The sequence below is a fragment of the Bubalus kerabau genome, chromosome 10, assembly GCF_029407905.1.
Source record: "Bubalus kerabau isolate K-KA32 ecotype Philippines breed swamp buffalo chromosome 10, PCC_UOA_SB_1v2, whole genome shotgun sequence".
In the NCBI taxonomy this organism is placed as follows: Eukaryota; Metazoa; Chordata; class Mammalia; order Artiodactyla; family Bovidae; genus Bubalus; species Bubalus kerabau.
This window is the reverse complement of record NC_073633.1, coordinates 31,400,361-31,531,533: the sequence shown is the minus strand read 5'-3', so window position 1 is coordinate 31,531,533 and position 131,173 is coordinate 31,400,361. Positions and strand designations below refer to the sequence as shown.

The window sequence follows — 131,173 nt, the reverse complement described above, 5'->3', positions numbered from 1 at the left end:
GTCTCCCCATGTCATTCTTTCTTGTTTCCTTTTCCTCCTTTTCTCTTCTGTTCTTCCTTCACACCAAAATAATTGGAGCGCGGGGGTCCTCTGCGACCACTTACATGCCTGGGCTTCTAAGACCCACTCGAGAAGGTGCCTAAGGTGGGGCACCTTCTGCTATTCGAGAGGGTGCCTGTGGCCTCAGTGGTCAGAGCTAACCTGATGTCACAGGTTATATTGATTTTCTGCGTAAACCAGTTATTATTGAGCATCTAATAAATCTCTGCTTTGCTGTTCTAATCGCCAACACCGTCCTCCTGAGGGACTCCCAGTCAGGTAAGCCCCTAATTCTACAGTTCTCAGATGGCTAGGACCCCACTCGGTGCCACGGACCCCCCTACATAAGATAGGTAGGGTAAAAAAGGGTGAAAAGTAGTGAAATCTTTTCAAAGAAAAAAAATTTAAAAATTAATAAATTTTCTGACATGGGTAACACTAAAACTAAAAAAAACGGCAACTTTTTATAAAAGTAATCTTAAAACTGTTAAGTAAAAAAAAAAAAATTAAGGTTAAAAAAAAGAATATTCAATCCTCTTTTACATTTGTACAAGAACAATGCCTCTGGTTTCCACAAGAGGGCACTGTTAACCTAGCTATCTGGGAAAAAATAGAAAAACAACTAAGAGATGATTGTGCTCAACACGGCCCAGAAAAAATTCCTACTAACACCTTTTCTCTGTAAAATATGATTTGAGATGCTTTAAGTCCTGCCCTTAAATCTGAAAAGAGATTTTGCTAAAAAAAAATAAAATAAAAATGAAAAAATACCAGCTAAAAAAAAAAGTGAGCCTGAAAAGGTACCTGTAAAAAAAGACAATAAAAACGGTACCTGATAAAAAAATAAAATAAAAATAAAGAGCCCATACATACCTATCAAGAGCTAAGGGCTATATTAGCTGCTATAAAAACCAGTAGTTATAAAGATTAAAAAAAAGATCAGCTTTCCCCTCAAGACAAAACAGATTTAGATGAGGCAGCAGCTCAATATCATTATGATGAAGATCAGCCTCTCCTAACAAAAAACACCCCTAAAAAAGTAAGAGATATATCTCCAGTCAGGCCATCTACCCCTAAGAGCTTCGGAGATAATTTCCCAAATAGACCATCTATAAGATCTAAATATCAAGCAGTCAAGAGATTTCCAGAACAGGAGAGGACAAATATGGGGCACTCTCCCATTCCTTCCCCCCCTTATGGGGATAAAGAACCCCTATCAATGGTCCCTCAAAAGAGGGTCATCTCAAGCCCTGATGATGAAATTGATCCCCACATTAAAGCCTGTTTTCCTATAATACATGATGAAAATAGTACGAGACGTCCCCCTTGCTGGGAGCCCATTCCAATAAAATTGATAAAAAAAACTTAAGCTTGTGCCTTATATGGGCCTACAGCCCCTTATACTATAACACTGTTAGAGACTATAGCGGCCAGATAGATGATACCTCATGACTGGAAATCAGTTGCTAAAGCTTGTCTATCTGGAGGACAATATGTGCTCTGGAGGGCTAAATATTCTGATGCTGCCCAACAACAGGCTGATGTCAACCGCAGACATGGCCTGAGACGTATTACCAAAAATATGCTACTAAAAATTGATGACTATAAAACAGTAGGAGATCAACTAAATCTAGACAAAAGGACTCTAGATCAAGTGACAGGTTGCGCCATTAAGGCCTGGCAATCATTGTCTCAAGAAAAAAAATCAATATCTTCCTTTTCAAACATTAAACAAAAACCAGAGGAACCCTATGAAGATTTTATGGCACGGCTTATAAAGGGAGTTCACAGAGTAATTTCTAACGGTGAGGCAGCTGATATACTGATAAGACAATTAGCCTTTGAAAATGCTAACTCTACTTGCCAGGCTGTCCTACGTCCTATAAAAAAGAATGGACACATAGCAGATTTCATCAGACAATGTGCAGGCATAGGGCCAGCGGTGATGCAGGGTGCTGCTATACCAGCAGCCATAAAAGGAGATTCTTATCAGCAAACAGTTCAAACTTTTCTTGCAGGCAGGAATTCCAATAATCAAGGCCGGAATGCTGGCTCGTCCAGAGCCTGCTTTTCTTGTGGCCAGGAGAGGCACTTTACGTGCACCTGCCCCCAAAAAACAGCTAACTCTTCTCAGCCAAACCCTGCCTCCAAGGCTATGACTCCCAATCTCCCTAAATCACTTTGTCCTCGTTGCTAGAAGGGATATCACTGGGCTAAAGACTGCAGATCGAGATTCCATAAAAACGGAACCTTGCTGAGTCCTGACCAACACTCGGGAAACGGGTTGAGGGGCCAACGCAGGCCCCGACAACGAATGGGACAACAACAATTACAACAACAATGAACCCGTTCATACCCTTCGTCCCATCACAGAGCTCGTCAGAGCAACCCCAGGCAGCGCGGGACTGGACCTCAGTTCCACCACCTCAACATTATTAACACCAGATAGTCCCACTATAAAAATCCCTACAGGGATTAAAGGCCCATTACCAACAGACTTGGTGGGAATTATGTTAGGCAGAAGGTCTTTAGCTATGCAAGGACTTACTATTATTCCTGGAGTAATTGATTCAGACTATACAGGAGAAATTCAAATAATGATTTCTCCCCCAACTAAAACTATACAAATTCATAAAGGACAAAGAATAGCTCAGCTTTTGCTTCTGCCCTATCATACTGCCGTAGGGCATACTGCTACTCAAAGTGAGAAACTAAAAAGAGGGTTTGGGTCTAGTGATATGGTCTTTTGGGTAACATTACTCAAAAACACCCTATGAAAACTATCTTGGTTTCTGGCAAGTCTATTGTAGGATTGTTAGATACAGGGGCAGGTGTTTCCTGCATTGCTGGGAAAGAGTGGCCTAGTTCCTGGCCAACACATATGACTGAAAATGACTTGGTGGGAATAGGGAGAGCCCAGGCAGTAGCTAAAAGTGCAAAAATATTGGATTGGCGGTTTGAGAGTACCTGTGGAACCTTCCAGCCCTATGTAGTTCCTTCACTCCCCTTTACACTATCGGGAAGGGACGTGCTGTCTCAAATGGGAGTGCTGCTTTTCAGTCCTGAGGAGAAAGTGACCTCTCAAATGCTCCATATGGGCTATGATCCATCAAAGGATTAGGTAAACAACAGGAAGGAATAATTGAGCCAATTTGTCCAACCCCTAGACAGCTAGGTACTGGATTGGGGTATCCAAATTTATAATGGAGGCCATTGTTTTTGCTGCCGACCCCATTACATGGAAATCTCAGGACCCAGTGTGGGTAGAACAATGGCCTCTGCCTCAGGGAAAATAACTGGCAGCTAAAATGTTAATCTCTGAACAACTACAATTGGGACACATTGAGCCCTCCAATAACCCCTGGAACACTCCTATTTTTGTCATTAAGAAAAAATCGGGCAAGTGGCGACTTTTACAAGATTTAAGAGCTATTAATGCCACTATGGAAGATATGGGGGCCTTGCAACCTGGGCTTCCTTCCCCAGTAGCCGTTCCAGAAGGACATAATATTATTGTAATTGATTTACAAGACTGTTTTTTCACCATTCCCCTAAATGCTGAAGCTAAAAAGCGATTTGCCTTTAGTTTGCCATCAGAGAATTTTAAACAGCCTCATTTAAGGTTTCAATAGAAAGTGTTACCCCAGGGAATGAAAAATAGCCTTACTTTATGTCAAAAATTTGTTAATGTGGCTATAGAAGATATTAGAACTAAATATGAGCAAGTGTATATGATTCATTATATGGATGATATTTTTTTTTTCATTATATGGATGATATTTTAATAGCTCATCCAGACAGAGCTCATTTGCAAACTGTTCTCCAAGATTTGACTCAGGCACTGTCAGCTAAAGGTTTAAAAATTGCCCCAGAGAAAATTCAAACCAATCCACCTATAACTTACTTAGGAAGGGTTATAAATTCTGAAACAGTGACTCATGGTCCCTTACAACTAAGAAAAGATCACCTTGTTACTTTAAATGATTATCAAAAACTTTTGGGTGATATTAATTGGATAAGGCCTTACCTGAAATTAACTACTGCTGAGTTAAAATCTCTTTTTAACATTCTACAAGGGGATCCTAATCCAACTTCAAAAAGACAGTTAACTGTTGAAGCTAGGGAAGCTTTAAACAAAGTAGAAAAAGCTTTATCTGATAGCTATGTAAAAAGAATTGAATTAACAGCCGCCTGGCAATTCCTCTGCCTGGCTACTCCAACAGCACCCACGGGAGCCTTATGGCAAAACGGCCCCTAGAATGGATCTATCTTCCCGCTCAAGCTAAAAAGGTAGTGGCTTCTTATCCTGACTTAGTGGCTGCTTTGATATTAAAAGGGAGGAACAGAGTATTGAGTTATTCGGTAAAGAGCCATCGGAAATTGTAATTCCATATAATAAAGAACAGCTTGATGCTCCTTTAATGTTTGATGAAAATTGGCAGATTGCTATAGGAAATTATGTTGGTCAAATTTTACATCATTTGCCTTCGCATGTTTTGCTAAACTTTGTCTAAACATCCATTTATCTTCCCTGTTAGAAGTAAATACTCCCCCATCTCAGATGCTGAAATGGTTTTTACTGACGGGTCAGCTAACGGCAGAGCTTCTATAGTTACAAGAGATCAGCATAAGGTTTTACAAACACAGGAGACTTCAGCCCAGAGAGCTGAATTCACAGCTGTTATAGAGGCTTTTATTAAGTTTGCAGAGGAGGAATTTAACCTTTACTCTGACTCTCAGTATGTGGTCAGGCTGTTTCTACACACTGAGACTGCGGTTCTGCCCGAGAACAAAACTGTGGTTCTGCCCGAGAACAAAACTGTGGTTCTGCCCGAGAACAAAACTGCAATATTTCCCTTGTTAACTAAACTGCAGCAGCAAATTTGGAAACGAAACCAAGCATATTTTATTGGCCACATTCGGGCTCATTCTGGATTGCCTGGACCTTTAAATGCCTTAAATGATCTGGCATATTCACTAACTAAGGCCACAGTGGCTCCTGTTTTTGAAGAAGCCCGAGCTTCTCATTCACTCCACCATCAAAACACTACTGCATTAAGATATCAAATTCCTCGAGAATCTGCTCGGGAGATTGTTCATTCCTGTTCTCACTGTCCCACTGCTGTAGTTTACCTATGGGAGTTAACCCTCGCGGTCTCAGACCTAATGTACTTTGGCAGATGGATGTAACTCATGTCTCCTCCTTTGGAAAATTGTCCTTTGTTCATGTAACCGTAGATACTTTTTCTCATGTCATTATTGCAACTGCTCGCACTGGAGAGGCATATAAGGGTGTAGTACAACATCTCTTTACTTGTTTTTCATATTTGGGTTTGCCAAAAGCTTTAAAAACTGATAATGCCCCTGCTTATACTTTTAAGTCTTTCCAAGAGTTTTGTATAAAGTTTCATATAAAACATAACACAGGCATCCCCTATAATCCACAGGGACAAGCTATAGTAGAAAGAGCACATCAAACATTAAAAATACAAATTCAAAAATTACAAGAAGGGGAATTTAAGTATAGTTCCCCCCACCAGATCCTGCATCATGCTCTATTTGTAATAAATAACCTGAATGTTGATTCATCCGGAGCCGCTGCAATGCTTCGCCATTGGTGCCCAGAACAACAAAATAAAAAGCCGTTGGTGAAGTGGAAGGACCTCCTCATTGGGCAATGGAAGGGCCCCGATCCATTATTAACTAGCGGCAGAGGATATGCTTGTGTTTTTCCACAGGATGCAGATTCTCCGATTTGGATCCCGGACAGACTGATTCATCATGTCTTAGTCCCCCAGACACCTGGTCCCCCCACTGCCTCGACCACAAAAAAGGAAGGGGCCTCCTCTACCTCCACTCCCTCCACCAATACGGGAAGTCCAGCTGACCTCGAGACAAATGACACCAGAGATCCTGGATGAACAGGGAGAGGAACCACCCACCAGACAGATGTCACAACTCTGTATAAAAGATATTGTCCCCCCTAATTCCTTACCCCAAAGGAGACCACCAGGATGCCCAGCTCGTGCAACTGAACAAGCCTCCATACCCACCTGGGGACAGATTAAGACGCTCTGTCACCAGGCCCAGAGGATAGCTTCTCCGCAGGGCTCTTCAACCTCCCCTGAGAGAGTGTTTATTGCTATGCTTGCCTTGCTATCTTGCCAGGTAAGTGCCTCCTCTCCTGCTCCAGAAAATTATTGGGCATATTTCCCAAATCCTCCAACCTTCCAAGTAGTTACTTGGAACAGTGACCCTATACAGGTCCACACAAACCAGCCTCGTCTTTTGGGAGGATCATATGCTTCCTATACAAAGGATCAATACCCTATTAATTTCAATTATACCTTTAGGGGATTAACAGACGACCTTCCTGTTTGTTTTAACTTCCCCTTTGGTCATACAGGAAGCTTTATTACTCCTACCAAAGAAGGATGTTTTGGAGCCTCTAAAAAAGCAATTCTGACAGATTCCCCAAACTTAAAATATCAGTCAGTTTGGATATTACACGCTCGTATGCCCGGGGTCCTTGACCCCTATAAATCCCTGCTTTTCAAATCTCCACCAGAATATCCAAATTGTAATAATGTTGCCCCTTCAGATGTCATATGGAACACCATAGATGGTCGCTTAGGCTATCTGATTTGGAAATCTCGTACTTATAATTCGAGAATTGATTACAGAATACCGGGAGGAGGAAATTATACAATTCAGGACTGGAGCAACCCAAATCCAGGTCAGAACCAAAGTCCAATGATGAATTTACCGGAAAATTTGACAATTGGAAAGAATATTCAGCTCCTTGGCCACTAGCCGCCACTAGATGGCATCATAATCAATTTGTTCCTCCAATGTTGTCCTATACAGCTAAGGGCAGAACCTATTGGCAACCAGAAATTTGGAGAGCCCTTGCCGCTACTGCCCCTATTACTTTAACCCGGCCAGAAAATAATTCTATTTACTCCATTTTAGCTTGTCTACCCTCTCCTTATGTTTTTCTCTTCACTAATGACTCTAAAAGACTTAATAGACAAATGAATCTTTCAGGTGGACCTCATATAGTGTCTTGTGAACAATGCATGCTCTCATCTTGTTTGACCCCCCAATATAATGTTTGTTCTTTTGTGGTGTTACAACGTCCACTCTATCTTATGATGCCTATAACTGTAACCACACACTGGTATGATAATTAAGGTCTTGCTGTATTACAGAAGGCCATGGCACCCCACTCCAGTACTCTTGCCTGGAGAACCCCATGGATGGAGGAGCCTGGTAGGCTGCAGTCCATGGGGTCGCCAAGAGTTGGACACGACTGAGCGACTTCACTTTCACTTTTCACTTTCATGCATTGGAGAAGGAAATGGCAACCCACTCCAGTGTTCTTGCCTGGAGAATCCCAGGGACGGCGGAGCCTGGTGGGCTGCCTTCTATGGGGTCGCACAGAGTCGGACACGACTGAAGCGACTTAGCAGCAGCAGCAGCTGTATTACAACAACTTCAAGATTTAATGTGATCACGACGGTTTGTGGGCTTACTTATCTTGGGAATTGCAGCTTTGATAACTGCAATTACTTCTGTTACGGTGGCAGCAATATCATTGACTCAACAAGTACATACTGCTCAATATGTTGATACTATGTCCAAAAATGTTTCTTTAACATTGGCAACACAGGAAGCTATAGACAGGAAGCTAGAGATGAAGATAGACGCCCTAGAAGAAGCAATAATACATATTGGAACTGAATTGCAGGCTTTAAAAGTGAGATTGGCACTGTCCTGTCATGCCGACTACCGATGGATTTGTGTAACACCCCTAAAAGTAAACGAGACAGATTATAACTGGGAAAAAATTAAAAACCATATTTCAGGTGTCTGGAACAGCTCTGACTTTGGTTTAGATTTAGGGAGACTTCATAATCAAATAACGACCATGAAACACTCCCGATTAGATTTTACTGCAGCAGGAGTAGCAGATGACTTCTTCCATACATTCGCTAACTTTATTTCAGGAAAGAACATGCTTTCTACTATTTTTAGCTATGCTAAAATGTAGCTACTCTAATTCTGCTTTTCATAATTATTCTTCCTTGTATTGTCAGAATTCTTTGACAGAGCACTCAGAATCTCGCGACTGAACTACATCTGGCTGTCTTAAGAAATAAAAAAGGGGGAGATGCCAGGAGCCAGCACAGGAGTCCCCACCCATGACAAGGCCATGTGGGAGAGTTCTGGTGGGCAAGGTGAGCCAGAACTCGAGGGGTGCCCTTCTGGGCCTGCCTAAGCGTCTACCCCAAAACCAGAGTCTGTTTTACTATTTCACGACTTTCACCAACTCCTCTGACATTAACGGGCGGCTATCCCCGACCACCTTTCTCTGTAAGAAAATCAACTTAAAACTCTAGTTAATAAGTCTCCTGGGCATAATAGGAGTGTTTCCATTCAAACCCCTCTGATGACTTTCTAGCTTGCCTGACAGGTTTGTTCAGATTCACAGCCTCCCAACCACGAGAGGCACAGGAAGCTTAAGATATTCTAACAATGCAGAGCTTCTCAGAGAGTTAAAGTTGTTAAATAGAACTAGTAGAGGATTTCTTTGTTGAGCTAATGCTTGCTACCAAGTTTCCATATCCCTTACCTACTGTGTCCCTGGGAGTGTATTGATTAATATAGTTGGTGTATAGAAATGTAAGTAGTAGCTTTAATGTTTGTAACCTTAGACCCTTGAGTTAATTCTTTTCTTGTTATAGCCCACCACTTTTGCCCTATAGGTATGCAACTTTATCTAATGCTTTTGGAGGGTGACGCCTGACTTGAGAATAATCACCTTTAGAGAAAAATAAGTTTTCTGAGGAAAAGGGTCATAAAATGTTAATAGGCTTCCTGTTAATTGTTTCCCATGCAAATCTTCTCACTTGCCTTTTTCCCCTGTTTACCATCTGCAGACCCAGTCTCCCACCACTTGGCAACCTAGATCTCAGCAGATGTCCAAAATTTGGGAAGTACCTCTGGGATTGTCACTAAGCCTAAATAGATCTCAGGGAGCAAGAGGGAGAAGTAGAATGATTTTGATGTACCCCCCATCTAAGAAGTGCCAAAGTCAAATCCAAAGGCTTCTTAACTATTTGTAAACACATGCAACACAGATAAACACACAAATATAACATACTTCTAGTAACAGTGAAGGTTATTTAAATGAAGATAGTAGCTTATAACTTTTTAGAGGCCAGATTACCAATATCTGTCAAAAATTTTAAATATACACACCCTTTGACCTAAATTACAGATATACATGTTTACATAGATGATGTTACTGCAGAATTGTTATATACAAAAAGCCATAAAAAAGTAACTGGTTAAATGTATTCTCTCTTTAAGGAAACACAGGTGGAAATCTTGTGACCTTGGACTAGGCAATAGTTTCTGAAGATAGGACATGAACAGCACAATTAACCAAAGAAAATAATAGTCTTCACCAAAATTTGAAACTTTTTATCAAATAAATAACAAGTATCATTTCTAGGAATATATGTCTCTTCTATGATTTATATTATCACAGTTCCCTTGATTCTGACATACTGTTTCCCCCAAAAGTTGAAGCTTTTGTTAATCAAAGGGCAGTGTCAAGAAAGTGAAACAACAACCAAAAATAGGAGAAAATATTGGCAAATCATAATCTGATGAGGATCTAGTATCCAGAATATATAAAAAACTTAAAATTCAGCAATAAAAAGATAACTCAGTTAAAAATCAGAATTTAAAGAGAAATTTTTTCTTCTTTCTCCAAAGAAGAAACAACAAATGCCCAATAATAAACACTTGAAAAGATCTCAACATTATTAAACATTAAGGAAACAAAACCATGAGGTACCACTTGACAAACACTAGAAGGGCTACAATTAAAATGACCAACAGTAACAAGTAGTGGTGAAGATGTGAACCAATTAGAGCCCTCACATGTTACTGGTGAGAATGTAAAAGCACAGCTGCTTTGGAGAATAGTTTGCCAGTTCCTCAAATAGTTAAACATATAGTTACCATGTGATCTACCAGTTCCAATCCTGAATATATAACTAAGAGAAGTAAAAAGAAACGTTTATACAGAAACTTGCACGTGACTGTTGATAGCAACATAGTAATAGCCAAAAAGTGGAAATACCCAGAATGTCTATCCATTGAAGAGTAGATGAACACCATATGGTTTATCTATACAATGGAATATTATTGTGTTATCTCTTGTATTTTACTATTATTATAAAATGGAGTAAAGTATTGATATATGCTACAAAATGGGTGAACCTTGAAAACATGCTAAATGAAAGAAGCTACATAAAAGGCCACTGTATGATTCCAGTTACATGAAATGTCTTGAATAGGCAAATCCATAAAGATAAGACGTAGATGAGCAATTGCCAATAGCTGAAGGAAGGAGTGAAAGGGGAGTGATTGCTAATAGGTACAATGTTTCTTTTGGGGGGTGATGAAAATGTTCTTGACTTTAGTGGTGATAGTTGCAGTGTTGGAATATACTAGAAAACATTGAATTGCACACTTTAAAGGGATTAAAATGAATTATTCCTCAAAAATGCTGTGCTGAATTTCTGTGATCTGTATTTGTCTTTTATAAATAATGGCCAGAAAAAGTTGCACTGATATATATATATACTATGGTGTTTGAGTAATAAAATACAGCAGGCCCCCCTAGATATTCATGAGTCCAGACTGATATGTGAATGACTCAACCAGCATATAAATAAGTAAGGAAGAAGGCATAAATATTCCTTTCAGAAGAATTTCAATTAATACAGAAGGGGGAAATAGAAAATCACTAGAAAATCACAGTAATAATTGCTCATGGATGAATATTAAACAGTCAGTGAAACAGGATATTTGCATAGTCTAAAGAACACTTACCTCAAAATGTATTGATTTTGTGGCAATTATCACAAATTCTCTGATACATCTCCCTCTTAGTGGTTTAGTCCCCTTCCCCTTGAGTGTGAGCTAGACTTAATGACTTGCTTCTAACAAACAGATGAAAATGCTACAGTAAGAAAAACCTGGCAAATATCACCTCAGCTTTAAAAATGATCAAGGTTAACATCACTAGTAATAAGTCATGTTGATATGATTGCTTTTGATATGATATAACAAGAAGGGCACATCATCTCTTGTATTCTTCCCTTAAATTCATAATTTTAATCTTTTCATGAGAAAACAGCAAAGCCAAACTGAGAGATTCCACAAAACACCTGACCAGAACTCTCCAAAAATGTCAAGATTATGGGAAGTCTGAGAAGGTGGCACAGTTGCAGGATTAGACTAAGGAGCCATGATGACTAAATGCAGTGTGGTGTTCTGGATTGGACCCCAGAACAAAATAACAATATTAGTGGAAAAATGCAAATCTGCATCCAAATTAATAATACTATATCAACATTAATTTCTTGGTTATGTAAGATGTTAACAGAGGAAGCCGAATGAAGAAGGGTATGTGAGAAGATTCTCTGTAAATCTTAAAATGATCTTTTTTTAAGGACTAAAAGCCATTCTACTGGAAAAAGCATCAACACAGTTTCTTTGGGGGATAACTGTGTATCTGGTTCCCAGTTCTCCTCCCAGGTACATGGTAGGATGATACTTCCCTCCCCTTTGACATTCGGTAGAGCTATGTGACTTGCTTTGCTCACATATATAAAATATGAGTGGAAGCGATGTTTCATTTCCAGGTAGAAGATTTAGCACCGACAAGTGGTTTTTTCCTTTTTTAATAAAATGCTATCAGTTCCCCATATATATTATTTTTAACCGAAGAATGGAGTCCAGGTTTCATCTGACATTAAATATATACCAAAAATCTTGCCTGAGAAATCCCATGGACAGAGGAGCCTGGCAGGCTACAGTCCACGGGGTCAGACATGACTGAAGCAACTTAGCACACATGCAGGAGAAGAGACTGTTCCAATGTGCTACAACCCTACAATCCAGTGACTGTAATTGTGCAACTCATCACAATCCTGAAATTCTGTTCAGTGATAAGAACTCAGAAAATATTTAATGTAGGGACTTTCCTGGTGGTCCAGTGGTTAAGACTCTGACCTTTCACTGCAGGGAGTCCATGTTCAATCCCTGGTCAGGACACTAAGGTCCCACAAGGCCAAAATATATAATAATAATTTTTTAATGTCCTTTTTAAAATAATTATTTTAAAAATATTCAGTGTAAAACCTAAGCTGATTTTCCTTTCACCTCCCTTGGGTACATATTTACTGTTAACTAGAGTCTGTTCTTATCTTCACTCACAGCAAGTTTTTATATACTTTGGCCTCACTGTGTATCTTCAAGAAAGAACATACCCTTCATGTGGACCTGGCCAACAAGCCTGAGTCTTAACTGAGCAAGTAGACTTTCCTTTCTCCAGCCCCACACCTCCAGCTTCAGCTGGGGCACTTTGATAGAATTTTTAGAACTTGGAAGCTAGACATCTAGGGCGTCCTCCTGTCCTTGGCCCATGCTTTCAGGGGAACAAAAGGCAAATGAAACCATCGACTTTCTGGATGATGCTGTGTCATGGTTCTCTGTAGCATTTCTGGGTAGTATTACGAATCACAGATTTCAAATTACCTTAACTTGGACTTCTAGCCACAAGGTGCAAGTGGAACGGTTGGTCCAGAAGGCTTATTTAGAGCCCTTGCATGAGGCCATGAGGAATGACAGAAGCATGACCTATAATTAAGACATCAGCTGTTGGCATTCCTCGTGTCTTTATCCTCAGGTTGAGGAAGAATATGAGGCATTGATAAAAATAAAATAAAATTCTTCAGGTGATTTCAGGGCAAAGTAAGAACAAAACTGAGTACCCCTCAACTCCCTAAATCCTGAAAACTCTACATCAGAGTGCAGTTGTATTTCTCTGAAAGAACCCTACAAACCCAGGATAAAATCCTGTAACAGCACTAGCTTATCAAATACAAGTCCTCAAATTCTTGGACACAGAAGACCCTAAACCCTTCCTTAACCCTTAGGAAGAAAGGACCTCAGGTAACTTCCTCGCCCATAAAATAGATGATAAGAATATAAGGTTGGAGAACTTTTACTTAAGAGGGTCACAGTCCACAGCTAGTCCGTATGTTTGCACTGTTTCATCTTTCAATTCATTTTAATCTTTGTGCAATTTGAAAGATAACCATTTTGTGATCTCTTCTGAGAAGGCAAATTACTATACTGACTAATGCTTGCAGGTCAAGCGGCTGCCACTGGTCCCTCAGTGTCTGTAAAAGCCAGAAGACTCATTCTGCTCTCGGTATCCTGGCTTCTCACCTTTCACCTGGGCTGTTGGCTCTGAGTAGACGGGCTATTTCTGTGAGAGGAACCTAGTGATGTCCTGGTTCAATCCTAGTTCTTTCCCAGTGCCCTAGACAGGAGACAACTGACTCAGTCTTCCTTCTCTTCCTCTTCTTTGAACAAGTGAGAGATCTTCAGATATCTGTTCAGACTAAGTGCTTGTCAACATCCTTTTCATACCTCCTCCTGGGAGGAGTCATCCCTTAGGGTTCTGGGGCCAGCAAATGACACAAGAATTCTAAAGCCTAATTTCAAAGAATATCTACCAAAGATCTGCTTCACGTTCTTACAGTTCTAGTAAGGATTAATGTTAATTCAGAAAAGAAACATAAGAACATCCATATTCTTCCCTCTTGGTCCAAATCCACATGAGAACACAGACAGGACTACACTCTGAGATTTTCTGTCCCTTTATTTATGTAATTGTATCAGGAAAGTAGCCACTGATGTCTTCAGGCTTTGCCTCTCTAGCACGAGCAGTCTCCTTGCCCTGAGTAGTGATCTTCATTCCCAGGAGAGAAAGTAGACATTGCCCTGAGTGTCTCCCACTGTGAGTTGCAGGGTAGAGTCAGGACCCAGCCAAGGTTCCAGGCAGCTCACTGCCCCTTCACATCGGAACAGGCCCAGCTACAATGGAACAAAAATGGGAGATGAGGGCTACAAGCCTAGGGCCTCCTTACAAACTTATTTGTCTCCCACACCAGTGACTTTTATTTAGAAACAAGTTAGTTACACATTATTGCAAGAAGGAGAGAAGAAAACAATTTTGATCTTCTGTCTTTCCTTACCCCAAGTTTGCTCTCTGACATCCCTTTTGTCCTCCTTACACACACACACACACACACATACACACTTACCAGCTGCATACTGGGTCTCTCCCACAGTTTAACATCTCTGTCCTTTGAAGCTGTTACCAGAAACTCAGGCAGCACATGGAGGGCCGTGACAGGGCCTGAGTGAATCTTAGAGAGGAAGAGGAAGAGGTGTGGTGAGTTCTAGAAGGACCCTCCTCAGTCAAGGGAGAAGAGAAGTTTGCTGGGTCAGACCTAGAGCCTCCTCCCCAATATCTTGTGACCTTTCCCTCAAACTCACCTTTCTACGTTGCTGCGTCTTTAGCTCTGTGACTGTTGACCAGCTGTAGGTGTCAGTACATATACATGACTCTGTCTCTGAACTTTGAGTTGAAGGCATTTCTGCTTTTTTCTGCCAGATATTATCTGTGATCCATTCTCCTTTATCGGTGCATCTGGCTAGGTTCCACAGCATCCCATCAGAGCTGGCACACAAAAATGAGGACTCTGCCATTTCAAGCGCAGAGTTTGAGCCAGGTCTTAGACTTTGAAGAATATACCATCCTCCCCAAGGCCATCTCTGGATTCCTTGGGCCCTCCTAACACCACTCACCAGATCCAGGTTTGGCCTGAGTTACTGATATGAGGGTATTACTGGGATTCTCTAAATTCAGATCAAATTCCAGGCACTCTTCAAACTCTCCTAATTCCTTTTGCCCCTGTGAAAGGACAGAGCATTTTATTTAGCCTACTTGTATCACTTACTGCTTCCCAGACAAAGTAACTCTTTTCTGCTCTGGGCTGGTCAAGACTTTTCAAAATTGTATCCATGATACAATAAAGTACACAAATCTTAAATGGACATCTTGATAAAATTTTATCCATCCTTGTAATTACTGCCCAAATCAAATCATAGTACATTCTACCCTGGAAATTTGCCTCCATGCCCCTTACCCTATCACCACCCCCAGAGTCAACAATATTCTGACTTCTGTCACTATAAATTAGTTTTGCTTGTTCTTGAACTTCATTTAAGTGAAATTACATAATATCTACTATTTTATGTCTGGCTTCTTTCACCTGGTATAATGTCTATGAGATATGTCTGTATTGTTCCAGACTAATACCCATAGTGACAAGACAAGAGACATGAAGATAATGCAATTAAGAAAATGCCTAGGTTGATCACTCCTCAGCCTTTTGGCTAAGATGAAGTGTAGTATAGGGGCTTCCCAGGTGACACAGTGGTAAAGAATCCACCTGCCAATGCAGGTTTGATCCCTGGGTCAGGAAGATCCTCTGGAGGAGGAAATAGCAACCAGTTCCAGTATTCTTGCCAGAAAAATTCCATGGACAGAGGAGCTTGGTGGGCTACAGTCCATGGAGTCTCAAAGAGTCAGATATGGCTGAGCTACTGAACACCCACCTAGGTTTATGGTTTCCCATGATTCTTTTAAACAATAGAATCCTTTTTTGTATCAGTGAAATCTTACAAGGGAACCCAATATAAAGCACTCTTCAGTAGAGTTCCAGTTGAAGGAAGAGAAGGGGATTTGGAACCAACTGCTTTTCACTTCCTTCCTCTTTTACTCAGTCATGGCCTCAAGACTTTAAAATAGTAGTCCTGAACAAATGGTTGTTTTAACACACACCCAAACAGAACTTACTGAGAAAGGAAGAACTTGAAGTTTCATTGACTGCAGGACAAACACACCATAGTCCTGGTGGGTGGACAACATCATAGGGTCTTCCGAATAACTTTGCCTGGTTTACAAGAAAGGAAGAGGCTAAGCCCAGGAACACCCCTCTATAAGACCCCAGTGTTTGTTTTAGTTAGACCCAACCTCCCAGGGACGGGGGAGCTTGGTGGGCTGCTGTCCGTGGGGTTGCACAGAGTCGGACACTACTGAAGCGACTTAGCAGCAGCAGCAGCAGCAGCAGGGTAACCATTAACCCACTTTTCCTTCTTCTCCAGCCTAAGAAAAAACAGCACTTGGGGTCTTACCAGATTACAGAGGGCTCATCACCGGGCTTCATGTGCAACAACTGCAAATCCGCTTTGGCCAAGATGAGGGAGTGAGCATCAGGGGCCAGGCCTACACTTGTCAGGAAACCTAAGTCCTCCTGAAGAACTCGGTTCAGGCGAAGACTGAAGTTCAAACAAGGCACATGGACAAGAAAGAGTCTACTTTAGTCCACGTCTCTCGGGCTCCTCAGTTCCCCATGAATTCCTCAGGAGTATAGTACAAAACAAACTGTATCCCCTTCCCCACAAATTGCCTTCTTTCTGATTCTCTCATATTAGTATTTATCATACTATCATCCCTCAAACTAGGAATCTCTAATATTTTTGTCCTTTCCTTCCCTCCTGACCTGCAACTGATCGATAAGCACTGCAGAGTCAACGTTCAACATATGCCTAAATCTTTCTCTCCGTCTCATCCCTGTTGCCCAGATTAGGGCCCATGTTTTGTCTTCCTGGGACTATAGCATCATCTGTAAACATGGTTGCCCTACCTTTAGTATCTCCCTACTACTATCCATCCTCCACATGGCCACTAGAGTTCTCTTTCTAAAATTCAGATAATTATTCTGCTCAAAATTCTTAGCACTGTGCCCTCTACAGCATGGCCCTAGTGTATTATTTCAACGCAATACCCCACCACCACTCGCACCAAGAACCCAAAGACTTAGCTATACTCAGAATACACCATGCATTCTCACACCCCTGTGCCTTTTATTAATGCTACCTCCTCTTCCTAAAACACCATTCCCTGCCCTTACTTTAAGCCCAGTCTCAAACAGCCACTCTTGTAAACAGTAAATTTCTTAAACTCTGCAGCCCCAGGAAGTTTATATAATTTATTATAGCAGTGATCACTCCACATATTGTTGGCAGTTTACTTATATTCATATTCCTCTACTGTGAGCTCCCTTAAATAAAAATTAATTTCAATCTGGTTCATGCTGCCTGGCCCAGAACTTAGCATACAGTAAAAGCTTGATAATTATTATTTTAATTGACATAATGAGGAGCAGAAAACAATTTCCCAGGGACCTTTTCCCTGCTTACTAACTAATATCCTGTTGACCGAGTTCAGAAAGAGAGGGGAAAGATTTAAGCAAAATCCCAAGTTTAACCATATCCATTAACCCAGCCACCTCATTTCACCTGACATTTCTGGGTGTTGAACCCTTCTGCAGTTCCACTTGCCACTCGCTGACTTTTTCATTAGCACTGACAACAATCAAGGTGTGTGCTGAGTACCAGAGCAGAGCACTGATGCAGCCCGGAGCCTAGTGAACACAGTTCAGCTCAGTCGCTCAGTCGTGTCTGACTCCTTGCAACCCCATGAACCGCAGCACGCCAGGCTCCCTGTCCATCACCAACTCCCGGAGTCCACCCAAACCCATGTCCATCGAGTCGGTGATGCCATCTAACCATCTCATCCTCTGTCGTCCCCTTCTCCTCCTGCCCTCAATCTTTCCCAGCATCAGGGTTTTTCCAATGAGTCAGCTCTTCGCATCAGGTGGCCAAAGTATTGGAGTTTCAGCTTCAACATCAGTCCTTCCAATGAACACCCTTCTGAGAAACCAGGATTAACCTGTCCACACCCACCACCCCCAGGCTTCTACACAACCTATGACCCTAGCACATGCCACCAGATACACAACCAGGGAAGAATTCACATAAAACTGAAGTTTACTCCACTCACCTGTACTGTGACCACAGCCTTAGCTTCCTGCCACAAGGTCAGTTCCCCAGCTTGATTCCCAGACACTGCTGCAGAACCGTCTGGGGCCCAGGCCACAGCAGTGACGGCTGCAGGACTCCTAGGTCTATATGTGTCATCTGGAGAAGAAAGGAAGTGATTCATTAGCAGCTGGACCACTGCTGGGGTACAAGAGGAAAGAGAAGGCTACCCTTGAATTTCTTGGTCCCACTTACACACACCACCCCCCTTTCACACCTTGCCTCTCTCCACACCTTACTCACCTGCCTCTTCGGGCACCTGCCAGAGCCGTAGGGAGCCATCCTCTGAGGTGGTCAGCAGGAGGCCTGAGGTCTCTGAAACAGCAGCTGCACTGACTGGGCCACTGTGACCCAGCAGAGTGTGTGTTTGAAACACCTGGAAGGAAAAGATGGAGATAGAAGAGTGAAGAGTTGACACAACAGGAGGCTGTCCCACTACCCCCTCCCACAGCCCCCAGCCCGGTCCTTTCAGGGAACTCACCAAGAGTGGATGCCACAACCGCGTGGCCCCATCCAATCCAACAGTGACCACCAGAAGCTCTGACCCCGACTGACCAGCTGGTAAGATGCAGAGGCTGAGTCAGAAGAAGGGGAGGAGGGAAGAGGCAGCAGGGACTGGAAAGTGGCTGATATCCCGGTACCTGCACGGGGCTCCAGAGCAGCCACACAGTGGCTGATAGGTCCTGAGTGAGCGGGGATGCTGGTCATCTCCACACCCTGATGGTCCCACACTTTCAAGGTCCCATCTCGGCCCACGGATACCACGTGCTCCTCCTGCCCCAGGAAACAGGATCAGAGAAGAGTCACACTGAGCAGTACGTGGGAATTACAGTTCCCATCACAGAGGTGTGGGCTGAGCATTAAGAGCCTAGAAGCTGTTGTCAAAGAAAGAGGACAACCCGGCAGTGGGGCCAGGGGGCTCAGGGCTGCCATCCCGGTGCAAGGCCATGACACTAGGGTACTGTGTCTTCATGCTCTCCCTCCCCTCACACCGAGCCTCAGCCTCAACACCTAACCCTGCTCTCATTTAGGCCCAAGCATCTCACTCTTGGTACTTCTTCTGACCTTAGGATTAGATACCCCATGCATCCAGCCTCCCAAAGTCCCCTTAACCTTCTCAGGGACCCCCAGTGAGCTCTCCACCGCCTTCTCACCATGGCCACCACGGCGCTCACAGCATGCTGATGACCCAGGAAGTGACCAAGCTGCTGTCTCAACTCTGGGTCCCACAGGGCCACAGAACCATCGCTGGAGCAGGAGACCTGCAGAGCCAGAGGGTGGAGGAGTAGACTCAACCAGCATCCCTCCAGCATCTCTCTGTGCTTATAATGTAGGATGCAGGGCAGTAAGCCTTGTGATTAAGAGCAATGGTCATCCTGTGTTCTAATCCTAGCTCCACCATTCATTACTTGGTGACCAGTTCATCTCTCTGGGCCTCAGATTTCTCATCTATTCAACCAGGATAAGGACAGGGTACCTACTGATATGGGGCTGAAGCATCTATATATAGGTGCTATATATATATATATATATTTAGGATTTAATGCACTGCCTGGTACATAGTGAGCACTGAATAAATAGTACCTACTGTCCTTGTTATTAACATAATGTTAGTCAACAACTCTGTCTCACCCTGACAAAGGTGAGAAGTCTGCAATGCCCAGGACAGATCTATGCCTAGAAGGCAGGGACAGAACAGACTATGACAAGTCTATTCAATTGTTACTCATTTCTTTTTGAGAACAACAGTGATTCTGTGTTGGGAAACTAGGCTTTACCAACCCTGAGTGCATAAATTGAGACTGATTTTTCACTTAAGACCAAAGAAATCATAGCAATACACATCTCCTGCAGGAACAGGGCATCCTAAACCCTTAGAGAGACAGCTCTGTGTTCCTGTTAAGAGCATGGACTTTCTCATCATAAAGTTTACTGACTCAGCTTCTTCATTTACATGACCTTGGAAATGGTCTTTAATCTATCTGAGCTCAATATCCTTGTCTATGAAATAGAAAGAATAGCAGTAACTTCTTTACAGGGTGTTGTAAAGACTATATGAGGCAACACATGCTAAGGACTCAGTCCAATGTCTGACACATACTAAGTGCTCAAAAAGTGCTCTATTATATTGGGTGTAAGAAAACTATATTAATACTATATTATTATAAATGAGTGTTAGGAATAGGATGAGGTAGAAAGTGTTGACTCCCTCTCCCAGGAACCCTGCTGAGCCCTACACCATCCCAACCCCTTCACTCACCAGGAGGCTGTCTTTGGTCCAGGCACAGCCAGTGACCCAGTCTCGGTGACAGGCAGAGAAGGAGCAAATCAAAACAGGGGCTTTGGGTGTTCTCACATCCCAGCAGAGCAGACTCTGGATACAGGTACCAAGAGAGGAAGTCGTCAGGATAGTAGGACAGAGGTAGGAATAGCAGGGCCATCTCAGGTAAGAAGTTTCAAGGAAAGAAGGAGTAACAAAGGAGGGTGGGTGGGCAGATCCAGTACAGGAGGTTTAGGAAAGCAAAAAGCCAGAGGAAGCAGTAGGAAGTGAGCTGCTAGGGAATCCAGGGGCTGTGGGCCCCCAAGGGGCTGGAGGTCCATGGGGAGGAGGGCCCAGAGGTGCATCCTCCTGAGACTCACCCGATCCCTGCCCCCAGTGGCCAGCCTGCATCCATCAGTGCTGAAGCTGCAGCAGCTTACAGGGCCCTCGTGTCCCCGGAGCTCAGTGCTACGAGGAAAGTCTTCTGTCTTTTGTGGCAGCATCAGCAGCTGCCTTGGCCACAGTCGCACTGTGAAGTCCTCTGCATTGGAAATGGGGAGAGAGGAAGATTTCTTGAAAACAGGAAGTAAGACAGGCCTGGAAAGCCAAAGACAAAGGCAATCCTGGGGGCTGAGGGTGATGTCTGAAGGCACAGCTCCAAGGGAGGGACTCCGTGAGTCACACTGAGACCTGGGACACAGGTCTGTCCCATGGGAGGTCACAAGAAGGCATGCCAGGACACCCAGCCCCAGCCCTGCAGTTCTCTCTAACTACACCTCCACACTCTCCTCTGCTAAAGTGCCCAGTGTCACTCTGACCAAGCCTCCTACCTAGAAAGGACTAAGGCCATCCTGCATTTTCACCTCAACATCTCCCTCTCTCCTAAGGGAAACCCTTCACACAGCAAAATCCCCACTGGGCAGAAACTCACAGGTTTACAGGGTTTACAAAGGCATCCAAGAATCAGGGTCAGGGAACAAGAAGAAAACAGCCTAGACTGATTATGCAAGATAAATGCATTTAAAAACACTCTGAATACAGTCAAATATGGTTGAAATGCTATGTTTTACGTTATGTGATTTTGACCATATTAAAAATAAAGTTTAAAAAATAAGTAAATAAAAGCACTTTGAAAGTTGGAAAAATAAGTTATACAGGTGTATTTTCACACACATATACATATGTATTGAAGAAATGTGTTCATATATTTAAAAGGAACAGTGACTCACAACCCTGCCCACCGTACCTGAGGCAACGGCCAAGAGTTCCTGGGAGGTGGCCAGTCCCAGCACAGGCTTCCGGTGTCTGGACAAGAGCCAGAGGGACTGAAGGGCGCCCCCCTGGAGCAGCCAGCCCTGCAGGGCCCCGTCTTCTGCACCACTCACCAACACCTTAGGGCTGAGCCAGGTCAGAGCGGACACTGCCACATTGAGCGCTTGACCCTGAGCCCCCTGGGAAGCTAGAGAGTAACAGACAAGAGAATAAGCCGCTTGCACAGGGGGCCAGAGTTGGGCAGGAACAGAGGTGGTGGTTTCCTTCCAGGCTCAAAGACTCCAGCCCTCCTCCCTTCGGTACCTGAAGAAATTCTGTAGATCCGAATGCCATCTGCTCGGTACCCAACAGCCACCTGATCACCATCTGGGCTGAGAGCCACGGAGAGGGCAGGAGAGAGGTGGGGGGAACCAAGGCACCCACGGGGCCGACCCAGAGACCCAGACCACACCTGAACCTGTGGGCCGAGAAAGGGCCTTAAAGATAACCCACCCTCTTCTCCGCCCCTATTAAAGTCCTCCCTCCAGAAATTCGTCTGGAGAGCTTCTGTGCTCACACCCACAGCCCTCTCCCTGTAGCTCTCCAGCCAAGCCCCTCTAGACTCCTCGACAAAGGTCCCACCCTCACACAAATATTTCCACGCCTTTGCTGCCCCCTCCTCATAGCCCACCACCAGCTCTCGGTAACCTGACCTTGCCGTCCTCTCCGGCCGTCAGTAACTGGCACCCAGATCGCAGGAAAAGGGCAGCAGCAACGAAGCCTTGGTGGGCAGGGAAGGCAGCCAGCCGTGCCCCCTCCTGCCAGGCCCACAGCTCTACCATCCTGTCCAGCCGGCCCACAGCCACAACCCGCCCAGGCACACCAAAGGCCAAGGTACGGACAGAGGCTCCCGGGGCCCCCAGTTCCTACACAAAGAGATAGAAACTGGAATGGCAGGGCCTGCTCTCAACCCAAACCCAGAGTGAGCCAGGATGCAAGTGTCTGCCATTCCCCACCTTCCACTCCACTCTCCCGTGCTTCCCGCCACAGGGCCACCTAGCTCCTCTCACCTTGGTGACTCTGAGCCCATCCACGTGGAAAAAGCTGAAACTGCCAGCCCAGCTGCCAACAGCTACCACCTGTCCTTCTGGGTGGAAAGCAACGCAATTCAGGGGCTTGGGACAGGTGTGCTGGGAGGCCAGCTGCCCTCGGACTACGTCCCACAGCTGGAGGAGAGAGAAGGGAAAGAGAACACGGGAAGCTGAATAGACCCCTGAGCTGCTGGGTCCCAGAGCTCCAGGGGCCACCTCATCCACTCCCCAGCCCTCAGCAGGCCAAGCAGTCAGAGCCTCTGCCCCACTGAGAGAGCCACTTCATGGGGCTGATGCCACGTTTAGGGTCCTTTTCACCACCACAGGCCCCTGGCTCTTACCTTCAAGCCTCCACCCAGGCACACGGTGGCCAGCAGCCGGCGGTCTGGGCTCAGGCAGCAGCCAGTAATCTGGTACTGGTGAGCTTGGATCTGGAGCACCCTACCCCAGGGAGATAAGGTCAGGGTCCTCTGGCCACTGCCTCCCTCCTCATTCCCTGCCCCGTGGGCTTCCAACAAACAGGGAGGGCCCTCACGCCAAGCACAGGGACCGCTTACCGACAACCGTGCTGCAGGTCCCAGAGCTCCAGGAGCCCATCAAAGGCAGTTAGAAAGAGGGCGTTGTCCGAGAGGAATGAACAAGAGGAAACCCCATCACCGCCACTCACCATCGACCTCTCCTCCTGTGACAGCGAGTGGAGAAGTCACTCAGGGCACTCCCTTCACCACCCCACGTCCAGCTCCCCCAAGCCCCAACCAGGAATGAGGCGATGGCTAGAAAAGCTGAAGCCCTTGGCTCTCTACAGTCCCTGCTGAGTCTCAAATTATGGCCCTCTGGCCCCACACAGGGACACCTGTGAAAAGTGCAAAGCTCTGGGCCCCACTCCAGACCCAGGCCAAGCTCGAACAGGTTCAAGTGGGACCTCATGATCCAAGTGAGGTCACATCGTCTCCCCCATTTCAAACCCCATAAGCATCTCCAAGTCACAGAAGATTCTGATTGGTCTGAGTTGGGAATGACGTTATACACATACATATATATGGGGGAGATGGGTTGACATGGGTGGAAGAGGAGAGAGTGACTGTGGCTGGAGGGCCCACCTCTCCAGCCTCATCTACTCGGCCCCTCCCTTACCTACACTCCACTGCAATCACTGCCAGCAGTTTAAGGAAACGTTCCCCCCGATGTTTGTGCCCAGGCTCCACACTCAACCTGGAACACCTGCCCTTCTCATCCTGTGTCCTCTAGTACCTGCACAGTTCACTTAGCTCTTATCTATGTCACATGGCCACATTCTGGTTCCCTTTTTAACCCTCTGTGCTTTAAATTTCAACAAAACTGACCACTTGGTGGGCAAAGACAGTGTCCTAAGTCCTGTGTTTCTTGCAGTGCTTAGTACACTGCCTTCAAAGGAAAGTACAGAGCAAGCATTTGCTGTAGGATTCATTTTTTGACCAAGCCCTTGGGATCTGATGTGAAAGTAAAGTTGCTGAATCAAACAGGGTGATAACAGGTAGGCTTGGCTTGTCTTGGGCTTCGGGGCAGGCTGGGAGGCTTTTCTGAAGGTAAACTCTGCCCCGTCTTGAGTGTCATACCTGCCAGGTTCTCAGGTCCAAAAGGTAAACTGTCCCATTGGCAGTGCCTACGGCTGCTCTTTGCCCGTTAGGGGAGAAGGCCACGGCTGTGGGGGAGGAGGAAACTGCCAGGGATAGGCTGGAGCTACAGAAAAAATAGCAAGAAAAGGTGGAAATGAGGGACCAGGGGAAGGATGTGCATTTCTGTGCCTGAAGTCCCATCTCACTGGTGACTCCAGTCTGTTCTTTATTCTCTAGTTTCAGAGAGGGCTGCAGCTCGCTCTCTGGCAGGGCTTGTCAGCATCTGGGGTCAAGGGTTTTACCTTTGCTGGTGCTTCAGGGTCTGAGGTTTATTAAGCCAACGCAGCACACACTGGAGGTGCTGTCGCTGGGAGAGTCGGGGGGCCTGGCGGCAAAGAGGCGAGTCCAGAGGCTGGTTGGCTACCTGCTGGTGCAGGAGCAGTGGGTACCGGCTGAGGATGGGAGCCTGCTGCCTCAGGAAGGTGTGAAATGCAGCAACATCAGCCTCAGGAAGCTTCTGTCCCTCACCAGGGACTGAGGAAGCTAGAGAAGAGATGCAGAGTCAGCCTTGACCCCCATGAACCCCAGGACCAAGCCAATCATAATGTGTCCAAAATGCTAAGTCTTAAAGTGTGGCCCTCGGTTCCAGATCAGGCACATCTGTTAAAACTACAAAGCCGGGCTTCCCTGGTGGCTCAGTAGTAAAGAATCCACCCGCCAATGCGGGAGACAGGGGTTCGATCCTTGATCTGGGAAGATCCCACATGCCGCAAAGCAATTAAGCCCGTGGGCCGTAACTATTGAGCCTGTGCTTTAGAGCCTGGGAGCCACAACTACTGAAGTATATGTGCCCTAGAGCCTGTGCTCCCCAACAAGAGAAGCCACCGCAGTGAGAAGCCCGTGCACAGCAACTAGAGAGTAGCCCCCATTCACTGCAACTAGAGAAAAGCCCACACAGCAATGAAGACCCAGCACGGTCAAAAATAAATAAGTAAATAAAATTATTTTTTAAAAAAGCGTAAAGCTTTGGGTCCCACTCTAGACCTAGGAAACCAAATCTGAGGACCCAGGTATCAGCAGTTTGAACAAGTTTCCCAAGTAATTTTATGCCCACTAAGATTTAAGACAGCTGAGTAAAAGGTCTCCTAAGAATCACTTGCTCACACTCATGGCATTTTTCACCTTGGAATAGAAATCAACTGCTCCTTCCATTACACCTCCCTCTGAGCAGGACCCCACGAACACACCCAGGACCCCACAGCTTGGAGAAGACTCCAGCCCATAACTCATCTCACCGTAGAGGGCATGGGCCTCCAGGAGCTGAGAGATCAGACCCAGTTCCAGGTGTGCAGCCACCACATGGAGACTGGTGAGGAACTTGGCAAGAAGGCCGCGGTTCCCGCTCTGGAGCTGGAAAGTCAGACTGAATTCATTAGGGATGTGACAAGGCTGGTGAGGAGGGACAGTCTAGTCTTGGACCCTGCCTGTGCAGCTGACACTTAGACTTAGGAGCTGGGACAGAGGACCTGAAGGAGGAGGGCTGGAAAACTGAAAGAAGAGAGGTACAGAGAGTGTGGAAGGCGGGTAATGATTGTGGGGATGATGGTGGTGGCTGGGGGAAGAGGGGGCTCAGAACGGCCAAAGCAGTTTCTTGGGAGAAGGTGCCAATGGGCTCTGGGGACTAACCAGGTGGTAAGGCAGGTCTGCCAGGGCTTCTGGAGGGCACCTTCGGAAGGTACCTGAGGCATCAGGGTCACACGTCTTCCAGAGCTGAGCTGCAGGTGTGGGCCACAGGAAGAGACACTGAGATGAGCTCGGCCCTGAAGCATCTCCAAAGATCACACTCCTCAGGCTACAGCGAGAGCCATCCCCTCACTGGGGTGGCAGGTGAGGAGGCCAGCCAATGGGGAGCGCCAGGCCCCACGCTCAGTGCCCCGGGGGTTAACCGGGCTGCAGTCACCTGCAGTGAGGAGGTGCGCTGTCTTCTCCAGCTCCGGCCTCTTCCCGTAACGACACCTGGCAGCCGTTCTCAGGGGCCCATCCTGGAGACAGAGCCGGGCGCCGGGGCGTTCCAGGGTTCCCTCCCCTAGCAAACTGACCCCGTGTGAGGGAGAGAAGGCAAGAGAAGAGGGAGAAGGGCTGTCAGTGAGCAGTCTGGCACAGAGGTGGGCTCCCAGTCCCACCTCAAACAGTGGTAACTTGAGTGACAGCCATGCAGGGTCTGGAGACAAGTGTGAGGGGCTATACCAAGAGAGGAAGAGGATGAAGAGAGAGGGTCACATGGGGCCCTGCCTCAAAGACAGGGAGGCACAGGTCAGTGGGAGCTCAGTGAGGGCACTTGTACCTGCGCAGACTCTGGACGAGGTAGGCAAATGGGCCCATGGGGTAGGGGTCCCCACTGTTACCAGCAGCCACTGCTTCTTCCCAGCTCTTGCTCCCCCTGGGAAGAATCCGCCATGCACTCAACACTCCATGCAACTGGTCCACGGTCAGACCTGAAAACGCAAGGTCACTGAGGCCCTAAACCAGGCAGCATACCCATCCCCACCTAATCCCTAATCACTCCCTGCACGGCTTGCTGAGACCCCAACACAACCAAGGTCATCCAACCCCTGAGCCCACTCCAAGCACTGACCGCTGCGTGTGGCCTCAAGAGTGGCCAAGGCTTGGGGAAGGACGTCGGGGCCATGCTCCTGCTCCAGAGTGCCCAGGACATGCTGCAGAAGCAGAGGGACGGTGGCCGGCAGCGTCCGCAGCCTCTCGGAAACCTGGGGGAGGAGCGCGAAGGGCCTCCGTCAGCGCAGGGAAGGGGAGAGGCAGCTTCGGTGTGGGTAGGAGTTGGGGCAGCAGGGAAAAGCGTGGGAAGGGATGAAAAGGAAACACCGGTGGGAGGGAAGCAGGCTGGGGGTGTGGATGAGGAGTGGCAAAGGAGGAGGGTGGGAAGGGGTGAGGGATGCGAATGAAAAGGTTGAATGGAGAATGGGAAATGGAGGAGTGAGGGTTCACATCCTCAACCGACCTGCTCGTAGAGCGTGAAGAGCCTCAGGTGATCGGTGACCAAGCGCAAGTAGAGCGGCAGCACTGACCCCCGCTTCACCAGCAGCAGCCGCATCTGACGAGACTCAGAGGACTCAGCACCGGACCAGTGCCCCCGGCCCCCCGCCCTCCACTCGGGCACCAAGCCCAGTGCGGGGCAGCTTCTCCTCTGGGAGCCCCCACAGGGGAGAGACCCACCGTGTCACTCAGGACACAGCTATCTCTGCCCGGCACTGCTCTGCCCAGCTCGCCCCGCTCTCCGCCCGCACCCGCTGGTTCAGCCCACCCAGATAGATAACCAACATTCACCAGTGGAAAAGGACCAGGTAATATTATCAGCAATCACAATCCTCTTCCCCTGCACAGACTTCCTGAGAAAATGAAGGAGCTGGTCTGTGCGGGGCAGCTGGTAGCTTTAGCACTCAGATCCTCACAGCTCCCAGATTCACCCCTCACATCTATCAGCGCCAGCCTAGACCCAACCTGGTTGTTAAATGGTGACTCCTCCAGCCGCTTCCCATACAGGGCCAGTTCTTCTCGCACCAGCTGGGCCCGGGCAGATGGCTCCAGAGGCCCCAGGGCCACCACTTGGGCACCTTGACTCTGCTCAAAGGTCTCCCCCAGGCCAGAATCACTGGACACGCTCAGCACTAGGTGCACCCACTGTGAGATTTGGACAAAAGGGTAGCGATGAAGAAGGAGAGCGGGGAGAATATTGTTGGAGAAGCCCCTCTCCCTACCTCATTCCACCTCGCCTCCTTCTCACACTCACCCGGGGAAGGGTCTTTGGGATCCAGTCCGAGATCAGCTGCCCACGCTGGTCCACCAACCTGTCAGCCCCGTCGACGATCAGCACCAGACGCTGGCCAGTTCTCAGGGACTGAGCAGACTTGGGCAGTAGCCTCTGCTGCAACTCCCACACCAGACCCCTGTGTGCAGAGGGGGAGGGCCAGCGTCAGTGGGGGTGGTGTCAGGGGCTATCAACAGGCCGGTCTAGGTGGGGGAGAAACACACCGGTAGGTGCTGGGGAGGGCACTTGGCTCCTCCAGTTGGCTATGCAGATAGGCACAGAGGCGTCTGAGCAGGGTGAGGGCAAGACTGTGGTCAGGGCGGGCCCCTGAAAAGTGGAAGAAGACTAAGGGGGCCACCGTGGCCCCATCCGGAGCCTGCACGGCTGACACAAGAGATGCCTGAGGGGGAAGAGAACAGAAAACATGGTCACATACGCCAGCTTCCAGTGCCCCACCTCCTTAGCCCTCCTGAGCACACACAGCCCTCGCTCCCTCCTGTCCAGGCCTCTGGGACCCTGTACCAGGAAGGCGGTCTTGCCCTGTCCTGACTGCCCGGTCACCAGGCTCAGCCTCCCCTGGTGCTGCATGAGCTGCCGCACTGTGTCCTGAAGAAGGCGTGGTCGGGCAGGACTCGGCGGCTTCTTTAGCTGCTGAAAGGTGGCCTGGACCAAGTCGTCATCTGGGATGGGCACTGGCTGCTCCAGCTGGGCCCCGGGCTGAGGGCACATGGGGCAGTGACTATCTATGTTTCCACGCTCCTCAGGACCCCAGGCCTAAAACTTATAGCACCCCCACCAAGTAACTTCCCACCCAGGACCATCCTACCCCCTCTCCACTCCCCTGGCCACCAGCACTCCTGCTGACCTGGAGGTAAAGCTTCTGGATCATATTCCACACATCCTGCAGAACCAGCTGCCCAAACTCCTCCAGCCCCCCGACATAGGGCCGGCCAGCTGCCACACCGCCCCACTCACAGCGGTATCTATGGGCAGAGCGAGCACAAACAGGGTCAGAGCAGGCCTGGCCCACCCCTCATTGCATCTCTGCAGGCAGGTGCTCCCTACCTCTCCCAGCTCACCTGCGACAGGTGATCCCCTCCTGTCTGCTCAGATAACTCTTCAGTTCTGAGATCCGATGGGCAGCCTCTTCAGACTCAGAAATAAAGTCCGATTTCCAGGCATCTGGCACAGAGCTGACCACCAAAGACACCCCAAGAGTGGGGCTGGATTCAGACCAAAGCATGTCTCCACCGCCAGCCACCAGACCTGGCTGTGGTTCCCTGAAACTCCTCAAGAAACTGCTCCAATGGAGATCTCCTGCCTTCAGCTGCAAGGCAAGCTCTCTGATTCCTGCTTCTCCATCCTAGGCACCCCCTCTTGTACTCTGAACGTTAGGGAGAGAAGACACCCCCACTGAGCCTATCTGGCCTTCTGTGGAGGTACCTGAGGAAGCTAGAATCCCGGAAGTAGAGGAGAGGCTGAGCAGAAGGCTGCAGGCGGAGGCCCCGATTCAGGAACTGCATCACCTCCATCTCTGTCACAGAGCGACCTGCAGGGTACTGCTGGGCCTGCAGGGAGAGGGCAGGGAGCAGGTGGGTTCAGTCCTGGTCACACTATCCCCTCCCTTGAGACCTGTCATGACCCGGAGCCCTTCACCTCAGTAATGTTCCCCTCTCTCTCCAGACACTAGCCAGTAAAAATAGAGCTAAAAGCTAATGTTTATTGAATGCCTCTCACAGGTTAAACATTTTTTGAGCCTTCTTGAAATAGATTTCTGATTTTCATAATAACCCTGAAATGTAGACATCACTGCTTCTCCTTTATATAGGAAGAAGCTGAGTCTAGATTAGTATAAACCATTTTCCATTAAGCCTCACAATGACAGAAGAGTGATCAGAACCCAGCTCTGTCAGTTGGCAAAGCCTAATCAAACCGACCACCTACGTCTCGCATCCTGTGGCCAACCCAGAGGTATTTCCCAAAGGAATTCCCTCATCTAGGACTTGATCACTCACAGAACCTTCTGCCTGTGTTTCACTTCAAGTCTCAAGGATCTGCCTGTGCAGAGTCCCAGGGTTCTAGACACACCGTGACTTCTCCCGCCCCTGCCCCAACCATGTCTGTCTTACCCAGCGGAAGTGAGGATGGTCAGGGAGGCTGTAGTTGGGGGGAATATAGCCATAGCGGGAGCCCAGGATCCCCACAAACAGCTGCGAGTTCTCCACCTCCCCGAGGCACACTTCCAGCTGTCTGCAGGAAGGTTATGGGAGCACCGTGTCAGGGTGACTGGGCCCGGCTCACATCCCATAGCATCCAAAGAGCACCTCTGGCCCACAGCCCTCAGCCATCCTTGCAGCCCCAGCCCTGCCGCCACTCAAGCCCCTCATCTCCAACCCAGCCCCTCTTCTCAGCAGCCTCCACACCTGTTCCGACGGGTCTCCTCCTCAGTGATGCCCCAGCGCAGGTCGATGGCATGAAGGCTGATGCGGTAGGGGGCCACTCGGGCTTGCAGTGCTGGCAGCAGGGACCTCAGCAGCAGGTCCCGCTCCCCATGCATGTCCCGGAAAGTGGAGGAAATGAAAAGCCGGATGCTTCGCCATCTGCCAGTAAACCAGGGGTCAGCCCCACAGCCCATAGACAGGGCTGTGACCACCCCTAACCCTGCTGAGCCAGGTACAACAGATGGCAGGGGGTATCCAACCAGCCTCCAGTGAATAACAGGCTTGTAACCTCAAATGCAGAGTCTGGAAATTAAATCCCACTGGCTATTTCTCGTGCACCCCTCCTGTGTCAGCAATGATTATTATGCATCTACTATCCTGCCCATGAAATGGGCCAAGTTGCACTGTGAGGTAAGCACAATCATTCTCTCCATTTTACTGATCAAGAAACTACAGCTTGAACTTCCCTGGTGGCCTAGTGGTTAAAAATCTGCCTGCCAGAGCAGGGGACACAGGTTCAATCTCTGGTCCAGGATGATTCCACATGTCATGGGGCAATTAAGCTTGTGTGCCGCAACTACTGAGCCCATGCTCTAGAGCCCGTAAACCGCAGCTACCGAGCCCACACACCACAACCACTAAAGTATGTGTGCCTTGAGTCTGTGTTCCACAACCAAAGAAGCCCCCACAATGAGAAGCCTGCATACAGCCACTAGAGAATAGCCCCACTAGCCACAACTAGAGAAAGCCCACCCAGCAATGAAAAAACCCAGTGCAACCAAAAATAAATAAATGAAAGAAACTACAGCTTAAGACATCAAGCAACTAGCCCAAACTTCAGCTATTATTTGGCAAAGCCAAGATAAGAAAGCCACGGCCCGTGCCTCAAAGCCCTCTGCCTGAGCCCTGGTGCCCGCTGCCTGCCTCACCTTCTAGCCCCCTCTCCCTAGTACAATAAGGGACATGCTCACCATCTGTGTTGGACAAACCCCTGCCTGGGAAGAGGAAATGTTCCTCAACAATAGAGCAAGCAGCATCTCAACGGCCAGAATTTCAGACACTTGAGTTATCTCTAGGTTTCGACTAAAGCCCCTCTCAGTTCACAAAGGCATAAAAAACAGACTGACCCAAGCTGGGAAACAGGAGCCAAGGGGCTTGGAGTATTCTCTTCCAGTGGCCGGAGAGACTGGACCCCTGTTTTCCCTGGGGGTGGTGGAATCTTGAATATTTTGTCCATTTGGCCTACATGTTCTAGAAGCCGGGAGGCCCCACGCTCCGCAATGAACCTGAAATAAAGAGTGAGAAAATAAATGAGAGGGAATCAGGAAGGTCCTCCGAGGGGGCAAGGGACAAAGATATGGCTAAATTAGGTCAACCAGTTAATTGGAGGTTCTTAGGAAGATTACCATGAAGAGTAAACATAGATTAAAATAAGGAAGGAAGCAGAACCAGAGGAATGAGGGAACAGAGAAGAAACCCAGATATAGCCCCTTCTGTGTGCATGGTTATCACAGGCTTTCTGTTGGACCAGGGGCAACTGGGCTAAATGAAGATGTAAAGATTAAGGTTGATCAGCTCTGGGCTTGATTAGCTAGCTCTGTACCAGCCATGAAAGCTCCCTGGGGAGAGGGGAGCATGAGGCTTCCTAACATCGGACAATGGGTGGCATCCAAAGGAAACGGCAGAGGAGAAAACAAATAAATGGGAAGCCTAATAGCGGACAGAAAAACAAAGAACAAAGATCAGGCATAAATAAATAAAGTTAACATGGTATTTCCTCTGAAATGGAATGGAACAGAGGCCTCAGAGAATGAATAGAAATGATGGGACCAACTCCTGAGTTGTACCCTTAAAAGCAAATAGTACAATCTCCTATGTTCCCTTTTCTCCTTTCCCACTAGATTAATACAAAAATGGTGGCTGGAGCTGTAGCAGCCATCTTGAACTATAAAGTAGAAGCAGAGTATTTGAAAATGGTAGAGCAACAGATAGAAGATGACCAGGTACCTGTAATATCATGTGGCTGCCATGCCTAGACAGCTGTAAAAGCAGAATAATCTTTTATCTCGCTTAAAAATGAAGTGGTTAGAGGAGAAGCCACAGATAATCTCTAAAAGATGTTCTAACAAAGCCCCCAACCTCTCCAATGTCCCTGCTATACTCACTTCAGTATCCCATCAGTACAGCCTGAGAGTGTCACGTCATTGGGATTCAAATCGGTACATCTGGCAAAAAAAGAAGTCACTAGTAGTCAGAAACAGTGCCAGAAACACAGAGTCACTGCCCCCTAACACCCTAGGACGGACCACCACCCCCACCTCTGCACCTTTAATGGGATTCCGTGCTAGACTAGAACTGGGATAGACCGTCGCAAACGGGTACGGGGCCAGGCTGAAGACTTCAGAGAAGGTTCTAGCACTACAAGTGCAACAGAGGTAAGAGGCAGAAATGGGAAGGGGCCTAGAGAGTGGGAGTATCCCAAGCTTTAGCAGGGATAGACAGGAAATATGGATCACTATCTGCCAGCACTGAGCAAGGAACATGAGCACCCTTACAGGTAACTTGCCCTTAGGAGAACACCAACAAAGAGGCACTTGGGATTCACATGCTGCCAGAAGAGCTGTTTGGCTGCATTTATCAGTTTCTCATTTGTAGTCTGGCCAAAGACAATGACCCTGTCCACCTGTAAGATGAAAGGGGAGGGGCTGAGACGAGGGAGGTGCCAAAGAGCTCAGGATATCAAGAGACAGGATTTCTGAGGGCAGAGGAACTAGGAAAGATCTGAGGTGGGTGTAAATGGCCTTTCTGGAGCATACTTAGGATGCAAAAAGTCATTTCACCCTGACTTGAAGAGCATCAAAGTGGATTAGGGGTTGCCAAGATATGAAAGCAACCTAAGTGTCCATCAACAGATGAATGGATAAAGAAGATGTGATACATACACATACACACACACACACACACACACACACACACACACACAATGGAATACTACTCAGCCATAAAAAAGAAGGAAAATTTGCCATTTGCAGCAATATGGGTAGACCTGGAGCACATTGTGCTAAATGAAATAAGTCAGACAGGACAAAGACAAACACTATATGTTAACACTTATGTGTGGAATCTGAAAAATACAACAAACTAGAGAATAAAACAAAAAAGAAGCAAACTCACACATACGGAGAACAAACTAGTGGTTACTGGTGGTGGGCAATATGGGGGTGGGGGAGTGGGAGACAGAAATTACTGGGTGCAAGATAGGCTCAAGGATGTATTGTACGACATGGGGATTATAGTCAATATTTTATAATAACTGTACTTGTAACGTAATCTTTAAAAATTAAATTTTTAACAAAAATAAAAAATAAAGTGGAGTTTGGGGTAGGGGCAGTGTGTAGCTGGCACATTTAGGCTCACAAAAGCTGACTGTCAAACTTATAGGAATTCTGTGAGCCAGCTGTTAAATATGGCCACTATTAAATATTAAATTGTATAAGCTCACAGTCAAATAAATTACATTAAAAACAAAGGTAATAAATACTAAAACATCATCACTTCCTAATTATTTTACCACATTTCACCATTAAATACTGTTGACCTTATTTACATCCATGTTATATATATTATAGAATTACTATACAAAGGTGTGCTACTGAGCAACTGTTTCTGACTCTGTGGTCAGTGAAGCATGTGGGTAGCTTGAAATCAGTCATGGAAGAAGTAGTCATACCATGGAAAATAGCAAAAGCTATTAACCAAGATGATTTTTCCAGATTGCTATTTGAGGCAAATATCTACCAGCATAAAAAAAAATATTTACCAGCATACCACTGAGTAGGGGGTTGCAGTCAGCAGGGTATTGTGCATAGGTTACAGAGAAGCTTTGAAAAATGAGAAACATCCGTGTGGAGGAAAACGTGGAGGAAGGGAGGATTTCTCAGGGAAGGAGCAGTACTCACAGGGACCCTTTGGGTAGCCAGAGACAGCAAGTGCTTCCCCAGAGTAGTCAGGGACTGTTCACAGCTTTCATCTGACTTCTGAAGGAAAGAAACTCATGTCATGCAGTCGCACAGGAGATGGTCAGTAAACAACAAAGACTGTAGTCTGCTAATCTTCAGATCTGAGTAGATCCGAGCCTTTCCTGAAGTCAGCTGTTCCCAGGCCTCTGTCTAGTTATGCAGTTTTGCAAGGAAGGGGGGAGAGTCTGACCTGGACTTGAGCTTGGAGTTCGGTGGCAGTTTTCAGGATGCCTTCCTCTGCCTTAATCACAGCAGTCTTTACAATGCCCCCTCCACACAGCAAAAGCTCCACCTGCTCCGTCCGTACCATCATCATGGCAATCAACAGCAGCACATAGTTCAGAGGGGGCTGATTGGACAAGCATCAGGGTGAAATAGGCTCCCCTATTTTAGAACCCACTTTGCCCACCCAAATCTGGACACCAAATGTCTCTACTGGATAGGGTAAAGTGGACAAAATCCCCAACTGAGATAGTTTCAAGAACTTCTCTGGTGGTCCAGTGATGGACTCCATGCTCCCAATTCAGGGGATCCGGATTCAATCCCTGGTCAGGGAAGTAGATCCCACATGCCGCAACTAAAGATTCTGCATGCCACAACTAAGGCCTGGCACAGCCACATAAGTAAATAAATAAATACTCCCCCCACAAAAATAGATGGGCTTCGCAGGTGACTCAGTGGTAAAGAATCCGCCTGCTGAGCAGGAGTGTCTTACCCCTTGTGGGTTGCTCTTGGGAAGGATTCTGTCTGCACTGGCATCTGTCAGATAGACCAGGAGGGTGCGGCCTGGCAGTGGGGGCAGGCTGTGTTTGACGGAGAGGTTCACAGCTGTCTCCAGGGCCTGTCGATACCGAGCCAGCATCTCACGGTCACATTTCAACTGTCTGCAGGCAGGAAAGAAGCAGATGGAGGGCTCAGGGGCTTCTCTGTTTGCCACTTGAAGGCAGACGGGAAGATGAGAACTTGCCACTCAAGTATTAAGTCTCCACCCATCCACAGCCCGTCTCCAGTGTCAGTAGAAAAATAGGGACAGAACTTCCCTTGGCCCCATTCTACAGGACTCTGCTAATCCATCCCATGGAGTAGACCCACTCTCAGACACTGCTTGCCATGCTTACCACATCAACCCATATTTACTTCATGAAGCAAGATTTAACTGCAACTTTTTTGGGGGGTGGGGGCTGTGCAGGGCAGCTTTGGATATATGAGTTGCCTAACCAGGGACAAAACTGGTCCCAGTAGTTAGAGTACCAGGAAATTTCCAACTGCTGCTTATTTTTAAATTGCAATTTGAAGAACAAACACTAACTTCTTACTCTGAAAAATGGCAATTAAAGGAAAAAGAAACATTCATCCCACCTTTCCAAGACAATCTCTATTTCAAAGTAACTAAATAGCTTTAGTTCACAGAGGGTGGTTCTTTTCAGAGCTCCAGCTAGTAAATATGGGGAATGATAGAAAATGTATCATATTATTTGGCATTTGTTTTTAAAAACATCTTCAAAAAAAGAAAAGAGAGGGATCAGGAAATGAAGGCTGGTAAAATCATGATTTTTCACTGAATGGGAGTCCATTACGTTATTCTCATTACATGTCTAATTTTTTTCATCATTTTTTTAATCTAGAGAAGCCAGCAGTCTCTACCATTGCCTATTCAGTAGAAATAAATTACAATTAATGAAATGAAATTGAAACTATACATGTAATGTAAGGTTTTCTAGTAGCCACATTTTAAAAAGTAAAAAGAAACAGGAAAGATCAATATCACATTTAATTTAGTCTAATGTACATAGGTACATATATATATATATGTATTTTTCACTTCAACATGTTAATACAAAAATTAAAAATGAGATATTTTGCATCCTTCTTCACATTGTCCTCAAAATCTAGCACATCTCAGTTCCCACTAGTCACATTTCAAGTGTTCAAGAGCCTCATGTGGCTGGTGGCTACCAAGATGACCAGCAAAGACATACTGTTAGGACTACACCCTCAGCTTAATTCTTTAATGGCCCTGTGTTCAGCCACTGATCCACTCATTCAGGCAAGTCCTGGCCACTGAGTCCTATTAGAAGGTTAGATGAGACCTGCATTTGTCTTGAATGAAAATGAATGAAGAAGTATCTAAAAGAACAAAATTCTGGGAATTCATCAAGCTTACAGAACCGATTTTATACCTATCTTTGAGTCTGCTTGAGGATAACAATCTTTATACGTATCAAAAGAGAAAGGAAAGTGAATGGGTCAGAAAATACACAGAAGAGAGAAACAAAAAGAAAAAGAAACAGATAAAACAGAGAAGAAAAAGAAAGACGAGTATGAACCAGAGCATAGGTAGAGAGGCACTATCGGGTACAAAGAGGAAGGGAAATGCCACATAGGCTGACAGAGTCCACAGAAACCAATAAGCAACCACAGATACTAGAGTGGAGGCCAAACACTGATTTTGTTCCACTATCTCTCTGCAGGACAAAGTTAAAGACTAGGTTTTCTATGCAAAAGACGATCGGAAACAGTCAAGTTTCAGTGGTTGGGAGACTGACAAGCATGTTTTCACAGAATAAAAGCTGGGGTTTCAAGATGACTTCCAAGCCCTTTTAGGGTGCTTCTCATGCCCACCCCTTGCTCCCAGATAGCACATACTCACGCACACACCTGGCCTTGTGTATTTTCAGCTTCTTCCGCTTGAGCTGTTCATATATCACAGGGATCATCATTGCTGTCCGAAGTTCCCGACGGCTTGGTTGGCGAAACTGCCAGGAATAGGCATGCTTCTTGCCATATTTTGTGTTTTTAATTATTATCTGCTTTATCAGTTGTGTGTTGGAAGGAAATGGCAACTCTGGGTGGCAACAGGTAAGTATCTGAGTTAGGCAGCTTCTATTCCCTCCTCTTATCTTCCCATCAATGCTGTCTTGAGGAGGCTGGCCAGTGTCTGACCTCTGCCCACCCCATACACTGAGAGTGGAAAGTAAGAGGCTGAAAATACCAGTGCTGCTATCTCATCTGTTCTCAGACATGAGAGATAAACAGGAGTTGGAAGAAGAGAGATATTACCTTTCTTTTCGAGTTGAGCCTCAAGGTCATTGATGGAATCATGAGCGTTAAGGAATCTGAATGGAAACTGCCGACTGTGGATCACTGTCTTCTACAAAGCAAAAAGAGGGGTCATGAGCAGAGGACCAAGAGGGATGGGGAGCATCAGAGGCTTCAGGGGCCAGGAAGATGAGATAACCCCTCTATTAGATCTGTGGGAAGGTGGGAAAGGACAAAATAGATATTAGACAAAGGTAGAAAAGAATAGATGTCCTGAGAGACTATGAGGAAAGAAAAAAGGAGAGGAAGTAACAGAAGGTTGCCTGTTTCTTTCATATCAGACTCCCTCCTAAGTGAGTTAAATCACAGAAATGATCTCAGAAAATAAAAAGGAAAGTTCTCAAACAGCACAGTGGCTATGACCCTCCCCAGCCACTCAGAGAAGCCTGGCTCCCCGCCCCTCACACGTACAGCATGCTGGAGTCTCTGGAGCACAAGCTCATGGTGACGGGCGCTGATTCCAACCCGCAGCAGGTTGCGCAGGTTCCGAAGCATGGCCATGAAGGGGAGTTTCCCACTGTCTGCCGAAGGTAGACATAGGGTGGCAAAAGCAAACAAAGGATGAATGAGAGAGGTCAGAGATCAGAGCAAGACGACCAGAGGCCTGGGAGAATATGCACGTTAGAGGAAATGAGGTACTAATAAGTGATCTATTGTCCACAAAATGTTTTAAAGGCATGGAAAGATAAAAATTGGGTTGCCTGATATTGGAACAAAATCTGTACATTTATGGAATTAGCTATTTCAACAAACAACTTAGGTCATCACTTTGTTGGCTTCAGTCCTGAGACTGGGCTTAACTGGCAAAATACATTCTCTACAATAATGATTTCCAAACTTTTTAGATGGCTAAAAGAGAAATTTCCAAGTGTAATCTTATAAATTATATACATGGAGTACTAGCAACCATGTAACATGGACTAAGTGATTACAGGAGTTCAATCTGTATAGTAAATACTGGAAACACTCTTTAGATAAAGGTAGACATAAACAGGAGGTGTGATATTTTTCCTGGGTACCCCCCCAAAACACACTCAGACCACATTACAGCCCTGGCCTATGAGGCCGCAAACCATATCCCAGTCACTAGCCCTACCATCAACAGCTTTCAACAGGAAACTGGTGGTACCTTTTTAAGGTTATATAAGTCTCATTTGAATTATAGCTAGAAAGCTTTCAGCCTCCTGGAAGTCCTGGGGTTCTCCAGTCATAAGTCTTCTTCTGAGTTAGATTGTGTAAAACAATTAAGTTGTATACACAGTGTAAATGATATGTGACAAGTCATGAACTATTGCATCCTTTGTCAACTCATAAGTTTTGCTCAAATGTCGCTATATATGAAAGATATACTGATCAATTTGATAAGAAATTAAATTCAATATCATATTCTTTGATACACTAGAATATAAAATGAATACTCATTCTATAGATGAAGTAGTTCACTGACTTCAATCTAAAAAACCTGTTAATGAGTTACTAATGAGCCTCTGAGGGCCAAAGAGGGATCTGTATATCTAATTATATTTTATCTTATATTGTATACTTTATTTTTTACATTTATCTTCATATCTATATTTATATAAGTTATGTAGTTCCTAAAGTACACAATTTCTTAGTACATGTATAAAATTTTTAAAAATACATGTACATATATTCTGGTGTATCCCAAAAATTCTTTCTGCAATATATAATCCAGTGGGCTGGGGACCACTGCATTAGATTATGGGCATTTGTCTCAACCAAGATAAATGGCACAGTTTTAATTTTCAGGGGCAGAGGGAGGAAGAGGAGATGATGCATACTAGAATCACCAAGACATGCTAGCTGCCATCCAGGTCTCTTTATCCCACTCTGCCCAAAGTTGTACCAAATGTTGGGAAAAAGGTTGTCAAGCCTGTGTGCGCGCGTGTGTGTCTTTCTGTGTTTTAATTCTCATGTGATTCTGATATATAAACCGTCAGTGACAATTACAAAGTGAGAGGAATGATAAGCGGCCGAGCTACTTGGTTGCCCTGAGTACAGTCTATAAATGACAGCTCACAGAAAAAGAAAAGCCTGGGTTTCTGAAGCTCCAAAATATGAAGTCCATAAACTCAAACAGCCAGGACTTTCTGCTGGTCCTTTCTGCTGGTCCAGTGGATAAAAGTCCACCTCGCAATGCAAGGGACTCGGGTTCAATCCCTGGTCAAGGAGCCAAGATCTCACATGCTGTGGAGCTACTGAGCCTGCATACAACTAGAGAGTCGGTGCAACACAATGAAAGATTCTACGGGTGCAAGGAAGACCCCACGCACTGTAACTAATACCTGACACAGTCAACTAAAAAGCAAACAAACGAAAACAAAACAAACGCAGGAAACCCTCAAGCAGGCAAAAAGTCTACAGTCAGACAGAAAGAAGCTGATTTTAAACTTTCAAAGATGAAGGAGGAAGTAAAAGAAAACATGGAATAAAAAGGGCCTTCTATAGTTAAAAATAAACTAGCAAGAAAACAGATTGAGAGTAACTTGGTCCTCCCCACCTGAATTATTTTTACTCATGTGGGCATATGACCTAGAACATCTGTGTCCTAAAAATGGGCTTTGGTGGAGATTTCAATGTGCCATGTCCCAGTCCTACTTTGTCTGGAAGAGTGACACAGATATTGGCACAAGTGATATCAGAGAGAAGGTGATGCTTTTGTCATGTATTGATAAAGGCTTGTATTATATCACCTAACATATCATCTAATCACGTCTGAAATTATGACCTGCCTACGATGTCAGTGCTATTCAAAGCAGAGGCCACTGACCACTTTGGTGTGGTCAATAGCAGACCTGTTAAATCCAGTCATGTCCAGTGATGAAACTACCAAGTGAGAATAACTGCACCACGCCATGGAAACTTCTCTTTCAGGGGCCAAAATGTAGAGGCATGAGTGAGGAAGACAGGAAGGGAGTGTGATAGTCAAGGTTACTCTACCGATGAGTTCCTCCCAGACGGTGGCCTTGTTTCCCCGTAAGCTCAGCTCCCGCTCCCAGGTCTCTGGTCGAGCGAGCTTCATCCGCTTCCCGGCTTTGCTAGAATCCCAGGGCCCTGGGAGGCGGCTTCGAGAAAAGGCCTGTAGGTTGGAGGGGTATCTGAAACAGAGAAGAAAAACATCATTTCAAAGGCATCTGAAAATAACTCGGAAAGGAACAGTGAGTCAGTCAAAGCCAGTAAGTCCCGGTTAAGGCCAGGTCTGCTTCAACTATAAGGACTGGGGCTATGGGCATTGAAGAGTCAGGCGGTTATCCAGCTGGAGTGTGCATCTTCTCACCTGCAGCCCAGCAGGGCCTGGACAAGCTGTGCAGGCTCATGGATGTGCAGTCTCCGTACCAACTTCTTCAGGGTGAACCTTTGCTCACTCTTTTTCTCTGACACTGAACCATAGGTTGTCTCAAACTGTGGAAATATTCCCAAGTCCCACAGGGGTCATTCAATCTATGACATGGTCATTTTCTTCAGAAAACAAAAAACAAGACCATCCTACACCTAGATTTGACAAAGAATAGAACTAAAGAGTAAAACTCTTCCGCGGCAGGAGCTTCTGAGTAGGTGTGTGGGGTCACTGTGTTTCATCTACACAAGTCGGACTATCAATGGTTAACAACGGATGAACGGCTTGTGAAAAGCAAGATGGGGCTTGACTAAACAGAGAAGACCCGGTTCTTAGAGGGAGAGAGAGGGAAAGCAGCTCTTATTTAAATCATTGATGGGCTTCCCTGGTGGTCCAGTGGTTAAGACTCCATGCTTCCACCGCAGGAGGCATGGGTTCAATCCCTGGTTGGGGAACAAATGTCTGAGACTTGGAGCATGCAACTGGAGCACAGTGTAAGCTGTGAGGAGCTAAAAAATGTAAGAAGCTGGCTTTCAAAATCTTCTATCTTAGAAGAGCTAAGTTTGGGATATATTAACAGGATGAAAAGACCAGTGGACCAACTGAGGATGTGTTTTCTTGTAATACTAACATATTTCCCTAATAATCTTATTTTAATGAATATGATATCATAGTTCAGGTCCAGGTATTGTTAGAAATCCTTTAAATACAGTAACTGATTTAGTTACTCCTCACAAAAAACCCAATGAAGTAGGTCCTGCTAGTATCCGATTCATTTTATATGTGAGGAAAAAGAGGCAAGAGAAGGTAAGTCATTTGACCAAGGTTGCACAGCCAGCAAGTAAGGAGTGGGGATGGGGTGGGATTCAAAACTAGGTGGTCTGGATCCAGATTCTATGCTCTTAACCACTAAGCGTGTGTGTGTGTGAATGCTAAGTCACTTCAGTCGTGTTTGACCCTTTGCGACCCTATGGCAACCGTAGCCCACCAGGCCCCTCTGTCCACGGGCTTCTCCAGGCAAAACTACTGGAGTGGGTTGCCATGCGCTCCTCCAGGGGATCTTCCCGACCCCACGACTGAACCTGCATCTCTTATGTCTCCTGTGTTGGCAGATGGTTTTTTACTACTAGCGCCACCTGGGAAGCCATAACCACTAAGACTAGTGCCTAATTTGTTATTAAAGTAAAAAAGAAAATAAAAATTTTTTATTTGGCTTATTTTTTTAAATTCCTGTGGAAGGTAGAGATTCCATAATGTTTTTAACTCACTTATCGAGCTGGACATGACCTCTGTCAGTAAAGAATGACACCAAGGAGAGCAAAGTGGAAACAAAAGGAGCCTTTCCCAGTGTTCTCAAAGCCCCAAAACCACAGCTGAGAATTCCAAGGACACTGGCATGTGCCTACTATACCCACTACTAGTATTTCTAGACCAAATGGAATTCCATTTCTAAGTGTTAATTGAGAAAAGATTGTACATGTACATTTAGAACCCCAGAAAAAGGCATTCACCATCCTCTGTTCACCTCGAATACGCCAAATGAACCTTGGCAAATAGGTCTGTGTCTCAGAAAATGTATGTTCCTTCTGTAAGGACAGAAGAAACTGTTTCAAAAAGGGAGGTGATGGTTGTCCTTAAAGAGACCCATTCCAATAGCCCATCTCTATCACAAAGGAAGCGGCTGGGAAAGAGGCGGGCCCTGCTCTCTGCTGCCTGAGCTCTACTCAGCTCCTCTGCATTTCTCTGACTCCCTCTGTTCCTGGTGGTAGAAACATGTCAGTTGTTTAGAGAAGGTTGGGCGGCGGAGGGAAAATCAGTGTGTTCCCTCACCTTGCCTGCCCACCCCCCACACCCCGCCAACTTTCTAGGGAAAAAAGGGGCCAGGCTGTAAATGATCAGGGTTAAGGCAGGGACTGACTGGCAGGCGGGGTGGCCGTCGGGGGCGCCGTTTGGCCCGGTGCTTCCGAGGGTTGTACTTAGCCAGCTGGTACTCATCAAACTGGGAAAATTTGTCCCTCATCGCAGCACGCAGGCAGGCAGGCAGGGGCGCGAGACAGTCTTCCTGTTCTCTACACAGGAGCTGTCAAAGAGATGAAACACCATCAAGGGTGAGACCACTTCATGGGGTTCAGTAACAGCACAGGATACAAAGTCCCCAGGCCCAGCTCAACAATGGCAATTTCTGTGGTCCTGGACCTGTCAGCAGACTCCTCAGAGTTTTCTTCTCTTCACTGTAAACACGAGGTCCAGAGTAACACCAATTTTTCTCAAACTCCGCCCAGCCCTTCTGAGTCACGCCCTCCCTGTTGGGCAACCCAGCCTGGTACTGCAAGAAACTGTCCTGTCTGGGCACCAGGCTTGAGACAGCAGGTCAAAGTGTCTGAGAGTTTTCTCCAGGGATGCAGTGAGCAAAGGAAAGGGAACCAAGTGAGAATCCAAGCTCAGGAAACTGAATGCCATACCTCGTAGAACCTGGCTACCTGGATCCAATCGGAAGGCAACTGGACAATGGCACAGAAGTACCGTCGCAGGTAGGGGCGGCAGAGTGGCAGGAAGGCAGCAATGGCCAAGACTTTGTTGGCCACATCCCGGACATTCAGCTGCTGCCTGGTGTACAGAGATGCCTAGGGAACAGGGTAGGTAGCGCTGGCCTCTCAGCCACCTCTTCATTGCATCGTGCCATAAACTAACTTCCTTATCTAACCTGCCTGCATAAAACCTTTCCTGAGCCCTCCATACTGTCTGTAAAGTCCAAGCTTCTTGGCTTGGCATTCTACATGCTCCATAATCTAGCCCTTATTCACCAGTCTTCTCCTAAGTCTACATACCTCCACTTAAGGGCCTTTAACCCTTTCCCTCTTTGGAGGGCTTCTCTGGTGGTCGAGACAGTAGAGAAACTGCCTGCAATGCAGGAGACCCAGGTTCGATCCCTGGGTCAGGAAGATCCCCTGGAGAAGGGAATGGCAACCTACTCCAGTATCTTGCCTGGAGAATTCCATGGACAGAGGAGACTGGCGGGCTACAGTCCATGGGATCGCAAAGACTGGACATGACTGAGTGACCAATACTTTCACTTTCACTTTCCCTCTTTGGAAGACCTCTCACTTTTCAGACTGCTGATTTATCCTGCCATCTTCCAAAGTCTAATAGGAAATATTTTCCCCCTCTTCTCTGCTTCTGAGACATTTGCTATCTACTACTCCATTTGCATTTACATAATATCTGGGATTGCTTTGGTTTCCCTAACAATACCACACATGCCCTAAGAGCCAGATCCAAGTATCATTATATCTTTTGGTATAGCCCTCAAGGCATTGTGTATTTAGCCTGTGTACTTATTAAAAAGCAGAGATATTACTTTGCCAACAAAGGTCCGTCTAGTCAAGGCCACTGTTTTTCCAGTGGTCATGTATGGATGTGAGAGTTGGACTGTGAAGAAAGCTGAGTGCTGAAGAATTGATGCTTTTGAACTGTGGTGTTGGAGAAGACTCTTGAGAGTCCCTTGGACTGCAAGGAGGTCCAACCAGTCCATCTTAAAGGAGATCAGTCCTTTGGAAGGAATGAAGCTAAAGCTGAAACTCCAATACTTTGCCCACCTCATGCAAAGAGTTGACTTTTTGGAAAAGACCCTGATGCTGGGAGGGATTGGGGGCAGGAGGAGAAGGGGACAACAGAGGATGAGATGGTTGGATGGCACCACCAACTCGATGGACATGGGTTTGAGTGAACTCTGGGAGTTGGTGATGGACAGGGAGACCTGGCGTGCTGTGATTCATAGGGTCGCAAAGAGTCAGACACGACTGAGTGACTGAACTGAACTGAACTGAACTTACTAAATAAACAAACCCTAGTATATTCTTTCTCAATCCTCTCTTCCCCTCCTCCTCAGAGAACCCTAGGGACTGGGCCTCAGGCTCACCCAAAGATCCTACTGTCTTCCTAAGTAAAGCTCCTCCCGCCCCTAATATGAATCTGCCCACCATCCCCATCATATACCATAACCAAATTCCCTTCCTCCTAGCTTCCCACTCCCATCCCTTCCTTCACGTCACAATACCTTGAGGATAAATTCAGGCTCAAAGCGGGCAACTTCGCTACAGACTTTGAGGAGGAAAGCCTGGGTAGAGTACGCTGCATCATTTCTGTTTACATTTGCCACCAGCGAAGAACACAGAAAGCTCATGAGAACCATCTGGGAATCAAGAAAGAGAGGGAAGAAAGGGAGGAAAGGGGTCAGAAGGACCAACTTAAGCATCCACTCAGGCCAACTTACAATGTCAAAGACAGAGAAAAAGAACCCAGATTCAGGAAGATGTTTGTCTGGCTAAGAGGTCTGAAAAAGAGGATTAGCAAGTGAAACACCAGAGCTCCTGCCCCTTCTTTCCATGGAGGGAATCTGGATCAGCCTTTGGTGACCATTTTTCTCACCTTCCTCATCCCCTCCCCTCCACCATCACCAACCTCTCCCAGCTCCGGAACTTTTACCTTCACTTCCTGAAGGACTTGTTCAGTAGGCTCAGGATGAGATTCAGAGTCCCCAGGGGTGAGCTTCAAGGCCAGCTCCTCCACCTCCTCCTCCTCTCCCAAGCTTAGGCTATAAAAAGGCATTTGAGCCTCTGTCCATTCCTTCTCTTCTGCCTTTTTCTCTCCTGAAGATGACCATCGACCCTGGGGATAGTGGCAGTTATTAATCCCAGCATACACCGGCAGCCCCTCAAACAGACAGAGAGCTGAAAGAAACATCCAGGGCTAGGAAGAGTCCACATCTACCTTCTAGCACCTAAACTCCTCTCCCTTCACACCCTAGCATGGATCTGTCTGGTCTGATGGAGAGACACACTGGCACACACACACACCCTCTCCCAAATCAACATTCTGAGCGTTTGCTCAGATGATTCATGATCTGCTTTTGTCTTCTTATTGATGTCATAGCCGAGAAGCCTGGGGCCCCTCACAACACATCTTCTAATTGCTATTAAGGTATTATGGAGTTAGAAGAAAAAAAGACCAAGTCCCAGATGAATCCCCCAGCAACCGTGATCTTACTCTCTGAGCCTCAGCTTCCTCATCCTCTGCCACCTACCTGATGGGGCTGTTAGAAGATTAAATGGGATGTGTATATGACTGTTTGCAAATTGCAAAGCGCTGAATAAATGTAAGGTGGCAGTAGCTGTAATCCTCACAATGACCCTATGAGGTGGACTTTCACTGACTTCATCTTAAAGGTGAGGAAATTAAAGCTTCAAAGGGTTAAGAGTCTTGCCCAAGTCTGGGTGGCTTGTAATAATAGGCAGAGAAGGGGAAAGGCTCAGATTCACCTTTCCCTCAGTCCAAATCTCAAGTCTCCACAGAAGGAATGTGTATCTGCCTATCGATCCTGACCTGTATACCAAAGGTGTTTATATAGATGTGTAAGTGGACGTGTGTTTGCACATGCACACAGTGAAGTGATCCTGGGTATTACAGTTGTGTCTCTGCCTTGTAAGATCTCAAAAGCACCTGACTGACTCTGCTACTGCAGTATAATGCCAGCTCTCCTCCCATGCAGAGGCTTTCTAAAAATAAAATCTACTTTTGCTCTACTGTTCAGAATCTCTGAACTATATATGCAATAAGAGTATTGATGCTGATGAAGAGAGCCTTTGGGTAAAGGGCACCTCAGGAAGAGACTGTGAGGAGAGAGGGTACACAGACGCAGAACAGAGGCACAGTGTGGCACTGAAAGCTAGTGACTAGAGCATCTAACACATATGGCTGCAGTGAAGACAGCTGCCTGCAACCATTACCAGAACTGCTTCCTGAACTCTCTCTGGGGCAGAGATGGTTTTCGAGACCCTGGGGCAGGTCAGAAGGCCTCGTCCCTCAGAGAGGTACTGCACCCTCGAGGCTGGAGGCTCAGAGAGCAGGTGGTTGCTGCTGTTCAGGCTGCACAGATCAGCTTGAGCCAAGTGAGATATCTGGAGATTCTGGAGCAATGGGCTGATAGACACAGTGCTCTTTAAAATGGTGAATGTGGCCAGGCACCGGTTCTCCAAGGAGAGGATGTCTGAGTGGGCAGACACATGCCCGGGTGGTTTCTCCAAGGTCTTCAGGTCAGGAAGGGTGGCCAGGCACCGGTTCTCCAAGGAGAGGATGTCTGAGTGGGCAGAGACATGCCCGGGTGGTTTCTCCAAGGTCTTCAGGTCAGGAAGGGTGGCCAGGCACCGGTTCTCCAAGGAGAGGATGTCTGAGTGAGTAGACACATGCCCAAGTGGTTTCTCCAACATCTTCGGGTCAGGAAGTGTGGCCAAGCACTGGTTCTTCAAGGAAAGGATGTCCATGTGGGTAGACACGTACCCATGGAATTTCTCCATGACTGGGGCCCAGCCTGTATATAGCTAGAAGGAGAGAAAGACAGGTGATGAGCAGCTGGCTGTAGTGGGAATGCATGTGTACTGGGACTAAATCTTTCCCATAGTCTTCCTGGTAATGCCAGTGACCTGAAGGTAGAGAACAACCAATATTTGTTTTTCTAGGACTGGGTTCATTCCAAGGATGTATTCAATCCAGAGTATACAGGGAGTATTCTAAGGAGGAGGAGTAGGGAAAAGATAAGGCAGAAGTTTAATAAGAGTAAGGAAGTCTTAAAAAGAAAAAGAAAAAGCAAGGGCTTGAGAGGAAAGGAACATGTCTTCACATGAAGGGGTAAGGAAAACTCTAGAGCTATCAGTATGATCCCCACTTAGCACAGGAGCCATACTGGTCATCTGGACTGGATTCTTGGTGAAAGAAAAACAAACCTCTTGATCAGGTATCAATACTCACCACCTCTATTGCTTTTTTTCTCCAAAACTCCAGATGTGTTTTTAATGAGCAGCCATGTTTAAAAACCAGACTATATGATGATCTTTTACTTTTATCTAGTTTCACTTTTTCTATTTCATATTCAGTGCTCCCATTTCATTTAGTTTATGTTTTCCAATTTCTGTCACTTCATTTTTTTTAATGTTCTTGCTCAAGCATAAAATGTTTTTATCAAGCATAGTAGAAAAGCCTTTGTATACATATATATATAGTATGTATAATATATATTTTAGAGAACATGAATTTTTGCCTAGCTAAAAAAATTATGACATTTTGATTCTACTTGTTTGACTCAGTATGAATAGAATGCTAGGATTCTAATTTAAAAAAAAATAGATACAAACCAGCAAAGGTTTACTGTATAGTACAGGGAACTATAGTTAATATCTTGTAATAACCTATAATGGAAAATAATCTGAAAATAATATATGTATATATGTATAACTAATCACCTTGCTGAGCACCTGAAACACTGTAAGTCAACTATACTTCAATAAAATATATAAAGAAAAAATAAAGCAATTTTAAGCAGAAAAAAAAAAATACCATGTCAACATCTTGCCTCTTACTCTTTAACCAACTAAATAGGATTCTATCCCCACTAGTTCTCCAAGGCTACCCTCTTAGGTAACTAATGAAATTCTGGTTACTACAAAAATAGACATATCTTGGCCCCTTATTTACTTTATCTCTCAAGTAGACTATGACACTGTGATCATTCTCTCACTGAAACTCTCCCTTTGGCTTCCATGGTGCCATCCTGGTTTTCCTCTTAAAACCCTGACCGCACCTCTTGGGGGTTCTTCTTCTGCCATTCCTTGAATATTGATATTCTTTAGAATTCTTTTCTAACCCTTCTATATACTACTTTCTCAAGATGGTCTCACCTACTCTGTTGCTCCAAATAACACTGCTACGTTGGCAACTCACATATTTACTCCGTGACCCAGGTCTCATCTGAGCTTCATACTCATTTATCCATTCCCTTGTTGGACATCACCACTTGGATGACCCAAAGGTACCCAATACTCCATAGATCCCAAAGTCATCATTTTTCTACGTCTTCCCCAAATCCACTTCCCCTCATTGCCCCCTCTGCTTACAGGGGTTTGAATCAAATAAGCTTGACTTTGAATCCTGATGAGGCCTTGGACTGGTTCCTTAAACTCTGTGCCACAGTTTCCTCATCGACAAAACTGAAATAAATGCCTACCTCATATAGTTGTACAGGAATAAGTAAGAAAAAAATATATGAAGCACTTAGAGTAGTGCCTGGAGCTTAAATGCAAGTTGTTATTTTTTATTATTATTATCCAATGAACTACCAAATCCTATTGATTCTACTCCTTCATTATCTCCCAAATCTAATTCTCTCTGTTTTGCCTGCCACCATCTTTGCTGAAATGCTCCAGTCCACATGGCACACAGTATGTAGCTCTACCTAAAGGAGCTCCCAATACATACCCCGGAGAAGGCAATGGCAACCCACTCCAGTGTTGTTGCCTGGAGAATCCCAGGGACAGGGGAGCCTGGTGGGCTGCCGTCTATGGGGTCGCACAGAGTCGGACACAACTGAAATGACTTAGTAGCAGCAGCAGCAATACCTACCCCAGCCACCATTTACTGCATCACTTTATTTCATCAAGATAAAAATTTATCTTGTTAGGTTATCTGCCTACTTGTTCACCATTTCTCCTTAATAAGATAAAACTCCCTGAAGGTCAGGGTTCCTTCGTCTTGTTCACCTCTGTATGCCCAGCATCACACACACAACCTGGCTTCTAATCTCCCAGTCTCATTTTTTCCTGCTACTCCCATCTAACTTTACACTTGAACCATACAAACTCTTTTCAGCTTATGAATTGCCAAGGTATCTCTTGACTCTCGATCTTTGTACAGGCAGAGGCCTGAAACACTCATCCTTCTACTGAGACCACCCCTCTTCCCCAGCCTCTTCTTTACTAGGCCAAATTCTACTTCCTTCTCTCTCAAGGCCTCAGTTTAACAGTCGGAGCCTCGGGTGAAACCCAGCCCCCAGCCTTGTACAGGTGGTCCTTCGATGTTCCCACACTGTACTTCCTCAAGCAGAGAAGACATCTTTGTATTGTAATTGTCTATTCATTTGTCTTTCATCCCCCCAGACTGTAAATTCCTGAGGATAAAGACCCTTCAGCCTTGTTCACCATTGTCGGAACAGTGCCTAGTCCATGGGATTCAGAAGTTTTTGAAAATCTGGTGAAAGCTATGGAGCTTTTTCACATGAGTATATACTAGTTTACATTCAGTTTTCAGGAAGTCCGCCCATGTATCTCCTAGAATCTCCATTAACTTCAAATTAAGAACTTCCATCTGACAGAATGCTTGAATTAATATTATTAGGAATGTATATACTCTCTTATTTGGACAAATGCTTATCTCCTATTTACATTTAAGTATTTTAGGAAAAAGTATGTTGTTAATACGTAAGAGTTTATGTAATACGTACATAAGTCTTAATATGTAAGAGTTTATGTACTGAAATGTAGAATACTTCCAAGAAGACTTGAATGGACTGACAATCCAGAACTAGAAAGGACAATGGCTACCTCACTGGACATCAGTGTGGGCAAATGGAATGAAGAATGATGGCCTGGATGTCCCTGGTGGCTCAGTGGTAAAGAATCTGCCTGCCGACGCAGGAAACACAGGTTCAATCCCCGGTCAGGGAAGATCCCACATGCCATGGAGCAGCTAAGCCTGTGTGCCACAACAGTTGAGCCTGGGCTCCAGAGTCCAGGAGCCGCAATGACTGAGACCACACGCCTCAACTACCGAAAGCCGCAAGCCCTAAAGCCTGTGCTCCGCAACAAGAGAAACTACGCAATGAGAAGCCCCCACTCACCACAAATACAGAAAAGCCCTCACAAAGTAATGAAGACCCAGCACAGCCAAAAACTAATTAATTTACAAAAAAGAATGATGGCCTGACTTGCAGTAACAGGGATGTAACTAAAGATCATCATACTAAGTGAAGTAAGTCAAAAAGAGAAAGACAAACACCATATTATATCACTAATACATGGAATCTAAGATATGGCACAAATGAACCTATCTACAAAACAGGAACTGACTCATAGTCATAAAGAACAGATTTGTGGTTGCCAAAGGGAAGGAAGGGAGGCAGAGGGATGGACTGGGATTGGTACATGCAAGCTATTGGGGTTGGCAGATGCAAACTATTACATTTAAAATGGACAAACAAGGTCCTAATATGTAGAAAGGGGAACTGTATTCAATATCCTGAAAAAACCATAATTGAAAAGAATATTTTAAAATAATGTATATATCTATACAACCAAGTCACTTTGCTTTAAAGCAGAGATTGGCACAACACTGTAAATCAACTATACTTCAATTAAAAAAAAAAAAATTTAACAACAACAAAAAAGAATGACGGCCCGTATGCTTAGTACATTTCCCTCATGTCTTTATGCTATATAAGCCCCCAGCAAAAGGAGTGAGGAATCTCAGAATTGACTCAAGACTTTAAAAAGAAGTCCTATCATAAAAATAGAAAAAACTACAGTTACATGTTTTTCTCTCCCTGGTGCTTGTGAAGGAAATTCAACCGACCTACAAATGAAAAGTAAAAATCCCTATCTCGAGTTCCATTCTCCAGGAACAACCACTGCTAAGTTTTATATGAAGAGCTTCGGAAACAAGTACATGTATAGGTCTATACTTCTCCTTCCCCCATATCCACCACCCTCTCCTTTCTTTTGCTTTACACAAAGAGGATCCTTCTTTGATAGTTTGATGTCAGCGCTTTCTATCATTGTGAAGCAGAATTCATCAAGCCAATGGATTGTAATCTGGGGGCTTCCTGGGTGGCTCAGCGGTAAGGAATTCACCTGACGATGCTGGAGACAAAGGTTTGATCCCAGGGTTGGAAAGATCCCCTCGAGAAGGAAATGGCAACCCAATCCAGTATTCTTGCCTAGGAAATCCCATGGACAGAGGAGCCTGGCAGGCTATAAGAGCATGGGGTCGCAAAGAGAGATTCAGTTCAGTTCAGTCGCTCAGTCGTGTCTGACTCTTTGCAACCCCATGGATCGCAGCATGCCAGGCCTCCCTGTCCATCACCAACTCCCAGAGTTTATCCAAACTCATGTCCATTGAGTTGGTAATCCCATCCAACCATCTCATCCTCTGTCGTCCCCTTCTCCTGCTGCCTCCAATCTTTTCCAGCATCAGGGTCTTTCCAAATGAGTCAGTTCTTAGCATCAGGTGGCTAGAGTACTGAAGTTTCAGCTTCAACATCAGTCCTTCCAATGAACACTCAGGACTGATCTCCTTTAGGATGGACTGGTTGGATCTCTTTGCAGTCCAAGGGACTCTCAAGAGTCTTCTCCAACACCACAGTTCAAAAGCATCAATTCTTCAGCACTCAGCTTTCTTTATAGTTCAACTCTCACATCTACACACGATTACTGGAAAAACCATAGCTTTGACTAGATGGACCTTTGTTGACAAAGTAATGTCTCTGCTTTTTAATATGCTATCTAGGTTGGTCATAACTTTCCTTCCAAGGAGTAAGCATCTTTTAATTTCATGGCGGCAATCACCATCCACAGTGATTTTGGAGCCCAAAAACATAAAGTCAGCCACTGTTTCCACTGTTTCCCCATCTATTTGCCATGAAGTGATGGGAGAAGATGCCATGATCTTAGTTTTCTGCATGTTGAGCTTTAAGCCAACTTTTTCACTCTCCTCTTTCACTTTCATCAAGAGACTTTTTAGTTCCTCTTCACTTTCTGCCATAAGCATGGTGTCATCTGCATATCTGAGGTTATTGATATTTCTCCTGGCAACCTTGATTCCAGCTTGTGCTTCTTCCAGCCCAGCGTTTCTCATGATGTACTCTGTATATAAGTTAAATAAGCAGGGTGACAATATGCAGCCTTGACGTACTCCTTTTCCTATTTGGAACCAGTCTGTTGTTCCAAGTCCAGTTCCAACTGTTGCTTCCTGACCTGCATACAGATTTCTCAAGAGGCAGGTCAGGTGGTCTGGTATACCCGTCTCTTTCAGAATTTTCCACAGTTTATTGTGATCCACACAGTCAAAGGCTTTGGCATAAACAACAATAAAGAGAATCACACTTCAGACGCTGCGTGTTAAGTTGTTTCAGTACTTTCAGATTCTTTGCGCCCCCATGGACTGTAGCTCACCAGGCTTCTCTGTCCATGGGATTCTCCAAGCAAGAATACTGGAGTGGGTTGCCATGCTCTCCTCCAAGGGATCTTCCGAACCCAGGGATCGAACTGGCATTTCTTACGTCCCCAGCGTTGGCAAGCAGGTTCTTTACCACTAGCGCCACCTGGGAAGCCACGTTAATAGCCACCACACTTTTAAGTTGACTGTGTGACACTGCACTCCAGTACTCTTGCCTGGAAAAGCCCATGGACGGAGGAGCCTAGTAGGCTGCAGTGCATGGGGTCGCTAAGAGTCGGACGCGACTGAGCGACTTCATTTTCACTTTTCACTTGCATGCATTGGAGAAGGAAATGGCAACCCACTCCAGTGTTCTTGCCTGGAGAATCCCAGGGACAGGGGAGCCTGGTGGGCTGCTGTCTATGGGGTCGCACAGAGTCGGACACGACTGAAGTGACTTAGCAGCAGCAGTGTGACACTCTACCCTGCTTAAGCACAGCCCAGATTCCCTTCCAAGGAGCATACAGAACAAGGAAGAGGACCCATTCTCATTTGGCCTCTTCCTCCCTCCTCCAGTGTCCCTCCCATCCCCGGGCCCTCCCGTTCCTTCCGCCTTCTCGCTCCCTCTTTCACACTCCACCTCCGCTCCCAGAGCTGTCCGAGTAGCCCGGCCGAGGCACCCCAGGCGGCGCCCGCCCTGCCGCGTCCGGGGAGGTCACTACCTGGCCGCGCTAGGCCCTTCCCGCTCGCCCTGGCGGCCGAGCCCACGCCGAGATCCAGGCCGGGGCCGGTGCTGCCGGCGCTCGATCCTTCCGGGAGATACCCGGGCCTGGAGCAGCTAGCTGCCAAGCGGGACGCTCGGTTCCGGGCAGCAGGAATAGGATCAGGATCTGGGCTCCACTGGTAGGAAGAGTGGTAACCCGAGGCGGAGCCGGGCGGGGAGAGGGGCGGAGACTGTGCAGGACTAGGCGCGGCGCGCGGGGCGGAGAGACGAGCGGCTGACGACGAGGACAGAGCGAGCACTTTGCAGCTTTTTCTGGGGCCTGCGGTTAGTGCCACTATCAAGCCGCACTTTCTTTTCCCCTTCCTCGCCCTCTCTTTTCGTGTCCCTCAGGGACAAATTCTACCAAATTCTACCAAATTCTCTGCTACCAAATTCTCTTCTTTTGCGAAATTTCCTCTTTTGTTATGTCTTCCAATGTTCGCTGCTGATCTGGACACATTTTGTTCTGGTATCAAATATAGTGGGACTGTTAATTCAGGCGCAAGTTACTTGGTAAAAATAGAAAAGGAAAGGGAAGGTCTAAAGCAATGGCCTATAACTGGATGTAAATATCAAATGATCAAACCTGAGTGAACTAAGAGCATGCCTATGTCCATCTGGGAGAGGTCCCTGGATTACAAAAAAATTTTTGGAGCCATTCTGAATAACTGATGCAGAACTGTTTCCCAAAAGGTGGGACCAGACTCAGGGAAGAGACAAGTGACCTTTACGATGGTAATGCTAGTGCTGTTTCTTAAAGAGCAGGGCCAAACAGATTCCAGCAGGACAAACATGCTTACCTCCTATAAAACAGATTATGATTATCTGTCTCCAATAAAATATCCCTTTCCTAAGGGTAGGCTTCCCTAGTGGCTCAGTTGGTAAAGAGTCTGCCTGCAATGCGGGTGACCTGGGTTTGATCCCTGGGTCAGGAAGATCTGCTGGAGAAGGAAATGGCAACCCACTCCAGAATTCTTGCCTGGAGAATTCCGTGGACAGAGGAGCCTGGTGGGCTACAATCCATGGGGTCACAAAGAGTCGGACACAACTGAGTGACTAACTTTCACTTTTCCTAAGGGTGGGGAGTGGGCATCCCAGGTTGCTTGGTAGTAAAGAGTCCGCCTGCCAAGCAGGAGAGAGGGGTTCAATCCCCAGGTGGGGAATATCCCTTGGAGGAGAAAGTAGCAACCCACTAAAGTATTCTTTCCTAGGAAATTCCGTGGACAGAAGAGCCTGGTGAGCTACAGTTTATGGTCTTGGAAGAGTCTGACACAGCTGAGCATGCATACAAGCCTGGGAGGGCACTTGAATTCTCAGGTGACAACTGAGCTTCATCTCAGAATCGAGGGCACCCAGATCCCACCTAACTTGCCTAGTTGCCTCTCTTACTACCTATCCCATTAGTCCCAGCACTCTTTTTATAAGAAATATTTTTATATTCCCTGGTTGATCCTGAGCTACAAATTATAAATAGTGTACTTTAGCTAGATACACAGTCCAAAAGTTTATAAAATGTCTAAAGAAATATAAAAGAACAGTAGAGAGAAGGTAATTTATTATAAAATACTATGTGCTTATATACGTAAGTAGTTGGACACGACAAGAAGACACAATGAGATACTTAGATGTACACATCTCTCTATAGAATCACCTTGAATTTAACAGTTACAGATGCAGCATGATACAGGGGTGTTTAATGGTGATTCAGTTATCACAAACAGAATTGCTGATGTAGCATGATTTTCCAAAATATTTTTAGCAAATTTTTGGATGAAACAAGGTATAGTCATCCCACAATATTCATGGTAGTGGCATTCCTAGAAATTTTAGTGTATATTAAACTATGCGTAAAATGCCTTATGTTTATATTTAAAATAACGTTAAAGCCTAATTGTGTGTGTGTATGCTCAGTCGCTCAGTTGTGTCTGATTCTTTTGGATCCCATTGATTATAGCCTGCCAGGCTCCTCTGTGCATGGGACTTCCCAGGCAAGAATACTGGGGTGGGTTGCATTTCCTTCTCCAGGGGATTTTCCCCACCCAGGGATGGAAGCTGCCTGTTCTGCATTGTGGGCGGATTCCTTATGGCTAGCCATCAGGGAAGCTTCCATTCAGTCTAACCACTACCTGCTTCAAAGAATTGCACTGAACAAGTGGTTTATGAACAAGCACCTATTTGAGAGCACTTAGTATCAACCAGGGATTGAACCTAGGCCACAGCAGCAAAAGCGCTGAGTCCTAACCACTGGACTGCCAGGGAATTTCACCAGATTCTTTTCCATTATAGATTGCTAGAAGATATTGATAACCTTTAACTATTTCCACTTTTAGAGTCCAAGTAAGAGTTTCATCAATAAGTTTCATCCATGGAGGTGAGTCTACACCGGAGATGTGATATGATAAAGAAAGCAGGCTCAAAAGTCCTTCTACATGTGTTTAAATAATGCTCAGCATTTATAAACTCTATGACCTTGGGTGCATAAATTCATGCCTCTGAGTTTCAGTTTCCCTATCTGTAAAATGAGGGTAATAATAGCATCAACTTTTTATGGGTTTTATTGGCATTTAAATGAGATCATGCATGTAAAGCACTTAACACACTGCCTGGCACATAGCAAACACTTAAGCTAGTTCTTTCTCTTTTATGAGAGTTGACCTTCATCAGTAAGTTGTTTGAAAAGTATGTAATTCATTGGGGCTCAGATTACCTGTCTGCTGATGAGTCAAACTGATATATAACTAGAAGACCTCTAGCCCCCTAAGTGCCTTACCCTCAGCTGGAGTCCAGATGAATCTATATCCCTATCTCAGGAGCAATGTTAGTCTGCATTAGCTGGCATAAACCTGTAACCCTCTGTACGGCACTCATGGTCTCAGGGGTGCTGCAACACGCTGGCCCCTTTTTTTGGCATCATCTAGCTCACTAATCTAAGAGGATGTAGCTTGGAAACTTAATTTACAAACTATCAGCTAAATTCTTTTCAAGATGTGCGTAGAGGTCCTTAGGACTATCCCAAGTTTTGTGGCTCGTGACTATAATAACCCTATGATGTTCATATATAGGTGTTATCCCCATTTTATGGATTAAGATACTGGCATTCAAAGTGATTAAGGGATCTACTCATGATTACCAAAACAGCAATTGATTTGGAGCTTGAGCACAAGTTACTACTTCTAATTCAGTTCACTCTCAAGCTGTACTTTTTTTCACTGTTCTGATTAGAAATACAAATGATTGTATTTTGAATCATCTATAAACATCTATCTCTCAGAGGAAATAAAGACTATAAAAGACAATAATCTCACCACTAATGAACTCATGTATTCATGCTTGTATATATGCATATGTATATGTATGTATGTAATGTATGTATTTTTTTTGTAGTTGTATTAGCAGGAGTTGTGATAAATTCACACTTTTCCAGCTATGATCCTTTGATCCCAAGAGTTAGCTCAGATTTGGAATGTAGTCTGTGGCCCTAAAAGAGTAATTATGACTGTCCTGCATATAAACCTAACCTGTGATGCTTGTCCCAGCCAGTCTCCGGGTCCCAGTGTTATAGGTATGTCACTTGGATATTGCGCTCATTGAAAATGTTCCTCTTCATTATCCAGACTGTGCCACTTGCCTTGGCTTCTTACACTGTGTAAAGGAAGGTTTGAATTACACTGTCTCCAAAATCTCTTCATTCCATGTTCTACTGAACAATCTTTCTATGTAGTTTTTCACTCTTTGGAGTTGGACATTGTTGCTTTTATATCCTGGACTGTCAGTCTAGATAAATCATGGCACTTAGTTTTGCAGTAGGATATTTTTTTTGGATGCATTGGAAGGCTTTTGGGATTTTAGTTCCCCAACCAGGGATTGAACCCTGACCTGCAGCAGTGAAAGGGCCATGTCCTAACCCCTGAACTGCCAGGGAGTTCCCTGAAGTAGGATTTTTATGTGATTTTTACTCTTTTGTATATATTTTTCCTTTGTTTTTTAAACTTCTCTGCTATCAGATTTCCAGATGTCCAGGACAGTATATTTGACAGGGAAAATACTGGGAGAAGGAATCAGTAAAGTTTCTGTTTCAGTAGTACAGAAGTCCATGATGAGTCAAGTGAAAATAAGAGGAGAACAAACTCAAGGTGATGATAAAGCTTTGTGTCTAGGAAAAATGATAGCACCAACAAAGCATGATGAGTCTGAACCGATGATAGTGGTAAATCCAAGTGGAGGTGAGGGCTGCTAAAAAACAGAAAAATTTAACCAGAACCCGAGTGAGTCATTAAGGCCTAGGATAGAGGGGAAGTGAGCTTTCTGAAGAGCACCATGAAGCAAGATAAGAGAGGAACATGGACAACCCAGAATTAGGTGTGTGTGTGTGTGTGTGTGTGTGTTAGTCGCTCAGTCCAACTCTTTGTAACCCCATGGACTGTAGCCCATCAGGCTCCTCTGTCCATGAATTAGGCATAGGAGACTCTTATAGTCTAACAGACTTATCGGTACTGAAACTGCACACTTCCGAGTCCTATCCAGTTTCTGAGTCAACCTGGAAAAGACGAGAGCAAGTGTGCAAATTCCACCCTCATCCAGAAAGGAGGTTGAAGGAAGACTGTGGAGGCAGCTAGTAGGGGAGAATATACAACACTTTGGCTCATTATCTGATTTACCAAAATAAGAATCCTGCACCTCTAGGAATTCACCAAACTGTCGCCTAATTCCTAGATTGCCATGATTGCCCACTCTATAGGAATGATTTCTGTCCTAATTCCTGATTCTTATTCCACTTCCTTTCTGGGGGTGAAATATTGCCCTGAATCTCAGTGCACTTGCCCAAGACCCCAACTTGTTACCTGGCTTAATTCAGGGCCCTCTCACTGAAGAGTGAACCATTGGCCAGGGTCCCACTTCAAATCAGAAACCTCTTCCTCTCTTCTCATTCCAACCACAGTTTCAAAACTAAGGCTAGCAGACTTCCCTGGTGGTGCAGTAGGTAAGAATCTGCCTGCCAAGGCAGAGGGCACGGGTTCAATCCCTGGTGTGGGAAGATTCCACATGTCACGGAGCAACTAATCCCTGCATCACAACTACTGAGTCTAAGTGCTGCAACTGCTGAGGCCCATGCACCTAGAGCCTGTGCTCCGCAGTAAGAGAAGTTACTGCAATGAGAAGCCTGCACACCGCAACTAGAGAAAGCCTTCGCAAGGCAATGAAGACCCAATGCAGCCAAAAATAAAATTAATTAATTAAAAATTTAAAAAGCCTAATGATAGAGCCTTCTGCAACCATCTCCCCCCATCTACATACTTTTGGACTATCAGCTCCACCTCGGATGGCACTATACCCTCTTGGACACCATGATTTGACTTTCTGCAGCCTCTTTGGATTGAATAAATAAGAATAGAAGAGTGCACCACCTCTGGAGATAGGGAAAGAGAAATTTTTAGTTTGCAAAAGCCAGTTTCAAAAGCCAGTTTTCAAGCCAGCCAGTTCCTGCAGAAAGATGAAAGAGAATGAGGATGGCCTTAGGTTGTTTAATTTAGTGAGAAATCGGTCACAGTGACATGAGAGAGAATGATTTCGGTAGTGCAGTGGAGACAAAAACCAAATTACAAGGGATAGGAATGTTTTTTTAAAATGGAAAAATGCAGACAAGAATGAGTCAGTCATGGTGAAACCTTTATTTAAGTCTGTCTTTGCATACAAATCACTAAGAACTTGATCACAGAAGTTCACCCTAAAGACTCAACCCTTGTAGTTTCTCAGTGCTTCCAATTTCCTTCTTCCCTGTCCTCTTCAATCTTTCTTCTCTGTTCTTTTATATATCCTACTTACCCCTCCTCATTTTCAACTATGTTCCTAAACAGAGATACAGAAAAAAACCTTAGCAAAATAATGAAATCTCAAAACAAACAAAAACATGTCAGGATGAAGAAAGAAGCAAGGAAGGCTCCCTCATCTTGACCTTAGCAGAGTGAGAATCTTAATAAGCAGTGGTAAGAGAAAATTGACCTGTACAAAGAACTGGCCCGCCTTTGCCCTAAGCTGCTCAGGGGTCAGAAGTGGAAACACCAGACAGGAAAGATGTAGGGGAGTTGTGGAGGAAGGGAACACACAATTGTTAACTGAAAGCCCCTGTCTTCAAGAAGCTTTCAGGGAAAAGAATAGGCTGGAATAGCAGCAGAATTCCTTGAAGAACCCCTGGAATACTGACTTCCCCTTTGCTGTGGAGACACAGGGCACCATACATCCCATTTGCCTCTTTCTTCTGACAGGAATGCCTCCCTCCTCAGACTGGTGAGTTTCTAGGGAACCTTCAAGATCCAGTTCAGTCTATACCCATCAAATGATGCCTTCCCTCAAAGAAGGCTTCCCTGGACAGAGTTCCCTCTCTGTCCTCTGGGTTTTCATACCTTCAACTGTGAGGCTTGTAGGGTGTGAGGCTCTTGTGAGAGCTATGAGGCAAGTGTCCATACTTCTAAGTCCACTGTAAAACTTGTATTTGCTTACAAGTCTGTGTTCTGGTCAAAATCCCTGACCTTGGGGTCCTTAGTGCCTCACAGTGTACCTGGCACACAGTAGATAATTTCTAACTGTGAGGGAGACAGAAGAAAAGATAGAAGAGAAGGGGAAAGGGGACAGAAAAGCAGGGTGGAGGAAGAGAGAGAGGAAACATCTGACTCAGCCTTCCCTGGCCAGGAGAAAGGGAAATGGATTCAAAAAACTCTGGAAGAAAGGAGCAGAGAAAGAAACCACTTTTCTGGGTCTTCTCTGCCTCTCTCCTCTCTGCCGCTTCCTCTCACAACTTAGGACCACACACCACAACTGTACCGTTTTCCCTCCTGATCCCTCGATTCATCCCAAAGGGGAGGAAAGAAGCCAGTCAGCTCCTGACCTCTCCCACCCCATGCCCTCAAATCCTTCATCCCTTTCCACATGGATGCCTCCCTCTTTCTCCTCCTCTTCCCCACCTGCAGCCTCCCTGCCTGGTCGCCCTGGCATTGGCCCCTGTGCTATGCCGGGTCCAGGAAGGAAATTCATCCTCATATTGAAATCCAAGAGGCTCTTAGGGGCAGCCTGCGGTGTGTGGCTGAGGAAACGCTAGACTGGGTCTACCAGCTACCTGAGAAAGAACATCATCAAGAGGGTTTGGGTGTCCCAGGAATTGGAGAGTAAAAAGAAGCAGCAGTTACAGTCCTCCCAACGTACTCCTCAGCTCTTTTCACAGATGACCTTTCCTCATTTTTCTCCTTCATCCGTTGGTCGGAATCATAATTTTCCTGACTGTTCTCTCACGGCCCCTACACCTTTGCTACCGATGCTTCATGACTGTCTTCCTAGTTAGATGCACTTTCCCCACCAAGAATCGAGCCAGGGTCCCTAAACCTTGTAGAGTTGCCCCTAGGTCTCTTCTCCTTACCTAGATATTCAACTGCCTCTCCTTCCTCCATACTCTCCCTAGGAATTCCAGAACCACCTTTTCCTCAACGCAGATCATATATACAAAAGCAATTTATGAGTTGTAAAGCGCTGCGCTAGAATGAAATGCCATGATGAACAAAGCCTTCTCTTTCTCCCTGCACTCATCGTCTCTATCCTCTCTTATCCCTTCCTCCCTCCATCCACCACTGCTGCCCTCTCACCCAGCAGGCTTACTTTGATGCCGTGTGGGAACCAAAGCCACGTGCTGCACAGCGGGCAGGGTCAGGATGCAAGCAGGCATCTCAGCCCGAGGCCTTGGCAGAGTTCCCAGGCACAGCCATCGGCCCAGGCCAGGACAATAGGCATGGATAAGGTGGGAGGGGGCATAAGTACGGTGGCTGTAGCCCCCCAGCACCAGCAACTCCCCCTGCAGCACGGCACCTGCAGCTCCGACATGGGGGGAGGGCAGGGGGGTCAGCTGAGTCCAGCTACCAGTACTTGGATCATAGGCCTCGAAGCTCAGCAGATCCCCAGTCTGACCTAGCCCACCTGCTACATACAGCTGCCCACCCAGAGCAGCCATGACGTGGCCAGCCCGAGGCACCCCCATAGGGCTCAGAAGTGTCGCCGGCTTCTCAAGTTTGGGATCATAGTGCAGCAACGAGGCCTGGTACTGGCCAGTCTCACTGCAGCCACCGCTCACATACAGCTGGCCCTCCAAAACAGCAGCTGCGTGGGCAAAGCGTGGTGCGGGAAGAGGAGGTGCTGGCCTGTGGAGAACAGAGCACGTGGTTAGGCATCAGTCATCTTCAGCTCTCCTCTGCCAAGACCCCTGATGCCTTAAACACCCCCTTCCCTGCTCACCTCCAGACATTGAGCTCAGGATTATAAGTCTCCACAGACCTGAGGGCAATACCACTGTCTCGTCCACCCAGGGCATAAAGCAGTCCATCCAGCGCCACCAGGGGAAAAAGGCTCCGAGGCTGGCACAAAGGTGCCATCTCTTCCCAGTCCTCTTGACTGGGGTCCCACCTGGAGACAGTGGGACAAGAGATGGGAAGAGTGACCCTGGGAGTCTGCTGGCCCACAAACTCCCTCAGCTACCCACCTTGGGACCTGCCACTCTCTGGAGCCCATCCATACCTGAGAGTCGAAGCCAGGGTGTTAGAGTGGCTGTAGAAATCCTGTCCCCCACACACGTAGAGCACACTTCCTGCTAGGCTCGCAGCCCCGTGCCGGAAGCGACCGGGGGCAGGCAGGGCAGGCAGCCGCCCCCACTCCACAGTTCGAACCAGTCCTATGCCGCAGCGAAAGGCCCGGGCCCACCATACTCCTCGGGATGGCTGCCTGATGGCCATGTCTGATCTGAGCCCGTCCCCGCCAATCACCACCAGTGCCTGGTCAGGCTCCCTCCGTCTCTCTTGTCCTGGAACCTCAGCCTCCACCATCAGCTGATGCAGCAAGTCGGGGCTCAAGGGTGGAGGCAGCCCGGCCGCCCTTACCCTCCGCAGCTCCCTGGTGGACATACGGCCAAAGCGGACGCATCGAAGCAGGGCCTTGGCCTCTGACTCCTGGGTGTCAGGGTTGGCAGCTAGCCAACGCCGTGCAGCCACAAAGGCCTCGAACTCCTCCTGCAAGTGTAGCTCATCACTGTCCAGGAGCTCAGCCAGGCAGGCTGCCGGTAAAGTAGGGAAAGTGGAGCACAAAGCCACAGCAGGCAGGTGGGTGAGGAGGTAGTGACGGGCTTTGCTCCAGAGCCTCTCCAACCCTGGGGCTTCTGCCATGGGGATCAGGGCCAGGCAACGGCCAGGGCTGAGGCCTCGTGCCAGGGCTTTCTGGCACAGAGCCAGGCAGGAGGAGCTCTGGTACTGCAGAGCAGCCTGGGCAGCTCTCAGTAGTCCTGGCCACTTTGCCCGCACAACCCCAGAGTAGGCAAAAGAGACGAGGAGTCGCAGGTCCTGGGCAGAGATGGTGTGCAGAGACACCTCTGTGCCCTGGGATTCCCTCATCCCACTCAGGAGCATGGCCCCAAAGAACTCACTGCCACAGGCGAGGGCTGCTCGGTGCACTGCAAGAGGGAGAAGCAGAGGGGAATCCAGAGTGTTGCAAACCACTAGGCATGCTCTCGATTTCACAACCCCCACTTTGGGCCAACCACCCAAGACCACAGGCTAAACTGTGATATGCGCAGAACACCACTAGGTGCTTGTTAAAATTAAATTTTCACAGGCCCACCCCCAGAGATTTTGACCCAGTAGCCCCAGAGGGAGATCCTACGAATTTGTGTTTTAACATTTTCAAGCACCCTGCATGATTCTCATGTTAGTGACCTGAAGACACTTTGAAAAACATTGTGTACATGTGCTCCGTCGTGTCCAACTCTTTGCGATCCCATGGACTGTAGTCTGCCAGGCTGCTCTGTCTATGAGATTTTTCATGCAAGAAATCTGGAGCGGGTTGCCATTTCCTCCTCCAGGGGACCTTCCCCACCCAGGGTTCAATCCTGTGTTTCCTCGTCTCCTGCATTAGCAGGCAGATTCTTTACCACTGAGCCACCTGGGAAGCCCCTTGAAAAACATTGCTCTAGTTTTTTTGATGCAGGCCAATTAGAAAAAGGGTCTTGACTGATTACGTGGAGAAGAGGCTATAAAGAACATTTGCTAAAAGGGGGTAAAAAATAAACTGCAAAGATTAATGTGCAACTTATATAGGTCTTTCCATACTGTGCACAGAATAAAGTTCTTTCCTCTACAATTAGAAGAGCCACTGACATCAGCCATTCTGTTAGTCAGATTTTGCTTGGAAAATGGTACCACACTCAGGAATGGCTATGACTCAACCTCATCTAACTGTCATCTTCTCTTACCCAAGATTTAGTGCTTAATACTTCCCACATGTTATAGTTTTTCTTTGCATACCCACCTCCTTGATAGAGTTATGGAATCACAACACTGTAAACTGGAGACTTTCAAAACCATCTAGTTCAATAGCTCATTTTAAGATAAGGAAACTGAGTCCTAGTGAAAGGCAGTGATTTATTTTTTATCTCCATGTAGTAGCTGTCTGGGCAGAGTGTCATGCACTGTGACTGCTGCCAGGCTGCACTGAGCGTACTTGTGTATCAGTTCCCTGCTTATGCGCATGGCCCTCGTGACACTGAAAATGTCCTATTAAAAATTAAAAATAAATAATTTAAAATGTTGTTATGGGACTTTCTTAGTGGTCCAGTGGTTAAGAATCCATCTTCTAGTGCAGGGGACATGGGTTTGATCCCTGGTCAGGGAACTAAGATCCCATGTACTGCAGGGCAACTAAGCCCATGTTCTTTCGAGCCTGCACACCACAGCTAGAAAGCCCTCGTGTAGCAGCAAAGACCTAACGCAGCCAAATAAATATTTTTTTAAATGTTGTTAAATAACTAGAACTCATATGCTTGAAGGCAAAAGGAGAAGGGGACAGCAGAAGATGAGGTGGTTAGATAGCATCACCAACTCAACGGACATGAATCTGAACTCCAGGAGTTAATGAAGGACAGGGGAGCCTTCAGGGCTACTGTCCATGGGGTGGCAAAGAGTCAGACACAACTTAGCGAACAACAACAACATATGCTTCCTAATGTAACTCAATTTCAGGCAGTTGGCATCAAGTATAAAGTATTCTGACCAAAATATTTAACTTTAATCTAATCTAACCTTTAGATTAAATTCAAATTTATAGGAAATTGAGAGGCTAAAAGAACAAATTTTTTTTAAAAAACACACAGAAGGAAAATGCATACAAATCTAGAAATTGGAGCTTTCTATGGGAAAACTAATCTTGTTTCTTCAATACATCAAGTCATAAAAAAGGGGAGGAAAAGAAAGGGAGGGAGGACTGGACAAAAGTAAAGGAAGCTTCAGAGACATCTGAGTTCAGTGTAAACCTTGATTGGCTCCTGGATTGAGCAGAACAGCTCTAATAGACACTATTTTGGACAAGTGAGAAAATTTCAGTGTGGACGAGGTGATATTGAGAAAAGGGCTTCCCTAGTGGCTCAGAAAGTAAAGAGTCTGCCTGCAATGCAGGAGACCCGGGTTCAATCCCTGGGTCAGGAAAGATCTCCTGGAGAAGGGAATGGGAACCCACTCCAATATTCTTGTCTGGAGAATTCCATGGACAGTGGAGCCTGGTGGGCAACAGTCCATGTGGTTGCATATGCATAGAGTTGGACATAACCAAGTGACTAACACATTAATTTTGTTAGATAGTGTGGTTATATGAGAAACTTTCCTCTTTTAGAGAGACACATACCCAAGTATTTATGAGTGAAATACTTTAAACTTCACCAAAAAATAAATAGATAAAACAAATATGGTGGTTTAGTTGCTAAGTTGTGTCCGACTCTTGCAACTCCATGGACTATAGCCTGCCAGGCTCCTCTGTCCATGGGATTCTCCATACAAGAATACTGGAGTAGGTTGCCATTTCCTTTTCCAGAAACAAACATAGTAAAATGTTAATTGTTAAGTCTGGGTGATGAGTGTTTTAGTGTTCATCTTAATATTCTCTTTTCTTTGCTATGTGTTTGAAATACTTCATTACAGAAAAGCGGGAAAATGCTGCTAGAAGTCCTCTGAGGCAGATCACACAGACCCAAGCTCCCAGTGAGGTTTATGAACCTCAGGCTATGTTGACCAGCTGCAGCATGTTCACCTCTCTCAAAGGGCAAGTGATGTCAGCATGGCTTTCCATTGTCTTTTTAAGCAGTAGGTAGTAGCTCAGTGCTTCCCAAGCGGTAAACATTAGTGACAGCTTTCACATATATATTGCCCCGAGAAAATCTGCATTCCTCAAAGCAAGTAGACCATCTCCTCTTCCTTACCATCAATCAGCCTATAGCTCAAAGCCAACTGTCAAAGGAGTCACAACCACTTGTATTTTGTGCCCCTTCTTCCTCATCATTATTCTCCAGAATTTTAAGTGACATATTCCCACCATTAAGTTGGAATGTTTCTTAAGAAAGTGAAAGCATCAATATAAGTATGTTTACATTGCAAATCCTAGTGAAAACTTTATAACTATGAAATTTTAAATTCCCCTTCCATCTAGTGCTATCAGAAATTATAACAAATACTTCAAAATCTGTTATGGACTAAACATTTGGGCCCCTCCCAAATTTATATGTTGAAGCCTTGCTGCTACTGCTGCTAAGTTGCTTCAGTCATGTCCGACTCTGTGCGACCCCATAGACGGCAGCCCACCAGGCTCTCCCATCCCTGGGATTCTCCAGGCAAGAACACTGGAGTGGGTTGCCATTTCCTTCTCCAATGCATGAAAGTGAAAAGTGAAAGTGAAGTTGCCCAGTCGCGTCCGACTCCCAGCGACCCCATGGACTGCAGCCTACCAGGCCCCCCCGTCCATGGGATCCTCCAGGCAAGAGCACTGGAGTGGGGTGCCATTGCCCCCTCCAGTTGAAGCCTTAGTCCCCAACATAATGGTATCTGAAGGTGGAGCCTTTGGGAGGTAATTAAGTATGAGGGTGGAATTCATGAATGGGATTAGTGCTCTTATAAGAGGAGACATGAGATCATCAATCTCTCTGTGTCTCTCTCTGCCATGTGAAGATATAGTGAGAACATGGCCATCTACAAACTGGAAAGGAGGCCCTAACCAGAACCTGACCATTCTGGCACCCTGATCCAGTCTCCAGAATCAAGAGAAATAAACTTCCATTGTTAAAACACCCAGTCTATGGTATTTTTGTTATAGCAACTCAAGTTGACTAAGATAGGATGCTTTTCCTTTGGGGAATCCTAGAAGCACTTTGGGTCCCAGTCATTTTCTAATGAGTAGTAGCTATGTGACTTTGGACATGTCTTAAAGTCTGATTTCCTTATCAGTAAGGTGTAAGCACTGAACTAGATAATAGCTAAACTAATCCCTTTTAATTTTAAACTTTTATATGTCTACATTCTGGCTCCATTTGCCAGGTGCTATGTGCCTTTGGTTTGGCTGCATAAGAAGCAATGTATGGACTAGTGAGAGCAGACTGGGCTAATGGATGTGGGCTTATATCCTGATTTTCACCAGTTCCCATCTCTGAGTTTAATATTCTTTATCTGCAGCTAGAAATACCTGAGATTAAAAGAGATGGCATGAGTAAAAAAAAAATTTCTGGTACCTAGTACCTCACTAAATGTTAACAGAATCTGAATAATTCTCAACTTATTCAATCCTCTTTAGCTTTCCTGGGGTCTTCCCTTGTAAAGAATCTGCCTGCAATGTGGGAGACCTGGGTTCGATCCTTAGGTTGGGAAGATCCCGTGGAGAAAGGAAAGGCTACCCACTCCAGTATTCTCACCTGGAGAATTCCACAAACACGACTGAGCGACTTTCACTTTAGCTTTCCTAGTGATGAGCAGAGTTAACTTCAAAATGCCACAACCTGGTAGCCTTAGATTCTGGGAGAACAGTACCAGGCCTTGCTCATGAGCTGTAGGGTCCTTGTCTGCCATGGTGTCAAGCTCACTTAGGCAAAAGGACACACTATAAATTTTTCCACCGTGTTCCTCTAGCTTTTCCTATGTCTTAAATAGAAGATGCCAAGAAGGGGCTTTGGTTAATCTCTGTTTGAGTCAATTACCTTCTGCTTGTTCTACTGGCATGGACTATACCTTAGCGCCTGCCAGATGAATGGAAGTTTCTTGTTTCTGGACACAGGAAAAGCCACAGCATAAATCTGTTGGTGCGCCTAGGAAAACAACTCAACTGCGCATGCCCCATTCTCAGTGGGTCAGGAGAGCCGCCAAGGCCACGCCCTGGGAAATTCTAATTTCAACAGGGATCAAAAGCACTATGCTAGGGATCGAATCAGCTACTGCTTGCACACACCATTCCAGGTGGCATATGCACCTGCCTCAATGCAATGCCCCCCCAGGCCCTCACCCCGCAGCCGGCAGCCGCCTGCCTCCAGCTCCAGGTCGCACCCGATGCCTTCTAGGTACAGAAGCTCAATGCTGCGCAGGTTTTCTCTCAGTTCCTCTGCCTGGCTGGGCTGCTTTTCATCTTCCCGTCCACTTGCAGTCCCCTGGCGTCCCCACTGGGCCGCAGCCTTTACCCGGGGGGCTCCCAGGGCTTCCGCGGCGACCAGCACATCCTCCCGTGCGGCGGATCCCAGCACCCCCTCGTAGGCAAAGGTCAGCACGGCCTCCCAGGCCGCCGGGGTTACGTCCAGGCTGAGGGGGGGTTGCGGACCTCTGCCGCCCAGCAGCCTGCCTCTGAAGAGGCTGCTAACTGAGGCCAAGATCACCCGATGCACGCCATACGCTCTCCCCGCGACTGACACCTCTTCGTCCAGCAGCAACCTCTGCTCTCGCAGCCGCTGTGCCTCCGCGAAAAACTGGCTGGGATGCTCCTCGCTGCACAGCCCCTCGGGCTCCTCAGAGTCTTCTCCATCCTCCTCATCTTCCTCCTCCTCCTCTTCCTCCAGGGACAAGGCTGGAGAAGGAAGGCTCCCTGGGGTCATGGGCCTGGGGGCAGGCTCTTCAAGAGGAAAAGGGGGCAAACCAGGATCTTCATCCGGGGACGGAGGCCAGGAGGGGGTTCTCTGGGTGGACAAAGGGAGGTCAAGGTCGTCCTTCTGGACCAGAAGAGAGACTTCCTCTGCCCCCGAGGGATGATGTGTGGAGTCCGAGAGGCTCATGGCCCAAGTTCGCTGGATCCCTACAGATAGAAAAAGGAAAGAGAAAAGAGGGTAAGAGCTGGACCCACAGAGGCCAGAGGAAGCCCTGCCTCCAGCCCCATTTCCTACTTCAACCGTCTCCCCCTATCCCAGGGCTCTAGCATCTAGGCTACACCAGGCAAGTATGAAGTGCACTGGGGGCGGCAAAGGCCAGAACAATGAGTAAAGATCCAGTGCCTGAAACTGTACCCCGCCCATCTCGCCCCCATCCCAGTAGTCACCCTCCTAAGACACCAGCGTCCCACTTATCCTCTCACTTGGGCCTGCTCTACTTCTGACAGAGTGGCAGAGGGAATGCAACCCTGTCCCTGTCAGTGGTGGCGCCTGGCTAATTATAGCCATTGCTGGCAGGCGAGGGGCTGGTCTCCGGGTGCCCAAACTCCAACACCCAATCCCCTGGGCCCGACCTGAGATTACCTCCTCCCCTCTTCCACTTGGAGGTCACATCCTGGTGCTGAGCAAAGCAAAATCGGAAGCCAAGGAGGATGAGGGGATGTGGTGGAGTGAGCCAGCCCAGTGTCCACTGGGCTGGGCTGGAGAGGTGGGTGAAGAACGTCTGGACTGATACAAGGGAAAGTTGGGAGAGAGTGAAGGGTGAGTTTAGGGGTCAGTCCTGGCCTTTGTTGATTTTTCTGTGCATGCTAAAGCTGAGACCCTGGAGTGAACAGTACTGGGGTGAATCTCAGATATAACCCATCTGGTCCAAGAAGGGCAGAGGGGTGAGGGAGGTGAAGGGGTATGGGTAGGGCTACCAACCGTGACCTACTCTTAGAGAGGGGTTTCCTTGTCCTGAGGTGGAGTTGGTGGTGAGAAAGCCAAACCCAACCCTGGGGCAGCTATCCACCAGATGGGTCAACAGAGAGGCAACCTCTGGTTGTTCTGGCTTGCAAAATGGGTGATAGTGACTAACCTCCATGTGGATCCTCTTATGGCCTCCCCTTCAAAAGACAAGGTGGCCAACACCTTGAGCCCCTACCAGGAAGAGGAGGAAGTGCCACCCAGCAGAAACAAGCCCCAGATCAACCTCTTCCTTCCTCTGCCAACAAGGACAAGGACACTGGACCCTGAGTTCTCTGCCAAGCCCATGGTCCTGGGACAGCTCCACCACAGCCACATGTTTCAGGAAGCTCTGCTCAGCTCTGCCATGGTGAGACCCATAGTTCGCAGCAAATCCACAAAGGTTGGATGAAATCCGCTCTTCTGGGCGATCGTCCATCCTCCATTAAACTCCTTGGGACTGACCTCCCTCCATAGCACCTCCAGGTCTTGTTGCTGACATGCTGGCTGGGGAGGAGTCTTGGCATCTCATTCAAGGGACATTATTTTTTCCACCTCTACTCAGGAGCCCCATGTGTAACCATGCTCCTAAGAAGATCATCTGGAGAATTCAGGACTGGCAAGTCCAGACCTGGCAAGTCCCAGTTTGTGTTAGCTGGACCATGGAAGTCATGGTAACAGACTGGTGCTCAGGATTCTCAAAGGTTGGGGATGAAAGCATGAAAAGAGGATTTTGCTCCAGAGGCGAGTCTCAACGGTACCTCTGAGAGTGAGAGGGCTGAAGGTCACCTTGACTCCTCCCTCCCTACCCTGCTTCCCCAGATCTATTGCATGCTGGACATCCGGGGCATTAGCCTCTACCTGCTGCTGCCTTGGCTCACTGCTCAGGCACAGGCATGGGCTCATCACTCTGTGGGACAGTAGGAAGGGCTTTAGGACTCGGCCTGAGTGAATTAAAGGAGACCCATTCCTATCCCACTCCAGGGCTCAGATGGCTCATTGTAATACTGCTCTCAGCTTTAGCCACTGGTATCACCAGCCTGTGTATCTCAGTCACCTCCACCAGTGCTAAGTCTCTTGTGACTCCATGATCTCTTAGGGCCCCCAGTCCTGTCAAGAGTTGCTGAGACTGACTGACTCTTCTCTCCTCTCTAGTGGCACCTACTTCCCTGTCTTGCACAGCTCACGTTCTGAGTTTAGCAGTTCCATGGAATCATCTTTGCTTTCTCCAATGCAGTAGCCATGGCTGTGCATATGGCAGGCTACATGAAGACCCTTTTGGACCTGTTCTGGATAAAGCCCATTTCCTTCCTTGGTGCACCCTTTTCTCAAGTCCACTGACCATCCAGCTTATACTTTTGTGGCTCCAGCCTGGGCAAGTCAAATTTTTTTTTAATTGGGAATAATTGCTTTACAATGTTGTGTCGATTTCTGCCATACAATGATGTGAATCAGTGTATATATATATATATCCCTTCCCTTTGTAGCCTCCCTCCCACCCACTCCTTATCCCACCCCTCTAGGTCATCACAGTGCCCTGGGCGATTTATTTTAAGAATTAGATGGAGGCATCAAATCAGCCAATAAAGTCTCTTTGACCCCCAACCTCTGTGTTCTGCCCTTCCAGGAGCATGGAGCACATCTACTAAACATGGATCCTGTAAATGAGATTTGGGTGGTGGGCCTGGTGACTGTGACTATCCTTCTGGGTATGCCACTGGCAGGCATGGAGTGGGAGTCCAAGGCAGGTGAAGGGGAATTGAGTTGGGGGTGAAAAGACTAAGGGGATAGCAGTGAGAGCTAGACACATCAGGAACAGACTGAATGTGGGGAGGTGTGTGTGTGTGTGTGTGTGTGTGTGTGTGGTTGACAGAACTGATTTCCAGCTACATAAACTTGAAAGCAGCCAGTTCTGCAAGGAGAGACTCCCCATGCCAGTTCTTGAAGGGGAAAGTAAAGAGGACTCCTTCTGAGGATCTGTTGGGATAAGCACTAGACATGATTACCAGGTAAGAGATGCCCTGTTTCGTGCTCCCAGATAGTTACAATCTTCAGATTCACCTCTAGCATGGGAAGGGATGCTTTGCAGTTTGAGGCAAGAAGGAAAAGGACAACCATTCAGCCACAATCCTTTATGGAAAGAGGCTGGCAAGAAAGGGAACAAGAGGATTGGAGAGAACAGTGAAGATGAGACACAGAGAGGGAGGAGGAAGAGTTATTCCTTCTCTTCCACCACCTCTCTTTCTCTCTCTCCCTGGGGGAGTGGGGCGTGGGGGATGTCACCTGTCGAGTTCCAGGTGCAGATTTTCTTCTTCCTTATCTTCCTCTCCTTTATCAACTACCTGCTGGGGACACTTCTCCCCACAAACCCCAGCCAACAAGTCACTGGCTTCTTTGGGTGTCAAGGTGAGACAGTGGGAAATTAACTGAAAAATGTGTACCCTCCTCAGAAAAGACCCCTTGACTTCTGATTCTCTATGTGATTCACAAGTTGGCCAGCAGACCATTCAGAGTCCTTGTAAAGTCCCTGGGCCAAAATTCCCATATGCTTCCCAGCCTAACTTAAGTCACCAACACTAAACTGAGTAGAGGGGGTAATACTTCGGGCTGAATGAAAGAAACCAGAAGAGCTCCTCAAAACCTCACCTCTTCTCTCTGTTCCTTTACATAGGAAGCATTTTCTTAGAAAATATGGTTCCACAGTGGTGAGTGTGGTCCAGAGGGCAGTGTCCTTGGTGCGTTTTCCATCTTCTTCTCAGCCACTGGGGTACTCACCAGGACCAAAACCTCTGCGGATCTCAAGGTGAGAAGGATGTCCAGGCCTGGAGTGCACTCTATTGCCCCTCTTCTCTCCACTAATGGGTAAACTTTTGTTAATATTACCCTACTACAGGTATCCCCACACGAACTGTCCTTGCCATCTCATGGACCACACTTTCCTACCTGAGCATCTCTGCCACAATTGGTAAGGTCCTCCACTTCTGCCTTCAGTGTACAATGACCTAGAACCCTGGTTTCTGCTTCTCTGAAGGGCTAGGTGATGAAATGAGCAAGAGGAATTCATCAATTATATTAAAAGTAGTTTGTATGCTAGTAGGCCCCCAGTACTTGGATGCAATCTCAAAAACAACAGAATGATCTCTGTTTATTTCCAAGGCAAACTATTCAATATCACAGTAATGCAAGTTTATGCCCTGACCTGTAATGCTGAAGAAGCTGAAGTTGAACAGTTCTATGAAGACCTACAAGACCTTCTAGGACTAACAACAAAAAAAAAGATGTCCTTTTCATTACAGGGGACTGGAATGCAAAAGTAGGAAGTCAAGAGATGCCTGGAGTAACAGGCAGATTTGTCCTTGGAGTACAAAATGAAGCAGGTCAAAGGCTAACAGAGTTTTGCCAAGAGAACGCACTGGTCATAGCAAATACCCTCTTCCAACAACAAAAGAGAAGACTCTACACATGGACATCTCCAGATGGTCAAAACCGAAATCAGACTGATTATATTCATTGCAGCCAAAGATGGAGAAGCTCTGCACAGTCAGCAAAAACAAGACTGGGAGCTGACTCAGATCAGCTGGCTCAGATCATGAACTCCTTATTGCCAAATTCAGATTTAAATTGAAGAAAGTAGGGAAAACCACTAGACCATTCAGGTATGACCTAAATCAAATCCCTTATGATTATACTGTGGAAGTGACAAATAGATTCAAGGGATTAGATCTGATAGACAGACTGCCTGAAGAACTATGGGCGGAGGTTCATGACACTACAGGAGGCAGTGATCAAGACCATCCCCAAGAAAAAGAAATGCAAAAAGGCAAAATGGTTGTGTGAGGAGGCCTTATAAATAGCTGAGAAAAGAAGAGAAGCTAAAGGCAAAGGAGAAAAGGAAAGATACACCTATTTGAATGCAGAGTTCCAAAGAACATCTGTAAAGCATCTGCCTACAATGCGGGAGAGATCAGAAAGCCTTCCTCAGTGATCAATGCAAAGAAATAGAGGAAAACAATAGAATGGGAAAGACCTCTTCAAGAAAATTAGAGTTACCAAGGGATCATTTCATGCAAAGATGGGTAAAATAAAGGACAGAAATGGTATGGACCAAACAGAAGCAGAGATATTAAGAAGAGGTGGCAAGAGTACACAGAAGAACTATACAAAAAATCTTCATGACCCAGATAACCACGATGGTATGATCACTCACCTGGAGCCAGATATCCTGGAATGCGAAGTCAAGTGGGCCTTAGAAAGCATCACTGTGAACAAAGCAAGTGGAGGTGATGGAATTCCAGTTGAGCTATTTCAAATCCTAAAAAATGATGCTGTGAAAGTGCTGCACTCAATATGCCAGCAAATTTGGAAAACTTCAGCAGTGGCCACTGATCTCTGATCTCTCCCACATTGTAGGCAGATGCTTTACAGTCCTGCTTTACAGGACTGGAAAAGGTCAGTTTTCATTCCAATCCTAAACAAAGGCAATGCCAAAGAATGCTCAAACTACCGCACAATTGCACTCATCTCACATGCTAGCAAAGTAATGCTCAAAATTCTCCAAGCCAAGCTTCAACAGTATGTGAACCATGAACTTCCAGATGTTCAAGCTGGATCTAGAAAAGGCAGAGGAACCAGAGATCAAATTGCCAACATTCATTGGATCATCAAAAAAGCAAGAGAGTTCCAGAAAAACATCTGCTATTGACTATGCGAAAGCCTTTGACTGTGTGGATCACAACAAACTGGAAAATTCTTAAAGGGAAGGGAATACCAGACCACCGGACCTGCCTCTTGAGAAATCTGTATGCAGGTCAAGAAGCAACAGTTAGAACTAGACATGGAACAAAACTGGTTCCAAATCAGGAAAGGAGTACTTCAAGGCTGTATGTTGTTACCCTGCCTATTTAACTTATATGCAGAATACATCATGAGAAATGCCAGGCTGGAGGAAGCACAAGCTAGAATCAAGATTTCCGGGAGAAATATCAATAACCTCAGATATGCAGATGACACCACCCTTATGGCAGAAAGTGAAGAGGAACTAAGGAGCTTCTTGATGAAAGTGAAAGAGGAGACTGAAAAAGTTGGCTTAAAACTCAACATTCAGAAAACTAAGATCATGGCATCCGGTCCCATCATTTCATGGCAAATAGGTGGGGAAACAATGGAAAACAGTGACAGATTTTATTTTGGGGGGCTCCAAAATCACTGCAGATGGTGATTGCAACCATGAAATTAAAAGATGCTTGTTCCTTGGAAGAAAAGCTATGAACAACCTAGACAGCATATTAAAAAGCAGAGACATACTTTGCCAACAAAGGTCCAGGTAGTTAAAGCTATGGTCCAGTAGTCATGTATGGATGTGAGAGTTGGACTATAAAGAAAGCTGAGCACCAAAGAATTGATGCTTTTGAACTGTGGTGTTGGAGAACATTCTTGAGAGTCCCTTGGATTGCAAGGAGATTGAACCAGTCAATCATAGAGGAAATCAGTCCTGAATGTTCATTGGAAGGACTGATGCTGAAGCTGAAACTCCAACACTTCGGCCACCTGATGTGAAGAACTGACTCCAGAAGCTGAACTTGGAGAAGACCCTGATGCTGGGAAAGATTGAAGGCGGGAGGAGAAGGGGACAACAGAGGATGAGATGGTTGGATAGCATCACCAACTCGATAGACATGAGTTTGAGCAAGCACCGGGAGTTGTTGATGGATAGGGAGGCCTGGCATGCTGCAGTCCATGGGGTTGCAAAGAGTCGGACTTGACTGACTGACTGAACTGAAGGCCCCATCCCCTTTTTCAGCAGTTCTCTCCATCCTTCATTTCATTGATGAATTGTATGGTGTTCTTTGATTACTGAATTTGGTCCTCCCCCCAACTCTATTCCTCTTTGGCACTGGTGATACCCAGACAGTCCTACTGCTTTGGGTTGGGGGTTCTCTCCCCATGAAGGAATACGTGTCCTAAATCTCATTTCCGGGTTCCTGCATGATTTGAGATGTTGGGTCTTTTTTTTTTTCCCAACCAGGTCTTAGTCGTGGCATGTGAGATCTTTTTAGTTACAGCATGTGGGGTATAGTTCCCTGACCAAGGGTTGAACTCATGCCCCTGTGGTGGGAATGTGGAGTCTTAGCCACTGGACCACCAGGGAGGTGTTTGAGGAAATAGGACTGACATGGGTGTACAGAGTGGGTGCTGCCTAGTGTCAGATTGCCAGTATGGCTGGTGTTTCAGCAGATATTTGAGTCACAGTCTTGCCTCTGTGGGCTCTCTGACTATGACCAGGTGAGTGAACCAGAGGGGAAAATTAAAGCGATAAATCTTACCTAACCCATTTCCCAGCATAGAGTAGATGCCCAAAAATCAGTAATGACTTAAGTGGATTCAGGGAGGAGGAGCCAAAATCTGACAAAAGAGGAATTTCTGTGATGGCGGGTACTGGCCGTAGGGAGAGTGGCTAGAGTCTCCAGCTAAATGTGTCTGAACCAGGCTTATGGTTACCAGTTTAGAAGAAATGCCAACAAAGCAGAAAAAACTGAAGAGTAAAGAAGCCCTTTATATCTAAACTCCCAAGGACAGAAATTTCAGGGGACACACTGTTCCCTGTTGAATCTGGGGTTTCCTTTCTCTGTAGCCAAAAGGCCTTTGAAGACTTGGTGGCCTTCTACGGAGTGCAGAAGCCACACCAAAGGGGGACCCGACATCTACCTCTCTCAGCACTCCTGTTCCTTCAGGCTGTACCTCTGAGCAGGACCTGTGGACAAACCCAAAGCAGGTGGGTATACAGGAACTGCCCCATTAAAGTGGGGCACTTGTCCCAGAGTACAGACTGACAATGGTGCTTACCCTCGTCCTGCTCCTTTTCCTAACCATGCAGTCAGAGCGGCACATGTGCCTTCATGAAGTCCTATGGCTGCTCTCACAGACATGAGTCTGGGAAGATTCCAAGCTACAGGGTCACAAGGCTCAGGGGTTGGACTAGTTTAGTGGTAGAGAAGCTGAGCAACAGGTTATCTTTCTCACAGAGCCTTCCATAACAGAAGCCTACCTGTCTTCCCATCAGCCTGCCCTGGGCCCCTATACCTCAGCTGGCTGAAGATGCTGTCCAGGGGCCTGATGTTCCTTTTGCCTTCATCTGTAAAAATCAGCAGGACACACTGAGCCTTTACTGTTAGTAAGAGGCTCAGGAAGTGAGACAGCTAGGAGTTCATAATTTAGGACTCAAGGAGCCATTTTAATATGGCTGCACAAACTTAGGGTCTACTCATGTGTAGCCCAAAGCTTTGGACATACAAGGGTTTTGTTATTATTTTTGGTTGTGCTGGGTCCTCGTTGCTACACACTATTTTTCTCTAGTTGCTGCAAGTGGGAGCTACTCTCTAGTCGCAGTGCGCAGCCTTCTCATTGCAGTGGCTTCTTGTTACCAAACATGAGCTCTAGAGCATGTGAGCTTCGGTAGCTGTGGAACATGGGCCTAAGTTGCCCCATGGCAGTGGGCTCTTCCCAGACCAGGGATTGATCCCATGTCCCTGCATTGGCAGGAGAACTCTTAACCACTGGACCACCAGGGAAGCCCCATACAAGGGTTTTACAACAGCCCAAAGTTTCCTGGTGGCTTAGATGGTAAAGCATCTGCCTACCATCTGCCTACCTACGAGAGACCTGGGTTTGATCCCTGGGTTGGGAAGATCTCCAGGAGAAGGAAATGGCAACCCACATCAGTCCTCTTGCCTAGAAAATCTCATGGATGGAGGAGCCTGGTAGGCTACAGTCCATAGGGTTGCAAAGAGTCGGACACGACTGAGCAACTTCACTTTCACTTTAAAGTTTCCTAAGGAGAGAACCCCCCCTCCACTGAACAATACGAACTGCGGCTACAGTGCCAAAGACAGCCCTTCTCCAAAATCTATTCTACCTCATGATATTAATAAAAATTTACAAATAAATACCTGAGGCTAATGTGTAATAACATACTTGAAAACTCCCTGAGCCTAGAGAAATACAGACAAGAATTTATCTTCTATCTTCCATCTCTAAGTTTCCACTTTAGACCTCTACCCCAAATGCATTTCAACCCATTTATGTCTATCCTTTGTAAAAAAAACAACTAAAGAATATTTATCATCATTTCCTACTTACTAAGTAATAAGAAACTGTCTCCAAGCTCATGTGATCTCAACTTTTAAAATTTTTTTGCCCAAGTCCTGTTTTATAGTCCTGTATTTCTTTGGTTTAGTTTCCCATAAATTTATTCATTTATTCAGCAAATACTAATTGTAGTCAAATGCTCCACCACTGAGCTACGTGTGAGTGTATGCTAAGTCGCTTCAGTCATGTCCGATTCTTTGCAACCCCATGGACTGTAGCCCGCCAGGCTCCTCTGTCCATGAGTTTCTCCAGGCAAGAATACTGGAGTGGACTGCCATGATTGAACCTGCGTCTCTTACATCTCCTGCATTGGCAGGCAGTTTCTTTACCACTAGCACCACCTGGGAAGCCCACCATGGAGCTATACCCGCTAGCAAATACTAATTCAATGTCCACTATGTGCCAGACCCTATTTTAAGTACTGTGAGATGATATGTCAATGAATAAAACAAGATACTCCACCTCTCAGGGAGTTTATATTCCAACAAGAGGACAAAGAACATAATAAATACAACCATTAGATTACAAGGTGATTAGTGCTATGCAGAGAAATAAAACAGGAGAGTGCGTTAGAAAGCACAAGAGGAGTACAATTTTAAGTAGGGTTGTCAGGAAGACCTCACTAAACTAAGCTAAGCCAAGACCTCTGGGAATAGCCTCCCAGGCAGAGGGGGAAACAAGACCTTAGGGGTGGCACACCTGCCGTGTTTAAGGAAGAAAAGACAGATGAGGCCAGAGCAGAGTGAATGACAAGATAAGTAGCAGGTAATAAGGTCAAAGCAGTAAAGGGGGAAGGGTGGGGCAGGTCATGGAGGTTCTCGCAGGCCTTGAAAGGACTCTGGATTTTATTCTGAGGTAGGAAAACACAGATTTTGAGAAGAGTGACATAATCTGGCCTCCACATTAACACTATTTGCTCTGAATGACGGCTGATGAGAACTGACTATAAGAGGGAAACGGTGGAAACACGTAGACCAGCTCCTGCAATAATCTTGGAGATAGATAACTCTGGCTTGGGCCAGGATGGCAGCAGTGAAGTCCAGCAGTGGATTCTGGATATGTGAAGGTAAAGTCAGTGTGATCTGATGAATTGGAGGAGATGAAAGAGGTGTCAAAGGTAATACCAAGGCACTTTGACATGAACAACTATAAGGATGGAGTTGTCACTGACTGAAATAGCAAAGACTGCAGCAGTAAGCTGGGACAAGTTCAAGTTTGTATATGTTAAATTTGAGATGCCTATTAAGCATCAAGTAGAAATGCTGAGGGCAACTAGATATTCGGGATATAAATCCAGATTGGAGCTAAAAAATGGGGAGCCCACCAAAATGAAATGGCTTTAATGTGTAAGACTGGATGACATCACTCAAAGTATGTATGTAAATAGGAAATAGTCCAAGGACTAAACTCTCAAGAGAAACCAGCAAAGGCAACTGAGGCAAACCAGAGATTATGTCCTAAAGCCAAGTAAAGACAATGTTTCTAAGAGGGTGCACCAAATCCTGCTGACAGCCTGTGTAATATGAAGCAGAAGATGCCATTAGATTTTGGTTCATGCAAGTCCTTGGTGATCATGGTAACAGCTGGGTGCAGTCAACTTAATAGGAAACTGGTGGAGAGGAAGTGCAGATGACTCTTTTAAGATGTTCTGTATGAAAAAGAGCAGAATGAATAAACTATAAAGATATATTAGTACAGCACAGGGAATATAGTATTTCACAATAACTTTAAGTGGAGTATAATCTATAAAAATGCTGAAATCACTGTTATACATCTGAAACATAATACTGTAAATCAACTATACTTGAATTTAAAAAATAACTCTTATGTTTTTAAAAAATTGAACAGGAAAATTGGAAGCAATTGGAAGGGGAAATGGGGTCGAGAGAGACTTGGGTCTTTGTTAAGATGAAAAAAATGACAGCATATTTGCATGCTGATAGGATGCTCCAAGAGAGAAAGGAAAATAGACCCTACAGGAAAGGAGATGAGAGATGTCCTTGAAAGAGCATGGTACTAGCTGTCCAAGGACTTGGAGGGGAGCCTGGGCAGTTTGTTTAGAGCAATGCTTCTCAACCTTGACATGAATAGCATTTAACCCCAGATAATTCTGTTGCAGGGAGCTGTTCTGTGTACTGTAAGCTATACTGCAGCATCCTTGGCCTCCACCCAGAGCACCACCTCTCAGTTACAACCCAATGCCTTCTGGGAGCAAACTCAGTCCCAGCTGGGAACCAACTCAGTCCCAGCTGGGAACCACTGGTACGTAGTAACAGTAGAGAAAAATATAAATAACAAAAATAGTAAGAGAAAAAAAAAAAGATACAGGAACAGGAGAGAAAGCAGAGCATATGCGTATAAATGCTGGAAGTTATGGTAAGCATAGTGGTAGGAGCTTGTGAATCTTTTCACTGTCTCTATTTTCTACCAAAAAGTGAGAATGAAGGGGATGCTGGAGATGTGAGGGGTCAGAAGGAATAAAACAGGGATCAGAAAGGGGGTAAGTGATGAATTCCCAACTTTGATGCCTCAAGCAACACAGAGTTCCCCCCCACCACCCTGGCCAAAATAGAAGGGCAAGTGAAAAGACTAGCAAATACTACTTTTAGCATACAGGACCCACTGAAGTTTCACGGTAATGAATTTAAAGTCAACTTGGCTGTTTTTCCCTAGCCCTTTCAGCTGAATGGGTGTAGGCATAAAGTAAGTGAAGAGTTGAGTGTGACAAAAGCAAGAGAAGCAGAAGAGACTAGTTATTTGCAATGAGGTGCTCATGACTGGCACTTAGTTGGAGGACAGAAGTGAAGGCATGTGGTGTCAATTGGAAAAACAGGAAGTAATGATGGGAGAATGGGATGTTTGAGATTGAGATATGGAGTAGCAGTAGGGCTGGAATATGACCAAAGGAATGAGTAGCTGAAGTGGGACTATAGGACAAGACCAGTGGAGGTGCAAAGAACTGAGACCAGAGTGTTAGCAAGATAATCTATATGGATATTTTAAAGCACCAAGATTTATGACAGATATTGTTTTAAAGCTGAGGTATGTTAGAGATGAGAGTAGTCTAAAAATAGTATGAGGAAAAATGAGGACTCCCACACTGCCTCCAGGCGGCCTAGTGCTACAGTGGGTGTGAGCGAAACCACCACCACGACAGGTGGGAGGAGCAGCAGAATCCTCAGGAGAAACCAGGGCTCAGAGCACACCTATGTACAGCGAACATTCAGAGATGATGTTGAGGATACATGGGATTTTTCCTAATGACTGGCTGTTAACTTCAGAGATCACAAAAAGAATTTTAAGAGTTAAAAGAAGCGAGTGGACAGGGACAAAAAAGGGAGTGGAGAGTAATGGTTATGAGTTTAAAAGATGAGAGGTGACTTGATAGTCACACTTTTATGGTGACTGGTATAAATAAAAGTGCATGATGAGGTTAGTTCTGGTGGTTGTGGCAGGACATATACCCAGGGCCTCCCTCTGGTCTGCCAATGGAAATGTCTGTAGGCTTAAGTGTATGGAGGGGGGACAGTTTTACTTTTGAGTTATCAATTAGTATGAAATTATATCTGGCTTCAGGCTGTTTTCAGGGAAATCCTGAGTACCTACACTTCAAAGAATTTAAACAAGGTGATGAATGTAAAGCAATTAACACAAGACCTGATGCTAAAATAGTATCAGTGATAATGCATTCCTAAGGGAAGGTGAGAATATCTCAGAGATTCTCCTCAATTTTAGCTCCAGAGCAGCAGCTCCCAAGGCTACCTGCAGTCCGCCAGGGTGCTGCTCTGACCCCTGCCGTCCTTATCCATCGACCCATCAAAAGGATTTAACCATTGCCAAATGTGTATTTTTTCCAGAACACAAGTCAATTGCCAACATATAAAACCAAAAATATTTTAATGCTGAGTCAATTCTTGAGGTTCAAATGATGAGACAAGGGAGTCCAAAGCCTTGTAAGCATAGAGATTAAGGCCTAGGGTCCCTTGGGCTCCACTCAGGGCACCAAATACTCCAATCCTGTTAACTTTGTTAGTCCCTCCAGGTCACTTCTACTTCATCTGTCCGATACCTGTTTAAAAAAAAAAAAAGGAAAAACTTGGTGGACAGTTATCCCTTATTCCATTCTTCTTTGCCCTCACGATTCTGGGTCCTCTTCCTGCTGGATTTTTGCCTACCTCCCATATAATGCTGTCTACCTCCTCCAAGGGGCCACTTACCTCTGTGTGATCCCAGATTCACTGAGAGGGGTCCTGTGTCCAGCCTGAAACATCTCCCACCCAGCCTGGGCTATCATGGCTCCATTGTCAATGCAGAATCTGGGAAGGAAAAGAGGTATGACATTCATGATCTAAGGGTAGAAAATCACAGCAATTGGGAGGCGGAGGGGAGTGTGTGTGGGTGGGAGGGCCTTTACCTTTCATCTGTGGCAAAAAGCCGAGCTCCACGTTCCTGGCACATGGTCTCCATCATTTCCTGTAACCTCACATTACCTACAGAGGCAGGGGTACAATTAGCTTATTTTTAGCCATTTCTCCAGTCTAGCTACACACTTCATGTGCACTGACTTAGGAAAATGAAGTAGGTGCAAGGGCTGGGAAGCACAGGACAGAAACAAAATAAGTAATTTCCCCAAACCCTTAAGAGATTTAGAGTATCAGGAGCAAGAAGCACATGCCCCAAAATACAAAAGAGAAGGCCAGTCCAATGATACATACACCCTACACCTCCCACAATGAGGGCCTCCTGGGAGCCACAATGTGCCATGGCCCGCTCTGTGATCTCGACCAGCATTGCAAACACGGTTTCCTGTGGGGGGCAGATAAGTTGAAAATGTCAGAGGCGATCCCAATTTAGTTCTGTCAGCTCCACCTTTCTATCCCAGCTCTTCACTTCATTACCTGCAGAGAGAAGCACAGATCCTCGGGAGTACACTCTCCAGTGGCCAGCATCCGCTGGGCTACATCCTGTAGTTACAGGGGCAAACAGATAAAACAGTGAACTGTGGTCTGGGGATGACACGTGAGCAAAAAACTAGCACACTTGGAGGATCACTGCATTTTACCACAATTCACCCATACCAGTATATCTTGCTCTTCACTAGCACTGAGCTATATATATAAAACCAGCAGCCTTCTTTCAAGATTCAATAATCATGAATGCCTGCCCTCTCACCTTCTCCCCCTACCCTGGTAAATTTTTCTCCAGACTTATCCCCATCTGACCCTTTTTATTTTTTTCCCATTTCTTTGTCTGTTTCTTTTTCTGTCTCCCTCCCTCCTCCCATGCCCCATGAAACACATGCTCCAAGTAGGCAGATTTTTGTTTTGCTCCATCTAGTATCACTATTACCTTGAATAGCACTTAGTACACAAAAGATGTTCAATAACAAGTATTTGCTAGATGAATTTATTCAGCATCTAACACAGGCTAGTACTATGCTATATGCAGAAAATACTACACTGAGCAAAACTCGCACACTTCACTAAAAAGCATGAAAGTGCCCATCTCCTCACCTCCCCACACTCACCTCAATAAAAGACAAGATCCCAGAGAATGAGACGTCCATCCCCTTTACAGTGTATGGCAGCTCAACTAGCTTCTTGCCTCTATGTGGGAGTGAGTATATGAGGCACTAAGCCTGTAGTCAGCTGGCTGCTCACCCTCCAAAGCCCTCCCAAAGCTCATTAATACATACACAGGGAAATCCTTGGCACCCCACCAGTCAGCCTCCTTCCGTCTTATTCCCCTTACCGCTTTGCCATTTGCTCAATGTTGTAGCCTGGACTTGGGTCATTGGAAATCTAGCAGAAGGAAAAACAGGATGAAGGTGGGTATCTATGAAGCAAAAGAAGCTAATTTTTATCTTCCCTTTCCTTTTCCATGGCTCTCCCAAAATTCATTCACAACTTATATTCTCTGTATCCTCAATGACTTACCTTCAGCACTCGAGCAAAACGATCCAGACAATTACCCACAGCAATATCGATAGTTTCCCCAAAGATGCGGTAACGATGTTCTGAATACGCAATCACCTAAGGGTGATGAGGATGTCCATGAAACCTCAAGTCTGTAAAGAGGAGCATTTGGCTTGGGGAAGAACATAGCAGAGGATCAACGTGGTCACTAGAACTTCAATAAGCAATGGAAATAAAGTACTTTCCCAAACCCTCAATAGGTACTTTTAAATAGCACTTCCCTGAGAAGTCTATATACACCCTAAGGATTCCCAGAGTAGATTTCTAGTCTAAAGACGGTAACCTAGGTCAGGGGAGAAGTAAATTATCATTTTGGATACATTTTTCTAGCTTGGAGGTTGCTGATATTCCTTTAAAAGCAGTCAAGACAATGTGGACTAGGGAAAGCTTTCCTTCTTGGAGGCAGGGAACCAGACTTCTTCAAGATTATCCTACGAGGGTGGTAGTATTTGGAAACCACTAAGGTAGAGTTAAGAAAAAAAAAAACCTCAAAAATCCCAGGGAACTCCCTGAACCTGGTAGCAGACGCATTCAGTCCCTGGCAGGAGAACTAAGATCCCACAAGCCACTTGGTGCAGCAATAACAACAACAAAAACAAAACCCAAAAATTCCATATTGGGTCAGACTAATTGCTCATCCAGCTCAGCACTGGCAACCAACTTCTGTCCACTCTTCATATGTGACCAACTTCTAGCACAGAGAGTATTTATCAGCCATTGATACATAAGCTCCAGACTTCTGACAGTACTTCCAAAGGATCGCTAAGTCCCCTTCCCTTTCTGGTGCTGCTAAGGATTTTCTTCCATTCTGATGTAGCCCTTACTCTACTGATAAAAGGCTGGAAACAAAACCATAAAGAAAAATTCTGCCTTTCTACTTCTGTCATCTGCTCTTCCCTAGTCAATCATCTTGTTTTTCACACCTAAGCAGGCTTCAAAGGGAAAGAGGAAAAGAGAAACTTCCATCACTGCTCATCTCAAGTAAATCTTGTAAGCTTCCACTGTTACTTTCCACACCCCAAGTTCCTAACCTTGTATAATAAATATCCTTCAGGCCTCAACCAATTACTTGTTCTCTACCCATTAAAGTTCCCACATCATTTTCATAGAAATGTGTCTTTTATCTTTAATAACTATTTCACAAAATGAACTTTTAGAATATAATCCTTTCAGGAGAGAGGAATCAGTCTGGACAATAATCCCATCAGGTGTTAGGTGGGAAAGGAGGGCTAGAGTTCTCCAATCTCAATTTAAAAAGATCTTGTAAGGTATCCAAAGAACTCTGGCTTCATCCATAAATTTAAAACCTCTTCCACCATTCATAAAATGTTTTTTAATTACTTACGTTTTCACTCTTAAAAAAAAAAAGAAAAAAAGCTATATATTTATCACCAGTAACTAAAACAAAACAAATGTTGTAAAGAAACAAATGAGATAGTACCCTTTATTTTTTTCTTTTTTAAAAAAAATTTTTCTGGCTGCACCTTGAGGCATGTAGGATCTCAGTCCCCTGACAAGGGATAGAACCCGTGCCCCTGGCATTGAAAGCAGAGTCTTAACCACTGGACTGCCAAGTGCCCCTTAGTTTTAATCGCTAACATTCATAGGAAAAATAAGCCTCAAAATAATGAAAATAAAAATCCTTATTTTAAATACTTCAATCCTTACTATTCTTTCCTTCTCTAGGCTGGAAATTCCTCATCTCTATAGCCATATATAAAGCTCATCCAATGTTCCAGTGTATCACATTTTAGCTTCAGATGAGCCCAGTTTTCCTACCACTCAGGCAGAAAGTAAAAGTTGCTAGTACAGTGCCTTAGAAATTAAGAAGGAATGGTGGAACTTTTCTGCTGTAGTCCTGAATGGCTTCTGTCAAAATGGGCAAGTTCATGAAACCTGGGAGGTGGTGATGCCCCTGGCCAGTCATCATGAAGAACACCTATGATCTTGCTACCTTGCTAGCAAGGTACAAAGTGAAAGCTACCACGGGCAAGAAGCAAATCGCCAGGAGGTCAGAGAGCAAGTCTTTTGTGAAAGTTTGTAACTTGAAGTATATCACTTCAAGCCCACAAGGTACTCTGTAGGTATCCCCTTGGAAGAAACTATTGCTAATGAGAATATCTTCAGAGATCCTGCTCTTAAATATGTGGCTCAACAAGAGGTCAAGGTCAAGTTTGAGGAAAGATACAAAACCAGCAAGAACAAATGGTTCTTCCAGAAGCTGTGGTTTTAAATCGGTTTTGTTTCAATCATTAAAAATACCCAAAAATCTATGAGGGGGGGAAAAAAAAAAAGAATGGGGAAGAATTCTAAATACCTGTGTATTTCCTCCACTGACATACAGCACAGTTGGGTTGGTGGCTCCAGTGATGAGGCGGCCCATTTCAATGTGACCTATACAGTGGTTAACACCCAGCAATGGCTTATTCCATAACTGGGCCACAGTACGGGCCACAACAGCCACAGAAACCAGTGGGGCACCCATGCCAGGACCTATGGGGACAGAATGGGGCTTAGAATACTATAGAGATTGGGAAAAACAGAGTTGAGGGAAGCGGGGGATGTGAAGGTACAGCGGATGTAGTGGTGGTATCAAAGGTGAGCTGCAGGCTATTTTGACCTAGCTGGGTTCCAGGTGTATTCTTCCACTGTTGCCCACACTTCTAGCTATACCTTTGGTGTATGCAATGCAATCAATATCCTCAGAGGTTAATCCAGCCTCTGTTAGTGCCTCTTGCAGCAGGTCCAGGATAACAGCTCGGTGGTGCCTGGCCGTATCACCCGGAAGGAATCCTAGGAGACAGACACAAGTCAGAGATCCTAAGAATTTGAGTAGGGTAGGAAGAGTCCCTTCTCTTTTCCTCAAACATCCTGTCTTCAGATATAGTCTTTTCAGCCTGTTCAGCTAAGCTAAACAGCTCTCAGAAATGCCCTTCTTCATACCCAACTCCTACTCAGGACTCAATGATACCTATCTCATACTTTTTGGTGATGTCCTGGCGTGCTGCGATTCATGGGGTCGCCAAGAGTCAGACACGACTGAGCGACTGAACTGAATTGATCTGTGACTCTACAAACACTGCATAGTAACATCACTGAAATTAACACACTATATGTAACATGTAACAATTAGAGCATTATAGTTAATCGGTACTTTTCCCAGCTTAACCATGAGCATCTCAAAGCACTGCCTGTTTTATCTTTACATTCTTGGTGTCAAATGCCAGGAAGCTTGAGTGCTAAACATATATATCCATTTCTAACAAGTAACCTGTTACATCATCACCTGTTCAGGGAGGCTTCTCAGGTATACACAAGCCTGCTGCCCTCTCCTATGGAAGGAGGTGTTTGGGGGGAAGGTAGGAAAGACACAATGCTGCTGCTGCTAAGTCGCTTCAGTCGTGTCCAACTCTGCGACCCCATAGACGGCAGCCCACCAGGCTCCCCTGTCCTTGGGATTCTCCAGGCAAGAACACCGGAGTGGGTTGCCATTTTCTTCTCCAATGCATGAAAGTGAAAAGTGAAAGTGAAGTCGCTCAGTCGTGTCCGACTCTTACACAATAGAACTTAGAAATAACATTTACGGAAAGTGGTCAATGTGTCCGGTACTTTAACTCTCCAGACCGAATGACGCAGGTATTATCATTCCCATTTTAAGAACAAGGTACAGAAGTCCAAAAACAACTACCGAATACTGCAAGGGCAGCCGATAATTAGCACATAAAAGGTGCTCAGTATAGGCTGAACAACTCAGAAGATACAGTTCCAAGTGCCTATAACTTTTCTACCCATCAGCCTCGGGATACTGTGTGTGCGTGCTTAGTCTTATCCCAACTCTTTGCGACCCCATGGACTGTAGTCCGCTAGACTCCTCCGTCCATAGCATTCTCCAGGCAAGAATACTGGAGTGGGTTGCCATTCCATTTCCCAGAGGATCTCGACCCAAGGATCGAACTCAAGTCTCCTGTACTGCAGGCAGATTCTTAACCACTGAGCCACCTGGGAAGCCCTTTTACCGTTACATAATCTCAGACAGTAGGATCAAAAATTAGGGGGAACAATGCGCACTCTTCACCAACGTTTAGAAAGATAAAGATGGCAGAGTATGCTGTGCGGAAAAGTGCGCCACGAGTTACAAATCCCCAAGTCCTCACCTGTGCCGGGAGGCGTGACGTAAGTCCGCCGCGGGTTCGCCAGTACTTTGCCATCCCGTACCACTCCCACACCAATCTTGTTGGCGCTGCCTTCAAAACCCAGCACCGCCGGCATGGCTCCGAGCTGGCACTGGAACCAAGGAGCCCTCACCAGTCCGCGCTGGGACGCAGACTCCAGGTTGCAGAGTAGGAGGATGAGCCAGTGGGTGCTAAGCAGCCGCGCCAACCAGAACAACAGCTACCAAAAAATGCCCATAGGTAGCGCGCCAGCGCCGGTCCCAACCTCTGTCGTTACGACGACCCATCAGGACCCCTTCGAGGGCCTGTTCGCTTAACTGCCGGGAACGCTGAGCCGGCGTCTGCTCCTTAAATTCCTATCCGTTCCTCTGCTTCTCTCCCATGGTCCAGCCCAGCCTTTCCCACTGATTTCGTTCTCTCTTACACAGCTTTGGGATCTCTAGTCATGGTGGCAGAAAGAGTTGTGAATCTGGCATATTGATAAACCGTCCAAGAATGGAGGGTGGGACCTTCAATGTCCCGGAGTTCACGAGAAGGGCGGGAAGCTTTCAGTCACGTGGTACAACTAGACCAATGACCCGTATTCCTCCGCCCCTGGAAGAGCATCTCAGATCATGTGACCACGCCAGTTACCCACGTGGGGCACAGCGTGCTCCATTCTTTGTGCTGGGTTAAGGAGGAGGCACACAGGGCCGAAGCAGGTCAGCTAAAGGGTTTGTGTTGTTTTGCCCATCTTAGCAGCTTCTCTGGACGTCTGATCCGCAAGGCCAGGTCGGGACTCTCAATTAAGTCCCTCGTTTGCCCGGAGGGCGGATCTCGCGAGAAGTGTATAAGACGACGATGAAATGATCTAGTCTTAGGGGTGAGGGGCTGAAAGGCTGATGGTGCGCAGAGGCGGGGAAAGAATTCAGAGATAAAACAGTTTGAAAGGCGGTACTTGGTACGTGGGCGTTGAGGGTGGAGTCTTCTGCTCTAGCTGGTTTCACGGCTTCTTTGCACTTGTAGGCAACGCGATCAAAATACTGCTTCATTGGGCGAAGTGGAACTGGTGCAGAAGGGCGTACATTACAGTGATGCCGAAACGTGGGAAAAAGGGAGCGGTGGTCGAAGACGCGGAAGAGCCCAAGACTGGTAAGAGAAAGAAATGGGCCCCTCTCCCTAGAGGCAGCGATAGGGATGTCTATAATTATCTAGCTGAACGGGAAGTACGGACCGTTGAACGGAAAGTCCAGACCGACACCGACCGTATTCTTATTTGTGAAGAAGTCGCGGCAGCTGCTGGTTTAGTGGGTCTATAGCTAACTCTGGATCAAAGTTGGATACCGCCAACTTATATCCCATGATGTATTATTTATTTTATAGAGCCAGAGGCGAAGAAGAGTAAGGCAGGAGCGAAAAAGAACGAAAAAGAGGCAGTAGGAGAGGGCGCAGTTCTGTATGAAGACCCCCCAGATCAGAAAACCTCACCCAGTGGCAAATCAGCCACACTCAAGATCTGCTCGTGGAATGTGGATGGGCTTCGAGCCTGGATTAAGAAGAAAGGTTTAGATGTGAGTGGAATTAAGGGGGTGCAGAGGCTGATCTTGGGGTTTAATCATCTTTTTCCATCTTAGTCCCTAGCACGATAGTTTTCTTGTGGGAAAGGTACTAGGTTTTCACCAAAAAAAACCTTGTTATTTTTCAAATGCCATTTCAACAGTTCTACTGCCATTTTCTTATTTATAATGTCCTGATCTCTTCCCTGGCATGTTGGGAAAACCTCCTTACTGGACTTGCTCCATTTTATTTCTTGCATAGCCAACATTTAAATAACTACTGCTTAAAAATCTTAGCTGGCTATCCAGGGCCTTTCAGGGAAAAAAACAAGAATTCCTCAGTGTTGCATGTAACACTCTTCTTGCCTCTTTGCCCTTCATTTATAAGTTTTAATATTATGCTGCTAGACGTTATTTCTGCAGAGACTGTGTTTCATCTGTATATTTCTAGTACTTCGCATATAGATTTTTCAGTAAATGGCTGCTGAATTGATAATACTTTTTCTACATTTAATTTCACACAGTGGGTAAAGGAAGAAGCCCCAGACATCCTGTGCCTCCAAGAGACCAAATGTTCAGAGAACAAACTACCAGTTGAACTTCAAGAACTGTCTGGATTATCCCATCAGTACTGGTCAGCTCCGTCAGACAAGGAAGGGTACAGTGGTGTGGGCCTCCTCTCCCGCCAGTGCCCACTCAAAGTCTCTTATGGCATTGGTGAGACCCTATTGATTTTCTAAAGCCCAGCACCTCCAAACTCATTGCTGGTATCCCAGTCCAGCCAGCCCCAATTCTTCATTCTTTTATTCTCTCCTTTCCCTTTTCTTAAAACTTCTTTTTGCTAATTGGTCCATCATTTCTGTAGGTGAGGAAGAACATGATCAGGAAGGCCGAGTGATTGTGGCTGAATATGACGCATTTGTGCTGGTGACAGCCTATGTGCCTAATGCAGGCCGAGGTCTGGTGCGCCTGGAGTATCGCCAGCGCTGGGATGAAGCCTTTCGCAAATTCCTGAAGGGTTTGGCATCCCGCAAGCCCCTTGTGCTATGTGGGGACCTCAACGTGGCTCATGAAGAAATTGACCTTCGCAACCCGAAGGGAAATAAAAAGAATGCTGGCTTCACTCCACAAGAGCGGCAGGGCTTTGGGGAATTGCTGCAGGCTGTGCCACTCACTGACAGTTTCCGGCACCTCTACCCCAACACGGCCTATGCCTACACCTTCTGGACCTATATGATGAATGCGCGATCCAAAAACGTTGGTTGGCGCCTTGATTATTTTTTGTTATCTCAGTCTCTGTTGCCTGCATTGTGTGATAGTAAAATCCGTTCCAAGGCTCTGGGCAGTGACCACTGTCCCATTACCCTATACCTAGCTCTGTGACACCTCTTCCAAATCATGTTGAGCCTGGGAAATAAGCCCACCAAGCTAGCTTTAAAATTCTTACCCCCAAACTTCTTTAATAACTGCTATCTAGAGACATCTGCATTGTATTTCCCTTCTAAACTATGAATCCTTTAACCAGGCTTCTAATAACAGATGTAAGTTCTCAAGGAGGGTGTTTGTGTAGGGGTGGTGCTTTTTTCTTTTTCTTTTTTTACATTAATCAAAAGCTACTGATATTTCCTTTGAACTGTCCCTGTGAAAATAAAGAGCCATAGTTTCAGCTTTGGTGGTGGTGTATTCTATCCCTTCATGGGGCTACAAATTCCCCTCATCCTTTCATACACACAGATTAACAACTGGAAAAGAATAGAGTCATGACCTTATTTATTTACAAGCACAGGATGACTCCCTAACCTCTCCCATGACAGAGCAACCCTATCCAGCCCAGTTAAATAACCGCAACTGGGGCGTAAGGTTGAAAAGGAGGAATTATGGGAAATACAGGACTAGGGGACCATACCCCACATTAAATAGTTATATACATCAGTTCCTGTGGTTCTGTACAGAGCAGCGGCTGACCCCACCCCCACAGGACACAGAATGGGGGGGAGGAGACTGAGGGTGCTGAGACCAGAGCCAGCCCCTGGTGAAGTGCAATAGCAGCAGCAAGGTCCTAATGGTGCACAAGAGGGAGGGAGACCCCCCAGGGCTACCCACCCCAACCCTGCCCTGGAATGTGTAAGGGACAGGAATGGCTCTCAGGGAGCACATAGGAAGGACAAGGCTAGAACTGTCTTTTTGGACCCAGGTTTAGGGGCAACTTCTCACCTACTTCACCCTAAACACAGCAACTGTTGGAGGAAAGCAGATGGCCAGCAGTGGTCTTTACCTATCCCTCCAAACCTAGGTGAGGGCCTGGTTCCTTCCTACCTCTCCCCAGGGAAAAGGAAGGCAGCTGCTTGGCTCCCCTTATAGAAGCCCAGGGAGCCTTTTACCACGGCTCCCTTTATAGTGTCACTGTCCCCACCAGGGAGGGGCCAGGCACAGTCTGTGGGTCGTCGTGGGGCTCAGGAGAAGTTCTGGACAGGGTGGCTGACCTTCATACAGGCCCAATAGAGAGCCCGGCCCAAACACAGCACTGCCAACAGGATGACAAATGCCCAGGCTGCATAGATGCCTCCATATCGCCGTGCGTGCTTCCATGTGCCAAACTGAAGAAGATGAAGAAGAAAAATGGGGTTACTGTTGATCTCACCACTTTCCTGGAAACCTAGTAACAGTAACAAACAATTCAAGCTTCAGTTTCTGTCCCCTATCCACATGTGGCCACCTTCAGGGACCTTTTAAAAGGCCCAGTTGTACAATTCCCTTCTGCTAGGCAGGAAGATACTCAAATAATCCCAGACACCTGTCAGTTTTTCTTCATGTCTGACAACTTCCTAATAGCAACTGAATCTAAGTCACTTCTTTGTTCTATCTGTCACATAAAGAAGATAGCTGTTTTTCATCTTGTTTGTTGAAACAACACAAACAACCCCTTCCCCCCTCCCCCCCGCCACCCAGTTTCACTTCTTTTTAGGATAGCTATTTCCCCAATCTTAGCCTTAGAAGATGAGGCTGCAGAATGAAAGGGGCTGGATCAAGGTCTACTCACAGCAAGGCCGGTGGCAGTGACTGCCAAGAGTAAGCCAAGCAAGAAGCAGCAGATACATCTCTTTCGTGGATATCTGCGCCCAATAGATGACCTGTGGGGAGGCAAACAGAAATGGATACTTGGAATGGCCTTGTAGATTTTACCCTATTCATTATCCAGCTCAAGGATGCTGCTCCCTAATCACTCACACTTTCCTGCAGTGTGGGCAACGGGCCAAGGTTCGGTCTGTGAACTCTGTCCACTATGGAGAAATGAAAAGGGAGAAACCAATTAATAGTAGAAACAGGGTCATTTTCAATGAGAGCCTGGGGCAGTGGGAGGTGGGGAAATGGTTCCTTATAGAACAGACCTTTTCAGGATTCATTATCATAACTCAGAAATACATTCCTGACTACATTTCCACTCCTGCCCCTCCCTACCCTCAGCCTCCTAATACTTCTCCTCACCAGAAAAGTATTCTTGCAATGTCCACAGATGACCCTGACACCCACAGGTTGTGGTTCTGGACTCAAAGGTCCTGGATGCACAGGCCCCAGGTTGATGATTCTTTTGCTGTATAGAAGAAAACGACTATGTTTAGAAAGTTTTTAATCCTAAGGATCCCTACATTATTCCTCCCTCACATCCCCTACTCCCTGCCTTTAGAAGTCCCTCTGCTTCTCTGCACTGCCAGCCCTACCCCAGAGAATACTTGTGGGAAGAGCACTGCTTAAACTTAAGGTCTCTAATGTCCCTTTTACCTCAGGATAATTCACCCAGTCTCTGAGACTATCCATCTTCCTAAAGATGGAGTAGTCTTATCCTAATCTTTTTACTGAGATGAAAAAGATGGCTATAATGTTCTAGAAACACAGCAGCTCTTAGCTTTTTCTCCTTCTAAATAAACACCAGGCTCTCTCACCTTTACATTCTCTGTAAACATTCATCCTTCTTAGGCTTTCCAATTTTCCCCACTAATGCCCTTCCCCAAATTATTCCTCCTCACCAGTAGGGCCGAGGGCAGGCAATCCGCTGGGAAGTCACTTTGCAGATAAGGAGACAGTTGCAGGGACATCGAACATATTTTTTCCCTGGGGGTGCATTCTTGATTGGCTAGAGAATAATGGGGACATCAGTAAGCAAATCTCTAATCCCAATCCCTGTTCTTCCAAAAACACCTTCTGAGAAGAGATCAGAGAGACAAAATCTTAGCCAGGACAGAGAAATGAAAGGCATATAACATGAGATTTACAAACTAAAACTAAGCTTAAGTATAAAGATAGGTATGAAGATGAGGGATGGTAAATATTAGCCTGGTGAGTGGCTTCTGGGGAAATGGTGTGTGAGACTCCTGGAACTGAAACCTGGGTTTCAGGAAAGGCCCTTGGCCAATGCCTGAAGGTCCGGGTCTAGAATCAAAGGATCAGAAAGAGGATCCAGAAAACAGGGCCCGTTTCATAGGTTTGTATAACTCACAGTGGCTTCATTGCAGACGCCACATTTGACTACATGCTGATGCATCTTGCCTTCCACGTTGATGAGAGACTGGCAGACTCGGCAGGTGATCATGGGAGCACTCCCACTGTCCGGGCTGGTCAGGGGTGAATAGGGGGGTGGGTCTTCCCCAGGCAACACTGCTGGGTGTCCCTCGGGGAACGGGGGAAATGCTGGAGAGAAAGGTAAAAAGGGCTGGCATTACTTGCAGACACCCCCACTGATGCTACACGGAGTAAGGCAACTGTTTCTGGTCCTCAACCCTTCTGACAAGCTCAGCGTGATTGTTATGATCAGTGCTTCCATCAGATTCCTCAGAGCTCCTTCTGCTCCCAAGCTGCGGTCGCGATTGCAGAGGGAAGGAAGCCTCACCCAGTCACAGGTGCAACAGCCCTGCACCTGGCGCTTGGGCCCCGCCTCCGCCCTCGGCCCCGCCCCCTCCGCCTGTCAGAGTACCCCTGGGAACACCTCGGACCCCGCCCCGGCTTACCCTGGGGCGGGGCATGTTTACCGGCTCCGTACGGTGGTGCGGAGGGGGTCAGGCCTCCCCCGGGCCCAGCCCCACTCCCGCCCGGCCCCACTAATCCGTTTCCACCGGCACCACCGTCGATAGGCTCGGAGAGCAGGGGGGATCGCTCTCCATCTGCCGCCATGGCCGCCACCGCCGCCTCCCGCTTCGGCCAAAGATACGGCTCTTCTCGCCTCTGCCGTCACCGCAGCCACCACCGCCGCCGCCGCTACCGGGTCCCCAGGGCGCCTGCGCGCCGCGCGCCTAGCTCGCCCCGCAACCAGTGGCCTGCCCCGCCCCGTTCCGCCCCGCAGCACGTGATAGGCTATCCCCGCCCCGCCGTGCTGTTATTCGCAGAGACAGAGCAATTTCTGGTCCTGTGAAGGCAGCTCTTGTTTTCCATTGGGAAGCTTGGCGCCAACGTCAACTGTCACATGACTTTCAGGACGCCGCTGGGCCTGCAAAAACTGCACGTGACGAGAAGTTCTTCGAACCATTGGAAGCGTGGCCCATCGCGCTACCTCCAGACCAGGAGGTGGGGCAGGGCTGCTTCAGCTCACTGGTCACGTGTTTCAGGAAGCCGCCAGTGATCTGTCCGTAGCCCAGAGCTGGCGCATAATCATTGCTCTTCACCGGCCAGAAGATAGCACTACAACACTTTTCTACTCTTTGCGGTTATAGTTGGCCTCTCATTGGCTGGAGGCTTCCCTTCCCTGGGCCTGCGATCCTTGGGGCGCAACTTTATTGGCCCGAACTTAGCCCCAGAACCTGGGGGCGTGGCTCAAAGAGAGGCAGTAAACGAGTGAGGAGGTTAGGGCTGTTCTGACCACGGAGAGTAGAAAGGATAGGCATCAGTTAGCCACTCAACTCAAAGGAATACCTCTGAAAAGTCAGAGTGAAGATATGCCAGGAAGAAATGGATTAAAACGTTAAGATGTTTACCTTGTCTTCCTCGCTGAAGTCACCTCTGGAACAGTACACAAGACCAGCTTCTCCAGAAAGCTGCCTTGCAGAATCCACCCTCCTAGCATCTCCGGTTAAATTATGAAATTTTCTTTACGTGAGTCTGTTTCTGTCACTACAGGGGTGTCTCATCGTTTTACTCTGTTTTCTGGCCCCCGGTTGTAAACATATGCGTGATAAGAGTGTTTCGACTGAGTTAACCAGTCAAGTCCAAGGATATATTTGTTTGTGTTTGGCACAGAGACAGCCTTTAGACTTGTCTCAACTTCACCACTAACCACGAGACTGCTAATAGAGTTTATTCTAACAAGTATAGGAAAAGATCTTAAGCAGCTCCTGTGTTTAAACATACAGCCAATCCACCTAGCCATTCTCCTGTTCATCCATAGTCATCCAACCGTCATCCATCCTCTACTTGCATAGCAAAAATTTTCGAATCTATCAAGGTAATCCATTTCTGTCTGGGTTCAGACAGAAATGAAATATGTAGAGTTCCCTCCTGTGGCTTAAAGGAACTTTTTGTTTCAGCTTTGTTGAGGATTCAAGCTTCTACCTGTTCTGGGTAGAGCAGGTACAGGTGACAAAGTTATTATGCAATGATATAGAGGGATTTCCTTAGTCATTTGAATGCAGGGTGAGTAGACTGTTTCTCTGGAATTGATGATGGATGATAGAGTAAATGGCACCCCACTCCAGCACTCTTGCCTGGAAAATCCCATGGACGGAGGAGCCTGGTGGGCTGCAGTCCATGGGGTCGCTCAGAGTCGGACACAACTGAGCGACTTCACTTTCACTTTTCACTTTCATGCGTTGGAGAAGGAAGTGGCAACCCACTCCAGTGTTCTTGTCTGGAGAATCCCAGGGACGGGGGAGCCTTGTGGGCTGCCGTCTGTGGGGTCGCATAGAGTCGGACACGACTGAAGGGACTTAGCAGCAGCAGCAGCAGATAGAGTAAAAGTGAGTCACCTTAAAGAGATCTTGGTTTCACAATGTAACTAATTGCCTTTAGTTGCGCAAGTGCAGGAATGGAAAGACCTCATTGTCATAAAAAGGAGTACCCAGAGATCAAAGGAAGTTGGTTCCAGCTCATACTCTTGGGAAATATCTGACTGCTCTGAATAGGAACATTTTAGCAGGTCTATTAACTGTAGGGGGTCCGTGACTGAGAATAATTCTGAATGGCTGCCTTTCCCTGAAGAAACCCTCAGGTGAGGGTTTTACCTTACCCTTTTCAAGAAACCAAAACAGAATCCTAAGGGTCTCTCCGTAACCTCTAAACCCAACCTTTGCGGACCAGCTTTCTTCTCCAGCCTCATGTGATTGTTACAAGAATCCGAACCACACTTCAGTTTCCCCCATTTCATAACCCAAAGTGTGACTGTCTTAAATGGATGAAGCAACAAGAAATTGAAAAACACAACTCTGAGGACCATCACTGGTTTAGCTAGAAGCCTCTCTATTGAGCCTAACATTGAGGAAAGTGCAGCCTGCCCCAAATACTTAATAAGAAGAACTGCTGCTTTTCTAGCACTTGTAGCTGCTAAAGGAGCTGGAGACTTCACCTGAATTCTGATTTTTAGACACAGCTTTCCCAGGCCAGGTAGGTCCCACAGACAATTCAGAACTAAAGAACCTCTGAATACAAAATGGAGAGGGGGTTGTAGCTCCACAGGGGAACAGGCCAGTCTGCTGTTCTTTCTGTTGTTTCTGGGCATACAGATGCTCAAATGTTTGCTCTAGAGTGTAGTAGGGTTCATTACTTGCACCATGGTTACACATCATTCCACGACCTGTTCTTTTGTGACTCCTCTCACCCTCACCAAAGCCATATTTGATGTTCGTTTCATCTAGTTTTATAAAAATGTGGGAGAGTTGGAGAATTGGATACAGTACCAAGGATCCTAGAGGATGGTTGAGTAAAATAGCTTTTTTTTTTTTTTTTTTAGTAGTTTGGCCTCTTGGTGCTGTTTTCATCATAGGTTAAATATAGAAATATGTGCTAGATGAGTAAATGAAGAGGTAAGTGTTAACCAGTAAGAAGAATATTCTTTCTAACTGATATGTGAGTCACTGAAGGAGAGGTATGATGCAATAATCCTTGTATGTTTCCTGTTACAGAGCTCTTTTAATGCTAGACTATCCTCTACCCATATAGGTGTGAGAGAGGGTTAAGGGAAGTACAGTGACTCTCTAAGTGCTCTCATTTGAAAGTGCCTTGTAATAAATTCCTTTGGGACCTGATTTCCAAGACTTGCTTGGAAGAAACCATTATGTACTTGGCAAATGGACTCATCACTGACTACATACGGTTCTAGGCATAGTACTTTAGAAGAAATCTAAGATCAGTTAATTGTCTCACCTGAGTGACATTACAACCTGGCAGTGGTCAGAAGTGACATATCCAGAAAGCAAGGTAATTTTTGAGAAGGGCCCTAAAAGAAGTAGGAAAAATTCCTATCAGTGTGAAGGAGAGGAATCCCTCTTCTGGTCTTCCATTATCTCTTGCTGCATAATAAGTAGCACTCAAACAAAATGATATATTTTTTTCCTCATGATTCTTCGGGTTGGCTGAACAGTTCTTTCACTGGTCTCACCTGGGCTCATTCATGAAAATAACTGAATGGTCCAAGATGGACTCTTCACATGTCTGGCAATTGTATATACTGGTTTGGCTAGCTTCTTTATAGCAGGTGGAACTTAGGGTGATGGTCCAAGAGGGTGAGAGGAGAAGCTGCAAGACATTTTTAGACCTAGGCTGAATCCCAGGGACAGAGGAGCCTAGTGGGCTGCCGTCTATGGAGTCGCACAGAGTCGGACATGACTGAAGCGACTTAGCAGCAGCAGCGGTAGCAGCAGCACTGGTATAACTTCATTCCTACCTCATTCTAGGTCATAGCAAGTCATTAGGCCTGCCCAGGCTCAAGGTGTGGGGAAAAGGACTTCAATTTTTTTTTTTTTCTTTAGGACTTCAGTTCTTGATGGGAGGAGCTGTAAAATGTTATGGCCATGTTTTTCAACCTATTATAAATGGTAGAATTTCAGCAAGCAATACATCTATACACATTTGTTATGTATCTACTCTGTGAAAAACACTCCTTAAGAAACTTAAACTCTGGGTAGGGAGGAATAACAATGTGAAAATTCATAGTATAAAATATCAACACTAGGGAATGTCCTAGTAGTCTAGTGGTTAGGACTCCATGCTTTCAGTGCCAAGGGCCTGGGTTCAATCCCTTGTAGGGGAACTAAGATCACACAAGCCACGTGATGTAACCAAAAGAAGAAGAAAGAGAATAAAATAAAATATTAACACAGGTAATGTTTTATTACATGGGAAAAAGTATCAATTCTAGATATCTAGAATTTCTAAATTTCTAAATATCTAGAAATTCATGGTGCAACACATGCTTCATAGGATATGAATTAAACAGTCTACAAATTCAAGGAAAGAGGAAATCACTTCTATCCAGAGCAGCCAAAGAAAACTTTGAAAACATAAAGGATTATTATATTATTGTGCGTGGATAACTTGGATTTGAGCTCTGCCTGAGCATCCCTGGTGGCTCAGACGGTAAAGCGTCTGCCTACAATGCAGGAGACCCAGGTTCAATCCCTGGGTCGGGACGATCTCCTGGAGAAGGAAATGGCAACCCACTCCAGTATTCTTCCCTGGAATATCCCATGGATGGAGGAGCCTGGTAGGCTACAGTCCATGGGGTCGAAAAGAGTCGAACATGACTGAGCGACTTCACTTCACTTGAGTGGGTCAGTAGGCAGAGTGATGCAAAAAGTAGTGATAATATTTGCTCACAGCTAATAAAGCAGTTTTATGTCCATATTCATTTGATTTCAAAACCCACTGTAAGTTGGGCAGGGAAGGCAAGATTGTTTTTATTTTGCAGTCTGAAAACTGAGGCTCTGTAAACTAGAGTCACTTAAGCTAAGACAAAGATTGAAATGAGATTAAAAGTCCAACTCTCCTTAAAAACGAGACCACTCTGCAATCAGGTCTGAACACAGTCAAAACATGAACATTCTCCAAGCCAAAAATCCCCAGTAGCCCCTCCTCCAGCAAATATGAATGACTGCTACTTCTTTACTTATTAGAGCTTTAGCCTCTGTTGTAGTCTTCTCTGCTTCTAGATAAAATGGATTAGATACCCAATTATAGAATTGCCCTAATTCCTAACAGCACCCAATCCAGAGCAAAATCCCATTTCTTTAAATCCTTTCAAAATTTCTTAACAAAAGCCTAATTTTATAACAAATCCTTTCTGCTAAGTCACTTCAGTCGTGTCTGACTCTGTGCGACCCCATAGACGGCAGCCCACCAGGCTCCCCCATCCCTGGGAGTGAGGGTGTTAGGTCACTTTACTCCTACTGTGCCTACTGACTGAGGCACAGATAGGGATCTCACACAGAAATGAAAGTGATCCTTTTGCCACCAGGATAAAAACTAAACTAAAATAATATTTTAATTTCAGGAATTGTGGAAAATGGAAGGTAAAAGATTGTTGGTGATGGTGGGATAGGTATTTAAATAGGGAAAAATCTGGATGTGGCTGGGGCTTCGCCGGCCTCACTATGTCTGCCATTTTCAATTTTCAGAGTCTGTTGACTGTAATCTTGCTGCTTATATGTACCTGTGCTTATATCCAATCCTTGGCACCCAGCCTCCTGGACAGAAATAAAACTGGGTTGTTGGGTATATTTTGGAAGTGTGCCAGAATTGGTGAACGGAAGAGTCCGTATGTTGCAGTGTGCTGTATCGTGATGGCCTTCAGCATCCTTTTCATACAGTAGCTTGGGAAACTGCCAGAATTCTTCAGTCACCATCAGATTTAAATATTACAAAAAAGGACTGATCTGCCGAAAATAGTGGAAAGAATGGTTAACCCTTTTATCTCTGAACATTGAATGAGCTACACTTTCAGCTGCTGTTCTCTATTTTTGTTATTGGACCGATGTTCTATATAAATAATTAGGATGTAACATTTAATACTCAGAGTTGAAATGTGTCTGTAACAATCAACCTCAGTACTGTCGCTACAATATTACCTTCTGCATATGTCATTCTGTTGTGCTAGATACCAGTTTTTAGTGAGGTATCTTTAAGGCACATAGTAGAAAACAAAATTGGTAAATTATTCAAGTTCCTTTCACTGTGATTTGGAAATGATAAATCTTTATAGAGTGAGACCTTTTTTTCGGACTAGCTTTTTTATTGGAAAAAAAAAGGTTCAATTTGTGTTGGTAAGGATTGCATTCATATTTAATAGTGCTGGCTTTTCCTCTGGCCATACCATTTTGAGCATTAACCAGAGTACCTCTACTCTTAGCAATCTGTAGTTTATTACAGGTGTAAACTATTTAAAACAAGCCTATGTAGTTCACAAGGAGGAAGATAGATGTGACTTAAGAGAAAATGTTAAGACTATTGAGAAAATGCTCCTATTTAACATAAAATAATTCAGAATACCTGACTGGTGTTATTATCTCTGAAACCTCTGGTTAAGTATGGATAAATGTCTTAAGCAAAAATTTGACCAGCTGTCATTCTCCAAATAAGACTACATGCTTAGAGTAAAAAGAGCTAAACAGAACAATTACAGAATGATAATCTTGGATGTGTTTTTCATTCTTTTTAGTGTTAGGTCTGTACATTTTTAATTACCCCAAAATACAAACTGTGTTTTTGTTTATTTAATTAAAAAAATAGGGAAAAATCTATCTTGTGATATAGAGAGACTGAGTAATTTCAAGCGAGAGGAAGGAATAAGCATGTTTCCTGCCTAAAACATCCTAAGATGTTGAGCCTGCTTCTATAAATGTTGCCACTGGGAGTCACTAACTCGAGACATCTTTCCACTCCATAAGCCAATATTTGGTGATTTAGAGCCAGCCACTTCCACTCTCCAGTTTCCTTGATATTGCGCATAGAAAATGGATGTGTTACTGCATGTGTGCCTGGCCATGGGAGTCCCTCAGAAATAGAAGGAGGCATGAAAAGAAGATAGAAAAGGGGTAATAAGGCAGTAATGAGCCAAAATCACCATAAAGTTGATGATTGTTTGGTTCCTGACTACAGGAACCTTACAAATACAGAATAAAACATAGTTTTAGCTTTTTAAAATGTGGATACAGGGTAAGCAGTAACTAGAAAAGATTATGCAATAGAATAATAGAAAAAGATTATGCAATAGAATAGAAAAGTGTTATGCAATAGAACTTTCTGTAATGATTCAAATATTTCTATGCTATGTAGTGTGGTAGACACTAGCCACCTGTGGCTTTTGAGCAGTTGAGATGTGCTTAGTATAACTAAGAACTAATTTTTATCTGTTTATCTGTTTTGCCTTTCAATTTTATTAAATTTAAATAGTCACATTTGGCTAGTGGTTCCTGTTTTAAACAGTTCAGGGTTAGAGTTGCTGCTAATGGGCTGGGCATACCTCTAGTTTTTGTTGTGATCCAATTCATGTTTAGATGGTCTAGGGAAATCAAAAATAATAGCCAATATTTTCCATGTGCTTACTGTAATTTCAGGCACCTATCTGAACATTTAACTGGCATTTTATTTAATCCTTGCAATAAGAGTAAATACCATTATTATCACCATTTAACAGGTGAGAAAACTGAGGCATAACAAGATTTGTTTTACTTGTTTTGCATCACACAGCTGGTAGGTAAGGAGTGGAGATGGAATTTATTCCATGGAATTCACAAGTAGTTTGATTAGAGTTCATTCATTTACGGGACACATTTAGGAACAAGGTGGCAAGGAGTGCCCCGGGGCCACGGGGCCATAGTTCTCAAACTGTGTGCCAAGGGGCAAATTCACAGGGGTACCATGGGATATTTTAAAAATTTAAGGGAAACACAGCAATAGCTGACATATCTCTTGTGTGCTGTGCAAACTGCAGCTGCTGCTGCTGCGTCGCTTCAGTCATGTCGGACTCAGTGCGACCCCATAGACGGAAGCCCGCCAGGCTCCCCTGTTAGCTCAAGGAAGTTCACAATTTGAACATTGGACTGTGCTACATTTCTTTTGATAATAAAATATCTTTGCAAAGCCAGACTTAGAAGGTCCCTTTGATAAAAAAGTAAGAACTGTGTGAAAATCAGCATGGAACAGGAAATGAGGGTAAACGTGTTGGACTCCAAGGTTTTAGAAGTTGGGCAGGGCCCAACAGGCACACAGAGTCCATTAGTAACTATTTGTGCTTATTTAAGAAAAAAATATATTTTCTTTTAACTTATGTGTATTTTTTTTTTTTCAAATGGTTACTAAGTTGTCAGGCGCCAAGCAAAACTCTTAGGTGTTTCTTTTGATCTAGAAGTGCTGTAAAAATATTGCTGAGATCCTAAGTGCCCTATAAACTGAGAAACTGGAAACCTCTGGACTGGGATATTGAAAACAGATCAAAATGGAGTATGGAGACTTGGCTTGTGATGGCCTAACAAGAAATAATAGACATTTAATAGATATTTCACATATGTGGCCATTAAGTATTAGCTGCATACCAGTGTTCTTAGTACCCCAAATACACACACAGACAGAATGTCTAAATCTGTTCCCTTTAAAGGTAAAAATCCTGTGAGGAAAAAAATCCTGTGGAAAGTAGTGAGAGATGTTAACCAACCAAGGTTAGGGGTAGGAAACCAAGGTAGGGTTTGAGGCAGTCTGGGGCCTGGGACCTTCTGGTGGATAGACCACTAAAATGTGTTCTGAAGAGGTCTGCTGGGCCTCATAGAGGAGACTTCTCACTAGGCCATTGGTGAATTTGAGATTAAAAAGGTTAGGGTCCAAATGATTGTGTATAGAAGCTTGGTTTCTGTACTTGAATTCAGAATAAAGTATGTTGTGTGGTTCTGAAGGTTATGTGACCCTGGCCAAGGTGCAATCTGGTAAATTGTCCTTGCCTTTCATATAATAGTACATTTCTTTGGTGCCCAGAAAGTTTATATACACTTCCAACTCTTCCTTGAATGACACTGGAAAAACACTACAGAATATTGAGTCTTGTTCCCCAGTTTTCCTTTTGTAGATATATTGCATATCATCTTCACTTAGTTTACACAGAGACCATTACAATTAATGATTAAGGAACTGTCCCAGTTGCCAGTGGCTAAGACTCTGTACTCCCAATGCAGTGGGCCTGGGCTCAATCCCTGGTCAGGGAACTAGATCCCACACACCACAACTAAAGATCCTGCATGCCGCGACAAAGCTCAAAGGTCCCAAGTACTACTACTAAGACCCGGTGCAGCCAAATAAAAAAGTATTAAAATAAAACAAAACAAAAAACAAACTTAATTAAGGGAATTCCTTGGCAGTCCAGTGGTTAGGACTTGGTGCTTTCACTGCCAAGGGCCTGGTTCAATTTGTGGTCAGGAGCTAGGATCCCACAAGCTGAGTGGCACAGCAAAAATAATAATAATTGATTAAGTTTGGGTTTTTAGATATAATTATGTTCTGTTCTTGTCTTTTGAGTAAACTGAATTGGATTTGGGGTGTTTAACAAGAATATTTTTTTACTTCCCTGGTGGTCTAGTGGTTAAGAATCTGCCTGCCAATGCAAGAGACACAGGTTCGATCCCTGGTCCGGGAAGATCCCACATGCCACGGAGCAACTAAGTCTGTGTGCTCTGCAACAAGAGAAGCCACTGCAACAAGAAGCCAGAGCATCAAAAGGAAGAGTAGTCCCTGCTCACAAAAGTAGAGAAAGCCTGCGTGTACCAACGAAGACCCAGAGCAGCCAAAAATAAATACAATTTTTAAAAATAAATTAAAAAAACCTTTCAGGGACTTCCCTGGTGGCCCACTGGTTAGGACTCCATGCTTCCAACGTAAGGGATATGAGTTGGTGAACTAAGATCACACTTGCCATGTGGCACAACCGAGAAAATTAAAAGGAAAAAAAAAACCTTCAGCAATTGAATATTGATAGATATTATACCTGGGCTGATTTTTTTTTATCACTGAACTTATCCATCATTCAAAATCATGGTTTCCATGTCTCAGTTGTACACACATTTCTAAGGTGAAACATTACTTTTAGACTACCCATTTGTTACCTTTGCTAAAATTACTGGATGAATAAGGAAAATAATAATAAACCAATAATAGTGATAGAATAAATCAGTCATTTGACACTGCACTCAGTTCTTTATATATGTTATTTTTGTTTTTATATATATTGGAAAATTCCACGGACAGAAGATCTTGACTGGCTGCAGTCCATGGAGTTGCAAAGAGTCATACACAACTGAATATGCACCCATATTGTCATTATTCTTATGTCCCTAGCACAAGAACAGTTCTAATACATAGTTGATCATGAATGAGTTAGAAACAGGGCTGGGAAACATTGGTTTGGGCCATGGTGTTGGGTAAAAGGGCCAGCAGGAAACGTTTGAGTTCAGGAGAGTGGAAATAGGTGGAGGATTCCAATAACTAAGTAAGGACCATTGATTTGTGATTTGACGTGAATTTGGTTAAACTTATAAAAGTAGGGGCAGAAAATAGCTGAATTCTTACAAAGATGTTATTTTTAGTAGTTCTGTTACAAGAATGTTCATTTTGGGGAAGAGTTCTCTAATTATCTGAATTCCTTGCATCAATTATTGTGTAAATCAAGAAATTGTCTGTCATTTTCTCATTCGATCTCCACCCTATCCCCATCCTTTGTCTGTGTCAAGGATCCAGGAATTGTGTGTGTGTGTGTATGTGTGTGTTTTCCAATAAAACTTATTTACCAAAACAGACTGACAGCTGTATTTTGCTTGCTATTAGAATACCACCCAATAATGTTCACTGACAGTTTACAGCATTTGACTATCTGTTACAGACTACTGCTGCTGCTAAGTCGCTTCAGTCGTGTCCAACTCTGTGCGACTCCCTAGATGGCGGCCCACCAGGCTCCTCCGTCCCTGGGATTCTCCAGGCAAGAATACTGGAGTGGGTTGCCATTTCCTTCTCCAATGCATGAAAGGGAAAAGTGAAAGTGAAGTCGCTCAGTCGTGTCCGACTCTTCGCGACCTCATGGTCTGCAGCCTACCAGGCTCCTCCATCCATGGGATTTTCCAGGCAAGAGTACTGGAGTGGGGTGCCATTATTTCTTAATCAACAACTTAAAAAATATATATCATTATTATGGATATATATTTTTTAAGTTGTTGATTAAGAAATAATAGTATTTACAAAGAGTTGTAGTTACAGACTACAATTCTTTGTAAATACTATTATTTCTTAATCAACAACTTAAAAAATATATATCCATAATAATGAGTAAAGAATGTATGGAAATATTTTATAAATGACATAATTTGGAGAACATGGGGGAAATTCCTTTTTCTCATTCAGTTCAGTTCAGTTCAGTTGCTCAGTCATGTCCGACTCTTTGCAACCCCATGGACTGCAGCATGCCAGGCTTCCCTGTCCATCACCAACTCCTGGAGTTTACTCAAACTCATGTCCATTGAGTCCGTGATGCCATCCAACCAGCTCATCCTCTGTCGTCTCCTTCTCCTCCTGCCTCCAATCTTTCTCAGCATCAGGGTCTTTTCCAATGAGTCAGTTCTTCGCATCAGGTGGCCAAAGTATTGGAGTTTCGACTTCAGCATCAGTCCTTCCAGTTTTTCAGGACTGATTTCGTTTAGGATTGACTGGTTTGATCTTCTTGCAGTCCAAGGGACTCTCAAGAATCTTCTCCAACAACACAGTTCAAAAGCATCACTCTTCGGCGCTCAGCTTTCTTTATGGTCCAACTCTCACATCCATACACGACTATTGGAATATTTCTCATTAGGAATTGGGTTGAAAACACCCGGAGAAGGGGATTTGCTGCATCCTCCTGTGATGATCTGGGAATTCTTGCCACTAGAAACCTTTTCTTCTTCTCTGGGTCTAGATTTAGATCCCTGATTGTTGTTCAGTTGCTCAGATGTGTCCAGCTCTTTGCAACACATGGACTGCAGCATTCCAGGCTTCCCTGTTCTTTACTATCTCCCTGAGTTTCCTCAAACTTATGTCCATTAAGCTGAAGACACAATCCAACTATCTCATTCTTTGTCACCTCCTTCTTTTTCCACCCTCAATCTTTCCCACAGTCAGGGTTTTTTCCAATGAGTCGGCTCGTCCCATCAGGTGGCTGGGCATTAGAGCTTTAGCTTCAGCATCAGTCCTTGAATAAATATTCAGGGGTGATTTCCTTTAGGATTGACTGGATTGATTCCTTGCTATACAAGGGACTCTCAAGAGTCTTCTCCAGGACCACAATTCAAAAGCATCAATTCTTTGGAGCTCAGCCTTCTTTATGGTCCAACTCTCACATCCATACATGACTACTGGAAAAACCAGTAGTCTTTGACTATACGGACCTTTGCCTAACTTTGACTAGACAGACCTTTTGTCAGCAAAGTGATGTCTCTGCTTTTTAATATGCTGTCTAGGTTTATCATAGCTTTTCTTCCAAAGAGCAAGCATCTTTTAATTTCATGGCGGCACTCACTGGCTGCAGGGATTTTGGAGCCCAAGAAAATAGTCTGTCACTGTTTCCATTGTTTCCCCATCTAGTGATGGGGAAGTGATGGGACATCTGCATATCTGAAGTCATTGCTATTTCTTCGGGCAATCTTGATTCCAGCTTGCATTTCATCCAGCCCAGGATTTCATATGATGTACTCTGCATAGAAGTTAAATAAGCAGGGTGAAAAGAAATAGCCTTGATGTACACCTTTCCCAAGTTTGAACCAGTCTGTTGTTCCGTGTCTGGTTCTAACTGTTGCTTCTTCATCCACATACAGGTTTCTGGTAAGGTGGTCTGGTAGTCCCCTCTCTTCAAGAATATTCCTCAATTTGCTGTGTTCCACACAGTCAAAGGCTTTGCTGTAGTCAATGAAGCAGAAGTAGGTGTTTTTCTGGAATTCTCTTGCTTTTTCTACAATCCAATGGATGTTGGCAATTTGATCTCTGATTCCTTAGCCTTTACTAAATCCAGTTTGTACATCTGGAAGTTCTCAGTTCACATATTGTTGAAGTCTGACTTGAAGGATTTTGAGAACTACCTTGCTAGCATGTGAAATGAGTGCAATCGTGGGGTAGTTTGAACATTCTTTGGCATTGCCCTTCTTTGGGATTAGAATGAAAACTGACCTTTTCCAGTCTTATGGCCACTGCTGAGTTTCCCAAATTTGCTGGCACATTGAGCGCAGCACTTTCACGGCATCATCTTCTAGGATTTGAAATAACTCAGCTAGAATTCCATCACCTTTACTAACTTTGTTAATAGTGATGCTTCCTAAGGCCCACTTGACTTCGCAGTCCACCATATCTGGCTCTAGGTGAGTGACCACACTGTCATGGTTATCTGGGTCATTAAGATCTTTTTTGTAGAGTTCTTCTGAGTATTCTTACCATCTCTTCTTATCTTCTTCTTCTTTTAGGTCCATACCGTTTATTGTGCCCATCTTTCCATGAAATGTTCCCGTTATCTCCAATTTTCTATTTTCTATGTACTCTGCATAGAAGTTAAATAAGCAGGATGAAAATGACTTTATTTTTTTGGGCTCCAAAATCACTGCAGATGGTGACTGCAGCCATGAAATTAAAAGACGCTTACTGCTTGGAAGGAAAGTTATGTCCAACCTAGATAGCATATTCAAAAGCAGAGACATTACTTTGCCAACAAAGGTCCGGCTAGTCAAGGCTATGGTTTTTCCTGTGGTCATGTATGGATGTGAGAGTTGGACTGTGAAGAAGGCTGAGCGCCGAAGAATTGATGCTTTTGAACTGTGGTGTTGGAGAAGACTCTTGAGAGTCCCTTGGACTGCAAGGAGATCCAACCAGTCCATTCTGAAGGAGACCAGCCCTGGGATTTCTTTGGAAGGAATGATGCTAAAGCTGAAACTCCAATACTTTGGCCACCTCATGCAAAGAGTTGACTCATTGGAAAAGACTCTAATGCTGGGAGGGATTGGGGGCAAGAGGAGAAGGGGACGAGAGAGGATGAGATGGCTGGATGGCATCACTGACTTGATGGATGTCTCAGTGAACTCTGGAGTTGGTGATGGACAGGGAGGCCTGGTGTGCTGCGATTCATGGGGTTGCAAAGAGTCGGACATGACTGAGCGACTGAACTGAACTGAACTGAACATAGAGGAGATCTCTAGCCTTTCTCATTCTATTGTTTTCCTCTGTTTCTTTGCATCATTCACTTAAGAAGGCTTTATCTCTCCTTGCTTTTCTTTGGAACTCTGCATTCAGATAAGTATATCTTTCCTTTTCTCCTTCGCCTTTAGCGTCTCTTCACCTCTCAGATATTTGTAAGGCCTCCTCAGACAACCATTTTGCCTTGTTGTATTTCTTTTTTTGGGTATGGCTTTGATCACTGCCTCCTGTACAATGTTACAAACCTCTGTCCATAGTTCTCAGGTATTCTTTCTATCAGCTCTAATCCCTTGAATCTGTTTGTCCCTTCCACTCTGTAATCGTAAGGGATTTGATCTAGGTGAGACCTGAATGGCCTAATGATTTTCCCTACTTCCTTCAATTTAAGCCTGGATTTTCCAACAGGGAGCTCATGATCTGAGCCACAGTCAGCTCCAGGTCTTGCTTTTGCTGACTGTTTAGAGCTTCTCCATCTTCAGCTGCAAATAAAATCAGAGTTTGATATTGACCATCTGGTGATGTCCACGTGTAGAGTCATTTCTTGTGTTGTAGGAAGAATGTGTTTGCTGTGGCCAGTGCGTCCTCTTGTCAAAACTCTGTTAGCCTTTGCCCTGCTTCATTTTGTACTCCAAAGCCAAACTTGCCCATTACTCCTGGTATCTTTTGACTTCCTACTTTTGCATTCTAATTCCCTATGATGAAAAGGACATCTTTTCTTGGTGTTAGTTCTAAAAGGTCTTGTAGGTCTTCATAGAACCAGTCAACATCAGCTTCTTCAACATTAGTGGTCAGGACATTGACTTGGATTACTGTGATATTGAATGGTTTGCCTTGGAAACGAACTGAGACCATTCTGGTCCTGGTTGAGATTGCACCCAAGTATTGCATTTTACACTCTTTTGTTGACTATGAGGGCTACTTCATTTCTTCTAAGAGAGTCTTGCCCACAGTAGTTGGTCTTCCGAATTAAATTCGTCCATTCCCATTCATTTTAGTTCACTGATTCCTAAAAGATTAATGTTCATTCTTGCCATCTTCTATTCGACCACTTCCAATTTACCTTGATTCATGGACCTAACATTTCAGGTTGTGCTTTGGCTCAGCCTCTTCATTCTTTCTGGAGCTATTTCTCTTCTCTTCTCCAGCAGCGTATCTACCATCTACCAATCTGGGAGTCTTCATCCTTCAGTGTCTTATTTTTTTGTCTTTTCATACTGTTCATGGGGTTTTCAAGGCAAGAACGCTGAAGTGCTATGCCATTCCCTTCTCCAATGGACCACATTTTGTCAGAACGTTCCACCATGACTCATCTGTCTAGGGTGGCCCTACCCCTCCTGGCTTATAGTTTCACTGAGTTACAGAAGGCTGTGATCCATGTGATCATTTTGGTTAGTTTTTGTGATTGTGGTTTTCATTCTGTCTGCCCTCTGATGGATGAGGATAAAAGGCTTGTGCAAGCTTCCTAATGGGAGGGACTGGCTCTGGGGAAAACTGAGTCTTGCTCTGAAGGGCAGGGCCATGCTCAATAAATCTTGAATCCAATTTTCTGCTTATGGGTGGGGCTGTGCTCCCTCCTTGTAATTTGGCCTGAGGCAGCCTATAGTCTCTAAGGTAGGGCTTTGTGTTTTTCCAAATCCTATAACCTCCAGATCAGCCTAATGGCTAGTGAAATTTGCTCAGTCTTGTTCTCTTGGTGACCTCATGGACTATACTCAGTAAGTAGGTGCCCTGTATATTGGGCACCTACCAAGCTGGGGAGTTCATCTTTCAGTGTCACGTGTTCACGGGGTTCTCCAGTGAAGAATACTGAAGTGGTTTGCCACTCTCTTCTCCAGTGCAGGGACTATACTGTCCACGGAATTCTCCAGACCAGAATACTGGAGTGGTAGTTGTTCCCTTCTCCAGGGGCTCTTCCCACTCAGGGAGCAGCACCCAGGTCTCTCACACTGCAGGCGGATTCTTAGAATCACCCTTTTTCCTTTGTTCAGGAAGGAACTCAGACGGAGGCTACTTAATTTTATTTCGAGTTTGCAGGATCTAAGGTTTAAATTTTTCTCTTTTCAAATCTCTCATGATTTGCTGTAGACACAGTCAGGAATGGGGGTGCAGACAGATGGTCAGAGGCTCTCCTCCCGGACTTCTAGCCCTCTTCCCTCACAGGCTTCCCAGCTGGAAACCCGACGTGCTGTAAGGACTGGGTGCAGAGGCACAACAGTGGATGCTCCCACCTCCCTCCCCCCGGTCTCCCCTCCCCCTCTGCCTAAGGTAAAGTGCAGCTCGAGAAAGATACTGCCGCTGGAAAGAACTCCTATTAGATTTACAGGCTTGCCCGGGGCTATTGAGTCCTGGCGGGTCACCATGGAGACGCAGCCAATGGCTGCGTCCTCGCTTGCCATTGGCTGGGGACTCTGGCGCTGGGGATATAATGAGCCAGCGCGGTGCCAACAGTGCTCTGGGTGGGTAAGTCTCGGTGACTGAAGCCAGCTCAGCTCAGCGGAGCAGATTCGAACCGAGAAGGGCAAACTCATCGAGAGGGCGTCTTCGGGACCATGGAGAATGGGTAAGGCGGGGACGAGACCCAGGGGATCCAGGAGGACCCTGGGGAGAGGAAATGGCTATCTTCGAGCCCTGAAAACACAGCACTCTGGGTCTCGAGATTGCCAAGAGAGGGAACGAGTGCCCCGGAGATTCAGAGAGGCCTGGCTCGGAGCATGGTATCAGGGGCAAAGCAGCAGAGCGGTGGTGCGGCCGGCCCTGGCAGGGGCGCGCGCGGGAATCGAGCAGGGTGGCGCCATCAGAGCAGGAAGGGGACGGGTTAGTAAACCGTGGACTACTCCCTAAAGGAGCCGGTGTGTGTGTGCGTGCGCTGGGCCGCGCACTTATTGAAGCGAGTATAGACAGAGCGTGCTTCTCCACCCCACATATCGAGGAAGGGGTCTTCTTAACCCATATGCTCCTCACTGATTCCGATTCGAGAGTGTGGGTAAAGCCGCGAGGTACTTTTGGTGCCCGTATCTAGAGTTCGTCCTTCGGAGGAGAGAGTACTCCTCGTCCCTCGCGAACACTTCTCTTCCCTCCTAGTTGGAGGTCCAGTTAAGTTGCGGATGGCCTCTCCAAGAAAACGAAATTCTTCCTCATGACAGATCCTTCCCATTCCCTGCCACCCCTCCCCCACCCATACATCCCACCCCGCACTCCCTTGCGCCCTTGCCTTTGAAAACCTTTATTTCTGCTTTTGTCCTTGAAATCCCTACCCAGCGTTAGGGATCACGGTGGCTTCAGGGTGCCCAGGGATTCGGGGCATTTTGGGATATTGATGGCTAATGAGGAAGTCCTGTAACCTGTGGCTCGGACGTGCTTGATGGGCCAGGGCTTCACAATTATTTTCCTTTCCTTTGCACCTTTTGGGGATGATATTTGATTAATTTTTACCATCTCACTGCTTTTCTCATCTCCATCAGCCTTTGACCCCAGTTCTATTGCCCCCACCCAGTCCCTTGCCCAGCTACTTGCCTAAGGGTAGCCCAGTGTATCGGAGAAGGCAATGGCACCCCACTCCGGTACTCTTGCTTGGAAAATCCCATGGACGGAGGAGCCTGGTGGGCTGCAATCCATGGGGTCGCTAAGAGTCGGACACGGCTTCACTTTCACTTTCAGTTTTCACTTTCATGCACTGGAGAAGGAAATGGCAACCCACTCCAGTGTTCTTGCCTGGAGAATCCCAGCGACGGAAGAGCCTGTTGGGCTGCCGTCTATGGGGTCGCACAGAGTTGGACACGACTAAAGTGACTTAGCATAGCATAGCATAGCCCAGTGTATGGTAGAGTCATCTAGTTTCCAAGGCAGTACTTTGGGAAAAAAAAAAAAAGTTTTCCTTTGGCGGTTTGGTTAGTTAGTTGTGTTCAGCTCTGTCACACCTCAGTCTCCCCACCTCCCTTCTTGTTTTTTTTCCAGATAAATATGAGAGAATTCGACTAGAATTGTGAGAAAAATTCCCAGTTGATTCTTGGGGGTGTCTGGTTATGTCTTTAGGTCTCTGAAAGGTAAAGGATCTTGGATCTTGATGAAGAAAAGGAAAGATGGGAGAAGGCAGGGAGGAAAAATACAGGCAGGGGGAAGAGTTGTAAAAAAAAAAAGAAAAAAAAAAGGTTCAAGTTCTGTGGACCTATACCATGATTTTATGGACTCAAAGGTCTTTGGAGCTTGTTAGCAAGTTTTTAATTTATTTTCAAACAGAGCCTATACAATAGGTGAGGCCAATCACATTCCCTTGCTTTACCCTAGAGAAAAGAATTAGAAGCACAAGTTGACTTGCTTAAAAAGACAAAATTGGGACTAGAATCCAGATAGAGTTCTGCTTCCCTTAGGCCAGAATTATGAAACCTGGTTTTCGGATGAAAATTACCTGAGGCACTTTTGTAAGAAATAGAGATTGTGGGGCCTCTCCCCAGAATGATCAATCTGTAGAGGTGGGCTCCAGAGTCTGTAGTGTTCACAAGCTGCTGCTGAGAAACTTACACAGGCAGTTCTCCCCCAGCTCTTGACAACCAGAATTGTGGCCTGGATTTGCTTCTTTGTGCAGTAGCTTGGTCTAGCTCCTTGGCCAACTTCTGTATCCCTTGTCATCTTGGTACCCCTGTCAGCCTTTCTACACTGAATGTTATTATTTTATGATACTCTTGGGTTGGGAGTGAATCTCACTTTGGTTCTCCATTTTTTCCTGCTAGATTTACATATGAAGATTATCAAGACACTGCAAAATGGCTTTTGTCTCACACCAAACAGCGACCTCAAGTGGCAGTGATCTGTGGTTCTGGGTTAGGAGGTCTGGTTAACAGATTGACTCAAGCCCAGACCTTTGACTACAGTGAAATACCAAACTTTCCCCAAAGTACAGGTACTGGCAAAGGGAAGGGGGGATGAGACTGAGGGATTCTGATGGGATTGTGATGGGAGGGCAACGCTTCTATACCTGATCCTGGGTATCCTCTATAGCATTTGCCGAGCAACAACTGTTGTGAGAGAGGGAAAAACCCATCAAGAATCAGAATGACTTTAGAAAGAAAGTCCTCCAGTAGAAACATTTTAACAGACAGAGCATGTGTGTGTGTCAATGGTACTGTATGATGACATATTTCCTATGCCTAAGGACGCAGATCCTTAAAGCTTTACATCACTTCCCATAGACATCCTTTCCCCACACACACCGTAGTCAGCACATCCTCATACACCTCGCTCATTTCTTTCAGTCTGCATCCTAAGTGGAAAAAGAAGTGCCTGTAACCTCCCGGGACAAAGTCAGCCCCCCACCCTCACCCTATCTTGTGTGTTCCTACCATTCTCAGTCTCCCCAGCTCTGGCTCCAGTCCTAGAATAAGGCACACACTGCTACATACCAGCAAATGAACACACTGACTGCCATGTTCTCGCAGACAAATACCCAGGTAATATATGAAAACACAAGACTCGCTTCACACTGACCTTTGTTGTGGGTGGGGAAGGGCCCCCTATGCACAGTGGAGCTCTGAGGGATCTGAGGAGAGTGTATCCAGCATCTCAATAGCAGCCAGAAGCTCCAAGGCCAGACTTCCCTGGAAGTCCAGTGGCTAACACTCCACAGTTCACTGCAGGGACTGGGTTCCATCCCTGATTGAGCAGGTTTCTCATGCCAAGTGTGAGGCTTAGAGGAGGGTCAGGTGAGAAACGGCCAAGTTTACTTGGCCAAAGACAAGGGTAGTTTATTTGGTTTAATTATTAATTTCTCAGGACTAACTTCTGTTGGTTTATTATTAATTTTAAATTTTGTCAACTTATTTTTTATACTCTCTTTGGGTTTTCCTAACTGTATCACCTCTGCTCTATTACAGGTAACTTTTTTATATGCTCCTCAATCTCTGAGTACCCCCTGAACTCTCCCTCTTTGTTTTGGTTCTTCTCCCAGACCATTCATTCCCTTTAGAAATGTTAGATGAGAGAAATAGTAATAATTGTTACTATGTCTGTGTGAGGAGTTATCTTTGCAGTCCCATGCCCCTACCTCTCACATACAGGGCATGTATTCCCACGGGACTATTTTGTGAGTCACAAAAAAAGGTTTGTATGGGTCCAGTGTCAGCTCCTTTCCTTGTGCATAGCCTTTTTAGGAAGCTAGGCTATACCATGAGCTTCCTTTCACAAGTGAGGAAGCATATAGCTTAGTTATGTTTATAAGAATATGCATTTTGAAACAGAGGTCTATGATTACAACACTCACTGCATTCATTATTACCCAGTTACTCTATTTTTACCCACTATTCTATTACCCACTTATTTCTTTTATTCTCTTGCCTTATGTCTTTCTCATTCTTTTAAAGGTCTTTAAAAAGTAACTGGTGTATATTCACATTAAACATCTTTACCCCCATCACTCTAATCTCAGAGTGTACTTGTATCTAAGTTTATGATTAATTTCTGTCTCCCCCACAGTGGCTTCCCTGGTGGTTCAGTAGTAAAGAATCCACCTGCAGTACAGGAGACCCTGATTCAGTCCCTAAGTCGGGAAGATCCCCTGGAGAAGGGAATGGCAACCGACTCCAGTATTATTCTTGCCCAGAGAGCCCCATGGACAGAGGAGCCTGGCAGGCTACAGTCCATAGGGTCACAAAGAGCTGGACACGACTGAAGCGACTGAGCACACCCCCAGCAGACTTAAACTTTCTGAGAGTGGAGAGGATGATGTTTTCTGTTGGTTAATTATACCCTCACATGTTGAACACAGTGAGTCGGGCCAGTGTAGGTGCTCAGGGGATACGTGTTGTATGAAAGCATCATTCCATGCATTTCCTTCTCTTTTCTGTATACAGTGCCAGGTCATGCTGGTCGACTGGTGTTTGGGATCTTGAATGGCAGAGCCTGTGTGATGATGCAGGGCAGGTTCCACATGTATGAAGGCTACCCGCTCTGGAAGGTAAAACAGGGGCACAAGCCTGATTGGGTCTGGAAGAAGGGAGATAGAGCTCTCTCTCCTATTTTACTACCTAGCTGCTTAGGCAAGGTAGATTTTTGGTCCCCTCCTTTCTCTTCTTTCATGATGTATGTCATGTTTATCTGCATGGGTGTATTGGTAAAATTTTAAAGAAAACTCTCTGATGTTTTATCTTTCGCTTCTAAGGTGACATTCCCAGTGAGGGTCTTCCAGCTTCTGGGTGTGGAGACCCTAGTGGTCACCAACGCAGCTGGAGGGCTCAACCCCAAATTTGAGGTTGGCGATATCATGCTGATCCGTGATCACATCAACCTACCTGGTTTCAGTGGTGAGAACCCTCTCAGAGGGCCCAATGAGGAAAGGTATCTATCCTGCTTCTTTTTGTTTAGATGGGTCAGCTTGGGAGAGCTCCCTGAATTCCATTAATCTGACATAATCCAACCTGTGCTCTAGGTTTGGAGTTCGTTTCCCTGCCATGTCTGATGCCTACGACCGGGATATGAGGCAGCAAGCTCACAGTACCTGGAAACAAATGGGGGAGCAAAGAGAGTTACAGGAAGGCACCTACGTGATGTTGGGGGGCCCCAATTTTGAGACTGTGGCAGAGTGTCGCCTGCTGCAGAAGCTAGGGGCGGATGCTGTTGGTGAGAAAGGGAACTTGGCTGGTGGCTTCGTAATTTGGGGAGACTTTTTTGTTTTGTCTTTTTTTTGGCTGCTCTGCAGGGCATGTGGGATCTTAGTTCCCCAATGGGGGATTGAATCTGCAGTCCCTGCATTGGAAGCACAGAGTCTTAAACACCTGATTGCTAGGGAACTCTCTTGACTTGGAGGCTTGAAGAGAGGATCCTGGTAAAATAGGTTGGAAAAGAGTAAAAGATGGTAGATTTAGCTGATACACTGAAGGAGGGGTCTGCTTTAAGGAAAGATTGAATTTACTGACTTTAAAGGGATTGGGAGGTTTGCACTGTGGCCTCAACCCACCACCCAGCACCAAGGACTTTAACCAGTGTAATGCTAATGTGAGAACTGTCCACTGTGTTATAACTGTTTTTGATTATTTTAACAAATATCATAGGCACCTTTTATACCTCTGGCTAGAAAATAGAATTGCAACGTTAGAACTGACTTTAAAATGATCACAAGCAGAGATAGAAATAAAGTATTGCAACAGTGATATTATAAGAAATGTGTAAAGCCCCCTGAAGCCCAACTCTTGGGTAACACAGAACAACCTAAGCTTGACACTAGTTTAGCTGCTCCTTTGGACGTTTTCTTAGTGTCGAATTGTCAACGAGGTGATGAATGGAGGTGAGGCTAAGGGTCATTTGGGGATTCTGACAGTTGGTTTCCCTCTTTCTTCACGTCAGGCATGAGCACAGTACCAGAAGTTATAGTCGCAAGACACTGTGGACTTCGAGTCTTTGGCTTCTCACTCATCACAAACAAGGTCATCATGGATTATGAAAGCCGGGCGAAGGCCAATCACGAGGAAGTACTAGAGGCTGGGAAGCAAGCTGCACAGAAATTAGAGCAGTTTGTCTCCCTTCTTATGGCTAGCATTCCACTGCCGGGGCACACCAATTAACCAGCCCCGGAGTGGGTTGGCCTCTCCATTATGGGATCCGAGGAGCCGCTGCTTACTTCAGCCCTTGCTGGAGTCACACGCCTCTGCTTTAGGTGACAGCAGAAAGGAGGGTCACCTTCCCTGCCTCTCCCACCAGACCTTACTGGTGCTGAGCCCTCTTCTGGTCGGTTTGTCATCTCAAAATGATTTCCACTCCTATTCCTCTTCAAGAACTGGAGCCCCAGCCCTAGCACACATCCCGGGCTTTGGTTTGGGGCCCTCGAGCTCAGCACAGTAACTATTACTGGCTTAAGATGGTCCTCTCACATTCCTCGGGGCTCAGTTCTGCCTCCTCAGAACATTGGAGACCATACAGGGAACAGCCTATTATTCCTTTTGGATTTTTACGCTTTTGTATTTTGAATAAAGAGAAAGATGAAATAATTTCTTCATTTTTATGTGATTTGGGATAAGGTTGGGATATGGACCGAGAGTGACATGGAACCAATCATGAGCCCGTATTTTGTTCGACTCTGTGCTTCTCAGACAGCGAAGAGCTGAGATGAGGTGGTATGTGAATTCGGGGTAGGATGAAGGAAAGGCAAAGAGGGGAAAGTGAGAGGAAGTGCTAGAAGATAGGAAAGGTTAACTTCGGGCACATGATGGCGACTTCCCTCGGATCAGTCTTCCTCTGCCCCTTTGATTTCTGGTAGTTTCTGTCTACTCATGAATATCTGAATTAGTTCACTGACCTCAGCTTGTGTTCCATAGTTGCCACTTCCTTGTTAAGCCCTAGTTGTATTTCCTATTGATTTCCTTCGGTTCCCTCACCCAAACACCTGCCATAATTCACAGCAGCCATATACTCCTTCACTCCATTCTCACAGTGCAATGGCAAGTACCCTTTTCTCTGCTGCCCGCCACGCCACCGCTGATGAGAGTGCTGCCAGCCCTTGCGAGGCTGACTCATACCCTGGCCTCTTCTCTTGGAGCAGCCCTTTTCCTCCTATTGCTTTCTTCCTGGGCATTAGCCTTCTCACTCTGCTTGATCAGAACCTCCCTGTGACATAAGCCCAGGCATGACTCGTTGGCTCACTGAACTCTTTGTGCTTATCAGCTTGCCTTCAGCTGGCTGGCATGTTTGAAAGACATACTACTCCCACCTCCTCAGGCCTGTTTGCCTTTTGGTAGAGGGTAGAGCTGGGTGAGCCTCCAGAGGTGGTTACATTTCAATTAGTAGTAGTATAATATGGAAGAAAAATTTTGGCAGGAAAGCTTTCCAGAACTCTTAGAAATAATCCTTTGTTTAGTAACTGACCTACTTAGCTGAACCCAACACAAAAAGCATCCTGGAGGGGCACTATGACTACTCTTCCTTTCATCCATTCATCTTTTCATCAAGTTATTGAATATTTGTTTAACACCGTTAGCTAAGAGAATGTTCAGTTTAGAATATAAAAATGGTCTTTTCCTCTCAAGGGCCTTACAGTGCCCTACAAAAATTTTGTTGTTCAGTCTCCAAGTGGTGTCCAACTCTGCAACCCCATGGACTGCAGCACCCCAGGCTTCCCTGTCCTTCACTGTCTCCTGGTGTTTGCTCAAACTCATGTCCGTTGAGTCAGTGATGCCATCCAACCAACTCATCCTCTGCCGCCCCCTTCTTTTGCATTCCATTTTTCCCAGCATCAGGGTCTTTCCTACTGAATCAGTTTTTCACATCAGATGGCCAAAATATTGGAGCTTCTGCTTCAGTATCAGTCCGTCCAATGAATATTCAGGATTGATTTTCTTTGAAATTGACTGGTTTGATTCCTTGCTATACAAGGGACTCTCAAGAGTCTTCTCCAGCACCACAATTCAAAAGCATCAATTCTTTGGAGCTCAGCCTTCTTTATGGTTCAGGACTTTGGACCGTATGCTCTTTGACTATACGGACCTCTGCCTAACTTTGACTAGATAGACCTTTTGTCAGCAAAGTGATGTCTCTGCTTTTAAATATGCTGTCTAGGTTTGTCATAGCTTTTCTTCCAAAGAGCAAGCATCTTTTAATTTCATGGTGGCACTCACTGGCTGCAGGGATTTTGGAGCCCAAGAAAATAGTCTGTCACTGTTTCCATTGTTTCCCCATCTAGTGATGGGGAAGTGATGGGACATCTGCATATCTGGAGTCATTGCTATTTCTTCAGGCAATCTTGATTCCAGCTTGCATTTCATCCAGCCCAGGATTTCATATGATGTACTCTGCATAGAAGTTAAATAAGCAGGGTGAAAAGAAATAGCCTTGATGTACACCTTTCCCAAGTTTGAACCAGTCTGTTGTTCCGTGTCTGGTTCTAACTGTTGTTTCTTCATCCTCATACAGGTTTCTGGTAAGGTGGTCTGGTAGTCCCCTCTCTTCAAGAATATTCCTCAATTTGCTGTGTTCCACACAGTCAAAGGCTTTGCTGTAGTCAATGAAGCAGAAGTAGGTGTTTTTCTGGAATTCACTTGCTTTTTCTACAATCCAATGGATGTTAACAATTTGATCTCTGATTCCTTTGCCTTTACTAAATCCAGTTTGTACATCTGGAAGTTCTCAGTTCACATATTGTTGAAGTCTGACTTGAAGGATTTTGAGAACTACCTTGCTAGCATGTGAAATGAGTGCAATCGTGGGGTAGTTTGAACATTCTTTGGCATTGCCCTTCTTTGGGATTAGAATGAAAACTGACCTTTTCCAGTCTTATGGCCACTGCTGAGTTTCCCAAATTTGCTGGCACATTGAGCGCAGCACTTTCACGGCATCATCTTTTAGGATTTGAAATAGCTCAGCTAGAATTCCATCACCTTTACTAACTTTGTTAATAGTGATGCTTCCTAAGGCCCACTTGACTTCGCAGTCCACCATATCTGGCTCTAGGTGAGTGACCACACTGTCATGGTTATCTGGGTCATTAAGATCTTTTTCGTATAGTTCTTCTGTGTATTCTTACCATCTCCTCTTACCTTCTTCGTTTAGGTCCATACCGTTTCTGTCGTTTATTGTGCCCATCTTTGCATGAAATGTTCCCCTGTTATCTCTAATTTTCTATTTTCTATGTACTCTGCGTAGAAGTTAAATAAGCAGGATGAAAATATATAGCCTTGACCTACATAGAGGAGATCTCTAGCCTTTCCCATTCTTTTCTTTTCCTCTGTTTCTTTGCATCATTCACTTAAGAAGGCTTTCTTATCTCTCCTTGCTATTCTTTGGAACTCTGCATTCAGATAAGTATATCTTTCCTTTTCTCCTTTGCCTTTCGCATCTCTTCACTTCTCAGATATTTGTAAGGCCTCCTCAGACAACCATTTTGCCTTGTTGTATTTCTTTTTTGGGTATGGTTTTGAATACTGCCTCCTGTACAATGTTACAAACCTCTGTCCATAGCTCTCAGGTATTCTTTCTATCAGCTCTAATCCCTTGAATCTGTTTGTCCCTTCCACTCTGTAATCGTAAGGGATTTGATCTAGGTGAGACCTGAATGGCCTAATGATTTTCCCTACTTCCTTCAATTTAAGCCTGGATTTTCCAACAGGGAGCTCATGATCTGAGCCACAGTCAGCTCCAGGTCTTGCTTTTGCTGACTGTTTAGAGCTTCTCCATCTTCAGCTGCAAATAAAATCAGAGTTTGATATTGACCATCTGGTGATGTCCACGTGTAGAGTCATTTCTTGTGTTGTAGGAAGAATGTGTTTGCTGTGGCCAGTGCGTCCTCTTGTCAAAACTCTGTTAGCCTTTGCCCTGCTTCATTTTGTACTCCAAAGCCAAACTTGCCCATTACTCCTGGTATCTTTTGACTTCCTACTTTTGCATTCTAATTCCCTATGATGAAAAGGACATCTTTTCTTGGTGTTAGTTCTAAAAGGTCTTGTAGGTCTTCATAGAACCAGTCAACATCAGCTTCTTCAACATTAGTGGTCAGGACATAGACTTGGATTACTGTGATATTGAATGGTTTGCCTTGGAAACGAACTGAGACTATTCTGGTCCTGGTTGAGATTGCACCCAAGTATTGCATTTCACACTCTTTTGTTGACTATGAGGGCTACTTCATTTCTTCTAAGAGAGTCTTGCCCACAGTAGTTGGTCTTCCGAATTAAATTCGTCCATTCCCATTCATCTTAGTTCACTGATTCCTAAAAGATTAATGTTCACTCTTGCCATCTCCTATTCGACCACTTCCAATTTACCTTGATTCATGGACCTAATATTCCAGGTTCTGCTTTGGCTCAGCCTCTTCATTCTTTCTGGAGCTATTTCTCTTCTCTTCTCCAGCAGCGTATCTACCATCTACCAATCTGGGGGTCTTCATCTTTCAGTGTCTTTCTTTTTGTCTTTTCATACTATTCATGGGGTTTGCAAGGCAAGAACGCTGAAGTGCTTTGCCATTCCCTTCTCCAATGGACCACATTTTGTCAGAACGTTCCACCATGACTCATCTGTCTTGGGTGACCCTACCCTGCCTGGCTTATAGTTTCACAGAGTTACAGAAGGCTGTGATCCATGTGATCATTTTGGTTAGTTTTCTGGGATTGTGGTTTTCATTCTGACTGCCCTCTGATGGATGAGGATAAAAGGCTTGTGCAAGCTTCCTGATGGGAGGGACTGGCTCTGGGGAAAACTGAGTCTTGCTCTGAAGGGCAGGGCCATGCTCAATAAATCTTGATTCCAATTTTCTGCTTATGGGTGGGGCTGTGCTCCCTCCTAGTAATTTGGCCTGAGGCAGCCTATAGTCTCTAAGGTAGGGCTATATGTTTTTCCAAATCCTGTAACCTCCAGATCAGCCTAATTGCTAGTGAAATTGGCTCAGTCTTGTTCTACTCTTGGTGACCTCATGGACTATACTCAGTAAGTAGGTGGCCTGTATATCGGGCACCTACCAAGCTGGGGAGTTCATCTTTCAGTGTCACGTGTTCACGGGGTTCTCAAGCGAAGAATACTGAAGTGGTTTGCCACTCTCTTCTCCAGTGCAGGGACTATACTGTCCACGGAATTCTCCAGACCAGAATACTGGAGTGGTAGCTGTTCCCTTCTCCAGGCGGTCTTCCCACTCAGGGAGCAGCACCCAGGTCTCTGGCACTACAGGCGGATTCTTTACCATCTGAGTCACCAAGGAAGTAGAATCACCCTTTTTCCTTTGTTCAGGAAGGAACTCAGACGGAGGCTACTTAATTTTATTTCGAGTTTGCAGGATCTAAGGTTTAAATTTTTCTCTTTTCAAATCTCTCATGATTTGCTGTAGACACAGTCAGGAATGGGGGTGCAGACAGATGGTTAGAGGCTCTCCTCCCGGACTTCTAGCCCTCTTCCCGCACAGGCTTCCGAGCTGGAAACCCGACGTGCTGTAAGGACTGGGTGCAGAGGCACAACAGTGGATGCTCCCACCTCCCTCCGCCCGGTCTCCCCTCCCCCTCTGCCTAAGGTAAAGTGCAGCTCAAGAAAGATACTGCCGCTGGAAAGAACTCCTATTAGATTTACAGGCTTGCCCGGGGCTATTGAGTCCTGGCGGGTCACCATGGAGACGCAGCCATTGGCTGCGTCCTCGCTTGCCATTGGCTGGGGACTCTGGCGCTGGGGATATAATGAGCCAGCTCGGTGCAATCAGTGCTCTGGATGGGTAAGTCTCGGTGACTGAAGCCAGCTCAGCTCAGCGGAGCAGATTCGAACCGAGAAGGGCAAACTCATCGAGAGGGCGTCTTCGGGACCATGGAGAATGGGTAAGTTGGGGACCAGACCCGGGAACCTAGGAGGCCCCTGGGGAGAGGAAATGGCGATCTTCGAGCCCTGAAAACACAGCACTCTGGGTCTCGAGATTGCCAAGAGAGGGAACGAGTGCCCCAGAGATTCAGAGAGGCCTGGCTCGGAGCATGGTATCAGGGGCAAAGCAGCAGAGCGGTGGTGCGGCTGGCCCTGGCAGGGGCGCGCGCGGGAATCGAGCAGGGTGGCGCCACCAGAGCAGAAAGGGGACAGGTTAGTAAACCGTGGACTACTCCCTAAAGGAGCCGGTGTGTGTGTGCGTGCGCTGGGCCGCGCACTTACTCAAGAGAGTATAGACAGAGCGTGCTTCCCCACCCACATATCGGGGAAGAGGTCTTCTCAACACATACGCACCTCACAGATTCCGATTCGAGAGAGTAGGGAAAGCCGCGAGGTACTTTTGGTGCCGGTATCTAGAGTTCGTCCTTCGAGGAGAGAGTACTCCTCGTCCCTCGCGAACACTTCTCTTCCCTCCTAGTTGGAGGTCCAGTTAAGTTGCGGATGGCCTCTCCAAGAAAACGAAATTCTTCCTCATGACAGATCCTTCCCATTCCCTGCCACCCCTTCCCCACCCTTACCCCCAAACTCCCCACCCCGAACTCCCTCCCGCCCTTGCCTTTGAAAACCTTTATTTCTGCTTTTGTCCTTGAAATCCCTACCCAGCATTAGGGATCACGGTGGCTTCAGGGTGCCCAGGGATTCGGGGCATTCTTGGGATATTGATTGCTAATGAGGGAGTCCTGTAAGCTGTGGCTCGGACGTGCTTGATGGGCCAGGGCTTCACAATTATTTTCCTTTCCTTTGCACCTTTTGGGGATGATATTTGATTAATTTTTACCATCTCACTGCTTTTCTCATCTCCATCAGCCTTTGACCCCAGTTCTATTGCCCCCACCCTGTCCCTTGCCCAGCTACTTGCCTGAGGGTAGCCCAGTGTATCGGAGAAGGCAATGGCACCCCACTCCGGTACTCTTGCTTGGAAAATCCCATGGACGGAGGAGCCTGGTGGGCTGCAATCCATGGGGTCGCTAAGAGTCGGACACGGCTTCACTTTCACTTTCAGTTTTCACTTTCATGCACTGGAGAAGGAAATGGCAACCCACTCCAGTGTTCTTGCCTGGAGAATCCCAGCGACGGAAGAGCCTGTTGGGCTGCCGTCTATGGGGTCGCACAGAGTTGGACACGACTAAAGTGACTTAGCATAGCATAGCATAGCCCAGTGTATGGTAGAGTCATCTAGTTTCCAAGGCAGTACTTTGGGAAAAAAAAAAAAAGTTTTCCTTTGGCGGTTTGGTTAGTTAGTTGTGTTCAGCTCTGTCACACCTCAGTCTCCCCACCTCCCTTCTTGTTTTTTTTCCAGATAAATATGAGAGAATTCGACTAGAATTGTGAGAAAAATTCCCAGTTGATTCTTGGGGGTGTCTGGTTATGTCTTTAGGTCTCTGAAAGGTAAAGGATCTTGGATCTTGATGAAGAAAAGGAAAGATGGGAGAAGGCAGGGAGGAAAAATACAGGCAGGGGGAAGAGTTGTAAAAAAAAGAAAAAAGAAAAAAAAAAGGTTCAAGTTCTGTGGACCTATACCATGATTTTATGGACTCAAAGGTCTTTGGAGCTTGTTAGCAAGTTTTTAATTCATTCTCAAACAAAGCCTGTACAATAGGTGAGGCCAATCACATTCCCTTGCTTTACCCTAGAGGAAAGAATTTGAAGCACAAGTTGACTTGCTTAAAAAGACAAAATTGGGACTAGAATCCAGATAGAGTTCTGCTTCCCTTAGGCCAGAATTATGAAACCTGGTTTTCGGATGAAAATTACCTGAGGCACTTTTGTAAGAAATAGAGATTGTGGGGCCTCTCCCCAGAATGATCAATCTGTAGAGGTGGGCTCCAGAGTCTGTAGTGTTCACAAGCTGCTGCTGAGAAACTTACACAGGCAGTTCTCCCCCAGCTCTTGACAACCAGAATTGTGGCCTGGATTTGCTTCTTTGTGCAGTAGCTTGGTCTAGCTCCTTGGCCAACTTCTGTATCTCCTGTCATCTTGGTACCCGTGCCAGCCTTTCTACACTGAAGGTTATTGTTTTATGATACCCTCGGGTTGGGAGTGAATCTCACCTTGGTTTTCCATTTTTTCCTGCTAGATTTACATATGAAGATTATCAAGACACTGCAAAATGGCTTTTGTCTCACACCAAACAGCGACCTCAAGTGGCAGTGATCTGTGGTTCTGGGTTAGGAGGTCTGGTTAACAGATTGACTCAAGCCCAGACCTTTGACTACAGTGAAATACCAAACTTTCCCCAAAGTACAGGTACTGGCAAAGGGAAGGGGGGATGAGACAGAGGGATACTGATGGGATTGTGATGGGAGGGCAACGCTTTTATACCTGATCCTGGGTATCCTCTATAGCATTTGCCGAGCAACAACTGTTGTGAAAGAGGGGAAAAACCCATCAAGAATCAGAATGACTTTAGAAAGAAAGTCCTCCAGTAGAAACATTTTAACAGGCAGAGCATGTGTGTGTGTCAATGGTACTGTATGATGACATATTTCCTATGCCTAAGGACTCAGTTCCTTAAAGCTTTACATCACTTCCCATAGACATCCTTTCCCCCCACACACACCGTGGTCAGCACATCCTCATACACCTCGCTCATTTCTTTCAGTCTGCATCCTAAGTGGAAAAAGAAGTGCCTGTAACCTCCCGGGACAAAGTCAGCCCCCCACCCTCACCCTATCTTGTGTGTTCCTACCATTCTCAGTCTCCCCAGCTCTGGCTCCAGTCCTAGAATAAGGCACACACTGCTACATACCAGCAAATGAACACACTGACTGCCATGTTCTCGCAGACAAATACCCAGGTAATATATGAAAACACAAGACTCGCTTCACACTGACCTTTGTTGTGGGTGGGGAAGGGCCCCCTATGCACAGTGGAGCTCTGAGGGATCTGAGGAGAGTGTATCCAGCATCTCAATAGCAGCCAGAAGCTCCAAGGCCAGACTTCCCTGGAAGTCCAGTGGCTAACACTCCACAGTTCACTGCAGGGACTGGGTTCCATCCCTGATTGAGCAGGTTTCTCATGCCAAGTGTGAGGCTTAGAGGAGGGTCAGGTGAGAAACGGCCAAGTTTACTTGGCCAAAGACAAGGGTAGTTTATTTGGTTTAATTATTAATTTCTCAGGACTAACTTCTGTTGGTTTATTATTAATTTTAAATTTTGTCAACTTATTTTTTATACTCTCTTTGGGTTTTCCTAACTGTATCACCTCTGCTCTATTACAGGTAACTTTTTTATATGCTCCTCAATCTCTGAGTACCCCCTGAACTCTCCCTCTTTGTTTTGGTTCTTCTCCCAGACCATTCATTCCCTTTAGAAATGTTAGATGAGAGAAATAGTAATAATTGTTACTATGTCTGTGTGAGGAGTTATCTTTGCAGTCCCATGCCCCTACCTCTCACATACAGGGCATGTATTCCCACGGGACTATTTTGTGAGTCACAAAAAAAGGTTTGTATGGGTCCAGTGTCAGCTCCTTTCCTTGTGCATAGCCTTTTTAGGAAGCTAGGCTATACCATGAGCTTCCTTTCACAAGTGAGGAAGCATATAGCTTAGTTATGTTTATAAGAATATGCATTTTGAAACAGAGGTCTATGATTACAACACTCACTGCATTCATTATTACCCAGTTACTCTATTTTTACCCACTATTCTATTACCCACTTATTTCTTTTATTCTCTTGCCTTATGTCTTTCTCATTCTTTTAAAGGTCTTTAAAAAGTAACTGGTGTATATTCACATTAAACATCTTTACCCCCATCACTCTAATCTCAGAGTGTACTTGTATCTAAGTTTATGATTAATTTCTGTCTCCCCCACAGTGGCTTCCCTGGTGGTTCAGTAGTAAAGAATCCACCTGCAGTACAGGAGACCCTGATTCAGTCCCTAAGTCGGGAAGATCCCCTGGAGAAGGGAATGGCAACCGACTCCAGTATTATTCTTGCCCAGAGAGCCCCATGGACAGAGGAGCCTGGCAGGCTACAGTCCATAGGGTCACAAAGAGCTGGACACGACTGAAGCGACTGAGCACACCCCCAGCAGACTTAAACTTTCTGAGAGTGGAGAGGATGATGTTTTCTGTTGGTTAATTATACCCTCACATGTTGAACACAGTGAGTCGGGCCAGTGTAGGTGCTCAGGGGATACGTGTTGTATGAAAGCATCATTCCATGCATTTCCTTCTCTTTTCTGTATACAGTGCCAGGTCATGCTGGTCGACTGGTGTTTGGGATCTTGAATGGCAGAGCCTGTGTGATGATGCAGGGCAGGTTCCACATGTATGAAGGCTACCCGCTCTGGAAGGTAAAACAGGGGCACAAGCCTGATTGGGTCTGGAAGAAGGGAGATAGAGCTCTCTCTCCTATTTTACTACCTAGCTGCTTAGGCAAGGTAGATTTTTGGTCCCCTCCTTTCTCTTCTTTCATGATGTATGTCATGTTTATCTGCATGGGTGTATTGGTAAAATTTTAAAGAAAACTCTCTGATGTTTTATCTTTCGCTTCTAAGGTGACATTCCCAGTGAGGGTCTTCCAGCTTCTGGGTGTGGAGACCCTAGTGGTCACCAACGCAGCTGGAGGGCTCAACCCCAAATTTGAGGTTGGCGATATCATGCTGATCCGTGATCACATCAACCTACCTGGTTTCAGTGGTGAGAACCCTCTCAGAGGGCCCAATGAGGAAAGGTATCTATCCTGCTTCTTTTTGTTTAGATGGGTCAGCTTGGGAGAGCTCCCTGAATTCCATTAATCTGACATAATCCAACCTGTGCTCTAGGTTTGGAGTTCGTTTCCCTGCCATGTCTGATGCCTACGACCGGGATATGAGGCAGCAAGCTCACAGTACCTGGAAACAAATGGGGGAGCAAAGAGAGTTACAGGAAGGCACCTACGTGATGTTGGGGGGCCCCAATTTTGAGACTGTGGCAGAGTGTCGCCTGCTGCAGAAGCTAGGGGCGGATGCTGTTGGTGAGAAAGGGAACTTGGCTGGTGGCTTCGTAATTTGGGGAGACTTTTTTGTTTTGTCTTTTTTTTGGCTGCTCTGCAGGGCATGTGGGATCTTAGTTCCCCAATGGGGGATTGAATCTGCAGTCCCTGCATTGGAAGCACAGAGTCTTAAACACCTGATTGCTAGGGAACTCTCTTGACTTGGAGGCTTGAAGAGAGGATCCTGGTAAAATAGGTTGGAAAAGAGTAAAAGATGGTAGATTTAGCTGATACACTGAAGGAGGGGTCTGCTTTAAGGAAAGATTGAATTTACTGACTTTAAAGGGATTGGGAGGTTTGCACTGTGGCCTCAACCCACCACCCAGCACCAAGGACTTTAACCAGTGTAATGCTAATGTGAGAACTGTCCACTGTGTTATAACTGTTTTTGATTATTTTAACAAATATCATAGGCACCTTTTATACCTCTGGCTAGAAAATAGAATTGCAACGTTAGAACTGACTTTAAAATGATCACAAGCAGAGATAGAAATAAAGTATTGCAACAGTGATATTATAAGAAATGTGTAAAGCCCCCTGAAGCCCAACTCTTGGGTAACACAGAACAACCTAAGCTTGACACTAGTTTAGCTGCTCCTTTGGACGTTTTCTTAGTGTCGAATTGTCAACGAGGTGATGAATGGAGGTGAGGCTAAGGGTCATTTGGGGATTCTGACAGTTGGTTTCCCTCTTTCTTCACGTCAGGCATGAGCACAGTACCAGAAGTTATAGTCGCAAGACACTGTGGACTTCGAGTCTTTGGCTTCTCACTCATCACAAACAAGGTCATCATGGATTATGAAAGCCGGGCGAAGGCCAATCACGAGGAAGTACTAGAGGCTGGGAAGCAAGCTGCACAGAAATTAGAGCAGTTTGTCTCCCTTCTTATGGCTAGCATTCCACTGCCGGGGCACACCAATTAACCAGCCCCGGAGTGGGTTGGCCTCTCCATTATGGGATCCGAGGAGCCGCTGCTTACTTCAGCCCTTGCTGGAGTCACACGCCTCTGCTTTAGGTGACAGCAGAAAGGAGGGTCACCTTCCCTGCCTCTCCCACCAGACCTTACTGGTGCTGAGCCCTCTTCTGGTCGGTTTGTCATCTCAAAATGATTTCCACTCCTATTCCTCTTCAAGAACTGGAGCCCCAGCCCTAGCACACATCCCGGGCTTTGGTTTGGGGCCCTCGAGCTCAGCACAGTAACTATTACTGGCTTAAGATGGTCCTCTCACATTCCTCGGGGCTCAGTTCTGCCTCCTCAGAACATTGGAGACCATACAGGGAACAGCCTATTATTCCTTTTGGATTTTTACGCTTTTGTATTTTGAATAAAGAGAAAGATGAAATAATTTCTTCATTTTTATGTGATTTGGGATAAGGTTGGGATATGGACCGAGAGTGACATGGAACCAATCATGAGCCCGTATTTTGTTCGACTCTGTGCTTCTCAGACAGCGAAGAGCTGAGATGAGGTGGTATGTGAATTCGGGGTAGGATGAAGGAAAGGCAAAGAGGGGAAAGTGAGAGGAAGTGCTAGAAGATAGGAAAGGTTAACTTCGGGCACATGATGGCGACTTCCCTCGGATCAGTCTTCCTCTGCCCCTTTGATTTCTGGTAGTTTCTGTCTACTCATGAATATCTGAATTAGTTCACTGACCTCAGCTTGTGTTCCATAGTTGCCACTTCCTTGTTAAGCCCTAGTTGTATTTCCTATTGATTTCCTTCGGTTCCCTCACCCAAACACCTGCCATAATTCACAGCAGCCATATACTCCTTCACTCCATTCTCACAGTGCAATGGCAAATACCATTTTCCCTGCTGCCCGCCACGCCACCGCTGATGAGAGTGCTGCTAGCCCTTGCGAGGCTGACTCATACCCTGGCCTCTTCTCTTGGAGCAGCCCTTTTCCTCCTATTGTTTTCTTCCTGGGCGTTAGCCTTTTCACTCTACTTGATCAGAACCTTCCTGTGACGTAAGCCCAGGCATGACTCATTGGCTCACTGAACTCTGTGCTTATTAGCTTGCCTTCAGCTGGCTGGCATGTTTGCCTTTTGATAGAGGATAGAGCTGGGTGAGCCTCCAATAGTGGTAACATTTCAATTAGTAGTAGTATAATATGGCCGAAAAATTTTGGCAGGAAAGCTTTTCAGAACTCTTAGAAATAATCCTTTGTTTGGTAACTGACCTACTTAACTGAACCCAACACAAAAAGCATCCTGCAGGGGCAGTATGAGTACTCTTCCTTTCATCCATTCATCTTTTCATCAAGTTATTGAATATTTGTTTAACACCGTTAGCTAAGAGAATGTTCAGTTTAGAATATAAAAATGGTCTTTTCCTCTCAAGGGCCTTACAGTGCCCTACAGAAATTTTGTTCAGTCTCCAAGTGGTTTTCGACTCTGGAACCCCATGGACTGCGGCACACCAGGCTTCACTGTCTCCTGGAGTTTGCTCAAACTCATGTCTGTTGAGTCTGTGATGCCATCCAACCAACTCATCCTCTGCCGCCCCCTTGTTTTGCCTTCCATCTTTCCCAGCATCAGAGTTTTTTCCAGTGAATCTGCTTTTCACATCAGGTGGCCAAAATATTGGAGCTTCTGCTTCAGTATCAGTCCTTCCAATGAATATTCAGGACTGATTTTCTTTGGGATTGACTGGTTTGATCTTGCAGTCCAGGGGACTTTCAAGAGTCTTCTTTAGCAACACAATTCAAAAGCATCAATTCTTTGGTGCTCAGTCTTCCTTATGATCCAACTCTCACATCCTTATGTGACTACTGGGAAAACCATAGCTTTGGTGGAATTTTGTTGGCAAAGTGATGTCTCTGCTTCTTAATACACTTTCTAGGTTTGTCATAGTTTCCTTCCAGTGAACAAGTGTCTTTTAATTTCATGACGGCAGTCACTGTCTGCAGTGATTTTGGAGCCCAAGAAAGTAAAATCTGTCACTGCTTCCACCTTCCCCCCTTCTATTTCCCTTGAAGTGATGGGACTGGATGCCATGATCTTAGTTTTTTTAATGTTGAGTTTGAAGCCAGCTTCTTCATTCTCCTCTTTCACCCTGATCAAGAGGCTCTTTAGTTCCTCTTCACTTCCTGCCAGTAGAAATACGCATTTACAAAGCTATTACCTGTCCATATAAGGTGGTATAAAATAGGTACAAGTCACATGTTATGGGAGCCTAAAGGACAAACTGATTTTATACACTGGATTGTGAGGATTGGTTACTGAGAGGAAGGTTGTTTAACTTTGAGCTTAGTCTTCAAGGTTGAAAGGGAGGA

General features: G+C 45.6%; 8 protein-coding genes and 2 long non-coding RNA genes across 20 annotated transcripts; 6 read left to right on the top strand and 4 right to left on the bottom strand.

The window, feature by feature from the left end:
- Positions 1-13,776: 13,776 nt before the first annotated feature.
- Positions 13,777-53,838, bottom strand: TEP1 (telomerase associated protein 1). 7 transcript variants are annotated; one of them, XM_055537209.1, is made up of 55 exons: positions 53,624-53,838; positions 46,652-47,242; positions 45,351-45,533; positions 44,923-45,057; positions 43,328-43,489; positions 42,784-42,945; positions 42,377-42,448; positions 40,806-40,930; positions 40,469-40,626; positions 37,919-38,028; positions 37,469-37,559; positions 37,067-37,253; positions 35,124-35,292; positions 34,599-34,757; positions 34,349-34,426; positions 32,945-33,072; positions 32,555-32,614; positions 31,517-31,675; positions 30,372-30,548; positions 30,078-30,198; positions 29,392-29,516; positions 29,028-29,141; positions 28,814-28,931; positions 28,471-28,665; positions 28,173-28,348; positions 27,931-28,087; positions 27,642-27,821; positions 27,142-27,234; positions 26,758-26,890; positions 26,467-26,617; positions 26,089-26,216; positions 25,809-25,903; positions 25,418-25,532; positions 24,425-24,665; positions 24,123-24,246; positions 23,085-23,209; positions 22,869-22,968; positions 22,507-22,662; positions 22,150-22,362; positions 21,761-21,914; positions 21,432-21,644; positions 20,566-20,726; positions 20,186-20,299; positions 19,080-19,187; positions 18,567-18,699; positions 18,407-18,483; positions 18,169-18,301; positions 17,888-18,024; positions 17,344-17,468; positions 16,177-16,320; positions 15,839-15,935; positions 14,785-14,890; positions 14,473-14,678; positions 14,238-14,342; positions 13,777-14,007 (listed from the first exon to the last, which is right to left on the bottom strand). In XM_055537209.1, exons 2-55 carry the CDS (start codon positions 47,216-47,218, stop codon positions 13,885-13,887), a joined length of 7,878 nt encoding a protein of 2,625 aa, XP_055393184.1. In that variant the 5' UTR covers positions 47,219-47,242; positions 53,624-53,838; the 3' UTR covers positions 13,777-13,884. The 7 variants fall into 7 exon arrangements, 6 of the variants coding, with proteins under 6 accessions (XP_055393184.1, XP_055393179.1, XP_055393180.1 ...); XM_055537204.1 differs by lacking the exon at positions 42,377-42,448; XM_055537205.1 differs by lacking the exons at positions 19,080-19,187; positions 42,377-42,448.
- A 5,455-nt stretch (positions 53,839-59,293) lies between these two features.
- On the bottom strand, positions 59,294-69,110 carry KLHL33 (kelch like family member 33). 2 transcript variants are annotated; one of them, XM_055537202.1, is made up of 5 exons: positions 69,052-69,110; positions 67,999-68,775; positions 62,218-63,142; positions 61,939-62,106; positions 59,294-61,844 (listed from the first exon to the last, which is right to left on the bottom strand). In XM_055537202.1, the coding sequence occupies exons 2-5, from the start codon at positions 68,753-68,755 to the stop codon at positions 61,292-61,294; spliced, it is 2,403 nt and encodes an 800-aa protein (XP_055393177.1). In that variant the 5' UTR covers positions 68,756-68,775; positions 69,052-69,110; the 3' UTR covers positions 59,294-61,291. The 2 variants fall into 2 exon arrangements, with proteins under 2 accessions (XP_055393177.1, XP_055393178.1); XM_055537203.1 differs by having other exon boundaries at positions 69,016-69,095.
- Positions 69,111-71,848: 2,738 nt separating this feature from the next.
- On the top strand, positions 71,849-76,350 carry LOC129620497 (uncharacterized). Its single transcript, XR_008698550.1, has 3 exons — positions 71,849-72,374; positions 72,465-72,536; positions 76,203-76,350. It is a non-coding gene; the product is annotated as an uncharacterized LOC129620497 (long non-coding RNA).
- A 5,191-nt stretch (positions 76,351-81,541) lies between these two features.
- Positions 81,542-88,263, bottom strand: OSGEP (O-sialoglycoprotein endopeptidase). 2 transcript variants are annotated; one of them, XM_055537194.1, is made up of 11 exons: positions 87,846-88,263; positions 86,365-86,484; positions 86,009-86,184; positions 83,653-83,748; positions 83,468-83,517; positions 83,244-83,322; positions 82,615-82,680; positions 82,432-82,522; positions 82,131-82,206; positions 81,934-82,032; positions 81,542-81,785 (listed from the first exon to the last, which is right to left on the bottom strand). In XM_055537194.1, the coding sequence occupies exons 1-11, from the start codon at positions 87,958-87,960 to the stop codon at positions 81,746-81,748; spliced, it is 1,008 nt and encodes a 335-aa protein (XP_055393169.1). In that variant the 5' UTR covers positions 87,961-88,263; the 3' UTR covers positions 81,542-81,745. The 2 variants fall into 2 exon arrangements, with proteins under 2 accessions (XP_055393169.1, XP_055393170.1); XM_055537195.1 differs by having other exon boundaries at positions 86,009-86,085.
- A 145-nt stretch (positions 88,264-88,408) lies between these two features.
- On the top strand, positions 88,409-91,065 carry APEX1 (apurinic/apyrimidinic endodeoxyribonuclease 1). 2 transcript variants are annotated; one of them, XM_055537197.1, is made up of 5 exons: positions 88,409-88,564; positions 88,869-88,994; positions 89,226-89,413; positions 89,923-90,115; positions 90,264-91,065. In XM_055537197.1, the coding sequence occupies exons 2-5, from the start codon at positions 88,937-88,939 to the stop codon at positions 90,779-90,781; spliced, it is 957 nt and encodes a 318-aa protein (XP_055393172.1). In that variant the 5' UTR covers positions 88,409-88,564; positions 88,869-88,936; the 3' UTR covers positions 90,782-91,065. The 2 variants fall into 2 exon arrangements, with proteins under 2 accessions (XP_055393172.1, XP_055393171.1); XM_055537196.1 differs by having other exon boundaries at positions 88,478-88,634.
- Positions 91,066-91,151: 86 nt separating this feature from the next.
- On the bottom strand, positions 91,152-94,717 carry PIP4P1 (phosphatidylinositol-4,5-bisphosphate 4-phosphatase 1). Of its 2 annotated transcripts, none has more exons than XM_055537198.1 (7): positions 94,402-94,717; positions 93,894-94,084; positions 93,424-93,530; positions 92,885-92,990; positions 92,627-92,679; positions 92,439-92,529; positions 91,152-91,995 (listed from the first exon to the last, which is right to left on the bottom strand). In XM_055537198.1, exons 1-7 carry the CDS (start codon positions 94,562-94,564, stop codon positions 91,852-91,854), a joined length of 855 nt encoding a protein of 284 aa, XP_055393173.1. In that variant the 5' UTR covers positions 94,565-94,717; the 3' UTR covers positions 91,152-91,851. The 2 variants fall into 2 exon arrangements, with proteins under 2 accessions (XP_055393173.1, XP_055393174.1); XM_055537199.1 differs by having other exon boundaries at positions 94,423-94,717.
- Positions 94,718-95,181: 464 nt separating this feature from the next.
- On the top strand, positions 95,182-104,157 carry LOC129621134 (uncharacterized). Its single transcript, XR_008699014.1, has 2 exons — positions 95,182-95,479; positions 103,938-104,157. It is a non-coding gene; the product is annotated as an uncharacterized LOC129621134 (long non-coding RNA).
- LOC129621133 (protein kish-A-like) lies at positions 99,942-101,098 on the top strand. Its single transcript, XM_055537200.1, has one exon. The coding sequence runs from the start codon at positions 99,967-99,969 to the stop codon at positions 100,183-100,185; it is 219 nt and encodes a 72-aa protein (XP_055393175.1). The 5' UTR covers positions 99,942-99,966; the 3' UTR covers positions 100,186-101,098.
- Positions 104,158-110,957: 6,800 nt separating the features above from the next.
- LOC129621129 (purine nucleoside phosphorylase) lies at positions 110,958-117,525 on the top strand. Its single transcript, XM_055537193.1, has 6 exons — positions 110,958-111,113; positions 113,281-113,450; positions 115,396-115,499; positions 115,704-115,879; positions 115,971-116,161; positions 116,885-117,525. The coding sequence occupies exons 1-6, from the start codon at positions 111,103-111,105 to the stop codon at positions 117,100-117,102; spliced, it is 870 nt and encodes a 289-aa protein (XP_055393168.1). The 5' UTR covers positions 110,958-111,102; the 3' UTR covers positions 117,103-117,525.
- A 5,147-nt stretch (positions 117,526-122,672) lies between these two features.
- On the top strand, positions 122,673-129,242 carry LOC129621128 (purine nucleoside phosphorylase). The gene is made up of 6 exons (XM_055537191.1): positions 122,673-122,817; positions 124,995-125,164; positions 127,113-127,216; positions 127,421-127,596; positions 127,688-127,878; positions 128,602-129,242. Exons 1-6 carry the CDS (start codon positions 122,807-122,809, stop codon positions 128,817-128,819), a joined length of 870 nt encoding a protein of 289 aa, XP_055393166.1. The 5' UTR covers positions 122,673-122,806; the 3' UTR covers positions 128,820-129,242.
- Positions 129,243-131,173: the final 1,931 nt, after the last annotated feature.

Coding starts and splice junctions, on each gene's coding strand:
- LOC129621133 (XM_055537200.1), top strand. CDS start 99,967: ATGTCTGCCATTTTCAATTTTCAGAGTCTGTTGACTGTAATCTTGCTG.
- KLHL33 (XM_055537202.1), bottom strand. CDS start 68,755: ATGAGCCTCTCGGACTCCACACATCATCCCTCGGGGGCAGAGGAAGTC. Junction 62,107..62,217: donor ACCCTGGCTTCGACTCTCAG/GTATGGATGGGC, acceptor CACTGTCTCCAG/GTGGGACCCCAGTCAAGAGG. Junction 61,845..61,938: donor CCTGAGCTCAATGTCTGGAG/GTGAGCAGGGAA, acceptor TGTTCTCCACAG/GCCAGCACCTCCTCTTCCCG.
- PIP4P1 (XM_055537198.1), bottom strand. CDS start 94,564: ATGGCGGCAGATGGAGAGCGATCCCCCCTGCTCTCCGAGCCTATCGAC. Junction 93,531..93,893: donor GCGTCTGCAATGAAGCCACT/GTGAGTTATACA, acceptor ATTATTCTCTAG/CCAATCAAGAATGCACCCCC. Junction 91,996..92,438: donor TCACTGCCACCGGCCTTGCT/GTGAGTAGACCT, acceptor CATCTTCTTCAG/TTTGGCACATGGAAGCACGC.
- OSGEP (XM_055537194.1), bottom strand. CDS start 87,960: ATGCCGGCGGTGCTGGGTTTTGAAGGCAGCGCCAACAAGATTGGTGTG. Junction 82,523..82,614: donor ATCTGTGCTTCTCTCTGCAG/GTAATGAAGTGA, acceptor TGCCCCCCACAG/GAAACCGTGTTTGCAATGCT. Junction 82,033..82,130: donor CTTTTTGCCACAGATGAAAG/GTAAAGGCCCTC, acceptor TTTCCTTCCCAG/ATTCTGCATTGACAATGGAG.
- LOC129621128 (XM_055537191.1), top strand. Junction 125,165..127,112: donor AAACTTTCCCCAAAGTACAG/GTACTGGCAAAG, acceptor TTCTGTATACAG/TGCCAGGTCATGCTGGTCGA. Junction 127,217..127,420: donor AAGGCTACCCGCTCTGGAAG/GTAAAACAGGGG, acceptor TTCGCTTCTAAG/GTGACATTCCCAGTGAGGGT.
- APEX1 (XM_055537197.1), top strand. CDS start 88,937: ATGCCGAAACGTGGGAAAAAGGGAGCGGTGGTCGAAGACGCGGAAGAG. Junction 88,995..89,225: donor CGCGGAAGAGCCCAAGACTG/GTAAGAGAAAGA, acceptor TTTATTTTATAG/AGCCAGAGGCGAAGAAGAGT. Junction 90,116..90,263: donor CAAAGTCTCTTATGGCATTG/GTGAGACCCTAT, acceptor TCATTTCTGTAG/GTGAGGAAGAACATGATCAG.
- TEP1 (XM_055537209.1), bottom strand. CDS start 47,218: ATGGAGAAATTCCATGGGTACGTGTCTACCCACATGGACATCCTTTCC. Junction 33,073..34,348: donor TGGCTACCCAAAGGGTCCCT/GTGAGTACTGCT, acceptor TTCATCTTACAG/GTGGACAGGGTCATTGTCTT. Junction 29,517..30,077: donor ACCATCCTCACTTCCGCTGG/GTAAGACAGACA, acceptor CTCTCCCTGCAG/GCCCAGCAGTACCCTGCAGG.
- LOC129621129 (XM_055537193.1), top strand. Junction 113,451..115,395: donor AAACTTTCCCCAAAGTACAG/GTACTGGCAAAG, acceptor TTCTGTATACAG/TGCCAGGTCATGCTGGTCGA. Junction 115,500..115,703: donor AAGGCTACCCGCTCTGGAAG/GTAAAACAGGGG, acceptor TTCGCTTCTAAG/GTGACATTCCCAGTGAGGGT.